Source organism: Adiantum capillus-veneris, chromosome 4, assembly GCF_014529385.1.
Source record: "Adiantum capillus-veneris isolate H3 chromosome 4, ASM1452938v2, whole genome shotgun sequence".
NCBI lineage: Eukaryota > Viridiplantae > Streptophyta > Polypodiopsida > Polypodiales > Pteridaceae > Adiantum > Adiantum capillus-veneris.
In genome coordinates this window covers 130,228,468-130,372,646 of record NC_140934.1, presented here as the reverse complement: position 1 = coordinate 130,372,646, position 144,179 = coordinate 130,228,468, and the positions used below count along the sequence as shown (strand labels likewise).

Here is a 144,179-nt window from a genome sequence, read left to right as displayed (position 1 = left end):
CTCCCGCCTTGCTTCACTCTCACCACCTCACACCCACCTTGTTGCATCAACCTCACACTCTGAAATGTGTGTAGAAATGGCCTCCTTTTATAGGCCAAAAGAGCTACCCTATCTCATGAGAGGCAGCCATGTGTAGCCGTCCTTGTGTGAATAAGTCCAAATCAGACCCTCCAATCTGTCCATGTGTGGCCACCCTTGTGTAGACAAATCCGCTTTTGAATTCGGCCATTGGCCATTGACTTCCGACCACCGGCCACTGGCCAACCGGCCGGTCAATTTCCGACCACTTTTCGGCCGCCGTCCGGCCATAATATTCGAGCGAAAAGGAATATTCCGGCGACGAGGCCCCTAAAGTTGCCCCCGAATTTTGGCCATGAAAATTTTGGTTTCCAGCGAGTGATTTTCCTTCACGCACGATGGATTCTCCTCATAATGGGGGCCTTACAAATGTGCACTTTTACCAAAGAAAATTACAAAGGGGTAAATCAGGCTCCATACTTAACAAGGAGAAGAAGGAACAAGAGGAAACAAGGGAAGACCAAACACACACACTAACAGCAGAGTAGGAAACACGATTGCAACTTCTGGTAGAGAAGACTACATCAGAAGACCACAGGGCAGCCTTGGAATGGGAATCAAGAATGCTCCATTTTGTAGGAGTCCAAGGGCTGGCCACAAATGTACTTAGGGAGGAATGGATGAAACCCACACTCCCTTGTCCTCTCCAAAAGTATGAGGTAATACTAATCAAGAAAAGAGTCAAGAAGAGGAAGCAAGGGAGCCACTCTATGAAGGAGATACCAAGAAGACGAAGGATACAGGTGGAATAGTGGACTCACAAACCAAGATGGAGAAAAGCTTGGCTCCTAAAGTACCCAGTTTTTTTGAAATACTTGGTGGAGGCTCCAAAGATAATCAGAGATGACCTCCTATTTTGCCCAATCCCTCGTGTTCGCACATGGGCAAATCATTTTAGAATCCCGAAGGCTCATCCGAACTGGCTGAACTATTCATCTATGCCTGCACCCAAATCAGGAGAGAGAATATGTGTCTCTTATATGGTGAAAACCCTCAAGGGCACCATTAAGATCTTCACAGGCTCTTCGGATTTGACGTGCGTCATGATCAAAAAAATCTGTAAAACATTGTTGGCTTGTTTTGAAGTGTTCGCGCCTACTAAGCAATGGATTCTACACTCCTATCAACAGGCGACAATGTCACTGCAATGACATATGATCTGTCAAAACAACCATGTCCAAAGGTTTTACATCTATTTTATCAGAGAATTATGTTCCTGCCCAGCTATCACATGCGAGCCTTTGAAGAAGCTTTCTACGCGAGATTCTTTACTTATGATAGCAAGATATTTGGCCCAATGGTCACTTTGGGGAACATCCGGTTCGAATTGTACCTAAAGCTGTTGAAACCACTAGGCTTCCACTAACGCAATAGCAGCTCTTACTAAAATAAGACCAGTCATGTCAGGGACGACATGGACGCGGAAGGGGGGAGTGTCTATGGCAGGATACAGAAGAGGTTTCCCAATACATTGTACTATTATTTTTTGAAGTGAAATGGTACCTTTGTAATATTTGAGATGTCAATAGACCTTGTGGGAATAAGACTCTATGGAGGAATGTATATAATTCAACTTTTGTAACCTAAACCAAAATTTAGGAATTAATCAAATCGGTTTTATCGTTGTGCGTGGAGTTTGAGAGAGAGAGGGAGAGAGAGAGTGTGACTTAATCTCTTCACTACGCGTGCTACAAAAGGCCCATTGTTGAAGTGACACCACCGCTGCGTTAGCAACTGCTAGGGCTTCCCTTCGACGCCAACAATGTATGATTCCGACAACAACACGAAGAGAGCGTCTACAAGCTTCCAGGTGAGATTTCTTGCAAACCGGGTGTCTGTTTGGTGACTTCTTTGTACCTATGGGTTCAGGGCGAGTAGGATTGCATGCTAGGACCATACGCCACAAAAAATGGTAACTTTTATTTTGCTTCCTATCTTTATACGCGATTGTCGCATGGGGTAGTTTGAGGTGGGTTATCGAGTCACAGTCCATAGGATATTGATCTCAAGGTAAGGAGAGTGTACCGTTATGAGTTTCGTGATGTTTTGAGTGTGTTTGACCTAGATTCGGTGGGCGTTAGTGTTGTAGTCAGGATTGTCTTCACTAGTGCGATCTTTGACCCGATTTCCTTATGAGTGAGTGTCTTACTAGGTCAAGAAGTAGGTTCATAACCCTCTACTTGTTTCCATGCACCTACGGGTTAAGCTTCATCCCCGGCCGACATAGAGTTTTTGATTTTGTTCTCGCTATGCTAGCATCCGCTCGCGGCGTATCCGCCAACAGTTACTCACCATGACTGACAACAACACAGATGATTGACAACACAGGTGCAGTCACTTGCCGTGGCTGACAACACAAATGTTTTTAAGATGTTTGCTACTAAGGAAAACTTGGATGGTGATAAATATCCAATGTGGGCTTACATGATGACGCATCTTCTAGTCTCAAAGGGTTTCTCAAATGTTGTGCAAGAGCATTGATGTACGCACACCTTCTGTGGATACAGGCTTTGTTAAAGGATGTTGTAGATTCTAGTAGGTCTAGTATTACTAGAGTTGTTTTCCCTACAATAGGATAATCTCATTGGGATGTTAGAGATACGTAGGCTCATGCATTGATTGCATTATCTATGAAGCGCAACATTACTTCTCACTTTGATTATTTTTTTTTTTTTAACATGCTTGGATACTCTTATTGGTCTTTATGCAGGTCACCAATAACGCTACAATTGCATTGCTACGTAAAGATTTGAAGTGAGTTGGTGTCAAAGATTACGCAAGAAAAAGATGGCATGAAAACCTTTCTTGCTAGTATCAAGGATATCAATGATAAATTCATTTCTAAAGGTGAAAGGTATTTCTAATAGTTCACTTGTGTAGAGTGGCCTTGATGCAGTGCCAAACTCTTACGAGATGTTCGATAGTACTTGTAGACTTTCAACCCAAGAAAACCCTTAAGCTTTTAAGTTTGATGCATTATACACATTGCTATTATAGGAGTCACTTTCAAGAAAGAGCATGGCTAAACATCGTGCAACTGAATTGGATTTTTTTGTTGCTCAAAGACGTGGTAATAGCAATGTAGCCACTTATTGTGGTTCTTGTGTGAGTAGTAAATTACCTACATCATGGTCCTTTTGCTAACAACAACTTGTTTGGGAATTTTGGTGAAAAAGGCAAGAAGAAGATGCATTGTCATTATTGCAAAACTAATGATCACTTCGTAAACCAATGTCCTAAGTTGAAGGCAAATGAAGCCAAGAAGAAAGACGTTGAATCTACTATATATTTTAGAATCTTGTGTAAATGGATATTGTGAATTTGACGTAAATGCAGAGTGTACATTTATTGTAGAGTGTACTTATGATTCTTTTGTCCATGATGCATGTATGTCAGATGTTGCAAAGTTACATGTTTCGTACTTTGATAGTGATGCTACAAAGCACGTACTTTGCATCATAATTTGTTTGCCTACTTGCTAAGTGGGATACAATCCTAGGCCAATGGTTAAGTGTTAAGCTTACAGGTCTTCTAAAGATAGCAGCTAGAGGGTCTTATAAGAGGAGGTGGTTGGGAGGAGAGTAGAATGTTAGTGTCCTTTGGCCTCTCACTAGGATTAGAGCTCTTTGCAATCTCGTGGAGGTATGTTAGACATGAGAACTCTAACCAATGCTAAAAATAGAATTGGTGCTAAGAAAGCCTCTGTTTGGTTGGCCGCTAAGAGGAGAAGAGAGCCATCAACACCTGCATCTTTTCACTTTGTGGTCGCCCTAATAGTTAACTTTTTTCAAAAGTCCTAGCAAACTTCTCTCAATGGGTGCACGTCCCTTCTCTCTCATGCACATTGTTGGGATGCACAACGTAGACAAAAGCTTGGATTTTCACAAATGGCACCCATATTTTTTGTTTGTTGGTCAGACCCTATACCAGGGGAGTTATCCCTTGAGTTTTAGGGGGGTTGCTCCTTGAATTATAGGGGTATCAGAAGCTTTAGAAGATTGTGCAAAGGGGTTCTAAGGCCTCAATATTACATATAGTTGCAATTGGATATTATTAGATTCTATTTTTGACTTTCCTTTGCAAAAAATCAAACCAAGCTTGACAAATCATAAAATCAAGGGTGTGGTTTACCCATGAGGGTGTGCTTTTCTTTAAGAAAGGTGATCTCAAAGTGATTTTTTTCTTAAGGTTTGTTTTTCATTCTATCATCAACCATGTCTTTGGACCTCTCCCAGACAATCATTGGTTTGTGTGGTGGGTGTCCTCTCTTTGCAAAATTGTGGCTAGTTCTATTGTTGATACTTATGTGAGTTCCCTCTTCATCAACTTGTCCCTGGTACTTTGAAGATGGTTGTGCGAACCAATGGTCTCTTTTGTCATCAACTTATCTTGCTTGTTTTGAAGACCTTTATGCAAGTTTGGAGCTAGATCTCTCTCTTGACAACATCTAATTTGGTGGCAGTTGCAATTGATTGATGCATTCTTGTTATGTGGTGGAGATGAATTCCAACCCTTGATTGCACCTTTTTGGGCTTAGAGCCCTCGAGTCTAATTTATTGGAGATGCACTAGTGGAGTTTTTGTCTTTTGGTCTACAGCTTTTGAGTGGCATGTTTCTTTTGCAATTTGCTCTTCAATAGTCCATGACTCCCTTGCCTTGAGCTCTTACTATTGTTGTACCTTTGCACCATTGCTCCTTTCTCCACTATTATTACTCGTGGGTCATGTTGAAACATTTAACACAAAACTTACAACATCAAACAATGGGTAAGGTACAAAAGACCAAAATAACATTACACAGACATAAAAGAAAGATAGAAGACTACTAGCATATATCTACATCCATTAGGAGGAGATCATACATCTTACTCAGAATGCACCTGTCTTTATATAAATCCATCGCGCATGTCAATACAAATAGTTACATCATTTCCAATCAAACACACACATCCCTTTGATATTCAAACTAAGTTTCCTCCGAAGTAACATTTGGCACACACAATGGACTTGATCCCACGTTAATACAAAAGTTTCAATCACCATCAGAAGAACCTGCAGGGGGACTAAAAAGGGGGTGGGTTGGTATTGACATATGGCCTCAACTAGGAAAAAGGTTGATAGCTAGGGGAATGTCTTTGGAGCAGATTTGATGCCTCGTGCACTAAGGGGGAGCCAGAGGATTAAAGAAACTGAGAGAATTTACACATTGATTTAGGAAAAATTCAATGCGTCTAAAGAGGCTCTTATACTAGGCGGCACTATGCTTTTGGGTTGCCATTTCATGTTGCAATTGCTCCTCCTCCTCTTTGCTCAGTAGTACTTGATTTTTGAGGCTATCTAGCTCCATCTCCATCGCTCAAAGGGCCACCTCCACATTTTGCCAACCCATTATTAGGGTCCACAAGAGATCACTCATTGGACTTGGAAAAATACTTTCTTGGGGGAATGGGATATATTCATCAGGCTTGTTTTTACCTCGATCAATCGTGCCGGATGGCCCTCTGGTGCAGGCAACATAAAAACCACCAAGAAAGTCTTGAGTGCTAGGGCTTGAGCCGCGGCTTGAGGGTGGCTCACCACTTTTGAATTTCCCCTTCCCAATGAGCTTGTAGACCCTCCTTCAAAAGTGAAACTACTTCATCCAGATCGTCTGTGGCAACAAGTTGGAACTAGATTTCTTATATGCCATTTTCAAAGGGTAGTCCGCTTCTGGAAAACTTACTATTGAAAATAGGATTGCAAGGAAACACATACAACTTGTAGAAGATGAAGAAACTCAAGGCACACAACAAAGAGTGTATTGCTTAGTGCACAATGGAAAGATAAGTTAGCCCTTGAATGATGGGTGTATATACAATGCACAGGGGGGAAAACCTCCTAGTGAGGGAAAAATGCCTTAGTGGTCCTAAATGTGTTCACACACATCACTACCTCATATATAGTAGCATATCACCCTTGGGAGTGTTTTCATTAACAAGAGCTAGCACATAGTGTATAGGGAAGTGACAAGCCTTGAGGACATGATCAATCCACAAATGGAAGCAAGCCCAAAGCTTTGTAGAAAGCTTCAAGATTCTCATGAGGCAATTCCTTTGTGAAAAATTCCGCAAGGTTATTTTGTGTCGGCACATAAGCAAAGTTGATCTCTCCTGCTAAGAATCTCTCTCTAACATAGTGATAATTCACCTCAATGTGCTTTGTGCAACCATGAAAAATAGGGTTCCTCGCAAATACCAATGTGCTCTGAATGTCAATGTAGATGTTGTTGGCAGTGTCATGTCCAACACCCAAATTAGCAATAAGGCATTTGAGCCATACACACCCAATTGTAGCTGTCAAGCATGAAACAAAAACCACTTGTGAACACTCGCGTGTCATAATAGCTAGCCTAATTTGAGTCTAAAAAAGCATGTAAATTTGGCAGCAATGATCCCCCTTGGGATAAAACAACCCAATATCTAAAGTGCCACTCAAATAGTGAAAGATTCCTTAACATCCTACGAATGCTTAGACCTTGGGCTATGCATAAATTTGCTAACCCATGAGATTGCAAAGTGAATATCTAGCCTCGTATTACATACATAAATAAGGCATCCAAGAGTAGTGTGATAAAGAGTGACATCGACAGGATCACCAACATCATGAAGACTCAGTTTCAAACTTGTTTCCATTTGAGTAGTAATAGGTTTGTAGTCCTCAAGTCCAAAACTACATAGTAATGTCTCTATATAGCTTGTTTGACACAAACCAATACCACTATCACATTGCTTAAATTGTATGCCCAAATAATGATGCAAAAGCCCCAAGTATTTCATCTTGAAAGCAGCATTCAAATTAGCCTTGAATTCAGCAACGTGTGTCTCATTTGGACCAGTGATCAACAAATCATCTACATATAGAACGATGATGAGAAATACATCACCCTCACACCTTACATACAAAGTTCTTTTTGTTGGACTATTAGAAAAGCTTCATTTAACCAAATGAGTGTCATCTTTCTCATACCAAGCATGAGGAGATTGCTTCAACCCGTGAGGCTGCGTTAATAAACTTCCTCAAATATATTATTATTTGAGAAAGCAGTAACAATGTCTTATTGATGTACATCCCGTTCAAAGTGAGCTATCAATGCACATAGAAAATGAATAGTAGAAAAGTCTCTTCATAATCTATGTCTTTCTATTGTGCATAACCTTTTGCAACAAGTCGAGACTTGTAGTGATCAATCTCACCATCCTACGTACGTTTCAACTTGTAAACCCACTTCGTACCAATAGACCTTTTTCCAGGAGGAAATTCACATAAAGTCCATGTGTCATTTTCTATAAGTGCATCATATTTTGATTGCATGGCAGCTATCCAATTTTCTAAATTTTGTGCTTCATCAAAAGATAGAGGTTCCTTCACATCACATAAACTAGAAATAGCCAAAGCATAACAATCTGACGCATAAGATGCATGCCAAGAACCTAAACAAGTATGACTAGACATAGGTGCATCCAATTTAATATCACATGCAAAGTATGCACAACCATTTTGGCATACCTCTAGCCTCCTTATTCTCAGCCCTTTCCACACCAAGTACATCATGTACATTTTCATCAGTAATAGGCTGATCCATAGCATTTTTTGAAACCCCCATAGGCTATACATTTTCCTCATTGGAATTTACATTCAAGTTTCTACCATTAAAAAGAGTCAACAAGGTGTCATAAATGTCCTATGAGCTTATGTTACCGTCTCTGGTACATGATAACTAATTTTGAACAGAATCTTCCACAAACACAACATCTCTTAAAACCAAGATACTTTTTTTTTGTAGATGGTATAACATGTAGCCTTTGTTTTCAGTATTGTAACCAACAAACAGGCATTTAATAGCCTTATCATGCAATTTTTTGTGTTGCATTTGTGGCACCAAAGCATAAGCTAAACAACCCAAAATGCGCATGTGATCAACAAATGGTTTCTTATCATGTCATGCTTCATAGGGAGTCATAAATTGCAAAGCTTTTGAAGGACACCTGTTAAGGATATAAGTAGCACACATGATGGCCTCAAGACAAAACAAATGTGCCAAAGCGTGACTCTTGACCATACATCGTGACATCTTCGTAAGTGACCTATTTTTTATCTCAGCAACACCATTTTGATGAGGTGTATATGGCACTGTACATTGGCAATTTATCCCATGATCAACCAAAAATGCATTAAACTCATGAGACATATACTCCCCCACTCAATGTGAATGGAGGGTGCCCATAATAGATTAGAGACATTTTCAACCATAGCCAAAAATTTCTTGAAGCACATGAACACTTTGAACTTAGCTTTAAGAAAATACTATGACTGTGTGAATGCAGTGCATGTGCGCGTGCGCACACACACACATAGAGAACACATTATGTGGGGTGGAGCAGAGTGACTGACAAGAAGCAACACTCACTCATTATTCTTCTATGTATAAAGAATAAGTGAGTAAGTTACTGGAGTCAATGGGGAGCCAGACATTGACGTTCGACCCTAAGCAAAGGCATAGAGCCTTTACCCCAACAATCTCCCACGTAAAGGTGAATGTACCAATAATTGGGTGCTATTAGCTAAACTACTTGTATGTACAAGAAAACAGGTGAGAGACTCTCTCAACCTATGCCCACTTGCTCACTCAATCCATCTACATACAGCTGTATCGACTCTAATGATAGACAATTGTGCATATCCACGCTAGAGTGTACATGTAAATCTTGCAAGTAACTTTGTATGGTTTAAAAAGCTCCACAATGCATCATGCTAGTGTTAGTCATCGTACAATTGAAAATCCATGTTACAAATGCTCCCACTGTAGTTGCTAAGTTGGGCCAACACTAACAAGTCAAACTTGAGATGTCCAAATTCTAACAAAATTTGTACAAACCTAGTTGTCATAGCCTCCCCTATGCTATCTACATGCACTGAATCATCATGACTACTCATCGTGTATGGATGTGTCAATGCCAATATTGGGATGGCTACATCCCTCTCACCCTCCATAGGTGGAATTGTGTCTCCTAGCATCAACTCATCATCCTCTAGCATGAGCATATCAAATAACTCCATGTCTATCATCTCTACATGTTTCTCTAGGGAGCAAATCCGCTCTACCTTTTCCTGCATAGACTCCAGTGACACCTGTTATGTCTCACTAGAGCACCATTGCTCTATCTCTATCTCGTTAGAGTCTACTGGCACACCTAGCACAACTAAATTATTTTGTCTCATAAGCATGGTGGAGCTCACCCAGGAAGGAGACATGTCTCGTCTCTCGCTCAATGCATGGCAGCAACCAAACCAAGACCATGTCGTCTCATACCTCAGATACATGCATAGGATATACTAAGCCACTACATGCTCCCATGCAATCACTAATGATCCAAAATGCATCTTGAAATATTGCTGCCTAAGCACTATTTGACACCCACAATCTGCTAACTATCTCACTGAGATCAACAAGCTCTGTCTCAGTTGAGGAAGATAGCACACATGTCGTAGCATGTATGATTCACAATTGGGAAATGACAAGCAAACATCTCCTACAAGTGTAATGCCAAACACTGAAGTATTGACCAAGTGTAGACGACCGAAGCTTCTGCCAAAGAAAGTGTTAAACCTTGCGCGATGTGGTGTGACGTGGAAAACTACATCCTCACCCAGCAACCGAGGAGAAGTCTCACCTCTAGGAGACATGTAAGTAAGAGGAATTCCCAGAGGAACATTAAAGGCAAACATGACATCAACATCATTTGCATATTAAACATCACTCTAGCATGTGTCAAAGACTCATCTGCATCACACATAGATCTCCATTGTTGCCTCATACGTCTTAAATTGTGGTGCCTAATGTGCCATGTGTGATCACAATGCCAACATCGCATATATCGGCAACTACGAGATTGTCATCTCTCACAAGTCATCATTGTAGACTATAAATTGTCACACATGTCTACTATATGGATGTCAAGAAACCAAAGTATGGTAAGAAAACTTAAGAAAAATCTCAACCATAGACCGGGCCAAAATGACATCAACGTGGGAGATCACTCGACCATTACACAATCATGAGACCCATGATCAATTGCATCAAAACCTATGCTCACATATGCATAAAATCATCTCGACAATCTACTATTTGCAGGCATACAATATGGGACAAACATTTCAACCAAGCGTAAAGCGCATAACCATATATGCAAGTAGTGAGCAAACACACTCAAAACTCATCTCACAAGAAAACTATCTATAAAGATCTGCAAAAAATGTATGAAACTTGTGATTGCGTATAATATGTAGCCACAGAGCATATGCAACTCTCATTCATGCAAGAGTGGGTACAAAAATACTAAACTATGTCCAAGCTAACAAAACCTGTCAAAGTGGGAATTAGACAAACCAACAAAGAGTAAAATTGCGAATACGCATAAAGTATGGCAAGAAACTCAAAAAAATCTCTCAAATTTTTCCCTAAAAACCGAGTGTAATAAAAAATCTCACCAAAATCGCATGATAATAGACACTCAGTGCCTTAGTAAACAAATTTACAAATAGTATACATAAAACTTCCAAAACCCTAGCATTGAAGCAAATTCCCAAGCGAGTGGCTCTATGGATGAGTGTACCTATCCAAAAATGTTGTAACCTATGAACTTGCTACCTGCTAGCTATACCTAGCTCAAGTTGTATCCATATATGCATACATAGCACAAACCACACACAATCATGCCGAAACTACTCTCTGGAGAAAAGTCCACACAATCATAATGCATACAAAAACCGCATCCGAAAGTGTAACAATCCAAAAATCTGAAAGTGTAACAATCCCAAAGAATGACTTGCACGTGCAAATGCAAGGTAAATTTTCTCTCAAATAGCACCACAATGTGACATACATAGCCAAAGATGCAAAGGAATCAAACTACCAAGCTTCTACACATTGAGATTGCTATAGGTTATTCTAGAAAATTCACAACTTAGAATTTCAAATTTTTGATATGGCCAATGCATCCAAAACTTGCTAAAACCCTAGGATAGGCTCCTAGATCATATTTATCCGACTCCATATGATGGAGATATGCAAAAAACACTCTTTCAAGAGCTAAAAACAACAAAAACGAGCTGAAGTTCTTCTTTTTCCTACTTCTTCTCTACAAAATTCGGCAATGTATTTCTACACAATCTCTATACAAGCTGTATACATAGGCGTAAGCTCAGATTTGCAATCCGGGCTTCTCTTGCACTGCAATATGCACGCACACAGTGTTGATGTAGAAACTTTCGTGGGCACGAGCAAAATTGCTCGCAAACCTGTAATGCGCACACAAGATTAGCCTCGGCTCTAATACCAATAGTGAGTGTGCGAATGTGGTGCATGTGTGGAGAGAGAGAGAGAGAGAGAGAGAGAGAGAGAGAGAGAGAGAGAGAGAGAGAACATACTGTGTGGGGTGGTGTAGAGTGGCAAGAAGCAACACTCACTCATTATTCTTCTATGTATAAACAATAAGTGAGTAAGTTAGTAGAGTCAATGGGCGTCCATATAGCGGACGTCCAACCCCGAGCCAAGTGAAATTGCCTTTACCCCAACATATACACCCATGCATGCCTGGAGTAATCATCAATGAATGTCACAAAGTATAGGTAATTGCCTAAAAATGCAGTTTTCATAGGATCACAAGCATCCCTATGCACAAGTTGCAACCTGCATATAGACCTTACTAAACCATCCTTTGGAAACTTTGAACGCTGCATATTACCCAAAATAAAGCCTTCACAAACATGCTTTGAAGGTGCTTTAAGAGGCAGCAAAGAAGCATCCATATCAGATGTTTGCAAGCAAAGCAAACTGGCAAAATTCAAATGCCCAAAACGTGCATGCCAAAGTTTTGGATTTGAAACATCCTTGGAATCCACAACTACATTTACAAAATTCTACGCACAACAATTGTCATACAAAGTGAGCTTATATAGCCCACGACACAAAATACGAGATGCAACAATTTCATCACCAAAACTCAGATCATGAATTGTACATCTATCATCCACAAATTTGACAACAAGACTAATTTTAGCAAGTGCAAATACATACAAATGATCTTTTTTATCTCAAGTACATAAAGTGCATCAACAAGTGTGAAAGAATTGCCATTTCAGGAGTCAGCACAATCTTTCCAACTCCATTGATCGGATAAGAGGCAACGGTTGGCACAAGTGACTAAATTTCCATGAGGGATAGTATAAAGACCCAAGGATTGCCATGCAGAGCTTCACCGTCCTACCACCCCTTATATAGGCCCTTGGCCTCCCATACTTAGAATCCTCCTGTTCGCACTTGGTAGTCGACTCTCGGCCTGAGTCCGTGACTCCCTGGGTTTGCCATTGGCATTATAGATAGCCTTGAGAGAGGTAAACAAATCACGATGTGAGGTGTTAACCCTCGTGGCTCACGGACACCCTATCGCCTACGACGGACACTGTAACCATATTATGTATTATTTAGAGTCAGGTACCGGGCTTGTCGGACCAATAGGGAAAGGTAGAGTGATCGCCGATGAGAGGCGCACTTTAACTTGGACATTCAAGGGATTAGTTGGTTAAGCATGGGCGCCCAAGTGTGAATGGGGTGAGCTCCTATAAAAGCCAACTAAACCTAATTTTTACTCATTCTCTCATTTGTGCAATAGAAGAGTGCTCTTGCTCCATCTCCATCTCCATCTTCTTCTTCTTCACCTCCTTGTGTGTGTGTGTGTGTGTGTGTGTGTGAGAGAGAGAGAGAGAGGGAGAGTGTGTGTGCGATCGAGCATTACGAAGGCACGACGGCGGCGAAGCGGTTGAGCGCGGCACGACTTCAGCTTCTTCTTCATCGCGGCGAGGAATCCACCACAAAGGCGAGCGTAGAGCGGTGAGTGACACACCCTTTGTTTTCTTGAGCTTGCTAGTTTAGGCTTGTTGTGTGCTTGGAGCCGTTTGTGGCTCGCACACGGTGTATTGGCAAGTCCCTTGCTTCGACAGTGCGGCAAGGAGCGCACATTTTTGGCGCCGTTGTCGGGGATATGCCCTACACTAAGCTCGGTTAGCACTTTATGCTTCCTTGTGGTGCAATTTCTATCATAGGAAAGGCAGGGAAGGAGTGTGTGGAGATTTCTGTTTTTGGCGTTTTCTGCATTTGCTGTCAAGTTTCAATTTCTGCTATTGTCTGCGTTTTTTCAATTTTTGCAATTTCTGCATTTTCAAGTTCGGCGTTTTCAATTTCTGTAATTTTCTGCATTTCTGCATTTTCAATTTTTGCGTTTTCAATTCCTGCAATTTTCTGCATTTCTGCATTTTTAATTTCTGCGTTTTCAATTCCTGCAATTTTCTGCATTTCTGCATTTTCAATTTCCGCGTTTTCAATTTCTGTATTTTCTACATTAAAAAAAAAAAGTTTTTTTGAAAAAAAAAATCTGAAAAAAAAAATTATTAAAATAAATAAATAAATTCGAAAAATAAAAACGCGAGTGAGCAGGCGGCTAAATTTTTCGAAAATAAAAAACGTGACTCTTAAAACGGACGGGTTGGTTTGTATAAAAGGTAGATCGGGATCATTTTCCCAAGCCCAAGCCCAAGCCCAGGCCCAAGCCTCAATCCTCAGTCTTATGATACATACTAGACTCACTCTTATATATATACCTTACTCCCTCAAGAGAGAATGAGAGCATGTGGGACAAGTCCTCCACTCTCCTCCTTTCTCTTCCCACTTGCACCCTTAAACTTTCTAGTTTGGGCCTAGTTCCCTACTGGAAATTGACAGTTTTAGGGATTCCGAGGGCATAGAGTGACCAAAAGGAGGGCTGTAAAGCACGGCACGACCCTCTGACCGATACGCTCGTTTCGAGCTATCACACGGCCCATTCCACGACACGCTCTAAAAAATCTAGCAAAAAAACAAACAAAAAACACGCTAAAAACTAGTCACAAGGCCTCCTAGAGCAGCTTTTTGACACCTTAGGGTATCAAAAGCACATGCACTTACGCTCTGGGCGGGTGCTAGAACACGAGCATATTGAGGGTGCCTCTGTTCATACGGACACCCATTACCCATCCACGATAAGCTCTAGACCCTCAGCGGGGACACAAGATAGCACCACCCAAGACCCTAAAATAGCCGCTAGTGATTCCTCCTCCGACTCAGAAATCATGGAAGCATACCCTACCCAAAACACTGAGAGAGAAGGCCATGCACCTCCCGAAGCTCCACAGCCTAGTACTAGTATGTTTAGCCGTTTCATGGAAACATTAGGTAGAGCTACTCGCTCGGAACCTGATGCAAATGAAGCACACGAAGGGGGTGGGGAAGTGGACTCTCCTTTCACATCGCACGTGGATCCCACACCCCCAAAGAGTGTCCATGTGGATATCCTGCCAACTTCTTACCAAGAAGGCCCTGTTGAGCTGCCTCCTTCAGAAGTTCCCTCTAGAGTACCGTTGGTGACAAGTAAAACCACGGGGAGCAACATTGCTTCTACCTCACAAGAAACCATTAACACGTCGACTCTAGAAGGATTGTTCATTAATGATCATTGGACATACGACCTCCACACTGAGGTGTTGACGGATCTACACTCTGGCCATGCCTACCATGTAGGATGGATAGAGATTGTACAATCCACCTCTAGTGCCACGAGCATCAAAGATCAACAGAAAATGATCTGTAATGTTATCCATGGCATTATTCAATTAGAAAGGCAAAACCGAGGGGTAAATATACTCTCAACTGGCCCCATGAGATTTCTGGATACGAGCAAGGCTCAACAGCCTACTCTATCACAAATGGAGACTCCTCTAATGAGCCCCATGGACCCATCTTACGTCATTTCACCTGGGGTCTCTATGCAATCTGAGCCTCCGAGCGAAAACTTTAGCTTCCCTAACTTGGCTCAACCCTCTATCAAGGAAAATACAGTGCTCACTCCAGGGATAAGCCTGACAGAGAATGTACCGATGACATCTACGGTTAGCGCAGTGCCACTACCTAGTGTTGTAGTACCTAATATGGGGCCTCGACCGTATGTGCCTCTAGCCCCTTATGCACACATGGCCCCCACACCTCCAATTGTACCACTTGTTCATGCTCCTCGAGTGCCGCTCCCTAGCCCTTATCCGAGTGGACCTATGCCCGGTTATGTTCCATATCCTGCATCATCCACACATATGCCAAGACCGGTACCCGTTCCTCTCCCACATATGATTCCAAGAGTACCTCCACCGGCCCTGCCTCCTCACATAGGTGACTTGGCAGCGTTTGCTCAAACCATAGGTCGATCTATCGCGGAAAATATGCGTCATGCATCTGATAGAGAGCCTAGAAGTAAGGCAGTACAAATTGCCAAACTCACACAAAAATTCAATGGGGACGAAGATGCTAGGAAACACATTGAAGTGTTTGAACAAGTATGTGATTCCTTAGGGGAACGCAACGAACTACATAAGTGCAATGCTTTAAGCTTGACATTAAGTGGGAAGGCTGGAGATTGGTATAGAACCCTAAGGGTGGACGAGAAAACAATCTACCCTACCCTTCGAAGGTTGTTTCTAAAGGAGTACATACGAGAAGGTGTGCTTTGGGGTGTAGCATCTCAGCTACAGAAGGCCGAACGTAAGGAAGGAGAGTCAGTAAGGGACTTCATTAGTCGTCTAAAGCACTTAAACTCTCGCTGCCCTGTAAATGAGCGCTTCAACAATAACCAACTGCTTGATCGATTCATTTGAGGGTTGAGGAATGAAGGAATCTATAATGGACTAGTGATTAGAGGTATCACAACCTGGGAAGATGTCACTGCCAATGCAATCCAATTAGAGGACAACTTGATGATAGCAGGCATGAGGGTGTCTACTGACACAAGATCCACTAGCTCACAAGCCATTGAGTATGAACCCATGACTGCAAAGCCCATTGCCAATGAGCCAAAGGTATTTGATACATTCTTGACAGACCTCACCAAGGCAATCCAAGAGTCTCTTAAGGATAATCGACCCCCTCAAAATAGTCACATGTATCCAAGAAGGGAGCAACAATGGTGTTCCATTTGCTTAGGTCCACATAGCACTAGTGAGTGCCCTACGTTTAGAGTAAAATTTAATGGAACTTGCAACGCATGTGGTAGGTATGGTCACCAAGCTAAGGATTGTTTAATGATCAAACGTATGATGGCAAATAGACCACCTGTAGCCTGGACGGATGCGCCTCGAGCTCCTGTATTGATGCCTACTCCACCTGTTGAGCAACTACCGCAACACATGGTCCCTAGATCTCAAAATGTTGTACAAGCTACACCGCTACCACCTCCTGTGCTAGGACCGCAGCCCCCGCATCCAAGAGTCGCCCCTATGAACCAAGTGGGTTGCGAGCCATCAAATGCTTATGCAGATGGCTGTGAGGAGGAAATAGACACTAGTATTGCCTACGGACTTGATACAATGGAAGAGTGTCCTATATACTACATGGAAGATTGTTGGGGACAAGTCAAGCCGGTTTATCAAGCTGCTGCTCTAGCATCCAGAGGTCAAAATATCAACACCCAGGCTAGGAGGCCACCTCTTCAATGCTACGAGTGTGGTGGACCACATCGAGCAGCGGAGTGCCCTATTAGGCTGCAAAAGAATGCTGCACAGATGCAAATGAATCAAGGGAGCACGTCTGCAATGCCAATACTCACATGTAATCGTTGTGGCATAGATCACTTGATTGCCCAATGCCCCTATAACCCAAATGCGCCTAAAATCACACCCCTGAATTTGGTCGAAATTGCTAGTATGACATTGCCAATACCACCCGTCGCACCCGCTTATGCGATTACACGGTCCATGCTTCAAGGGCCAGGCCATATCCTCGAAGAGAGAGATACCATTTCAGTTATCCAAGCAAAGAAAAAGAAGACACGAAGGAAGAAGTCGCAGAATACGGAAAATTCAAAGCCAAGTTCCAAAACAAACATAGGAACAGGAGATGACCCCGTGTATATGAATGACCTCGAGGATGATTCAGATTCAGTCGAGACAATGGAGACTAGAACCAATACCACAAAGGGAAAGACCGACAAAGAAAACCGTAACATGGAACCAAATGAAAACCGAATGAGAGAAAACCATAAAGAGCCTCTCAAAACACCACAAGTGTTTCCAAATCCAATCCAAGACCCCCAAGATAAACCGCAGGGGCAAAAAGGGAAGAATCGTAAAAAGAAGATTGGGACGTACCCAAACCCTGTAGACGAGATTGAGCAGGTGAAACTTCTAAGAGTTTTAGTGGAGGAGACTCAAAGGAAACTAGAACCAGAACCCATGCAGGTCAAAATTCATGACACAGTGTTTCCCACACAAGTTCATCCACCCCACATGAACCATAGACCGTTAGCCATATCTAGTATCATCCAAGAAGGGAGTGAGGACGGGACATCAGAAAGTGAGCATACACCCTTCTTGTTGGAAAGGATGTTTAACGAAGGAACACCTGATCCCATTGAGGAATATGAGATTCCATCCTCACCAGTTCCTAGTCAAGGACCGACACCCTGCAAAACGCCAATGAATGTTGCCAAACTAGTGGACTTCATGTCTTCTGAGGTCCGAACCACGATCATAGCAAAGCTGTATGGAGATCCTGAGTTATTCCTTGCACTTCGAGCATTCCTTAACGGAGAGCTACGAACGGGATTACCGCAGTTTGCGCAACCAAATAGGCCTGACTCGATTATGATTGATGAGGAAAATCATGTGCAATCACTTGACTTAGATGGACACGAGTCTGTGATTGAGGTACCCATTAACGAATTAGGGCAGTATTTTGAAGGCGACGAGTCTAATGCGACCCTACCCATCACTACCAAGGGATTAACTATAAAGGGAATTCTTGATGGTGGTGCGGGAGTCAGCATCGTTACAAAAGATTGTTGGGAATCCATGGGAAAACCCCGCCTCAGTGTTACTAACATTGTGGTAAAGATGGAAAATGATACCATAGCCAAACCTATGGGGATGCTCAAGGATCTTAAGATCAAAGTTCTAGGACACAAGGTACGACATACGTTCATTGTAATGGATTTCTCTAAACACCTTATGTCATATGAAATGATTTTAGGATGACCATTCATGAGGGAAGCACAAATGGTTCATGATTGGTCTAAAAATCATGTCTATTTGCAATTCCAAGACTCTGTCCTTAGAGTGGATTTGGTGACTGGTAAGGTACACCCCTTAGGGAGTAAAACCATTATTGATCATCGCTCTGACACCACAGTTCACTCGGCCCCACTACAATATTGTTACACTTGTAAGAAGGATACAGACATTGGCCAAGATTCTCCTTATATGGATATCCTACCTGGGATGACTGAATCAGACAATGTGGATTGGGTCCACCTAGCATCAACCATAGACACTTGGGGAAACAGGGGGACGACCTGGGTAACACCTGAGGGGGATGAAATGCATGTACCCTTAAATATGCTACAAGCAATGCATATCGCTTCCGACAAGACTCTTCCTAATGTAACGAAGAAAACATACAAGTGGGTCCCTAAAGCTTCTTTAGTGACCATAGCTAGTGCTAAAAGACAGAAGCCTTGTAAGAAACGTACCACTCGCTCCAAGAAAAGTAAGAAAATGTTGCGATGGATCCCTAAACGACTATTGGAAGCCCAAGGCTACTATCAAGGAAATGATCAAATCTGGGTGCCAAAACGTAGATTGTGCTCTTACCTATCACCTGACCCAAGTGAGCCCAATCCCGTAACTCCAAAACGAATCAATGATCGTGGAAAGAAAAAAATCACAGAATGCTACACACCCGCTCCCGAGCTAGTTTGGGTACCAAAGAAAGAACGATTTGTTCCACCTAGCTCAGGAAGGGGGGAGTCCCATGAAGATTCTAGCTCCTCATGTAATACATCCATAGAGGTAAAAGCTTCTACACAGCCTCCATCTATAGTAGTGGACCTCCATGAAGCTACAAAAGAATCCACACCTCCCAGTGTTCAAGAATCACCTAATGAACCACTTCAAGTTCGATCCTGGGAGAGTACCTTACCACCCTTACAACTTGACGAGGCACCTAGGGTAATAGAAAACTACTGGCAAAAATCCTCACCTATTACCAACTGGAACAATTGGTTTCAAAGGGTGACAAGCTCATTTCAAACGGTATGATCTACCCAAGGAAGGGGGGAGTGTTTGTGGACATCCATCATTCACTTGTTTCCCTCTCAACCTTTTTCCCTGACCTCTATATCTCCCAATCTTAGGGAATGTACATATAAAGCTTTATACTCACAAAAAACAAAAAAATAAAGAGCAAGAGCAATTCGCAAACGAGTATGCACATTAAAAGTCAAAACATTGACTCAGACCTACACATTCACATCTGGTACAGTGAAACAGAAACCTATGCCATAAAACACCTTTGATCCTCATCACTTGAGTGATGGAGGGTAGGTAAGATTAGTACGATAGGAGTGTTTCTATTTTAGAGTTGAGAGATTAGCGAAGTTCTCTTTTCCCACTAATGTGCCTCCTGGAGGTATTCCTTTTGTTTCCTAGTGTGTACAGGAGCGTGTTGCTATTGATAGGATTTGGACCTTCATGGAACCTTTCTCTCGTTCACCTTCAAATCAAGCGCGACCATCAACACAAACAGGTGTTTTATGTCCATTAGCATTGCCGTTATCTTTTTGCATCTATGATTGTATGCTTTGATTGTGATTGGTAGCATAATATTCAGCGCATTTGCTTAGTATCAAACATTTAATTCAATGTAATGTTTTGTCATAATCACTTGTTTAGGTGTAAAAATCAAGCAGTCCGACTAAGCTAGTTTGACTAAGCTAGGTATTAGAAATCTTCTCTTAATACCATGGGGAATGCCTTCTTAATAAGCAATGGTTACTTAGGTTCTTAATCCGATTTAGGCAGCATTGTATGAAATGTATCAGGGCTTTCTAGTGGGCTTAACCCTATTGACCTTTAGCTTAAGTATTATAAAGGGAGTTTACTAATGTGATGAGCCTGGGGAGGGTAACAATGTTATATGATCCCCCAAAGTTACAAAATTTAAATGCTGAAAATGAACAAACAAAAAATCAAAGTGCCACAATGTAAAATTTTAAGCTGGAAGAGAAATCTCAGCTTGATTTGGTACTTCACTCACATGTATTGCCTATGGTACTTGAGCCCTAGAGGTTCCCAGTGTGGGCTCTTTTCCTTGAAAAGCAAAAAACCCAAGGCATACAAAATAAGCACACACATCATAATTGAATCAATGTGAAAAGACTTTGGGGAGTCAAAGAAAAAGTAATCAGTCAGGCGATGATTTCATGAGAAATTCCTTTTATGGTAGCTTAACTACAAGGTTTTCTAGATATAGCCTCTAGTCAGCCCTCGAACATGAATACTTGGCTCTCGCGATTAAACAACTTAATTGACCACTGAAAATTTAGAAGCTTACCCATGGTATTAATATTCGATCTCTAGTGCTTTTCGACCGTCAAATTAGCGACCCCAGACTTGTTTAATTTTCTACCTGTACATCTGTTTATGCATTTGATTACATTGCAATTTAATGTTCATTGCTAACAAATTGTTTGAAATTCTTTTACCAATCAATTTGTCTACCTAAAACTGCATATGCTTTTTAAGAGAATGCAATTACTGTGCCAATGTTGTTTGATTTTGCAGTGACTGAAGAAGGCTAAGGACATTCATCTCAAATGCTCTTCCACCTCGACGAACCAGCTTCAACTCAATAGCTTCCGAGGACGGAATCTACATCAGGAAGGGGGTCATGTTAACCCTCGTGGCTCACAGACACCCTATCGCCTACGACGGACACTGTAACCATATTATGTATTATTTAGAGTCAGGTACCGGGCTTGTCGGACCAATAGGGAAAGGTAGAGTGATCGCCGATGAGAGGCGCACTTTAACTTGGACATTCAAGGGATTAGTTGGTTAAGCATGGGCGCCCAAGTGTGAATGGGGTGAGCTCCTATAAAAGCCAACTAAACCTAATTTTTACTCATTCTCTCATTTGTGCAATAGAAGAGTGCTCTTGCTCCATCTCCATCTCCATCTTCTTCTTCTTCACCTCCTTGTGTGTGTGTGTGTGTGTGTGTGTGTGAGAGAGAAAGAGAGAGGGAGAGTGTGTGTGCGATCGAGCATTACGAAGGCACGACGGCGGCGAAGCGGTTGAGCGCGGCACGACTGCAGCTTCTTCTTCATCGCGGCGAGGAATCCACCACAAAGGCGAGCGTAGAGCGGTGAGTGACACACCCTTTGTTTTCTTGAGCTTGCTAGTTTAGGCTTGTTGTGTGCTTGGAGCCGTTTGTGGCTCACACACGGTGTATTGGCAAGTCCCTTGCTTCGACAGTGAGGCAAGGAGCGCACATGAGGTAATGTGCTTTGTAGCACCACTATCAAAGTACCACACATGTGAATCTGCAGCAATTGACATACATGCATCATGGATAGAAGGGTCATAAGTGCACTTTGCACTAAATGCCCACTCTGCATCTACATCAGCATCACAATCTCCTTTCATAGAAGATTCTACAATAGCTTCACTTGTAGTGGAACCAGCCTCTTTTGCCTTCAATTTAGGACACTACTTGATCAAGCAATCACTAGCTTTACAAGAATGGCAACGCATCTTCTCCTTGCCCTTTTCATTTGAATTCCTAGACCAAGTGCTTCTTGCAAAAGCATTGGAAAATAGGTGATTTGCCACTTGTTGAAGGACCATGAGAAGTGGCTACATTGTTGTTACAACCTTTTCTTTGAGCAGCACTAAAAGATTGTTCAACTGCGTGTTGTTTAGCCCTTTTCTTTCTTGAAAGAGACTCTGGAAATAGCAATGTGAATAATGCATCAAACTTGACAGCACCAAGATTTCCTTGGGTCATAAGTCGCCAAGTACTAGCAAGCGTTTGGTAAGGATCTGGCAATGCATCAAGAACAGTCCGCACAAGTGAACTGTCAAAAATGACATCGCCTGTAAAAATGAGTTGCTCATTAAATTCCTTGATACTAGCAAGGAAAGTGTCCATGTCATCTTCCTCGTGCATAATCTTTGATTCCAATTCTTTACATAGCAAGGCAATTTTAGCCTCATTGCGTCTTGCACAAAGACCAGCCAGAGTATTCTAAGCTTGTTTTGCATATTAGTTGAGGAGCGAATGTGAGGAGTAATAGTGTGCTTCATAGATAATGCAATTAATGCATGAGCTTGTGCATCTCCAACATCCCAACGAGATTGCTCATTTGTAGGCAAAACAACTCTAGTAGCAATAGTCCTGCCACCAAAACCTGCAACATCCTCAACAGAGCCTGTATCCATAGAAGATGGATGTACATCAATGTTATACACAAGATTTCAAATTTCCTTTGACACAAGAACATGTTGCATCATGTAATCCCACATTGGATAGTTATATACATCTAGTTTATCCTCAGCAATGAACATCTTGAAAACATGTGTGTTGTTGTCATCCATGGCGAGTGACTGCACTTGATGTGAAAAATGCCCAAAAAGAGGAAAAACAAAGCAAGACCAACACATGCTATATATCACAACCCAAATAAGATTGTAAAAAACCTATTTTGTAGAATATTGCAGTGACAAAAATTTTGCACAAAAAGGATAAAAATGTATGTATTCCTCGAGGGATTTTTCAACATGCTGATGCTCACCAAATCTCACCCAAATTGGAGAAAGTGAGCAAGTGATTTTTGGTGATGCTAACAACTATGCCCAGGAGGATGCAACCTACTTTGACACCAATTGTTGGAAAGAGGGTTGCAGGGAAACACACACAACTTGGAGAAGATGAAGGAGCTCAAGTGACACAAGAGAGAGTGTATTGCTTAGTGCAGAATGAGAGAGTGTATTGCTTAGTGCACAAGGAAAGATAAGTTAGCTCTAGAATGATGGGAGTATATACAATGCACGGTGGAAAAAACCTCCTAGTGAGTGAAAAATTTCCCGACAATTATAACTGTGTTCACACACATCACTACCTCACATACACCTGTCACTCTTCAACCAAAGTGGTTGCCTTTGTTGCCTCATGGACTTGATATTGGGCTTGTTCTTTATCTATTAAATGTCTCCACCTAAAGCTTTTCAAGAAGTCAATGTAGGCAACATCCTAGAGATAATGTCCATCAAGAACTTTTCATACTTTCATGAGCACATTTGACATAAATATATGATCAAATCATTGCTAATCATGACATCTTTCTCCAAAAATCCCCTAAACATCAATCTCATCATGAATTTCCTCACCCATGTGTAGATCTTGCATAAGGCCACAAGCATTCAAGGAGCAAGTGTAGGCAACTGCAATTGGTGGAGAAAAGGCCTCCCTTCTCATCATGACTTCTCTCATCGATGTGAAGATCTTGCATAAGGCCACAAGACTTCAAGGTGCAACCATAGACTAATGCATTTGAGAAAGGATTTGCCTTTACATCTGGTTAAAATCGCACACAAATTCTGTGACATAGCCATGTTGGGCATATTCTACAATCAGAATTCATTGGCCATTGCAAGGAACCCAGATTTTCATGCTCGAACAAAGCACATTGAGGTGCATTACCACTATGTCACGGAGAGGCTCTCAGCAATAGAGATCGGCTTGGCTTATGTGCCAATGTAGGACAACCTTGCACATCTTTTCACAAAGGCATTGTCTTGTGAGAATTTTGAAGCTTTTCGCAAAGATTTGGGCTAACTCCCCTTTGTAGACTGAGTATGTCCTCAGGGCATGGCACTTCCCTATACTCTATGTGCAAGCTCTCATTCACGGCATCACTCCCAGGGGGGATTTGTTACCATATACATGTGGTAGTGATGTGTGTGAACACTTAGGACTGTTGGGGAAATTTTTCCCTCACTAGGAGGTTTTTCCCTCGTGCATTCTATATACACCCATCACTCTAGGGCTATCTTATCTTTCCATTGCACACTAAGCAGTAATACACTCTTTGTTATGTGCCTTAAGCTTCCTTCATCTTTTCCAAGCTGTGTGTGTGTTTTCTTGCAACCCTAATTCCAACAGATATTTGTTCTTGTTGTGGAGAACCTTTGAGCCAGGTTCATGGGCTACACGACAATGGAGCTCAACAATCCTATTGACTTGCATTTCCTGGCCGAAGCGGATAAGAAACTTTGGATAACGTGTTATGATGCATTGGAAGCCCTCAAGAAGCAAAGACAGGGCCACAAGCCGGAGCACTACGCAATCCCCTGAAGCTATGTCATGGATGACCCAGTATAGGAGGGGGTGAAATGTTAGCACATAGCTAACATTGGAGCCTACGTACTCAACCTACGATATAATTTTATTTTATTTTTAATCACTTTGGACATCCATAGCCCTGAGCCATTGTAATTCTTGTATTTTTAAAATTATTTTGTAACCATTATGTGATTATGAGCCAGACACAGTGGGGCTACGTGCTTCCAGATTGAATCAAGGAATCCTAGGCAGCTCATTGCTAAAATCTTTTCTCAAATTTGAACCCTGAACCTTTGGCTAAGGTATAAAAGCCATTTTTTGTGAAACCTTAAGGAGACTTTTTGGATAATGAGTGTCACGAATAACTTACAGAGCACTCTGTATTCTCTTGCTTTCTTCTCAAGCTCATAAAACCCTCGTGAAGTGTCTGTTTGAAATGTCGTCTACTTCATTGTGTTCACATGTGAAAGCTCTTTGCGACATTGTGCTTTTCTCATTGAAAATTTGTGTTTTTGTTTTTGCTCACCCACTCCTTATTCTGGTCTCAAGTGTAAATTAATGTGGTAAAGCTTGACTCTTGACCATACAATATAGTGCCATCTTCATAAGCGGCCTCTTTTATCTTTCAACAACACCATGTTGTTGATGTGTATATGGCACTGTACTTTTATGTTTTATTCCTTTAGCTAGAAATACATTAAACACATGAGATATAAATCACTGCCCTCCCCCTTAATCTAAACGAATTGCCCATAGTATTTTTATTAACATTTTCACTCATAATAAAAAAAATGCTTGAAGCACATGAACACTTTAGACTTATATTCAAGTAGATACAGCCATGCATGCTTGGAGTAATTATCATTGAAAGTCACAAAGTATAGGTAATTACCCAAGGATGGAGTTTTCCTAGGCCCACAAGCATCACTATGCACAAGTTGCAACTTGTATGAAGCCCTTATTGAACCATCCTTTGGAAACTTTGAACACCACATCTTACCCACAATACAGTCTTTATAAACATACTTAGAAGGTGCTTCAAGAGACGGCAAAGAAGCATCCATATTAGATTTTTGAAAAATATAGCAAAGTAAAAAATTCAGATACTCAAACATGCATGCCAAAGTTTTGCATCTAAAATAGCCTTTGAATTTGCAAATACCCACACTTGTCATGTAAAGTGGGTTATATAGCCCATGACATAAAATTCTAGATGCAAAAAATTTATCACTTGAATTCAGATCATAAATTGTACAGTTGTCATCAACGAATTTGACAACAAGAATAAGTCTTATAAGTGCAGATACAGACAAGGGGTTTTTTTAATTCCTTGGTACATAAAGTGCATCAACAAGTGTGAAAGAACTACCATTTGCAATAGTTAACACAATCCTTTTTACTCCCTTGACTGAATAAGAGGCATTGTTGGCACAAGCGGCTGTATTCCCATGAGAGACCACCTTGAGAGAGGTAAATAAGGCACGATGCAAAGTAATGTCCTTTGTCGCACCCCCATCAAAGTACTAAACATGTGACTCTACAACAATTGACATGCATGCATCATGGATAGAAGAATCATAAGTACACTCTGTACTAAATTCCCATTCTACATCTACATCATCATCACAATCTCCATTTATGGAAGATTTTTTAATAGCTGCATGGGAGAAGATTAAGCCTCTTTCTTCTTCACTTCTTCAACCTTCAAGTTAGGACATTGCTTTATTAGGTGATCATTAGACTTGCAATAGTGGTAGTGCATCTTCTTCTCATCTTTTTCACTAGAATTCCTACGCAAGTTGATGGCAATAGAATCACTAGACACGCATGATCTGATGTTCATAGAAGAACCACGAGAGATGGCCGCATTGCTTTTACCTCCTCCACTTTGAGCAACAACAAAATCATATTCAATTGCATGTTTTTCAACCCTTTTCTTTGTTAATAATGACTCATGTGATAGCAATGTGCATAATGCATCAAACTTGATAGCTTGAAGGCTAAGTCTCCAAGTACTAGCAAAAGTCTGGCAACACATCATCGAACAATCTGCATAGTTTACTTACTTCACCTATAGAAATAAGTTTCTCATTGATAAATGCACAAAAAGTCATCCTCCTCTTACATACTATGAGACTCCAGATCTGTACAAAGCAATGTAATTTTTGCCTCATTGTGACTTGCGTCAAGACATGTTGAGTATCCCAAGCCTGTTTTTCTCTTTTTATTGAGAAAATGTGAAGAGCAATAGCGTGATTCAAAAATAATTCAATCAATGCATGAGCTTGCGCATCTCTAATATCCTAATGAGATTGCTTAGCTATAGGTGGCGTGTTGTTTAGAGAAGCCAGTGCTTGGTTGCCCTCACTTGGCACATGAAAGGAGATTACTTGTGACATTAAGTTCCTTAGGACCTCCTTATGAAGCATAGGTGACTATGCTTCAATCCAAATAAAAATGTCTTGGAGCTTCATGGCATCATGGACAGAAGAATCATAAGTACACTCTGTACTAAATTCCCATTCTACATTTACATCATCATCACAATCTCCATTTATGGAAGATTTTTTAATAGCTGCATGGGAGAAGATTAAGCCTCTTTCTTCTTCGGTTCTTCAATCTTCAAGTTAGGACATTGCTTTATTAGGTGATCATTAGCCTTGCAATAGTGATAGTGCATCTTCTTCTCATCTTTTTCACTAGAATTCCTACGCAAGTTGATGGCAATAGAATCACTAGACACGTGTGACCTGATACTCATAGAAGAACCACGAGAGATGGCCACATTTCTTTTACCACCTCCACTTTGAGCAACAACAAAATCATATTCAATTGCATGTTTTTCAACCCTTTTCTTTGTTAAAAATGACTCATGTGATAGCAATGTGCATAATGCATCAAACTTGATAGCTTGAAAGCTAAGTCTCCAAGTACTAGCAAAAGTCTAGCAACACATCGAGAACAATCTGCATAGTTTACTAACTTCACCTATAGAAATAATTTTCTCATTGATAAATGCACAAAAAGTCTCCATGTTATCCTCCTCTTACATAATATGAGACTCCAGATCTTTACGAAGCAATGTAACTTTTGCCTCATTGTGACTTGCATAAAGACATGTTGAGTATCCCAAGCCTATTTTGCTCTTTTTATTGAGAAAATGTGAAGAGCAATAGAGTGATTCACAAATAATTCAATCAATGCATGAGCCTGCGCATCTCTAATATCCTAATGAGATTGCTTAGCTATAGGTGGCGTGTTGTTTAGAGAAGCCAGTGCTTGGTTGCCCTCACTTGGCACATAAAATGAGATTACTTGTGACATTAAGCTCCTTAGGACCTCCTTATGAAGCATAGGTGACCACGCTTCAATCCAAATAAAAACGGCTTGGAGCTTCATGGCCTTGCCCTTGTTGATGCATGTTGAAGACAATGGATCCCAAGAGATTGCATCCTTGAGAAATAATCTCGTGAAGAATAATTTATTGTTCTTCAAGAACCATACCACAATTGGCTTAGACTAAAGCATAGCCAAGGATGCTACCTTTTTGGTCAAGAGCGACAAGCTCAACATATCTTCTACGTTCGTGCAAAGCCTCCTTAGCAGAGGTTTTAGTCAGTTGATGAAAGAGAAAGAAGTGTGTTGTTGGAAATAAGGTTGCAAGGAAACACACACCACTTGGATAAGATGAAGAATCTCAAGGCACACAACAAAGAGTATATTGCTTAATGCACAATGGAAGGATAAGTTAGCCCTAGAATGATGGGCACATATACAATGCACGGGGGGGGGGGGGGGCTTGTAGTGAGTTAAAAAATGCCCCAGTGGTCCTAAGTGTGTTCACACATGTCACTACCACATATATTTGGTAACAAATCCCCCCTTGGAGTGATGCGATGAACGAGGGCTAGCACATAGTGTAAAGGAAACTGCCATGCCCAAAGGGCATGATCAATCCACAAAGGGGAGTTAGCCCAAAGCTTTGCGGAAAGCTTCTAGCTTCTCACGAGGCAATGCCTTTGTGAAATGATCTGCAAGGTTGGCCAGTGTTGACACATAAGTCAAGTTGATTTGCCTGGTGAGAGTTTCTCTCTGACAAAGTAGTAATGCACCTCAATGTACTTTGTGCGAGCATGAAAAACTGGGTTCCTTGCAATTGCCAATGCGCTTTGATTATCAGTGTAGATGATGTTGGTAGTGTCCTATCCAACACCCAAAAGATTCGCTTGATAGCCTACCAATGCTTAAACCCTAGGCTATGCATAAGTCTATTGACCTGTGAGACTACAAACTGAATATCGAGCCTCGTACTACCTACATAAATAAGGCATTGATAAAGAGTGACATCGACAAGATCACCAGCATCATGAAGTCTCAATTTCAAACCTATTTCCATGGGAGTAGCAATAGGTTTGCAGTACTCAAGCCCAAACTTACATAGTAATGTTTGTATGTAGCTTGTTTGGCACAAGGTAATACTGCCATCACATTGCTTAAATTGTATGCCCAAGTAATGATGCAGTAGCCCCAAGTCTTTCATCTTGAAAGTAGAATTCAAATCAGCCTTAAGTTTTGCAATATGTCTCTACAAGTGGGAGCAAAAGTCTCTTCATAATCTATGCCTTTTTGTTGTGCATAACCTTTTGCAACAAGTTAAGCCTTATAGCGATCAATCTCACTATTCGTCTTACGTTTTAACTTGTACACCCACTTCAAACCAATGGCAAATTTTCCAAGAGGCAAATCACATAAAGTCCATGTGTCATTTACTATAAGTGCATAATATTTTGATTGCATGGCAACCATCCACTTTTTTAAATTCTGTGCTTTATTAAAAGACAGAGGTTCCTCCATATCACATAAACTAAAAACAACCAAAGCATACCAATGTGATGCAAAAAGATGCATGGCGAGAACCCAAACAAGTATGACTACACAAATGTGCATCCAATTTACTGTCATGCAAAGTATGCACCATCCATTTTAGCATACCTCTAGTCTCCTCATTCTCAGCCCTTTCCACATCATGTACATCTACATCAGTAATAGGCTTATGCGTAACACTTTCAGAAACCCCCATAGGCTATACATTTGCCTCATTGGAATCTACATTCAAGTTTCCACCATTAAAAGAGGCAATAAACTATCATAAATGTCTTATGAGCTTCTATTATTGTCTCTAGTACATGTCAACAAAGGTTGAACAAAATCTTCCACACACACCATATCGTGAAACCAAGATATGGTTTGTTTGTGAATGGTATAACCTATAACCTTTATTTTGAGACTGTAGCCAACAAAAATGCATTTAATAGCCTTATCATCCAATTTTTTGCACTGCGTTTGTGGAACCAAAGCATCAGCTAAACAACCAAAAATGCACATGTAATCAATAGATGGATTTTTATCATGCCATGCCTCATAAGGAGTCATGGACTTCAAAGTTTTTGTAGGACGCTTGTTAAGCACATAAGTTGCACACATGATATCCTCGAGCCAAAATGAATGTGGCAAAGCTTGACTCTTGACCTTACATTGTGCCATCTCCGTAAAGCGACCTATTTTTCCTTTCAGCAACACCATTTTGCTGAGGTGTATATGGAATTACATGTTGATGTTTTATCCCATGACTAGCCAGAAATGCATTATGCTCATGAGACATATACTCCCCCCTTCGATCTGAACAGAGGGTGCCCATAATACATTTAGAGACATTTTTAGCCATAGCTAGAAATTTCTTGAAGCACATAAGCACTTCGGACTTAGCTTTAAGTGAATATACCCATGCATGCCTTGAGTAATCATCAATGCAAGTCACAAAGTAGAGGTAACTGCCTAAGGACAAAGTTTGCATAGGCCCATAAACATCACTATGCACAAGTTTCAATCCGCATGTAGCCCTTACTAATTCTTTCTCATGCATAATCTTTCATTCCAACTCTTTACGTAGCAATGAAATTTTAGCCTCATTGTGACTTGCATAAAGACCAGCCAGAATATCCCAAGCTTTTTTGCATATTTAGCTGGACAAATGTGAGGAGTAATAGTGCGCTTCACAGATAACAAAATCAATGCATGAGAATGTGCATCTCTAACATCCCAATGAGTTTCTGCTCAATCGTAGGCAAAACAACTCTAGCATCAACAATCCTGCCACCAAAACCTATAACATCCTCACCAGAGCTTGTATCCACAGAATCCGGACGTACATCAATGCCCTGCATAACATTCCATATGACTTTGACACAAGAACATGTTGCATCATGTAAGCCAACATTAGGTAATTATCCCCATCTAGTTTATCCTCAGTAGCGAACATCTTGAATACATATGTGTATTTGTCAGCCATGGTAAGTGCTTGCACTTGATGTGAAAACTGCACGAAAAGAGGAGAAACAAAGCAAGATTATCACGTGCGATATAGCACAACCCAAAGAAGACTGTAAGAAACCTATTATGAAAAAAAATGCACTGATAGAAATTATGCACTAAAGGATGAAATTACCTACGCAATACTGCTTATAGCAAAAACGGAGGCCAAATGAGCCCGAATAAAAAATCTGAGGAGACTAAGCTCATTGAGCTTACCCGAAAGATTTTTGACCTGCTGACGCTCACTAAAGATCGCCCAAATCAGTGAAAGTGAGTAGGTGTGTACTGGCTATACTGATGATAATGCATGGGAGGATGCAACCTGCTCTGATACCTATTGTTGGAAATAGGGTTGCAAGGAAACACACATAACTTGGAGAAGGTGAACAAGGTCAAGGCACACAACAAAGAGAGTTTATTGATTTGTGCACAACGGAAAGATAAGTTAGCCCTAGAATGATGGGCTTATATACAATGTACAGGGGGAAAGCCCTCCTAGTGAGGGAAAAAATGCATTGGCGGTGTGTTCACACACATCACTACCACATATGTATGGTAGCATGTGTGTGTGTGTGTGTGTGTGTGTGTGTGTGTGTGTGTGTGTGTGTGTGTGTGTGTGTGTGTGTGTGTGTGTGTGAGAGAGAGAGAGAGAGAGAGAGAGAGAGAGAGCTTCTTAAGAGCTTACATAGAAGAAGCTGCCAGGTGGATGGCATGGCGAATGTACCTATCCACATATCCCTTCAACCTTGCAAGCCCAGTCTTAATGGCGGGTGGACAAGAAGTCTGTGTTGTTTCGAGTGCTAAAACAAAGCCAAGCTACACTATGACCTTGTGCCAATAGCATGCTTTAAAAAAATAAAAAATAAAAAATAGAGTTGGAGTTTCATCAAAGTAGTTGCCACATGAGTTGCATGACTTGTGTTGGGATTTTAAAAGAAAGGTTGGGTGATTAAAAAAGCATCATAAAAAGCAACAAAGCACAAATATTCCTTGCCACAGAGCTTCATGTGCTTTTGCAAGGCCACATGACTTCATGGTGCAAGCATAGGTGATTGTATTTGGGAAAGGCCTTTCCTTTGCGTCTGATTAAAATAGCCTTGCAATGCAATCAACATACTCCAAGAGAGACAACAACTCAAAGATGATGCCCATCAATAACTTCTAGGCAGCATCTTGGAGATGATGCCCATCAAGAAATTTTGTCCTTTAAAGTAACGTACTGCTATGCTTGGAGATTATGCACATTAATTTTGTGCTTTAAAATAACGTATTGTTGTGGAGCTTTGTTGTGCTCAGAGATGATGGCCCTTTTCCTAAGGACGGCCTTTCAGTCTGATCAGAAAAGAAAATTTTTTGCTTTTGGTTCGTCATCTAGCTTTTTTGTCTATGCGTTTGTAGCAAACGTTGCTAGATTTGTTACCGCTTATGAACACAAAATAGATGATGCTCATGTAGGTATTTCCAAAAAAGGAGAACTAAATCTCGCTCTAAATAGAGATTGCAGAGAGAGAGAGAGAGAGAGAGAGAGAGAGAGAGAGAGAGAGAGAGAGAGAGAGAGAGAGAGAGAGAGAGAGAGAGAGAGAGAGAGAGAGAGGAGATTTTTATAGAGCCTTACACATGGAACAAGGAGAGCAAGGATTTGAATGCAACTAACGAAGTAAAAAACCCAATGATTGTGATTCATCCACGTGGCTCACTCGACGAGCTTTAAAGCACCTTGGGCTTACCAAGTAAAAAAGTTAAGAGGCCAAACTAGTTTGCCTTGATTGCTTCACTATGTATATGGTAAGTAGTGATAGTGGTGTGGAATTTACTGCGTGGCATAGCTTGTGATGATGGCTCCATAGCATCTCTCCTTGAAGCTTTTACCAAAAAATCTATGACCTCGCATCACAAATGAGATTTTGCATTGAAAGATGTATGGAGGTGAAAAATTGCACATTATAATAAAGTTGGTTTGTGCATTGCTATGCTTGTGCCCCCAAAAAAAGAAAAAACCATATGTATGTATGGTGTGGAGTTGGCACCGTTCTCCTCATTTATAATAATATCGTAGGAAATGTGCCTTTCCCCCGCCACTTTTATCCCCTCCAGTATTGAAGGGGAACTTATGCTTCCCTCCAATGTTGTAGGGACTTTTTTATTGAAAAAATACTGCAATTGTACAAGGAAGAACTCATTACCAATGTATTATAGAGACACGTATGATTCCACGTTGCCAAGTTGTGGTGTATTGTCCATGTGTCCTTTTATTGAGCATAACAAAATTCATCAATCCTTGTCACCTTCATCTACAATCTTGTCAATAAAGATGGTGTAAATTCATTATTTTAACGTGTACATGATGTAATCTAAGTACTTTTGAGATCACATAGAGAAAATCAAAATACAAAATATAAGTGTACCTTTGATATTGGTCATCTGAATCAAAGCACAATCTTGGATGGATCGGCTGCGAGACCTTCCTTAGATTGTTCCACTATCTTCTTAATAGTATGAGTTCAACCATCGTCATCCCTTTGGCCACTTATGTCAACATGTCGATTGTCACTTTTTGATATCATGCCTACCATTTTATGTACTACTTCTTGTGTTTTTTGTCTTAGGGTAGGTTGAATTTACCATATTGTCTGTCTGTAGGCTCACACAGACACACATACACAAACTTGTAGTCTTTGGGACACCCCATGTGGCGTACACATCGATCAAAACACGGCCAAGCACAAAATCTTTCTCCAATAGCCCCTAAGCACGACATCTTTCTTCAAGAGCCCTTGCTTCACATCTGCTGAAAACAACCTAGAGCTTTCTAGCATTGCCCTTGTGGAGCAAATCCTACAATCAAGAGAGAGGCCATTGCTTTGCATTTGTTGAAAACAGACTAGAGCTTTCTTGCCCTGCCCCTGTGGGAGAAATCCTACAATTTAATGCATTCCAAGAGTCCACACTCCTGACAGGAAGCTTTTTAAGAAGTTATGGTGGTCTCTAAAGTGCACCACATTTAGCAAACATGTCAACCAAGGCATTGCCAAGGACAAAATCTTTTTCAATAAACCCTGATTTTTATTCCCATATCAAGATCTTGGGTAGAGCCACATGCCATCAAGATGCACGCGTATGTGATTGCATCAGGAGAGAGGCCCTCTGTAAAGTGTGGGTTTTGTCTTAGACTCTGAGTGAATGAGGGAAAAGGTGCAATAGTCCCACATGTAAAGGATTCAAGTTGTAGAGCTACTTAAAGCTCACTTTTATGAATAAACAATATAGTCCAAGTTTGCACTACATGCTTGTCTATGATGAATGAGTATGTGCTAAGCTAAGTCAATACTCAAGATTGTGTTTATGAGTCCGAGCTTGGAACCTAATTCACTTGAGTGATAATCTTGCTTACACACACTCACACACTTGCACTATGTTTCTCTATCAGCCACCTTAGCTAGCACGATCCCATTCCAATCAAGTTGTGCTAGCTAGGATTATTGTTGTGTATTTGTGTGTGTTAGTGTGATTAGCACTTGGTAGGATTAGCATTTCTTTGAACTACATAATTTTATTTTGTTTAATCACTCTTCCTAATCACCCGGCATTTTTGCATAAATGGTTGCATTTTAGATTGCCCTTTTGTGTCAATTTTAGCATCATTCGCCTCTTTGTTGAAATTCAATGAATTCATTTTCTCTTTGGATTACTCACATTGCCTTGAAGTGCTCGACACAAGCTTCTTATCGAACTTTTGGTTCCACTAGCGGGCCTTCCCGCAGCCTCCTTGCTCTCCCCCGGCCCTTGACATGCCCACTTTCCCACGGGATCTCCAAAGGTCACTAGCCCTTTAAGGCCTTGCTCCCACGAGCTGATAGCCAACAGTATCACAGTTGACAAAGGGGTAGTTCTCACCGACCGCGGCATTGCAACACTAGCTAAGAAGATTAACTTCAACATGATTTCTTTTGAGCATCAAAGCAAAGGGTCATTTCCCCTATTTGTGAAGAGGGGCTTCACAAAAGAATCTCTCTCTCTCTCTCTCTCTCTCTCTCTCTCTCTCTCTCTCTCTCTCTCTCTCTCTCTCTCTCTCTCTCTCTCTCTCTCTCTCTCTCTCTCGCAATAAAGCCTAAAATCTTGCAGCCAAGCACAATAACTTGCAAATAAATTTTCTATTATTCCTAAGGGGTAATTGTGCTCGTGCAAAGAGGTAGACACTGGCTAGGAGAGTCTCCTAAGCTGAGACCCCTCTATTAGCACAATGGGAGAGAAGGGAATAGAAAAGTACAATGGGGAAGAGTTTCACACCTGACAAATAAAGTTAAGGGGATACCTCATGAAAAAAAATATATGGTATGTTATCAGCACTGCCTTAGAACAACAAGCAAAAATCGATGGAGTGTACACTAGGGCATCTACACTCATAGCAAGTGCACAAAATTTGACCAAAGACGAACAAGCATTAGGAATTATCATCACCTCCTTACATGACAACTATCATAGACGAATGTAAGCATGCACATGAAGCTTGGCATGTCCTAGAAAGAAATTTTGGATCCAGGGCTAAAAGAAGTAAGGTTAGTCTCAAAAGACAACTTTACAAGCTCACTATGGTTGAAGGGGAGGACATTGTTAGCCTAGTCAATAGGCTTAAAAGCATTGTCATGCAGCTCACTTACATCCAATACAAAGTATCAGAAGATGACAAAGTGGCTGTGCTTTTGAGTGCACTTCACCCTCTTATGATCACTTAGTCACCATCCTTGAAGAAAAAGAACTGGCTCCACCTTTCCAAGATGTCATCAACTCAATTCAAGCAGAAGAAAAAAAGCAAAAAGACTCATTAACATCATCATGAGGAGCTTTTGTCACGTCACCCTCAAGGGAAAGATATTCACCATCGACATCATCAACTGGAAGAAAGTGTTATGAATGTGGAAGAATGGGACACGTAACAAGATTGCTACACAAACAAACCTTGCAACAAAGGCGGTAAGAAGGGACACCCTCCTTCTCGATGCTACTCAAATGGAGGCAGTAGCAGTGGAGAACGCAACAACACTAGAAACTACAAAGGGAAGAGACCTATCAAAGAATCAACTCATATGGTGGAGGACGAAGAAGAAGACGAAGGCGAGAACAACCTTGTCTTCTATGACGACATACTTTGAAGATTGCAGCCTCTCTACTTGTAGGGGAGGACTTTTTCTTTTTCTATTTGGATATTATCATCATGTGTGGATTTTTTCATTCTGTGTGGATTTTACCATCCTGTGTGGATACCAACTTCTTGCATCTTCAATATTTTCACCTAGTCCAAATCCCAAGGGAAGGATTGTAAAGTGTGGGTTTTTTCCTAGACTCTGAGTGAATGAGGGAAAAGGTGGAATAGTCCCACATGTAAAGGAGTCAAGTTGTAGAGCTACTTAAAGCTCACTTTCATGAATAAACAATATAGTTCACGTTTGCACTACATGCTTGTCTATGGTGAGCCTGTGCTAAGCTAAGTCAATACTCAAGATTGTGTTTATGAGTCCAAGCTAATCTATCTTGGAACCTAATTCACTTGAGTGATAATCTTGCTTACACACACTCACACACTTGCACTATGTTTCTCTATCACCCACCTTAGGTAGCACGATCCCATTCTCATCACCCTCACTTTGCATTTGTTGAAAAAGCCTAGAGATTTCTGGTCCTACTCCTATTGTGCATATCCCGCAATCAATGCACTCCAAGAGACAACATTCCGGATAGGAAGTTCATCAAGCATCTTCTGTGCTTTTTGAAGTGCATCACATTTGGCATACACATTGACCAAGGCATTGTCAAGCACAACATTTTTTTGTAACAACCCACGGACTAACAATATCAAAGTGAATTTTTAACGTGCACTCACATTTAGCAAACATGTCAACCAAGGCATTGCCAAGCACGACATCTATATCAACAACCCTTGACTAACAATATCAACGTGAATTTTTATGCCCATATCAGCATCTTGCATAGAGCCACATGTCTTCAAGATGCACGTGTATGTGATTGTATCAGGAGAGAGGCCCTCACTTTGCATTTAGTGAAAACAACCTAGAGATTTTTGGCCCTACTCCTGTTGCACATGTCCCACAATCAATGCATTTCAAGAGACGATATTTCGGACAAGAAGCTCCTCAAGCACTTTCTGTGCTTTCTAAAGTACACCACAATTGGCATACATATCGACCAAGGCATTGCCAAGCACGGCATTTTTTGTGCAACAACCCTAGACTAGCGATATCATAGCAAATTTTTAAGCCCATATCATCATCCTCTATAGAGCCAAATGCCTTTAAGATGCAGGCATAGGTGATTTCATATGGGCAAAGGCCCTCGCTTTGCATCCGCTAATATTTTTTTCCCTATGTAGTGGCATAATATTTTGCCCAAACAACCTGCAACCCTCTTTTTTGATGGGCATGATTCACAAGATACATTTAAACTTACTTGCGTTCAGAATTCTCTAGTAATGCGGTAACACACAAAAAAATTCCTGGTGAAGACAAAGCCTTGGTGACTTAAGCACTAGTAATGTTTACCAAAGGAGGTACCTAGCTACAAGAAGACGAGTGACAGTCTCTCCTTGTCTTTCTACGGAGTTTGTAAAATCTTGATGGAGCAAGATAGTGTTCCCTTTTGCTGTAGATTATCTTCTAGAATCGAATACCGGGTGGTTCAATCGCTTTTGTAGCGAAGCTTTTTGAGAAGGATCTTGACGATTGCAAGGTTTTGGAGAGCTTGGGAGAAGGCAAAGAAAGACCATTTAGGGTTTTGAAGGCATGCGACTAAGAAAGTCCTTTAAACTCTAGTAGATTCACTTAAACCCTGCACGAATACGCGAACGATCGAGGAGAAAAAGAAGAGCTTGGCTATGGAGACCTTACCAATGTACACAATTGAGATGCTGCTAGCTCCTCTTCTTCTATCCCTCTTTCTTTCTTAACTACACACTCAAATTTCAACAAGAAGTGAAAAAACAGTAGGCAGAGAGTCAAACACATAGCATAGATTGCCCAAAGAAGCAAGCAAGCCCTTGCCTTTGCGTTGCTCTTTTCTCCTTGTTCTAATCTTGAAGGCATTGCCACCTTCAATAGAAGCTGATCCCTTCATGCCAAGTGGCTACCTTCTTCTTTCAACGTTTTTTGAAACGTTATTACGCAATTATGGTAACAAGTGCCTACCTTCTTCTTTTAGCTACATATTAGCCACTACTCCTGGGTCTACTTTTATTTTATTCAATCATTCACTGAAGATTCCTCGAATTTGCTACTCCCAACCTTGGAACGCAAACAATTACACTCTAATCCTCTGAAAGGGTTTGGCGGATTTGAACGCAGCCATGGTAGAAATCTAGCGTCTTGAGAGGATCCCCTTAGCCAGCACACCATCCAGGTGGTCGTGACCTGCAAGCTCAACCATATATTGAAAAAAAGAGTTCGCAACAGTCCTCATGTGCGCTAATGTTTTCGCTTGCTGCCACCCATAGCTCTCATGGCTTGTGCCCAACTGTGTCGCCTTGCCTCCCCCATCGCAGATTGCCACCTACATGCGAGCAAGCTTCTCCTCGCATCTCCTGAGATTCTAACCGTATCTGCTTTGATTCCGCGTGATTGGGCCCCCCTACTGGCAACATTTTTTAAAAAATCCTTTCATTAACGAGATTCCCTTCCGTCGCTTAAAGTCCCTAGAAGCGTAAGCTTTCTAGCCTACATGCACCTTCTAGCTTGCCATCGCCAATGTTCTCCCGCATACATTCATCGCCTCCCCTCTCCACCTATTTGTGAGTAATCATCAACACGCCTTCAACTGCAACCCTCAACATCTCGCCTTTAACTAGCTCTGAAGAGCCCTTCTACCACAGAACGGCACGACATATGATTCTTTAGCAGGAGGCATTGTTGTAGACTTGCGGCAGGCTAGACAAAGAGATAGATTCATGGCGCAGGCCACACACACACACACACACACACACACACACACACACACACACACACACACAGAGAGAGAGAGAGAGAGAGAGAGAGAGAGAGAGAGAGAGAGAGAGAGAGAGAGAGAGAGAGAGAGAGAGAGAGAGAGAGAGAGAGAGAGAGAGAGAGAGAGAGAGAGAGAGAGAGAGACGCACTCTACCTCATGCTCACCTGATGAGCCCAAGCCACATAGGTCTTCTTTGGAGATGGGGAACACCTCGTATAGGGAGAGGGAGAGACGAGACGCGCACATGTGTCTCTGTAGCAACGCCTTGAATGCCACGTCTGAGTTCTGGAAATAGAAACAAAGACAAATAGTGGGCCTCCTATTTAGGTGGGCGACGAGTGCACTCGAGAGCATCTCCCATTTATTTTGGTTTTATTTCAATTTGTTCCACCCCCTACTACTTCTAAGATTGGGGACCCTACTGGCTCGTTCCATATTTATTCAATCATTATCAAGATTCGTTCCATCCAGCCTTGTCACTCAAGAGCTTCTCTCTCACCCTTACAAAAGGAGAAAATTGGACTCAAACCCATACGCTACACTGTAAACAACTTTAGAAGAATCCCTTAACCACTCGATCAACCAAGTGGATCGGTTGTTGCTGTGAAGCCATGTAGAATAAAAAAGTTCTCCTCAGACAAAGCATGACGCACCCTTTCTCCTCGTCGCATCTCGTGCTGTAGCTATTAGTGGCCATTGATGCCGACCATTGCTTCTGTCGCCTGCAACTGTGGCTGCTGCCCACGAGCATGGACCTACCGCCGGTACCTCTCCCTGTCCCATTGCACGTCGCATTGTTCTGCCGCGCCGGTATCTCTAATTTAATCCTTGACTAGTACGGCCGGCCGCATTCGGCGGCCTCTCTCTCTCTCTCTCCCCCTCTCTCCCTCTTTATCGCATGCAAAAGGGCTTGTTTTTGTTTTGGACTTTAGCCTTCAAATCGCAGATTGCGACACATGTAAAGGGCTCCCCCTTCCGCCATATTATGTTAGTAGATTTTTCCATTTTTCTCAGCTGGGTACCCCCTACTTCCAAAATACTCCTACTACTGGCTCTACTCTTTATAAAATATTATAATGCAGAATATTCCCACCCCACCCTTTAGCCTTTTTTTCAACCCAATTTTTCCCCCTCTTGCCTCTGCGTAGAGCCCTGTCCTTTTCTCTCACTCGACTCCGTGGCGCAACAGCCAATCGCTACCATATTTTCCTTCTCGATCACCAGGCCTCTGTTGCCTACTCGAAACCCCCCCCCCCGGCCCCCCGAGCCTACACACTGCTCATGCGAGAGAAAGAGAAGCGCAGCTTTCAACCTAGGATTTGCCATGCTCGCAACACCGAGAGAGAGAGAGAGAGAGAGAGAGAGAGAGAGAGAGAGATTTCAGCCCGCTTGCATGCACCAAGTCCCGGTTATCTGCACTCGAATTTTAAGGTTTTTCCCAGGTCCAACTCCCGTTCAACTCTCCGCGCTGCCCCTTCAGCATCGTATAAAGATTCTTACGTTTTTCCTGTTTTGAAATGTGTACCACTTACTACTACTTCTATTCCGCAATTATTTAGGAGCGCCTTGTTCCCTTGTCCTTGTATCATGCCAAAAATTTAGGTACTGGTAAAGGTTACGGGCATGCCGTCTTGCGTTGTCGCTCCCTGAGCAGGATGAAGCGGATGCTGTAGTCATTTCGCATGGGCAGAAAACTCGAGGATGGGAAGGGATGGCGAGAGCTTGCGGTACGTGCGGGTCTCATGCACCCTCACACACAATCGCGCTCAGCACTCCTGGCCACTGCCCAACGAGTCTCTCCCAACCCCCCTCGCATTCTATCTTTCAGCTTGCTTCCGCAGAAGCAGCAGCAGCAACAGGAGAATCTTCTCTCCAAATGTCGCCACCCTCTTGCTATCTTCACTTCGATTGCGAACCTCGACTCTGGAGTTCAGCTTTCTGGCACCCATCCTGTAAGTATCACAACTCATTTTGGGTTGTTACGAAAAGAAGATGCTTTGCAGAAGTACACATACTCGGAGAATGCTGTTTCAATCCAAACTAGCTATGGATTAATCATATGGTTATCTTCATTAAACCAAGGGGTTATGTACGAAAAGGCAATTCTCATGCTATAGTGATTGCCGGATTGAATTTTGTGCCACCTACAGCATATTTGTGTTATAATGTCACAATTTATATACCTTAACTAGAGATATAGTGAATTATGAGAGGTGAGAATCAGTTAGAGTATTCAGGATGGAGAGATGGGGGTGTTAAATATGAAACTTCATGGAGGATGACCATTTTGAAACAGCCATGTGCATGATACAAAAGTATCCATTATGGGAAATTGCAACCTATTGCCTATTACAACTTACAATAGTAGAACGAAGGAGGGATGAGAGGAGCACGACATATGTCTAGAGATGTTGACAGACGTAGAGAGAGAGAGAGAGAGAGAGAGAGAGAGAGAGAGAGAGAGAGAGAGAGAGAGAGAGAGGGGGGGGGGGGGGGGGGGGATATAATGCTAGAGCAATAGCCTTTGCTACCACTAACACGATAACCTAAGAATGACAAAATGAGCCCAAGAGCGTCAGTCATATGTGACTCTGGGATATTGAAGCGTAGATAGGGAAAAATGGGACTAGAGCAAAGTATGGGTAGCTGGACAGTTAATAGGAGTGGCCATTCGATGAAATGGGTGCCCAATTAACAAACTTCAAAGTGGCCAAAACATGAGCCATAAGATTTTTTTTTTTTTGAAAATAGCCTAAAATATTTATATAGAGTGAAAATAGTTGCATGACCATGATGCAACTTCTTACTAGTATTTGGTGACGTTTGGTGGTGATACTGACGGTAGAGGCAGTGGAAGATGGAGGGGTATGGCTGAAAACAATGGCAACTGGTGCACAACCTCTCGACTCTGATGGTGGATAGCAGCAATCTCCAAATGCAAAATCTTCGAAAGCAACCTGTCACCGTGGACAATCTTGATTGTAGTAGATCTGCTAGTACAGTGGTTGCCCAAGGCAGGAGTAGGTACGAGAGGGCAACTTGCACAAAAACGCGAAGGTAGAGAGAGATTTGGCAGGAGAGAGAAAAAATGATAGCTAGAGAAAATGCTAGCAAATGAGAGATTGTGTGTGGGAGTGACCCCAGAAATGTTGACACTACACTCTCCCTATATTGGGAGATTGCAAGGTTGCCCGACCTCCCAAAATGCCCCATGATTCATTAATAGGTCTTAACACTCAGAAAAGATATGAAACGTGGCCCGTAGGTGGAAACACATACATCATAGAAAATTGTCCAAACTTTGCCCACCAAGAGGCACCTACTAGGATACTACTAGTAGTGAAGGGTGGGCAAAAAAATGATGGGAGCAAGCTAAAATGAGAAAACTACCTTATATAGGCCGAACACAGCTATAAAATAGCCCTCACTTCCTATGATCAACCCCTCAGAGATACTAGGGCACTAGCAGCTTTGCTAGGACCTACCAAAGAGGTGGTAAACTCTTAACATCCTCTCAGCATTTGGTCGGAGTGTAGAACTATGGAACTGCTAGGTGACGTTTGAAAAAGAGGCTCGTTTGTCCCGTGTTCGAGAAAATAACAAGACAAAGCATGACTCCATTTGCTCTTCATCAAATACTCTATTGAATGACCTTGCTAGCGTTTGCGAGTGTCGATATGGGCTGTGCGAAGCTCATGCTTTGACAAGATGTGATACCCAAGAAGAGGCACTTATAAAGCTTCTCAAATATACATTCCCATGTGCAGTCTGGAATAAGCTCCATACTACATGGTGCCCTTGTAATCACTTTTGACGATTGTCTGGATGGAAACACAAGGGAAACACTTGGCAACGCTTTTAGTACTTCAAACAACTGTAAACACGAGAGAGAGAGAGAGAGAGAGAGAGAGAGAGAGAGAGAGAGAGAGAGAGAGAGAGAGAGAGAGAGAGAGAGAGAGAGAGAGAGAGAGAGAGAGAGAGAGAGAGAGAGAGAGAGAGAGAGAGAGAGAGAGATGTAATATTAACGTCTTCAAAAGGCCAAAATGACCTATAAGACCAAAAGGTTACATGTGGTGAATCTAATACTAAGTATGGGTACAAAAAGTACAAAGTACAAAGAATTGAAAAGAAAGTAGTGGGTAGATGTGGGGTGAAAGCTGATACAAAGGGGGATACAAAAAGGGGGGCGGGGGTTGTGCAATAGAGACATCAATATTCAAAAGGCTGTAGAGGTTCAATGTCCTCCACGGTAAGCACTCTGTCGGGACGGCTCCTATGTTGCGGCAGTATGGTATGGATCCTCTGTTGCAATGTGCGTCGATGTCGAGAGGGCCCCTTCATCCGTGGGTGACGGGACCGCCCCAACTCTATCGCCCTATCAAGCTACTGCCTCTGGTGCTGCTATGTTGTGGGGGCTGCTCGAACTCCTCTGTCTGTGAAAGAAATCTGTAATCTACCGCTGTCGTTGGTCCTCTCATTGTGCTCCTCTTCAAGAGGCCCTCTCTGTGTCTGCGAATCTCGAGTAAGTATAATCCGAGGTATTTCTGATCCTGGTATCTCATGACTCTAGAAAGTGGTCCAAAACCCTCTCTGAATAGACATTGAAAGCGGCCTCGCATCTCATAGTATACTGGGCAGTGACATATGTAATGTAGCTCTGTCTCGGGCTCTATCTGGCACACCTGACAAATGGACTCAACGGGTACTACTCTAAATCTACCTGTCTCGATCTCTAGCTGATGTGAGGATATGCGTATCTTACTGATAGCACATCGTATCCCGTGGGATTGATGAGTATCCATGTATCCTGGTCTGATCACAAAACCATCCTCTGTAAGTTGGAGAAGATACTCTCTATAGAAAGCCATCTTTGTACCCAACTCATGTGTAGGCTGTATCCATGTCCTCTTTGTATCCAGCTGAATCAAGTCCTTTCTGATGAGCCTGGTAATCTCTGCCCTAGTGAGGGAGATGGAGGGTGCATCCAAAGAGTACTGAAATGGGGGTAGCTGATCCATACTAAAGCCATGTAACTGAAACCAAGATGCCATCTCTGCATACCAACATGATCTATCTCCCTGCAATGCCAGCTGTTGCGAAGACTCTAGTGCTAATCGAGCATACCTGTCTCTAGGGAGACCCTAGGTGCTATGCATAAATGAAACTGATGGAGTGAGTGCCTCCACTACCAATGAGGAGTAGCGAGCTCCGCCCTAACAATGTCAGGTGGTACTAAGGCCTTGGCCTTAATCATGCGTGAAATCATAGACACCAAGGGCCTCTCCATAGTCCATACACCATCAGTATTGCCAGCTCTGCTATGATGATTATCTGAGGGGCCCCATATCTCCACTCCGTATATTAGGTTGAAGTGACCAAAGTGTCAAAGAGCCAAAGCTTTGTGGGAGGTTCCTAGAACTGAACCTACGAACATACCCTGTCAAGTCTCCCCAATGCTGTATAGGCTTTGGTCAATCTTGTATCTGCTGGACGGCTCAGGGAAAATATTGAACCACTGTAAACCGCCCCAAGATAAGTATATGCATCTGCATACTCCACAGTCTCTCGACCATATGTAAAGGTGGGGGCGGACCTCCTTATCCACTTCGCCGTAGTGTTAAACACCATTACCTTGGTCTTACCAAGGTTCACAGACAATCCACTGTCCTTTGCAAATACATGCAATGCATCCAAATGATGTTGCATCCCCTTTGGAGAATTTTGAGATCAGCACAATATCATCAACATATAATAGCAATGGGATCCACGTCCCTGCCAGTTGGGCACCTTTATCACCCTCTGTCTATACATAATCTGAAAACTCATCTACATATATCCCGAAGAGAGTCGGAGATAGGGGACAACCCTGCTTCACCCCAATTGTGGAGTGAACCACGTCGGACATGCCTCGAGTAGTGCGTACCTGTCCTACCACTGTCCTATACAAAGCTAAAATCCCCCCAAATCAGCTCTGTGGGCACCCCCATGTCCTACAATCTGCGTATGAGTTTGGCTCGTGGCACTGTATCAAAGACTTTGCAGAAATCCACAAAGCTATAGTAAATCCTCCTGCCATGGTGTCTACCCTCCTCAATAATGGCTCTGAGCGTCAAAATCTGATCAAGAGTAGAGAAACCTCTTTTGAACCCTGCCTGTCATGTTGCCCGTATGCCCTCTCTCTCTGCCCATCTACTCAACTCATGCTCAAGAATTGATGCATATAGCCTAGCCAGAGTGTGACCAACCATGATGGTGCGGTAATTCCCGGGAAGCATAGGATCTCCCGACTTGAAGATATGTAACGTGACACATCCAGCCCTATGTGTCCGTGGACAAGCTACAACATGATCAGGGTTCAGTTCAGTCAAGTCAGTCTAGATTAGAAGTGATCTGGCACTTTTGTGAGTCTATTCGTAGACCGTGCATGCCCAATCACTTAGTATAGATGCATATCCTCTGGTTGCACACAGCATGAATATAAGCATTCCTATCAGAATCCATCAGAATCGGTCAGGGGAATTTTCCAGTGATTTTAGCCTATTTTCCCTATTTTTGACATTTTTCACTTATTAATTTAAGTGACTTCCCAACAAAAGTAGGTAGGGCAATTTGGGTAAGAAAATATATAAGCAAACCAAAGTTAGCACTAAATGGCAGAAGAGGCAGCAGGAGCTCTACGCTCAACAGGCACCTTCTCAGCAGGACCCCCCCCCCCCCAAAGGAGACCTAGCGTTTTTGGAGCAGAGCCATCACCTAGTGTTTTCACCACAGCGATTTGCTTTTGCAGATTCCGGCGATAGCAGAACCTCTGAGCAGCCTAGCGTTTTACATTTTGCAGAGCATCTGCGATAGCAACAGAAATTCAGCCCTAGCGTTTTTGCATCTGCAGCCAACCCTAGCGTTTTGCAGATTCTCCGTGACGGAAACTCAAGAACCATCAGCGTTTTCAGTTTTCAGTAGTTAGCACTCGCAGATCAAGTCCCGAACCTCGCAGATCTCACCTTCCCGCAGCAGTTCCTCGTCGCACGGTCAGTTTCCGCAAGGTTTACAGTTTCAGCCCGGGAAACGCAGATTTCAGCATCTGCGTTTTCAGCGCGTCGTCGTCGCATCGTCGTTATCGACATTGTCATCGACATAGAGTCAGAATTTAGCAGATAGAACATTTGCAGATTTCATCCCATAGGGTTTTTGGACAGCAGTAGAAAGATTGCAGATTTCAGCCCTAAGGTCAACTTTGTCATCCTTGTCGTCGTCATCAACATAGCCTAGACTTGCATCAGTCACATGCATACACTTTGTACCAGATTGTGCAATCATAAGTAGACCACTCTCGCCGACGAGAGTGGGGCCTTCGGAGGAGGGTTTTACAACGTCTCTAGTGTCGTATCTCTCTTCTCTCTCTATCTCTCAGTCTCATACACTTGCACGCACAGTGTCCATTCACTTTGTTTGTGATCATAGAATTCTCTCATTAAGAACGGAAGGCTCTACCTTCCATAAGAACAAAAGGAACCTTGAGCACAGTTCGGAGCACTCATCTTGAGCAAAGCGCAAACATTCATTCCGCTGCACCTTACACTCATCATACCAACTGTTCTGAGGCATGCTTCTAGATTGTCTGCGTGTAGGCTGGCTGTAGGGATATGCCTTTGATGTTGCATCATGGAGCGTCTCTCTCAGAATTTGGGTGAGCTTCTAGTGGCCGTCCTGGCTCCTTAGGGAGAGAGTGTCACAAGACGGGCACCACGTGCCAATAGAAAAGAACAGACTGAACAGACTTTTAGCACTTCAATAACAACTGAATTGAAAGAGAGAGATGACACGCGACACAGAGTAGCGGAATTCCACCCCAGAGAGTATTGGCCCCAAACCTTGGCGCCCCTTTCGGTATTTCTTTATATTGCATCAACATAGTACAAGCCGGTACTCCAGACTCTGCACCTTCTCCAGGAAGCATGCCAGAGAATGAGCCCTAGCCTCATATTTAAAGGCCCTTGGTCTAAAAAGCAATTACAGTGAAAAGCCTTCAAACTTAAAAAGCATCTGGTCCAAAAGCAAAGCCAAAAAGCTGCTAGCGTAAATCACGGAAATCCGTATAGCTTGCCGGGTTGGAGGGCGAAGATACCTCAAATAAAATTCCAATAGCTCTGTCCGCTCTTTTGTAGGACCGGTATGCTTTCAGAAAAACACACTCCTGATGCTCTGATACCACTGTCACAAGACGGGCACCACTGCCAATAGAAAAGAACAGACTGAACAGACTTTTAGCACTTCAATAACAATTGAACTGAAAGAGAGAGACGACACGCGACACGGAGTGGCGGAATTCCACCCCAGAGAGTATTGGCTCCAAACCTTGGCGCCCCTTTCGATATTTCTTTTTATTGCATCAACACAATACAAGCCAGTACTCTAGACTCTGCACCTTCTTCAGGAAGCATGCCAGAGAATGAGCCCTAGCCTCATATTTAAAGGCCCTTGGCCTAAAAAGCAATTACAGTGAAAAGCCTTCAAACTTTAAAGCATCTGGTCCAAAAGCAAAGCCAAAAAGCTGCCAGCGTAAATCACGGAAATCCGTACAGCCTGCCACTTCATCAGCCAACGAAAAACATGAAAATCTCCCTGCTGCCCTTAGGGTTAGGGTTAGGGTTAGGGTTAGGGTTTTTGCAATTTTAGGGTTTCTGGCAGCAAAATTAGGTTTTACAGGTTTTAGGGTTAGGGTTTTCAGAATTAGGGTTTGCAGGTTTTAGGGTTAGGGTTTCCAGAATTAGGGTTTCAGCAGTTAGGGTTTTTGGCAGAAATTAGGGTTAGGGTTTCTGCTCTCGGGCAATCGCGTCATCACTTTGTGACAGTTTAGGCCCTTGGGCCACATTTGTAAGTTGGCTCCATTCTTTAGGCTTTGACACGTTAGCAGTTTGTTACACACACACACACACACAGAGAGAGAGAGAGAGAGAGAGAGAGAGAGAGAGAGAGAGAGAGAGAGAGAGAGAGAGAGAGAGAGAGAGAGAGAGAGAGAGAGAGAGAGAGGCGGAGGATGGGTTTCCCTTCGAGATGGATTTCAGGCATATCCGCTCTCTTCAGAACTGCCAACAGTGCTATTACTATTGGTGGCCGTGTCAGTTGCAGTTTTGAGCTTTCTCTATCTGTCTGTCAGGGATGTCCTTTAAGCAGCATATCTGTATCTGTTTGTGGGAGAGACTATGTCTGACTTTCTTTGTGCTCAGAGTCATGCATTTCGTGGCTTGACCATGCCAGTACCTACAGCTCCAGACCTTATCGATCAGGAGTTTGCTGATGACACTAAGCTCATGTTGCGCTATTTGCTACCTGCTCTTGACGCCATGCGGGAGGCCCTACAGGTTTTTCGCATTGCCAGTGGTGCACGCATTAACTGGCATAAATCCTATGGGTTACTGGTAGGCAATGATGACATACCTACTTGGGGGATAGCTGATGGTTTCACATGGCTGCAGCCGGGTCAAACATGCAGATATCTGGGCTTTCAGGTTGGATTTGATGTTTCCTCACAGCAGCAGTTTGCACCCGTACTACAGTCTATTCACAGGAAGCTATGCCATTGGTCTTCACGTCGTCTGTCGTTGGCTGGCCGTGCATTGGTCGCCAGCCAGGTCATTCTGGCTACAGTATGGTATACGGCCTCTTGTTGGATGTTACATTCCGATGTGATAGCTCAGCTCCGCCGACTAGTGAGGAACTTTTTATGGAGTGGCACAGATGGGACTATTGATACTCATGCTCAAGTTCGCTGGTCCACGATCATTCGACCTAGGTCAGAGGGAGGCCTTGACATTATTGATCTAGAGTTACAGAGCCGCGTACTTCTTACCAAGCTTATTGTTCGGGGTCTTTTTCCCGGCCAAGAACCTTGGAAGATGCTTCTTCAAGCCGCTCTGTCACGATTGTGACTATGTTAACAACAATACATCTACTCCTAGTTGCAGATACGCGAAGTGCCATGCCAAGGAGGACCCCTGCGCTTGGATGGTCACACCCGTTCGCCCAAAGGACGTCTCTTCGCTAAAAGCCACACTCCTTCGACGACTGGTCACACCCCTTCGCTCTACGGGTGCGACTCTTCGCCCAATGGTTGCAGCTCTTCGCCGAAAGGATGTGTCTTTACGTCTAAAGTCGCGTCTCTTCACCATGAGACGTGTCTTTTCATTTGTGTCTCTTCGTCTCCTATATAAGGAGCCTATTGTACTCAGTGTTCAACAAGTCATCAATCAATCAAACACAGAGTCTTCTAAGTCTTGTTCTGAGTTCAGTTTCAGTTTCTTAAGTCTTAATCATGAGTTTAAGTACTTAATTAAGGATTAGTGACTAGAATCCTTACACGCTCTTTGCACAGTGACTCCACGACTCGGCACTAGAGACGGTCATACTTGGCATTCAGGGTATCGTTTTCTCTTTACGGATGCCCCATTGTCCACCTCCACCCTCTCACCCTTCCTCCGATCGCTCCTTCAGATTTGGGTTTCCATGCGACGGGCTATCATATGCTCACCTCCCTCATGTCGTGAGGAGATTGAGCGCCAGCCTCTCATTTGGAATGCTACAGTTCTTGATTCTTCGGTTAATCCACCTCGTCAGCTTGGAGAGAGGACTCACATTGATTGGGCTGCTTGGGACACTGGCCTTGCTGCCTCTATGCAGTTGTTTCATGAGACACGTATGTTGGATGCAGAATTTGTGGCGAAACATTATGACATTGGTTGCGGGGTGACAAACAGACTGCTTGAGATTGATTCTGCCGTTCCTTCACAGTGGGATGCAGTCATGCGAGGCACGGTTCAGATGCCCCCCCATTGTGGCTGGGAAGGCCTCTTAGATCAGAGCACTCTCTTATTAGTTCGTTTGGACACCATGCTGTTCACAGTTGATACTGACTACTCTCAGGGGACTCATGCTAGATTGACATATGATGCCACCTCTCCACAACTTATCTCCCCCGGCGCTCGATGGGAGGCCATACGAGTAGTTGGCTCACGCGGGAAGCGTCGTTGTGTTGACCCCCGTTTTTCTTCCGCTGATGCTGCACTTTGGAGGCTTTGGGTGTGGGAGGGTCGTGCCCTATCTCATCTTTATTGGGACCCAGGAGAGTGGCATTGGCCTCACTCTGACCCCACCGGTGCATCTGTATCATTCTTTGAGTACACTGTCAGGATTGGAAGGTTAGCATTGATGAGACAGCAACCAGAGCAGCCCACTCGTATGCGTTTCTGGTTACATTTAGGCCTCTCCCATGCCTATCTGCAGCAGTTTTGGTCCGCCATCTGGGATTTACATGTGGCTCGTAGTATTTTCTTTTTCATGTGGATGATTGCACATGTGGGACTTCCAGTTGGGACTTGGCTAGCTACTATGGGTCATGATCCGTTATGTACTCGCTGTCCTTTGCGACTACTTGAGTCACCTGCCCACTGTCTTTGGTCATGCTCAGCTTCCCATGTAGTGTGGCTTGCAGTTTGCTTTCTACTCAGCAGAACAGGTGTTCAGCATGGATTTCTCACTTGGGGATCTGTCTCATGGTTGATGCCGATGCCCGGCCCGCATCTTTTCTACAAGGGCTAAGCCACAGATCCAGCCTTCATGCTTACCTCGACTGGGTATCGGCGAGGGACTTTGGCTATGCTACCACTGATCGCTTGGCAGGGAGATTCTCAGACACGTGACGAAGTTTTTTCAGTCATCACTAGTATTACACTATGGAATGTTTGGAGAGCTCATTGTCTTCACATTCTCAGTGCGACTCCACAGCTCCTTCAGGATATCCTCACTGCCATTTGGCTGGACATCATTCACACCCTGATTTGGCAGTGGGATTCTTCCTCAGGTACATCGCGAGCAGCCGAGGCTCGTCGAATCTCATAGTTACCAGGAACACGAAACCGGAACGGGAACGGGGAACGGGAACGCGGAACAAAATGCCATTCCCTGTTACGGGTACTCACGTTTGAAACACGGAACGGGGATTCGGAACGGGAACTTGCAATTGGAACGGGGAACGGAGACCTGAAAACGGCCATTCCCTGTTACTATGTCGTCGATTTGCCTTCCTTCGGCGTTGGGCTCGATCCCCACTCTTCTTCACACTGACAGGTGGTAAGATTACTTGGCATTATGCCCCTCCTCAGTGGTTTCTCCTCCACTCCTCACACCGACCACCATGAGATTGTTCTAGTTGAGTCGTCACTATAGTGGCTCTCCTCCTTACATTCAGCTTGTACACCCCACGTGATAGGCTATTTTGGCATCCGCTGGGGATTATATTGTACTCAGTATGTCACAAAACGGGAGCGTACACGAGCACTTAGAAATCTGAAAAACAAAATACTTTGCAATGTGAGCGAAGGGAGAAGATCGACACATTATTGGGGACCAGAAGATGGGCTGGTCCCCCCCCCCCGGTCAAGAGTATTCTTTATTTAGGGAGAATTCATATACAAGCACGAGAACCCGAGGAAACCCCTCTGTTCTGTAATCTTAGACCCGAAGGTCGTGCTTTCCCATAAAGGGCTTGGGCACAAGGCCGTTCTTTCCTGTAAGGGACTTAGGCGTGAAGCCGTACTTTCCCGTAGGCCTGAAGCTGTACTTCCCGTGAGGGGCTTTCCCGTAAGAAGGGATATTCCTGCGAAACAAACCACACAAAGCAACAACTCTCAATGCGTATCAACACATTATACCTGTCGCTCCTTGCTCGGAAAAGTGACCTCCGTACTCAGTCGTCACACGAACACTTGCAGATTTTTGTCGCTAGCACTTGCTCCAGAATCCTCAGCGCTAGCTCCTTCTGCTGCTCCTGGCGTGTGTCTAAAACTGGAACGCTTGCTGCCTTTTTATAGGCCCGGGCACCCGGTGGAAATAGGGCACAAAAAGCAGAAGCTCTGGCGCTTCTAGAGAGAGGAGAGAGAGAGCTCGCTGTTTTTGGCGCTTCTAGAGAGAGGAGAGAGAGAGCTCGCTGTTTTTCAGCCCTGCGTAGCTTATTAGCGCTGGGTTTTTAACGTAGGCTTTTTTTTTAAAGAGCCTTGCTTTATTTTATTATAAGAGGGCTGGTCACTTAAAAGTGACCGGCCACTTCATAAAATAAAGTGTGATTTTAAGTGACCAGCCACTTTATAAAATAAAGTGTGAACCTGTTCAAACTTTAAAAACTCACTTAGTTAGTGAAAACAATGCTACAGGAACACATTCCAGGCGTCCCCGGGTGCAGAACACGGGCACAGATGCATGCAGACACAGACTCCTCGCGGGAAAGCATCTGCCCTCCCGCGAATGTTCTTGCTTTTCGTAAAAAGCTTCATTGAACCCATCTTTATTCTTGTGCTTGCATTCTTACACGTATTTTCTTACTCAGTTCGGATTTCCTCCTTAGCCTACAAAATGCCCCCCTTTCTGATGCACCCGTCACCCATCCTGTGACGCATCAGGGGCACTCGTAACCCGTCCCTTTCCACCGAACTTACGGAAACTCCTTCGCGATGTTTACCGTCACCCATCAAATGACACATCAGAGTTGTCCGTTCTTGATGGCACTTCCTGTAGCTACAATCTTTTAACAGTTCTTAGTGTACACAATAAAATATCCTAGAAAAAGAGATTAATCATTAAAAAAATTAAGAAAATAGTCCAATTAGCAACATCCCTTTGGCTTCTAAACAGTTAACCTCAATTGTAGTGCTTGGACATATACCTCTAGTATCTCGGGATAAGCTGCTAATTCCTCCTGCGTCATCCACAGAGCATCTAGATTCGAATAGTTCTTAAACTTAACCAAATACTTCCGTGTTATTTTTCCGGACTTGAGAGGCCACTCTTGATGACTTACTATCTGCTCCGGTTGGAGTATTTCTTCTGTTTCCTCAACCTCAGGAGGTTCCTCAGCACTAGGCTGGCTCAGAGGCGGTCCCACATACTACCGGAGTAAACTAACATGGAAAGCATTATGGATCCTCCAATTAGGCGGTAGCTCTAATCGGAAGGTGACATCATTCACTTGCTCAGTGATCTTAAACGGCCCATAATAACGGGTAGAAAGTTTTATCACCTTCCTCTTATGAGACGCTTGTTTCTTAAGTCTTGCCTTCTCAAACTTGAGTAAGACTAACTGTCCGACTGTTAAGTCTAGATTCCTCCTGTGCTTGTCTGCAGCTTTCTTATGCTTTTCCTGAGAGCGTAGAATAGCTCTCCTAACTTGTCCGTAGGCTGTGTCCAAATCCCGGAAAAATTCATCTGTTGCAAAGAGCTTATCCTTAGTTAAAAGGATCGGTGAAAGCAAGGGCTTACCATAGAGAATCTCAAAAGGTGCTTTCCCCGTCGATGAGTGTATGGTATTGTTATACGCATACTCGACAAGAGGCAAATATTTCTCCCAGTCAGATTGCCGGTCTGACACATAAGCTTATAACATATCCAATACTGTGGAATTGGCTATCTTACTTTACCCGTCCGTTTGAGGATGGTAGGTAGATGAAAAATTCAACTTCGTACCAAGATTATCCATCAAGGCACGCCAAAAATTTCCTGTCATGCGAGGATCTCGATCACTCACAATAGACTTAGGCATTCCATGATGCTTAAAGATCTGTGCCGGAAAGACCCTAGCCATATGATCTACTTTGATCGTTTTCTTGACTGGTATAAAGTGTGCTTGCTTGCTAAACCTGTCCACAATGGTCCAGATCGTGTCATTTCCAGTCTGAGTTCTAGGGAGGTCCATGATGAAGTCCATGGCAATAGTTTCCCAAGGTTCATTAGGTACAGGTAAAGGTTGTAGCAACCCAGGTGTCTTATGCCGATCATACTTCACTTTTTGGCAAACCAAGCATTCCCTGACATACTTAACAATGTCTGCTTTAAGGCTAGGCCAAAAGAAATATCTGTCCATTGCTAAGGTCGTAGGGAGAATACCCCGATGACGCGCATAAGGCGAAGCGTGTGCTTCATCCATGATCTTCTTTCTTAATGGTTCTGCAACACAAATGGCCTGATGGTGGTAGAGATAACCATCCCGAATGGAATAAGGGAACTCATTCTCTCCACGTTGTAGCTTTCCCCAGATGGTGGAGAAGTTTGGATCATTCGGATACAAATCCGGTAGTGATTCTAATTCTTGGTGATACACCGAAGTGATAGCGTTCACCCTTGGTCGCCGAGACAGTGCGTCTGCAACCACATTCTTACTCCCAGCCGTGTGAAGGATCTGGAAGTGAAACATAGACAAAAAGTTTGCCCATCTCATCTGCTTCTCAGATAGTTTCTTTTGCGTAAGAAAATACCGCAAACTCTGGTGATCAGTCTTGATCACAAAATCCGCTCCTAGAAGATAGTGCTTCCAGTTGGATAAGGCGTGAATCACAGCCGTAAGTTCCTTTTCGTAGATTGATGCACGCAACTCTGCATCCTTAAGCCGTCTGCTTTCATAAGCCAGTGCATGGCCTTCTTGGTTTAACACTGCTCCGATGCAATCGCCTGAAGCATTGCAGTGAACCTCAAATGGTTTCCTTAAGTCAGGCACTATCAAAATAGGTCCATGGCTTAGCAAGTACTTGAGCCGATCAAAAGCTCCTTGTTGTCTCGATCCCCATCTGAAAGGGATCTTCTTCTTTGTCAAATCATGAAGTGGTCCTGCTACATGGGAAAATCCTCGGACAAACCTTCGATAATACGAACATAATCCCAGGAAACTACGTACATCATGTACCGTAGTGGGAATAGGCCAATCTTCTACCGCTCGAATCTTGGCAGAATCCATACTCACTTGATTGTGAGAGACTATATGGCCGAGATAGTGTATCTCTGAGAGAAAGAACTCGCTCTTCTTTGCATTCACATGCAACTCATGCTTTCGCAATTCTTGAAACACTAGGTCCAAGTGCTTCCGATGTTCCACTTCTGACTTAGAGAAGATGAGTATGTCGTCAAAGAATACTCCCGTAAAAGCTCGATACGGGCTGAAAATGCGGTCCATCATGCGATTGAACGTCGCACGAGCATTGGTCAAGCCGAAAGGCATTACCAAAAATTCATATAGTCCAAAGGTTGTGCGGAAAGCAGTCTTATGGACATCCTCAGGGGCGATCCGTATCTGATGATACCCACTCTTTAAGTCTATGCGACTAAAGACACTTGCTCCCTACAACTTATCAAGTATATCATCAATCCGAGGGATCGGAAAGCGATTCTTGATCGTGATCTTGTTTAAAGACCTATAGTCTATGCACATTCGAAACGTGCCATCTTTCTTCTGCACCAGTAGAACTGGAGAGCAGTAGGGTGAAGCACTTGGCCGTACTAACCCTTTCTCTAGAAGCTCGTTGACTTGCTTCAAAATTTCCTCTTGCTGAGCAAGACTCACCCGATAAGGGGGTTGATTGGGAGGCGAGCTACTCGGTATGATATCTATGCGGTGATCTTCCGGGCGTACCGGAGGTAGTTCATCAGGGAGTGTTTCCGTGAAAAAATCTTTGTACTTTTCAATAAATTGAAAACGCTTAATTTCCAGACTAGAGAGTAGATCCCCACTAGTTTTATCCTTCTCACGTGCAAAAATCAAGTAAGCAGAAACACACTTCTTCATTTCTTTCTTAATGGAGATATGACTTACAATTGGGAACTGCCGATTCCTACATCAGCATGAATCTTTATTTTCTTACCCCCATGATCAAAAGTGAGGGTCTTTTCCACATAATCGGGGATAGGTGTCATGTGGAAGTGCCATGGCATACCCAAGATGATATCACATCCCTCGATGGGTGCCATCAAAAATGATTCGCGGTCCTTGTACTCGCCAATCCGAAGGTTGAGCTGTCCTTGCACGGGAGTTGCATTGGTTGTCAACCCCTCGAATGTCGATACGGATGTAACCGGTGTGCCAAGCTGAGCCGGTGTGAGGCACAAACGTTTCGCAGTATCCAGGGAGATGAAGTTATCCGTGGATCCTGGATCATAAAGAATCAGTACTCGCTGGTTGTTCAAAGACCCCCAACCCTTAAGAAGTTGACGCTTCCCTTTCTCCGTTTTTGTGTTTCCTTGAACATCTGGAATTGAGTTCGAGCTTGGTGGAGCGGGTTCCTACCTTGCTTTATCTTGCCTTGTAGAGGCTTGTTCTTGCCGTTGCTACTTTAGAGGGCAGTCCGGCTTCATATGTCCTTTCTCTCCACAGTAGAAGCATCTTCCTTCCTCTTTGAAGGTTTGGAGTTGAGTAGGAGAGAGATACTTAGTTCGCTTGCCATTGCCCTCTGGCTTCTTAGAATGATCATGGTCCCTAGATGGAGGACGTTTTCTTCCTTGGCCCCATTGGTCATCGTAGACCCCTCTTTGTCTTGCACGGTAAGTGCTATGCTCCATTTTTCTGGGTGTCCCAGTTGAGTGCAAATCCTCAGCAATGATTGCTGACTCCATCAACCTCTGAAGAGTGTCATGCGGATACACTTTCATACTCTTTTGAAGGTGCGGTTGGAGACCCGCTTTGAACTTTCGTTTCTTTTCCTCGTCGGCAATCTTCATGAAGGGAGTGACCTTGAGAAGAACCGACCAATACTTGTCCACATAGGTAGTGACTCTCTCATGTTCCTTCTGGGCGAGCTAGTCCCATTCCTTCCGTATGTCCTGCTCGAAGTCAGGCGGAAGAAACTGTTCATAAAATTCAGATTTGAATCTCTCCCAAGTTCTGGCCTGAGAACCTTCCAGAATCTTGGCTAACCACCAATTACTTGCCGTTTCCTTGAGGTGCATCCCCACATGGCGCAATTTGGATCTTTCTGTGAAGTGCCCATTGGTAAATGCGACTTCAAATTGTCTGATGAAGGACAGTGCTTTGGAGATATCTTTCCGCCCGTTGTAGGTTTCGAACTTGATGTCCTTGTCGCCCGATTTGAAGACTCTCATGCGATGTTGAGACTTGCGACCATGCTTCTTGAATTGAGGCTTATCTTTGGGTTGATGTAGGATAGTAGTAGTAGCGGCTTCCTTCTTCTGACGAGACGATCGAGAAGTAGAAGTATAATCAGGAGAGTAAGATGGAGATGAGATAGAGATGTCCTTGCTCTCGTCTAGCAAAGAGAGCGCTTTTTCCTCGCCTTTCCTTTGAGTAGGCCGTTCATTCCAATCCGAAGATCCTTTGTGCACCTCGGCATGTTCTTCTCTTTCCTCCTGTGGTCTCACGCCAACAGTGTAGTGTGGATGCCCGACTGCATCGGTTCCATTCGTTCTCTTCATTCCGCCCAAGAGCTTTTGGACATCTGGCAGTAGTAAGATTTGTTGCAAATCCGCAAGCTGAGCTCGCACTTGTTGAAGCTCCTCTTCAACGCTTCTCCCTTGGCTCGACATGGTTCTTCCCGTTCTTCCCGGAATCGTCCTTCTTTGCAGAGAAAGAGAGGAGTCCGAGCTCTGATACCACTGTCACAAAACGGGAGCGTACACGAGCACTTAGAAATCTGAAAAATAAAATACTTTGCAAATAGGAGAGAAGGGAGAAGATCGACACAGTATTGGGGACCAGAAGATGGGCTGGTCCCCCCCCCCCGTCAAGAGTATTCTTTATTCAGGGAGAATTCATATACAAGCACGAGAACCCGAGGAAACCCCTCTGTTCTGTAATCTTAGACCCGAAGGTCGTGCTTTCCCATAAAGGGCTTGGGCACAAGGCCGTTCTTTCCCGTAAGGGACTTAGGCGCGAAGCCGTACTTTCCCGTAAGGGACTTAGGCGTGAAGCCGTACTTCCCGTGAGGGGCTTTCCCGTAAGAAGGGAGATTCTTGTAAAACAAACCACACAAAGCAACAACTCTCAATGCGTATCAACACATTATACCTGTCGCTCCTTGCTCGGAAACGTGACCTCCGTACTCAGTCGTCACACGAACACTTGCAGATTTTTGTCGCCAGCACTTGCTCCAGAATCCTCAGGGCTAGCTCCTTCTGCTGCTCCTGGCGTGTGTCTAAAACTGGAACGCTTGCTGCCTTTTTATAGGCCCGGGCACCCGGTGGAAATAGGGCACAAAAAGGAGAAGCTCTGGCGCTTCTAGAGAGAGGAGAGAGAGAGCTCGCTGTTTCTGGCTCTTCTAGAGAGAGGAGAGAGAGAGCTCGCTGTTTTTCAGCCTTGCGTAGCTTATTAGCGCTGGGTTTTTAACGTAGGATTTTTTTAAAAAGAGCCTTGCTTTATTTTATTATAAGTGACCGGCCACTTTATAAAATAAAGTGTGAACCTGTTCAAACTTTAAAAACTCACTCAGTTAGTGAAAACAATGCTACACGAACACATTCCAGGCGTCCCCGGGTGCAGAACACGGGCACAGATGCAATGCAGACACAGACTCCTCGCGGGAAAGCATTTGCCCTCTCGCGAATGTTCCTGCTTTTCGTAAAAAGCTTCATTGAACCCATCTTTATTCTTGTGCTTGCATTCTTACGCGTATTTTCTTACTCAGTTCGGATTTCCTCCTTAGCCTACGAAATGCCCCCCTTTCTGATGCACCCGTCACCCATCCTGTGGCGCATCAGGGGCACTTGTAACCCGGCCCTTTCCACCGAACTTACGGAAACTCCTTCGCGATGTTTACCGTCACCCATCAAATGACACATCAGAGTTGTCCGTTCTTGATGGCACTTCCTGCAGCTACAATCTTTTAACAGTTCTTAGTGTACACAATAAAATATCCTAGAAAAAGAGATTAATCATTAAAAAAATTAAGAAAATAGTCCAATTAGCAACACAGTAATATACAGCCCTGACTTTTTCCAAAAAAAAAAAAAGAGAGAGAGTGGCGGAGTTCTACGTCTAGGTAGCACTGGCCCAAAGACCGGCGCCCTTTTCGTATTTCTTTATTATATTATTACACTTTGCAAAGTACAACTCTCGAGTGTCCTACTCTTTTGATGATTGTGCGTCCAAATGCTCTCTGAAGAGTGGCTCTCTCGGCACTTATAAACGTACAAGGGATGCCCAAAAGCAGAGCCCCAAAACCTTGAGTCTTAAAAGCACTTGAGTCCAGAAGCATTTGCACCCAAAAGCTGGCGTGCAAAACTTGCCCAAAGTTGCGAACGCAAACAACGGAAATCGGTAGAGCAGTGCCACCTGGCATGTCAATGTGATTTGCGAAAATCAACTCTAGAGTTCAAGCTTTTGATTTTTTGGTTTCAGGCCCCTCGGCCAGTGGTCCATAAGTTGGTAGGATTAATTATAACCCCTTATTTACTTTGGGCCACTTGACACGAGATTTTAAGTTGGGAATAGGACTTTTTAAGTTGGTATTTCTTCTGTTTCTTCTGGTTCTTCTAGTTTTTAGGCCTCTTGGTCGATTCTTGCAAAACTCAACCAAGTTAGTTGAAGACCGGAAGGTCACATAGATGGTCTTAGCACCATGTAGATGACTGCAGATGCAAATATCACATAGAGAGAACTAATCATGGCACAAAGTATTCTGGCTTTGACAAAGAGATTGACATGGACCACCTTTCTAGGGGAAGTGAGTTTGGGGCGGGCCAAACGAACGCATTGATTTGATACGTCTATGCCCTCGACGCAAAAACCTCAACCCTAAAACCCGTCACATTCCTCACTGTGTACAAGAGCCGATGATCTATCTCTAAAAATTACTTCACCTATATACAGCCTAAGTTTTTTACATCAAATTACGAGAAGAAGTCACGTGTACCTCGTTCAACAATCCAATCACGAGAGACAAGCTAGGTAAACTGCCGCTCTTGCTCTAAATGTATCCAATCCTAAGAGATCTCCATTTGTGTACTGAAGGCAAGTTTTTAGAGTCGCTGCTCAAGACTCAGCTATTTGCACTCTGCAATGTGGTTGCACTTACAAGGCTTCCCTCTCTACATTAGACTTTGAAGAACTTGGTCCACTGTCCAACCTTTTTTTTTCTTTGGAATCTCGAATCCAAGCCTCAATTGTATTAGAATTTCTTGGTCTATGTCACAAACGGGAGCGCACGCGATCGATCAATAAGCTGAAAATAAATAGGATATTGACCAAAAGAGACGAGGGAGAAGATCGACACAGTACTGGGAACCAAAAGATTGGCTAGTCCCTCCCCTCCCAAAAGAAAAAAGAGAATCCTTATTCAGGGAGAATTTTTTTACAAGCACAAGAACCGGAGAAAACCCCTCCATTCTAGATCTTAGACTCGATGGTCGTTTCCTTCCTGTTAAGGGAAGTTTGAGAGACGAGCTCTCGATTCCTTTCTCATCTGTTCTCAAAGCGTAAAGCTCCGCAGATTGTTCCAGATTCCGTTTTCGAATCCCCGAGCGTAGGCCGAAGCCTCCTTGCTCCTTCTTTGCGATGGAGTACATGCAAAAAGCACAAACCCAAAAGCAACAACTCGTAGAGCGTATTCTCAAGCTTCACCTGCCGCTCCTAGCACAGAAAGACGACCTCCGCACGTCGACTTCTCACGATCACTTGAAGTTTTCCGGCTGCAGAGTCTCCTTGTGCTAGTGTTGGCAAGACTCTGAAGAGAGGGGGGCGCTAGGTTGCTTTTATAGGCTTCTGGAGCCGGAAGGAATAGCTGGCGGTCCTCTTCCAACAAAAGCAGGCTTTGGTAGCGTTGGAATAGCAAGCAAGAGAGAGAGAGAGAGAGAGAGAGAGAGAGAGAGAGAGAGAGAGAGAGAGAGAGAGAGAGAGAGAGAGAGAGAGAGAGAGAGAGAGAGAGAGAGAGGGCTGGCGGCAGATTCTAGATACAGGGGAGAGAAATCGATGCCGTGAGGCTGTTTTTAGCCAGGTGTGGGGGCACCTCCTCTTGGTCTTGCTTTATTTTTATGATTGGCTGCCTATTTATTAAGTGGGTTGTAAGGTGTAGCGGAAGTGAATGTTGAACTTTGCTCAAGATGAGTGCTCCAAACTGTGCTCAAGGTTCCTTTTACTTACGGAAGGGAGAGCCTTCCGTTCCTTTAGTGAGAGTGCAATGGACACAAACAAAGTGGTGAACACTATGAATGAAGGTGCTGAGACTGAGAGATAGAGAGAGAAGAATACGACACCAGAATGTTGTCAAAACCCTCCTCCGAAGGCCCCACTCTCTATGGCGAGAGCGGTCTGCTATTGATTGCACAAGTCTCTACAATGCAATGGACTTGCTGACGATGTCGACGACGACGAGACGGCTGAAATCTGAAAATGCTAAGGGCTGAAATCTGCAAATCTTTATCTGCTGAATTCTAACTCTATGTCGGTGACGATGTCGATGGCGACGATGCGACGACTACGCGCTGAAAACGCAGATGCTGAAATCTGTGTTTTCCGGGCTGAATCTGCAAACTATGCTGGATCTGACCGTGCGGTGAGGAATTGCTGCGGGAAGGTGAGATCTGCGAGGTTTGGGACTTCTACTGCGGTGTTTGACTGCTGAAAACTGAAAACGCTGGTGCTACTGTGGATCTTGTCGCGATGGAGCTGCAAAACGCTAGGGGCTGATCTGCAATTCAAAAACGCTAGCTGAAATCTGTATCCTGCTGAGGAGAACTGCTAACGCTAGGGCTGATCTGCTGTCTTTCTGTTGCCGGGGCGATCTGCAGTGCAAATGCCAGGGCTGGTCTTCAATGCAAAAACGCTAGCTCTTTGTTGATGCAAAAACGCTAGGTCTGCTGATGGGGGGGGGGTCCTTGCTGAGAAGGTGCCTGTTGAACCGAAGTTCCTGCTGCCTCTTCTGCCAGAAAGTGCTAGCGCTAGGTTTTCTTTTATAGTTGCTTGCTAAAATTGCCCTACCTAGTTCCCAACAAAAGTCACTTGAAAATAATAAGTGAAAACTGGCTAAAATAGGGAAAATAGGTCTATACACCGTAAAAATACTCCTGATGGGTTCTTATGGAAATCTAATGATCATGCTGTGTGCAACCAAGAGGATATGCATCTACTCTAAGTGCTTGGGCATGCACAGTCTGCGAACAGACTCACAAAAGTGCTAGAACACTTCCTATTCTAGACTGAACTGGATTGAACCCTTGTCATGAAGTAGCTTGTCCACGTACACATAGGGTTAGATATGTCACATGACATCCCCTCCTTTTCAAAGTGAGGTACTGGTACCGAACTGTATGGCGTCGAGGGAGATCGCCAATAGCATCCGGAGTCCTGGAAAGGACTCTTTGCCGGCCCACTCTGATACATGGGTCATGCGATACTTGAACTTCATAAAGGTTTGCAACGCTTGCTTCTTTGGACCGCGCCAAAAGCGAGACAAAGTCATCTATGGCTCCTTCAATGCTTCAACTTCGTCGAGAGTCATGCATCTACCATCTTCAAGAATCTCCATGGCTGAAAATTCCTGAAACCACTTTTAACACAAAAGCATGAACATACCCATTCCATGTAAAGTGACTGGAAAAATACTATTTTTTCGAAAAAACTGTGCATGCAATGTAGATGAATGAATATTGACTTTCTGATCTAAATCAATCAACTGTGGCAAATTATAATGGAAATGCCGATGCTTGATGCTCAATCCTTCTTGTGCTCTTTCGGATACCGTGTTATGCCAAGGAAGAGACATGGAATGTGAATTCCTTAAATGCAAACATTTCATCTTTCCATGAGTAATCCGCATACATCCGTGCTCATTCATGAGTGAATCGTGTTCATTGAACAATATGTCATGCTTATGAAACGGGATCACATAAAGACGATGACAAAATACAGGAAAGCATCACGAATGAAACACCCGAACAATGCGTGCTGACTAATCATTCGAACACAGAATACTTCCTGTGGGAGTTCTTTGGACCTAGGCTCGAGAGCCAAGATCGGTTCTTCATGATTGATCGAATCTTCCTGTGGGGGTTCTTTGGACCTCGACTCGAAAGCCAAGATCGGTTCTTCGTGATTGATTGAATCTGCAACGAGGTTAGCTTCGCTAGAAAAATTATCAACTAAACCATCATCCTGCAAACCATCATGCTCGTGAGTAATCACATCTTGATCATGCAAATCATCATGCTTATCATTATCAAGCAAATCATGTGTGTCATGTTTTTGAAAAGAAGAGACTGAGAGAGTCTCCATTCCCGATTCTCTTTGCATCTGTGCCTGCACATGAGAAAAGAGTCGCAAATCATCATGCTTATCATTCTCAAGCAAATCATGTGTGTCATGTTTTTGAAAAGAAGAGACTGAAAGAGTCTCCGTTCTTGAATCTCTTGCATCTGTGCATGCACATGAGAAAAGAGTCGCAACAACTCTTTCATTTGTTGGATGCTCTGGGCTTCATATTGTAACCGTCTTTCTTCGCACTTGCGATTGAATTCGACTAGGCTTTCTTCGGCTGCCAAGCGTGCGTGCTCATGCTCACGCTCTAAGACTGCCATTCTTTCTTTGGCCACTTCACGCGCTTGCTCACGCTCATGCTCCAAGTCTGCCTTTCTTTCTGCTTTTCTTTTTGCGTGTTTACGATCCAATCTTCCTTTCTTTACTCCCATGTTGCTTGTCTTTCTCTGCGCTTGCGCTCCAAGGCAGCGCGTTGCGCTTCTAGTTCTATCCTCCTGTCCATAAACATCTACTCCAAAGCCTCGATAGGAGTTAGTGCAATCCTTTGCGTAGATGGGGAAGGGGGAGGGTTAGAAAAACCTCTTGGTGGGGAAAATTCTTCTTCGCCACTTCCATGCTCACCACTCTCATGCGAAGTATCCATTCCGCTTTGGGTGATGACCATACACTGAGGTCGTGGGTTCTTAAGTTCACGAGGAACTTGGGTTCTTGTGGTTCTTGGTTCTTGAGTCTTGAGGTTCTTCTTTGGATTGCAATCTGTGTTAGAGAAGGATCTTCTCTTTACCCGAGCTCTACTCTTCCCTGCGGGCGCACCCCTGCGCTCACACCAAGGTTGCTTTTTCCCACCTCACGTCGATTGGCCGGCCGCTAAGTGCACGGTCCACCCGCTAAGTGCGAAGAGAAACAAGGGAAGGTTGGACAAGCCCTTCTTTCTTGGGTTTCCTGTCACTCTTCAAAAACACGATTGGGAATCGACACGCCCAAGCGAACTTGGGTTACGTGCGACCGCAACAAGCGATTTTTTTTTTTTGTGGTTCTTTCCTTGAGTGATACAGAACACTGCCAAAGCTCTGATACCAATGTAAGGTGCAACGGAAGTGAATGTTGAACTTTGCTCAAGATGAGTGCTCCGAATTGTGCTCAAGGTTCCTTTTACTTACGAAAGGGAGAGCCTTCCGTTCCTTTAGTGAGAGAGTGCAATGGACACAAACAAAGTGGTGAACACTGTGAGTGCGTGCTCGCCACAAAGTGAAAATGCCAGAGAGAGAGAAAACGCTAGCAGAGAGAGAGAGCCTAAACGCTGGTAATCTGCATTCAACAACTTGCCAGAGGGGGGGGGTCTTATATAGGACAAACTCCAGTTTGCCCTACTCAGCTAGAAAACCCCACGATTCTGGAAATTGGTAAAAATGGCTAATAAATATGTAAACTCACTAAAAGTGACCTGGAACACATATTTAATGGCCTAAGTGCAGATGACTCGAGACTCTAACCCCGGGAAACCCTAGGAACAGGGTCCTGCCTCATGCCAGCCTATCGGGTGAGCAATACCATGATGTGCACTGCCGAGAATAGGTACGTCTACCTCTAGTACGCCCGGGCACAGCCACAAAACAGCCCACTCCCTAATCTGCTCCTCGGAGATACCAAAGCTACCACCGACAGGAAGATGAACTCTAACACCCCCTCTCAGCTCCTGGACGTGGAAGGAGTTCAAGGGAGCTGGCATGAGAGGATAGTGTAGCCTGTGGAAGAGGTTTGGTGAAGATGTCAGTTGGGTTATCCGAAGTCGGGATGTACTCTAGTCGGATAGAGCCATCCTATGTTTTCTCACAAACAAAATGGTATTGAATCTCTATATGCTTGGTCCGGGCGTGAAACACTGGATTTCTAGCAAAGGCAATACAACTCTTGTTGTATGAGTACATAATGGTCGTCTGCTGCGGAAAGCCCATCTCCAAAAGTAGCCTCCTAATCCAAACTGACTCACATGTAGCACTACGAACAGCACGGTACTCTGTCTCTATGGAAGACAAAGCAAATGTGGAAGACAAAGCAAATGTTGGTTGTTTCTTGCTGCTCCATGAAACTGCTCCTGAGCCAAAAGAAAAAGTAAAAGCTGTGGTCGACCGTCGTCTGTCTAGATCACCTCCCCAATCTGAATCACTCCATCCTGGTAGAATGACCTAGGGATCCGAACCTCTAGTTGCATAGTGAATGCTAAATGATTGGGTCGCCTTCAAATACTGAAGGACCCTGATGGCTTGCTGCATGTGTGACTTGGCGGGTTTCTACATCAAAGAACTGAGTAGACCCACTTGGAAACTGATGTCAAATCATCAGCTTGCCACAAGAAGATAAAGGAATTGAGATTAGGGCTCGCTGCTGCTCCTGCGCGTTCCCCTCCCCCCCCCCCGCCTGCTCCTGCTCCCCCGCGCCATAGCCCCCCCTTCGCCCTCGCCCTCGCGCTGCCCCTGTTGCGCGTTGTCTGTCCACGCGCGCTACTGAGCTTACACCCAGCCTGCGCGCAGCCCAGCCAGAGTGCAGCCCCGCCCGCTGCCCCCCCTGTTGTTCGCTGCCCGCTGCCTCGCCGCTCCAGCCCCTTATCCCCACGCCCCCCCCCCCTCCTCCAAAGGCCTCGTTTGAATTGCCTGGCAGTGGATTCTCAGTTGGTTTCTCCTTGCCGAGCTCTCAAGCGTTGGCCTTCTCGTCCGCCCTTCTCCTTCAGAGCAGCAGACACTAATGGAGGCTCATGCTCCACCTCAGAGGGACTCCTCCGAAGCCCCCTCGCCCGACACCGCTGAGCCCACCATTCGACTTACTCTCTCACCGACAGAGCAAGCGAGCCTAGCAGATGAGGTAGAGCGTCTGCAGGTGACCTCGGTCATTTGCAAGATTCTCGGCACCCGACCCAGCAAAGGAGAGTTGCGTGACCTTCTCCAGGCCCGCCTTCTCGCAGAGGTGGGCAAGATTTTGGATGTCCAGATCCTCGGATGGGGGTACTACCAAATCGAGTTCGAGACTTCCGAGATGGCCTCCAAGGTCATAGCTATGAGTCCACTGGCTATCCGAGCATCACGCGCCCACTTTCGACAATGGCGACACGGTTTTGACCCGACATCGGATGTGCTCGTAGAGGAGGCAGACATCCCCATCTCAGTTTGCTTTTCGGGTCTACGGAGGGAGTACCTTCCACTGCTCTCCAGGATTGGCTCTGCCATCGGGATTGTTTTGGAGACACCTCGTACGGCAGCATCAGTAGCTGCCAAGGCGGCCGGCATCCCTTCAGTTCGAGTTTTGGTTAGAGATACCCACACGCTCCTGAAGGTCATCCTTTTGCCTCGGGTGAGTGGGGGTTGGTTTAGGCAGAGTGTGGAGTACTCGGGTCTCCCGAACCAGTGCTTCATTTGCAGACAGATGGGCCACCTAGCGAAGGCTTGTCCACGGAGGAGACCACGACCTACACCTCAGCCTCAGCCCCAGCCTGCCAAGGCTGGGCCGCAGCCTTAGCCAGCGACACAGCGCACAGATTCTGAGCCACCCTCCTAGCCTGGGGCTCCAGCGGAGGAGGGGTGGCAGCAGGCCCGTGGCCGTCGACGCCAGGGGCCACAGCGACAGCCTGGCACTCAGAGTGGCCCTAAGGTGCCTACTCAGCAGCAGTGGGTTCCCACGGGGAACCGCTTTGGTCCTCTTGAGCAGGAGGAGCCTCCTACGCCAGCCTTCTCTTCCGTTTCACCCTCGCCAGCCCCTCCACCTTCAGATTTCCCCTCTTCCTCCTCATCCCCTCCCCCGCCCTTTGCTCCCGCCCACTCCCCACCTCGCCCCCCTGTCTTTGTCGTCCCGCCCCACTTCTCTTCTCCTTCGTCCCCCCCAGCTCCTTCTCCCCACCTCGCCCCCCTGTCTCTGTCGTCCCGCCCCGCTTCTCTTCTCCTCCGCCTCCCCCAGCTCCTTCTCTCCCTCCTCCTGCTTCAGTACCACAGTCGACTCAGGAGACTGGTCCCTCGCCGGCGGCTAGGAGATTTCTTGGCAGCGCTTTTGCCACGAGTCGCCTAGCGAGAGAGGGTTAGCCCTTCTTGCGGCCCCCTTTGCAGATTCAGACATCTTCCCTTGCAGCTATCCCTCGTGGTCTGACGAGCATTGACCTTCGACGCCGCTGGGACTTCTTCGATTACGGATTCACTCGCTTTCTCGGCGATTCCGCAGCAGACCACGAGGCAGCCTGCTTCAGGGTCCACGCTCTGTTCCTCGCCGCTAGGGGGACAGAGGCCTTGGACTCAGCAGTTGGTTTCTCCTTTCCTCTCTGCGGTAGGACCGAGACAGAGTGGTCCCTCGACTCAGTGGTGGGATGGTTGCATACACAGGTTCTCGAGTTCTCTCACCACATGGGAGAACTTGGAGTTACAGATTTGCTACAGACTTTGTGGCCACTGGCCAAGTTTGCGGTGACACCCCCAGACTCAGCAGGATGTAGGCACATTGTGGTGTACTTTTTTGCTGATACACAGTGTTTGCCTTGCTATGTATACATACATGAGGACTCTTGGACAGAGGAGGTTGCTTTACGCTCTGCTCGCTCTGCTTGGGCTTGGGCTAGGCACTCACTACAGGCTCGCCTATCTAGAGGACGCTCGGATGCGGATTACTCCCCATCCAAGCCTGCCTCGAAGATAGCCCGTCTTGCTGCTGCTGCAGCATCTATTCTCTCTCGCTCCCCATGAGGATCGTCTCATGGAACGTGCAGGGATTAGGTGGGCCCCAGTTTCAGCGACAGCGGGGCCGATTGCGGCAGGAGCTTCAGCGTTGCCTTGTGGGAGGAGAGATTGATCTCCTTATGCTCCAGGAGCACCATTTGTCTGAGAGCCGCATCCGGCGCTGTGGTCAGATTTTGCGTGGACGTTATGATTCCTTTTGGTCAGCTGCTTTTGGACATGGAGGCATCCAAGGTGGGGTATGTATGACTATTGCGGACTCATTGCAGCAGGCCATTGTCGGCAGAGGGATTATTGTGCCAGGCAGGGCTCAGTGGATTACTTTGCAGGTTCAGGGTGGCCTTGTGGGCTTCCTGAACATCTATGCGCCCAATGTGGTGAGTGCTCGTGCAAAGTTTTGGTCACAGATTGTTGAGTCTTTGCCACAGGTTGACCATTGGTGTGTAGGAGGGGACTTCAACATGTTGGAGGACCCTTCTGACAGGATCGGAGGCAGCCATGCTACTGTGCATGGAGTCGAGTTAGCAGCTTGGGAGAGGTTGTGTATGACCTTGAGGGTCTCGGATACATGGCAGCATTCTGGCTTTGTGAGGCCTCCAGAGAGTCTTGCCTTCTCTAGATCAGACCGCAGAGTGGGAGGAGCGAATCTATCGCAGATAGATCGCTTCTACACTAGTGACCACTTCAGTGACTTGGGGGGATCAGTGGGCATCCTGGCAGGGACATCCTTCTCGGACCATGCACCAGTGATCCTCACAGTGGCAGACAGGCAGAGGAGTGGGAGCACGATGCTTCGCATCCCAGAGCGGGTCTTGTTGGACACAGCACTCAGAGAGAGGGTAGAGGCTCTTTGGACAGAGGGCATGGACAGCCAGGCTCTACCGGCAGACAGAGTGGCCTTAGGCCTAGCTCAGCTTAGCCACTTTTTTCTCCAGGAGTCTTTGGCTCGACGGGCCGCAGCGAGAGAGGAGGAGCAGCGTCTCAGACGAGGCATTGCTTCACTACAGAGGATGCAGGAGCAGCATCCAGACAGTCCATGGTTGGGGGAGCAGTTACATGAAAGTATGAGCACATGAAAGTATGAGCAGTTACAGCAGGCTCAACAGGAGCTTGTTTGCACAGAGGAGAGGCACCATGAGTTTGCCTTTCACCGACAGACATCTCAGTGGACTTAGGTAGGTGACAGAGTGACAGGTGCCTTTTTTGAGACAGTAGGACCTCGGCACTCGCATGCCAAGGTCACTCAGCTGAGGAGACCCGATGGGTCAGTTGCTTGTGAGCCTGAGGATATGCGTGCAGTTGCTACTGACTTTTACCGTGAGCTACTGACGGCTGAGCCCCAGTTAGAGAGACAGGATGCATGCAGGGAGCAGGTTTGGGCGCAGATGCCTTGTCTTGTGACTGAGGAGATGCGCCAGAGGCTGGAGATACCTCTTCAGCTTGAGGAGCTGCACATGGCTCTTAGGGCCCTTCCTCGTGGTAGTTGTCCAGGTGAGGATGGGCTGACTCCCAGTTTCTTCTTGGAGTACTGGGACTTGCTTGGCCCAGATCTTTATAGTGCCTTTCAGTACATTGTGCACACAGGAGTGATGCCGGATAGCATGAGTGAGGGCCTGATCTACCTCATTCCAAAGGAGGGTGGCTCCTTGGATGAGATTCGACAGTGGCGCCCCATCACCATCCTCAACTCAGCCTACAAAATTCTTGCCAAGGCTCTGAGTTTGAGGATTCAACCACTTTTGGAGAGCCTTATACATGGGACTCAGACAGGTTTTGTCAAGGAACGCAGTATCCTTGACAACATCTTCACTTTCTGGGAGGCTTCTGCCTAGGCACGTCTCCGTGGGGAGGACCTTGTGATTCTTCTTCTCGATTTTGAGAAGGCATACGACAGAGTTGACTGGGACTTTCTAGAGGGCACGCTTCGCAGGATGGGCTTTTCAGATGCTTGGATCAGAGGGGTGTCGGCTTTGTACAGACAGGCTCACAGTCAGGTGCTTTTGGCAGGAGGTAGAGGAGAGCGCTTCATGCTCACACGATCGGTCAGACAGGGTTGTCCTCTTGCCCCCTTTCTCTTTCTGTTCTATGCGGAGGCGATGAGCAGATTTTTGGTGTCACAGCAGGTTGGTTTGAGGGGCTTAGCACTCCCGATACGGGGAGATGAGCTTCTGGACGCTGAGTTTGCCGACGACTCAGCCTTGTACTTAGAGGGCCAGGAGGCCAATTTACACAGGTGTGGGCAGGCTCTTGAGACCTTCTGCTGTGCATCGGCGCATTGATAAACTGGAGAAAGACAGTGGCTTTCTCGGTTGGCAGTGCTCCTGTGCCAGAGTGGATGCCAGGAGAGGGTTTCAGGTGGATTCCCGCAGGGACTGCAATTCGATACTTGGGTTGTCAGGTTGGTTTGGATTTGTCCCCCGAGCAACAGATTGCTCCTCTTCTCCTGTCCATTAGGAGAAAGCTGTTCCACTGGAGCTCAGCACGACTTTCGCTGGCTGGTAGAGTAGTAGTTGCCAACCAGGTGTTGTTGGCAACTATGTGGTACATCACTTCTTGCTGGATCTGCTAGAGTTCTTGTATCAACCAGGTAGAGAGGCTGATCAGGAACTTCCTTTGGTCAGGTCGCGACACTCAGGTTGCCCGAGCAAGGGTGGCTTGGTCGGTCATCACACTTCCTTGTTCTCAGGGAGGGCTTGGGATCATTGATCCAGCACAACAGAGCAGAGCCCTTCTTGGGAAGTTCGTCGTCAGAGGACTTCTTCCAGGCGAGGAGCCCTGGAAAGAGTTCTTGCTGCAGAGGCTTCGTGCCAGGGTGCCTCAGTCAGGAGGCCCTTGGCAACCTTCGACCAGATGGATCTTTACAGAGTTGCGCCGAGTTGGTTTGAGCAGGAGACTGGAGGACCGATTCGGTGTGAGTTTGCTTCGCTCTTGGGAGCTCTTATGGCGTGGCCTAGAGCAGAGACAACCGACATGCACGAAGGAGCGCCTACGACAGCCCCTCGTTTGGAACCCCATGGTTAGCACTCAGAGAGGCCACCTGGTTGGGAGTAGGCCTCATGTGTCATGGGGTCCCATGGCAGCAGGTCCAGCGCGCTCTCTAGGTGACTGGCTAGAGTTCACAGATTTGTCAGAGGAGTTGCAGGGTGTCCAGCTACAAGGCATGAGAGGGGTTCAGAGCATGTATCAGGACATCTCAGAGTTAGTTCCAGCTGAGTGGCTCACGCCTCTCGAGCCAGTAGCACCCCGATGGATGGGAGCCTTCACACGACTGGAGGTTCTCATCTCAGTCAGGGCTTGTTCAGAGACTGTCCCAGCCCTGTTCTTTGAGCTTCAGGGTGGGGGACGATTACAACGAGTTACAGTAGAGGCCCCGCAGGTAGCAGAGTGCTGTTTCCAGAGGATCCGAGTTGTGCCCATCTGTGGGAGGACTTGCGTCATAGACCCTGACCCAGCAGCTCTCGAGACAGGACACTGGAGGCTATGGGCTTGGGAGTGTTGTCCACTGGCACGAGTTCAGTGGGACCCTGGTGAGTGGCTATGGAGGGACCCCTTCTCTTCTGCAGACCGCCCAGGAGTCCCTTTCTTTCAGTACACTGTTCGGCTTGGACGTCATATACTTGCAGTGCAGAGAGAGGCCCGCCCCGCTGCAGCACGTCATTGGTAGGAGGAGGGTCTCACAGTTGAGTTCTTGGCAGCTTTTTGGCAGAGGCTGTGGGACTCCAGACAGCCGAGGCGCGTCACTTTGTTCCAGTGGTTGGTTGCACACAGAGCCACAGCAGTAGGGAGCTGGCTTGTGCATAGTGGTCTCTCGGCCGCATGTACAGCCTGTGACCAGTTGGTGGAGAGTCATCGACACTGTCTTTGGGACTATCCTTCGGCCCAGCAGGTGTGGCTACGAGTTCTTCGGCTGATGCTTGCCCTCTCCGCGGCTCGACAGTACACCTGGGGGGCAGCGGCTTGGTCCACCCTCACGGGCCCGGCACTACAGTTTGAGCTATCTTCCACCAGCAGGATGATAGTGATACAGGGGGGGCGACCTGCACTCTAGCCTGCTACAGACCTTACTCCACAGGAGTGGTGCAGTGAGAGAGAGGAGTGCTGGGAGCTCATCAGCGGCCTAACTCTTTGGTTCATCTGGCGGGCCCGTTGTTTCCGCATCTTTGAGGCTCGCCCTGTGCCACCAACAGAGATTGTTCGTGACTTTTGGCTAGAGCTGATCCATACTCTCAGAGGACAGCTTGAGGAACTACATGGCAGCTCCGACCGCATGCGGGAGCGCCGCGAGGCTTTCCTTCGACTCTGGCGCCTTGGGCCTTTCTACACCATGGTCCAGGGGGTGCTCAGATGGCACTACTGTCCACCTATGGCTCTTCCCTCCTCCCATTTCTTGATCTAGCCCCATTGTATATATGCTGTTTTTTCATCTCCCCATCATGCTTGTTGTAGCCCTCTCTTGCAGAGGTGGATGTAGCCCTATGGGCAGTTTTCATTAACTAATAGAAGGATCTTTTTCTTGGAAAAAAAAAAACTGATGTCAAATCGAGTGTTGAGGACCCAAATGAGAGAACCAACCAGTTTTCGATACTCTGTTGCATCTGCTAGAAGAGGAAGATTAAACTGTGACAACTTTTGATTGGGATCCATTGGAGTAGAGATAAATTTGCACTCGGCCATACCAAATGCTTCCAATAGTTCCTGGATATACCGCTCCCGAGAGAGGAAGATGCCCCCCTCTGTCTGTCTAACTTCTAATCCAAGAAAATGATGAAGCAAACCGAGATCTGTCATCTCAAACTCCTCTGACAAGGTTGCCATAATATTGCGGATGTGCTCAACATGGCTACTTGTAATCACAAGATCATCGATGTAGAGGATAATAAGTGTCACTAACCCTCCCTCACGGAAAATGTACAAATCTGGATCAACAAAAGATCTCTGGAGGAGTGTTATAGGAAAAAGGAATCAAGCTTCCGGTACCACGCTCTAGGCGATTTCTTGAGGCCATAGAGAGCCTTAAGCAACCTACAGACCATGTCTAGAAACTCTGCATCCTCGAACCCTGGAGATTGCTTCACAGAAACCTCCTCCTCTAGATCGCCATTGAGGAATAACCACATCGATTTGAAAAACTGGTCACCTGCGAAGGGCAGCAAGATGAAAAACAATCCGAATAGTCGCCATCCGTGCGGTCGGTGCGAAGGTCTCCTCGTAGTCTACACCGGGTTTCTTGGAAAAGCCTTGTGCTTGTCCAGAGAACCATCAGCTTTATACTTGGTTTTGTAGACCCACTTGACCTTAATCACTTTCCGCTTAGGAGGCTGCGGAACCAACACCCATGTGGTGTTCTTCTTGATGGAATCAATCTCTTTCTGCATGGCCAACTTCCACTGAGGTAGTGAAAGTGCCTCCTCAACTGTAAGAGGATCTCTGTACTGAAGACATCAATGCATAGTTCACCTGTAGTAATGGGTCATCTACCTCGGCAAGTCGAAGTCGATGAGAGCGTCATGAGGCACCGGAATCTCGCCAATCGGGTGGAAAATCTGAGATTGCTGAATCTCGCATGGTCTCTAATAACCACTTCGGTAGCTTGTCGGGCTTGCTCCCCTCGCCCGGAGCCGCTGGCAAATCTGTCTCTACATCGCCACTGTGATTAGATCCACTGTCAACTGTATCTTCGAGAATGGGTACATCCTCCTCCATGGCCTGAGGGACAGGGGTAGGAGAAGAGGGCTCATCATAGGGCAAGGCAAAATCTGGATCTCCAAGAATTGGAAGATCAAGAGTCGTCGTGGGAGGCTTGGGAGCGGGAAACCCCTCTGAAGGTAAGGTCTCATTGAAGAGACTACGTCATGGCTGAGAACAATCTCCTTCTTCTTTGGATCATAAAGTCTATATCCCAATGAAAGAGAGTTGTAGCCGACAAAGATCATGCTGCGGGTCTTGGGGTCAAACTTCCCCCTTTGCTCCTTTGGTACGTGGACATAGGCATCGCTCCCAAAAATTCTGAAATGGGAGACGTCGGGCTTCTTACTAAAATAGGCTTCAAATGGTGTCATCTTTGGAACTGAAGAGGTTGGAGATCTGTTAAGGGTGTGGACAGCTGTCGCAACTGCCTTAGCCCACAAGGACCTAGGCAAGTCTCGATGCTCAAGCATGGTCCTAGCCATCTCTACTACTGTCCCGTTCTTCCGCTCCACAACTCCATTCTTTGAAGGTGTATTGGTATTCGCAAGCTCTCGCTTAATACCATGGTCCGTACAAACTGTATGAAAGCATTGGAGGTAAACTCCCCACCTTTATGGGATCTGATTGTCTTCAATACATGATTGCTTTCCTTCTTCACAAGAGTATGCCAATTCTTGAAGAGGCCAAAAGCCTCGTGCTTGTGTTGTAGAAAAAATGCCCAATTAAAGCGGCTAAAGTCATCCACCAGTAACATAAAGTAAAGAGCCTTGCCGAGGGAAGGGGTCTGCATGGGTCCACAAAGGTCGGTGTGAACCAACTCCAACACGGCAGTGGCTCGGCGTGTAGAAAGCCTCGGGCTGGATTCTCGATGTTGTTTCCCACGAATGCAAGAATGCATTTCCTATGCTTACTCCTAACATCTGGTAAGCCTTGAAGCAACTGTTCTCGAAAAGCAAGTCGAAGGGCATCATTGTTCAAATGGCCAAACTTGTAATGCCATAAATCACTTGTGGATATCGGAGCCGAGGAAGAAAGAGCGTGGAGTCGATAAAGGCCGTTCTCTATTGAGCCCCCTCTAACTTCTACACCTGTCTGTCGATCCCGTATAGATACTAAGTTCTCCATGAAGATCACGTGCATGCCAAGCTTGCACACCTCGTGTATTGACATAAGATGTAAACCTATTTTTGGAGCATAAAGTACCTTGAAGGTATGCATACCTCCTCTACCGTCGAGAATAAGCTCCATGGAACCCTCGCTGTGAATAGGAATTTCAGATTTGTCGCGGATGAAGATAGTACCACAGTGTCGCCGCATGTTGGACAATAGATCCTTCATAGGTGTCATGTGCCGTGAGGCACCACTGTCAAGAATCCAATCATGATTATCTCGAGGAGAATGGGTCACCAATGCCTCCGATGTCCTCGGAGAGTCTGTCGAAGGGAGAATCTCCAAATGAACAAAGGCTGGTGACTTTACTACTGCCACCGAGGAGGTCGAAGCTTCTCCAACTCGCTTTGGACACTTCCTCCAATAATGTCCTTTCTCAACACAATTATTGCAATGCCGCTCCACCTTCAAGGCGTTACCTCGGCATCACTCTTCTTGTCTTTGGTGTTGGTGCTTTTCTTCTTACCCTTCTGTTTGTTGTTGGAAGAACCGGCCAAGGCTTCGGTGCTTGACTTCTTCCCCTTTAGGAACCGCTCCTCTTGGTCTAAAACCGTTGGAACCAGCCCCTCCCATGTGATAGTATTCAGCCGTCCACTGGTAATCAAGGAAGAGTAGAAGTTGGTGTACCGGGGAGGCAATTGAGCCAAAAGCTGAATGGCCATGTCCTTCGAACTGATAAGCTTTCCCATATGAAGTATCTCCTCTTGAAGCTCTTGCATCTTGTTGATATGATCTTGCATGGAAGTGTTCTTCGCATCCAAGGTTCTCAACTGCACCTCAAGGGCTATCCGCTTCATTGGAGAGACTCGATCATATACAGAAGAAAGCCGATCCCACATCAACTTCGCATCTTGCAGTAGCTCAATGTGGCCAATCACTGCGGGTGTACTGTTGAGGATAATAAAAAGATCCGGGCATTTACTCGTTCCCATAGCTTCGCTCCCTTAGAGTCCTTTGGCTTTTGAAAGTTGCTTGAGACAAATCCTCCAAGATTGTAAGAGTCAAAGACTGCCATCATAGTTGCTTTCAAAGTGGCATAATTGTCTCCACTCAATCGCCGATCCGAGGGAAAGGTAGGAAGTGTAGGTATCTTGATTGGTTGATCAACGACTCCGGAATAGAACTGGGACCAATCTCCCCATTCATCATTGACGGTGTGGTCACCGCCGCCGATCCCATCCTCTTGGTATCCATCATCACCATGGGCTGAAAATACGTCAGAATCATCACTCTTATCCATGGTGTTGGAGAATTTGGGCATGTGAAGCGGCTAGGATCAAGTGGAAGATAGGAAATCTACAAATCTGTCGACTATAGCCGAAATCAGCCCCAAAAGAGTGAAAAACGCAGAAAAAACAGCAAACCGCCTCTTTTTGTCGCAAAAAGCAGTAACTAAATCTCGCACAGACTAATCCGATTCAAGAGCACGCCGTGGCTCTGATACCATGTCAAAGGTGCAGTAGAAAGAAGGTGAATTGGATGAGGAATTGTCTGCAACTGCGATCAAGACACCTCTCTGTGACGGGCAGCCAATAGATCTCGAATCTATCGCGATGGATCTCCTCGCTGTGTAGGCACAAGCGCGTACCACCCACCGAATGGGCACTGGATCTTACCGGGGATGCACAACCGCGACGGAGTGGTGGTAACAGGCCAGAAAGGGAAGTGCTAGGGATAGAGAGAGAGAGATCGATGGCTGATGTCGCCTCCTGCAGAAAACGCTAGAGAGAGAATGTGCAAAACGCTAGAGAGAGTGCTCGCCACAAACTGAAAATGCCAGAGCGAGAAAACGCTAGCAGAGAGAGAGAGAGAGCCCAAACGTTGGTAATCTGCATTCAACAACTTGCCAAAAGTACGAGGGAGGGAGGGGGGGGGGGGGGGGGGGGGCGCTTATATAGGACAAACTCCAGTTTGCCCTACTTAGCTAGAAAACCCTACGATTTTGGAAATTGGCTAAAATGTCTAATAAATATGTAAACTCACTAAAAGTGACGTGGAACACATATTTAATGGCCTAAGTGCAGATGACTCGAGACTCTGACCCCGGCAAACCCTAGGAATAGGGGTCCTACCTCATGCCAGCCTATCGGGTGAGCAATACCATGATGTACATCACCGAGAATAGGTACGTCTACCTCTAGTACGGCCGGGCACAGCCACAAAGCAGTCCTCACTTCCTAATTTGCTCTTGGGAGATACCAGAGCTACCACCGGACAAGAAGATGAACTCTAACACACATGGGGTCGGGGCGGGACTTGCGTCCCTGGTGACAAGTCTTGATGGGATGGGCGCAAGGGGCGCGTGGGCAGCGGCGGGACATTTCAAATTTCATGAGGCCGTTCAGGCTCTAGGGGCGTTTCACTTTTTCGGGGGGGGAGGGGGAGGGGGAGGGCGGGGGCAGGGGCTTTCTATTCAAGAGCACCCAACGCTCAAGTGGCTCAACTTCAAGCCTCATAAGCCTCAAGGCAACTTCCCAAGCCTTGCAAGTGCCAAGTTGCCCTTCCCTTCTGAGTCTCTCCCTCTCCATCCTCTCTCTCTCTCTCTCTCTCTCTCTCTCTCTCTCTCTCTATATCACGAGGACGTGGCAACTGTTAACCTTAGTTGTTGGTTTCTTTCCAATGATTTTTGTTTAATTTTTGAGACCCTCTTTTTGAAGTTGCAAATGGTCGGACATTGTATGGCCAATATGAACGGTAGTTTCACCCGCAGACGGAAAGTTGGTCGGCGCTGGAACTCGTAAAGTAAAAGGATGTCTAGGCTCAGTTCAAGATCATGTAGGTATCCCCGTGGCACTTAGCAAGTTGGTGGAAACTAGGAAGTGAACTCAATAAAGGCCTAAAGTCAAGGTGTGACTACCAATAGAAAGTATCCGACAATTGGGCCACATTGGACTTTTGGATGCGGTTCCAATGAGGATAGATGGTCAGATGACTAGTGAGAGCCCAACGGAAGCATCTCCTAAAAATTAGGGCACTGCTATTTTGGGCCGTGAAATGTGTTCGCGTCATTATCTTCAGTATGACAAGGGGAACATTTTATTACTCTGCTGCAAAGTCAACTGATGCACCAGTTGAGAGATTTTTAAGCAGGAAGCCCAATGCGGGGAAATTGCATGTATGAGTGCCTTTTTGGTCAATTTACCAAGTCTGGGAGAACAAAACTCGTAACTGACTTTTTGGAGCAGTTTTGGAGACTAATAAGTGTGATTTTCAGCCATTTCTCTCCATTTTTAAGCTTCCCATGACTTTACCTAGGACCAAGGAGCTCATTTTCAGCATTGGAAGGCATCATATGCGTGTTTACAAGGCTGTTTTGTTGCGTTTTTAGCGATACGTAGGTTTTGGTAGCCATGGAAATCTTCTCTTGTTTACATCTATTTGTTCACAGATGCATTACAGGTCAAGGGCAGCAAAGGGGGCGCTCGATTTATGCTGGGAGGATGCTTCATTGAGAACCTGTCACACAGGTTAAGAGCTATGGAGAGCTTGCTTTCCTCTCTATGTACAATGTGGTGCTAGGAGTGATGACCTGCACACTACACATTGCTCTCTCTCCCCTACGTGCAGTTATGTGATGCCCCACAAGAGGGCTCTTCATTTTACTGATGTACAAGTGTGTGGTTTCATGCTTTTGTGCCGAGGCAAGAGCCTCCTTGATTAGGAACAGGGGTAGCTAACTGCTACTCCAAAGTAGGCACCGGTGAGGGTCATAACCTCACTGTACAAGTGCGTTTTCAGCGTTGTGTATGCGCTGTAAATTGACTGTTTTTCAGCCATACGGATGCCAGAACCATTGGGAATAGTGCCCCACTGGCGGAGGACAGTTAGGGGACTGTTTGGGGCTGCAAACAGGGCAAAAACCAGTAAATACAGCGTGCTGAATTTACTGTTTTTGGGCAGGAATCAGAGGGTTTATGCCAGTGGAAGTGAGTTCCAGTAGGGGAATTGGTTTCCCGCAAGTTTTGGGGCTGTTATGTTGTCGAAATTTGGCCAAATCAAGTGGTATCTACTTGGATATAGACAAAGGATTCCCAGGACTCTACTTTGTAATTTACCCTCTCAAAGAATAAAGAAATACCGAAAGGGGCGCCAATTTTGGGGCCTACAGGTTGTTGGCGTCTGCTTGGGTCATTCTAGCTTCCGAGCCATGTGTGCGCTTAAGTGTAATTCCCGTCGCAGGTTCCCTTTGCAAAGTGCTCTGTGTGTGTGTCTAAAGTAAAGAATCTCGGGTGAAAGCCAAAGCCTATTGCCCTACGGGCCGGTTTCTCTCTCTCTCTCTCTCTCTCTCTCTCTCTCTCTCTCTCTCTCCCCCATCTCTCCTCCTCTTTAAGTCAAAGTTCTCTCTCTCTCCCATCTCTCCTCCTCTTTAAGTCGAAACTTTGGAGCCTTGAGGCTTGATTCCTTGAAGGCTTGAGCCTTGAAGCCTACCCCTCTTTCCTTCTCTTCGAGTTTTCTCTAATATCTATCATCTATGGTATCTACGTAGTTGCTTCTCTTCCTCTCAGGCTGCAGCCAATCATGGTGTTGACTTTTGGAGGAAGAAACGACTAAGCTCCTTGCTGTCATTGGGGCCACTCTAACAACAACGTCCCCCTATGTATCGAGATTCTCAGTCCATAGCGTAACCAGTTGCTCTCAGAGCTCTGTATCTAGCAAAATTCTCTCAGGGATGCGTAACATAACATTGCCCCTCCTCCGCCTATCGGCTAGAGTAAGGATCACTGACACGTGATCTGATAAAGTAATTTCTACCAAAATGCATACTGAACCACCCAAGTCACAAAAGTGATCACTAGCATAGAAGCGATCTATCCTGTATAGATTCACTCCGCCTACTCCATGGTCAGATTGGGAAAAAGATAGGCTGTGTGAGGGCTCTGCAAAGCCAGCTTGTTGCCATACATCCGAGATTCTCAAGGTCATACATAGGCATTCCCAAGTGGCCAACTCAGTCCCATGTACAGTAGCATGACTGCCCCCAATCCTCTCTGTCACAAACTGATGACGTGTCAAGTCATTGAAGAATGGAGCCAACCTTCAGATCCCGACCGAGGACCTAAATCCTAAGAAGCAGAAGCAATAGAAGAAGAAGCAGAAAAAGTTCCCACCAACTTATGGACCTCGTTCGATGGGGCCCAAGTGAACTAAAGACATTAAAATAAAGCTGGACCCACACATACACGGGCTAATTTGTGAGGTGATGACGTGGTAGCTGCTATACGGATTTCCTGATTTTACGTTGACTATTGACACAACAGATTATATGGAATTCCGCGTTTTACGCTGGCCGTTGACGTGGCAGAACTGTACGGATTTCTGTAATTTGCGTTGGCAGCTTTTGGACAAGATGCTTTACCCTTTTGGTACGAGTTGCTTTTGAGTTTGAAAGATTTTCATGTAAACTGCTTTTCATAGGCCAAGGGCCTTTAAATATGTGTAGAGGGCTGAGTTTTAGCACGCTTTAGTGAGAAGGTGCAGAGCGCGAGTACCGGCATTGTACTGAGTTAAGAAATGCCAAAAGGGTCGCCAAGGTTTGGGGCCAATACTCTCTGGGGTGGAATTCCGCCACTCTGTGTCGCGTGTGTTCTCTCTCTTTTAGTTTCAGTTGCTATTGAAGTGCTAAAAGTCTGTTTAGTCTATTCTTTTCTATTGGCACGTGGTGCCTGTCTTGCGACAGTGGTACCAGAGCTTCAAGAGCGTGCTTTTCTGAAAGCATACCGATCCCACCAAAGAGCAGACAGAGCAAACCGACGCTTCCAAAGTCTATTGAAATTTTATTTGAAGTATCTTCGGGTCCCGATCGCTGACTTATTAGCCACTCCCACCCTTACTTCATCGCACATTGGTACGCTCCCGTCTTCATCGCTCATGTCTTATAGGGTATAAGCCATAAAGATCACTTGCAAAGAAGGATCAAGGATTCTTTTCAAGCCGATGTTTTTCTCAGAGACAGTGCCATGCAGTGGTAGATATTTATAGCTACCAAGCTGTACACGCCAAGGACTTGGCAAGCTTTCAAGAAAATTTTTGCCCAAAGTTACATGCCTTCAGACATCTTCCTTTGGATTGTAGCTTCTGGCAGAGTGGAGTATCTTGAAATGCTTGCCACAGAAACCCTAGTAGATTAAAACTTGAATTTCCTGACAGGTGTCTCTTCTCGAGCTGATAACCTTGGAGGTCCAATGTGATTGCTATGTCTTGGGACTACCATCGCCGCATAAGGAACATTGTCTGTCCAAGAGCTGATGGACCATGCTGTGGTCAGCTACGACCTTATGGAAGGAACTTAACCCTAATTTTTGGTGCAGGTTTTAGGATGGGAAGTCAGTCGACTTTTCGAGCTCGACTGATGTCGAGATTGCTTTTTTTAAAGTTTGAATTTTGTTTGAGAACTTGTTTGAGAACTTGTTTGGTGATCTTGTTTGGAATATGTTTGAAATGGATGGTATCTGTTTCGAACCCGTCTTGGTGCCGATTTGAACTGTTTGACTTTGGTTTTAATACTGGTTTTTCTTGGTGATTTACTCCTTGGTGGAGAAGTGAGAAATGATCTTTGAGAATGCTTGCACATACTCATGGCACGGACTCTTGTGGTTATTTACGGGGGGAGTATTGAATGCTTGAAAAATATTGTTGTTGTTACTCCTGGCCCGGACTTGGATGGTTATGCGGGAGGAGTGTTAAGAAGTTTGAGCAGTGGTTATTCTCAGCACCTCCAAACGACGCATGCTGCGGTTTGGGGGGGCGTTTGGTTGTAAAAGGCCTCTATCCCCCGACCCGGACCTTTTTAGGTTATGCGGGAGGAATGATGAGGGAGTCGTTGAATATCTCCCGGCCCGAACCTTGTTAGGCTATACGGGAGGAGTGTTCATCGACGACTTTATGTTTCTATGTCTTGTAACATGCATATGTGAGCATTTGTGTTGCATTGTGATGTGCCACCTATTGAATATTCCTTATTGGATGAGATACTTGTGGGAAGTCAACGACCTAGGATATCAAGAGTTCCGATCTGGAATGAGACTCCTTATTGGATGAGACTCTTCTGGGAAGCCAACGACCCAGGAAATCAAGAGCTCTGATTTGGAATGAGAAAATTGATTGTCCCTCGGAATGACCCTCAGAAATTTTTGAGCTAACTTGAGTTGTTTTGCAGATATGTTGTAATCACGAACGATTACTTTCTTTCAAGAAGGGGGGATGTCATAAACTGCTGACGTGTCAAGTCACTGAAGAATGGAGCCAACCTTCAGATCTCGGCCGGCGGGCCTAAACCCTAAGAAGTAGAAGTAGCAGAAGAAGAAGAAGCGGAAAAAGTTCCCACCAACTTATGGGACCCTGTTCGATGGGGCCCAAGTGAACTAAAGACATTAAAATAAAGGTGGACCCACACACACACTGGCTGATTTGCGAGCTGATGACGTGGCAATTGCTGTACGAATTTCCGAATTTTACGTTGACTGCTGACGTGGTAGATTGTATGGAATTTCGCATTTTACGTTGTCTACTGATGTAACAGAACTGTATGGATTTCCGTAATTTGCGTTGGTAGCTTTTGGACAAGATGCTTTTGGGACCATTTGCTATTGAGTTTGAAAGATTTTTAAGTAAACTGCTTATCATAGGCCAAGGGCCTTTAAATATGTGCAGAGGGCTTAGCCTCTGGCACACTTCATTGAGAAGGTGCAGAGCGTTAGTATCGGCGTTCTACTGAGTTCAAGTAATATAAGGAAATACCGAAAGGGGCGCCAAGGTTTGGGGCCAATACTCTTTGGGGTGGAATTCCACCACTCCGTGTCGCGTGTGCTCTCTCTTTCAGTTTCAATTGCTATTGAAGTGCTAAAAGTCTTTTCAATCTGTTCTTTTCTATTGACACATGGTGTCTGTCTTGTGACACTCTCCGAGGGATCCTCAAGTATGTTGAAATCCCCCCAATGCACCATTGCTCTGCATGAGGTTGGGATGCCACCAAATGTGACCAAAACTCAGCCCGTGCACTCGCATGGTTGGGCGTGTAAATGTTCAGAAAACCTACATGGCAGCCATTTATCTGCATAGTGACCCACTTGGTGTTGCTAAATTGCCTTTATTTGATAGAAGAATAATTCTAAATGAATTATTGGATTTATAAGTGAGAGGTGGAACACCAGGAAAATAATTCTAAATGAATCATTGAAATTTAAGTGAAAGAGTTTTTCTCACTGGAGACATCCGAGTACACAGTATTCCTAGTGTGTCATTCAAAGTAATGATGGGAGCACTGTGAATGGGAATATTTGTAAGGCCGCCAGGAACGGGTACTTCTGATACGTCACATTGGATGGGTGACAGGGAGCATCTGGAAGAAGTGTCCTACCATTCGGGAACGGACGTCTCTGATGCGTCATAGGATGGGTGACATAGAGCATCGTGAAGGAGATTGTACCGTAAGTTCGGTAGGAAAGGACTAGGTGATGGGTATTCCTGATGCGTCACAAGGTGGGTGACAGGTGCATCGGAAAGGGAATATCCATAGTCAGGAGGAAATTCCGAATTGTGTTAGAATGGTGCACAAGGAAGAGCAAGCACTTGAATGAAGATAGGTTCAGAGGAAACTTTGAGGAAATACAATTGCTTTCTGAAAAAGTAGGTTGCTTTTCGGGAAAGCAAATACTTTCCCGCGAGGAAGTCTATGTCTTCATTGCAACTGTGCATGTGATTGCATCCAGGGATGCCTAGGAAGTGGTGTGTGCATTGTTTTCAGCTTATAAGGTTTTATTGAGTTTTTGGGCAGGTTCAAACCATTTTTAAAATAGGCCGGCTGCCCACTTATTAGCCACCCTTAAAAATAAGAGAGGAGCAAAACCCAGCTCTGCCTTTATAAAAAACGTACTCTCTCTCTCTCTCTCTCTCTCTCTCTCTCTCTCTCTCTCTCTCTCTCCGGCTGGTTGGTGGCGCAAGCGATCCTTTCAGCTTTGGCGCTCCAGCCGCCTCCCCTACTCCCGCCGGCAAGACCACCCCTATTTTTGCCGGCTGCCTGGAGCAATAAAAGCGAATCTCTCCATGCACTCAAACACACAGAAGTTGACGCCGCCAGAGATGCCCATGGCTGCCCTGATTGTACTAGATGCCGCCCCGGTAGGCAAGTGTCAGCGCAAAGAAGTGCCTACAGAGAGTGTTTTCACCGCGACATGCTGCTGTTTTTCTCTGTTTTCAGCCCATGAACGTTGTAGACGGGGCTGATCTACGAGAAGGAACGCGAGAACACCCCTCTTTTGTGTGTAGGAGCCTCCAAGAGGATCCTTTGTGTAAAGATCGCTTATGGGGGATTGCTTTCCTTGCTTTCCGAGAACCGAGTTGCGTTTCAAACGTTGAGACTTTGGAGGTAACGATTTTCATGTTATGATCTCTGAGTGTTTGTTTGTAGGCGAACTTTCTCTTCGTGAGGGAGTAGGAGCAGAGGAAGGCAGGAGCCTCCAAGAGAAAAGTGTACTGAGGAATTAGAGCCAGATCAGCCAAGGGTTCGTAACCGATTTTGGGACGTAGATCCACGGATTAACAGGTGGTAGACTCTCGAGTTGGGATCCGGAAGTTGAGATTCCCAAGGCAGGACTTCACGTCCGAAAAAGCAGAGTTGTTCTGCGGGAAAAGGACTCTTGAAACAGAGTCGGAAAAGAGTTGTAGGGATGCCATGCCCTGAGTCTGGAAGGTGAGATCCTGGGGCGAGTACCTTGGTTCTCGAGGATTTGCAATGAGTAACGGAAGTTCCTGGGAATAGGGTTTCGTCCTAGGAATAGGAAGCCGAGGCTTTCAAGAACCAATGAAGTCTTATTCTAGAACGAACGCGGTAATATGGTCGGTTCAAGTGCCTGTATAGGCTTCTCCTCAGTAATAAAGATACTATTACGGGGGGGACCAACCCATCTTCTGGTCCCCAATATTGTGCCGATCTTCTCGTGCCGATCTTTTCACTCTCTTTCTCTCTCTATTTCTCTCTATACCCTCTGGCTGCAGCATTAAGTGATAAATTCTATTTATCCGAGTATATTCTATATTGCTTTGCGCTCCCGTTTGTGGCAATGGTATCAGAGCATGCTCTCCTCTCTTTCTCTGTAAAGGAGCAGGACTCTGGGAAGATATAGGAAGAAGTCATGACAAGCCAAGAGAGAAGTTAGCAGGCGGAACCGTAAGCCCTACAGGAAAAGCTAGCAGTGTTGGGAAAATTTTTCTCTCTGCAAGAAATCGACAAGACTTGGGATTCTCTGAGAAGGGGACAAGAGCATGATGCTCAAGAACCTAGAGAAGGAGCGGAATGCTCAAGATCCTTCAAAACCCAGGACATATCTATGAACATCAATCTAGAACCATAGCCAAGAAAACCCGTCTTTTTGAGAAGGATACGAAGAAGGTCTTTAGACCTCAAAACACTCTGGTCAAGTTTGATACTTTTGACGGAAGGGAAGATGTCCCGAAAGCTACCGCTTTCATTCGACAGTTTGAAGTTGCCTTTGCAAACGGCAATTTTTGAGAAGCGTCGAAGGTGAGGCATGTGACCAAACACCTCAAGGGGATTGCAAGTACTTGGTGGTATACCAAAGCTCTGCAAGGAACTTATGACAAGACACCCACAAGGCATGAAAGGTGCAACGGAAGTGGATGTTGAACTTTGCTCAAGATGAGTGCTCCGAACTGTGCTCAAGGGTTCCTTTTACTTAAGGAGGGGAGAGCCTTCCGTTCCTTTAGTGAGAGCGCAATGGACACAAACAAAGTGGTGAACACTGTGAATGAAGGTGCATGAGATTGAGAGATAGAGAGAGAAGAATACGACACTAAAATGTTGTCAAACCCTCCTCCGAAGGCCCCACTCTCTATGGCGAGAGTGGTCTACTATTGATTGCACAAATCTCTACAATGCTTGGACTTGCCAACGATGAGGACGACGACGAGACGGGGCTGAAATCTGAAAATGCTAAGGGCTGAAATCTGCAAATCTTTATCTGCTGAATTCTGACTCTATGTCAATGATGACGTCGATGGCGACGATGCAACGACGACGCGCTGAAAATGCAAATGTTGAAATCTGTGTTTTCCGGGCTGAATCTTCAAACTGTGCGGGATCTGACTGTGCGGCGAGGATCTGCTGCGGAAAGGTGAGATCTGCGAGGTTCGAGTGTTCTAGTGCCAAACTGAAAACGCTGATGCTTCTTGGGGTTCCGTCGCGGTGAATTTGCAAAACGCTGAAGTGTTATGTTGATGCGAAAACGCTAGGGCTGAAAACCGTCTGCTGCGGTGGGAAACTGCTAACGCTATGGCTGATCTGTAGTCTTGATGCCAAAAATGCTATGAAGTCATGCTGCCTTGTTGTTGTCGGGGCTGATCTGCAAACCAAATCGCTAGGGCTGATTTGAGTGAAAAATGCTAGGTCTTGCAAGGGCAAAAATTCTAGGTCTTCTGTCTTGGGGTGTCTTGCTGAGATGTTGCCTGATGAACACAGGGTCCTTGCTACTTCTTCTGCCAGAAAGTGCTAGCACTAGGTTTCCTTATATATTTCCTTGTCAAAATTGCCCTACCTAGTTCCCAACAAAAGTCACTTAAAAATAATAAGTGAAAAATGTCAAAAATAGGGAGAATAGGTCTATGGATTGTAAAAATGCTCCTGATGGGTTCTCATGGAAATCTGATGATCATGTTGTGTGCAACCAGAGGATATGCATCTAATCTAAGTATGTGGACATGCACGATCTGCGAATAGACTCACAAAAGTGCTAGATCACTTCCTATTCTAGACTTGACTGATTGAACTGAACCCATGTCCTGAAGTAGCTTGTCCACGTACACATAGGGTTAGATCAGGGTAGTTTTCGTACGTCGAACGGAACCTCTCGTTCCGTCCGGCCGGACCCGTCCCGTCCCGTGCGTTCCGTTCGTTCCGTCCGGCCTGTTTTTTTCGGCAGTTTATGACCGTTGGCAGCATTTTGACCGTTTTGCAACGTCCAGTTTATAGGCCTTTTGGAGCCGTTTGCAGGCAGTTTTGAAGCCAAATGCCATGCTTATTGCCCATGGGCCATTGGCACATTGCCATGCTTATTGCCCAAGGGCCAATGCCCATTGCTCAAATGTCAAGCCTCACATGCTCTTCCTCTCCTATTTAAGCAACCCTTCCCCTTTGTTATCCAACACAACCTACAACTACAAGCTACAAGCTTTAGCCCTAAGCCTCTCAATGCTCTACCCTCTCATCTCCATGTGCTTCCATTGAAGCTTCAAGCTCTCGAGTCTCCATTGGGTCTACCATCTCTCTCCTTCAAGGTCCCTTGGGTGACACCGTGACGGGTCTCTCCTTCAAGCTTCCTTGGGTCTCTCTCTCTCTCTCCCTCCCTCTCTCTCTCTCTCTCTCTCTCTCTCTCTCTAATCTATTGATACATCGTACATCATACTAGTAGCTACTAGCTACATACTACATAATGCCGCCTCCTCTTCATGAAGCCTTTGAGAAGCATTGCCGATATTTTGAGCGGGTGGGGGGCAAGCAAAACTCTTGCAAGTGGTGGTGCAAATATTGCCCAAAAGCTATGACCTCTTCCGTCACCCGTCTCATCATCCACTTGACAAAGATAGGAGGACAAGCGGGGCCATGTCCTAATATCCCCGAAGATATCCTTGCGGAATGCAAGAGAAAGTATCTTCCATTGAAGACACGCAAGGGTAGAGTCACCTCGGATGAGTTCGTGTCGCCGGATGTTGATAGCTCTGATTCGGAGGAAGAGGCCTCTCCAACTATGTCCATGGCTACCGGTGCCACCGCGGCCTCATGTGATGGTAGTGCCTCCTCCAAGAAGTCCAAGAAGTCCAAGGGGTCTTCAAGTGATGGTGGCCGGCCTCCGAAGACGGCAAAGCAAACTTCTCTTGCGAAATCGGTGGGTGGATGCTCCGGCCCCTTGTCTTTCCTCAAGGAGAGACAAAGAATCGCGGAAATAGAGATTGCCCGCACGGTGATTGAATGCAATCTCTCCTTCAACATTCTTCGGTTGGAGCGATGGAAGAGGATGATCATAGCAATTGCGGCGGTTGGTCCATGCGAAGGGTGGACGGGTGTGTCATACCATGACATGAGAACAAAGAAGCTTGATGAAGAGAGGGCAAGGATTGACAAGTCACTTGAGCCCGTACGTGCGGGTTGGGCAAAGTATGGATGCTCTATCCTCTCCGACGGATGGAGCGACCGCAAGAAGAGGGGCATCATCAACATTCTTGTTTCTTGTCCTCTTGGCACGTACTTCTTACGGGCGGTGGATGCGGGTTCGAGAGGGAAGAAAGTGACCGGGGCATTCATTTGGAAGCACATTCGCCAAGCCATTCTTGAGGTAAAACCGTAAATCGAGCCTTTATGTCTTGAGCAATTGCCAATGAGTCCTATGTTTTAATTTTTAAGTTTTAACTCTTCTTGTCACAAATGCCTCTTGTGTAGGTTGGTGCGGAGCATGTCGTGCAAGTGATTACCGACAATGCTTCAAATTGCAAGGCAATGAGTAAGAGGCTAGAGAAGGAATTTCCATCCATAGTATGGACTCCATGTGCCTCTCATTGCCTTGACCTTCTCTTTGAAGACATAGGGGAGCTAGGTTGGGTGAAAGATATCCTCAACCAAGCACTCTCCATCATCAATTTCATCAATGGCAAAGTGAGGGTGCTTGCCATTTACCGCACCTACTCCGACCTTGAGTTGAAGAAGCCATCGGCCACTCGCTTTGCCGCCATGTGGCTACTTTTAGAGCGGCTCTATGATGTGCAAAACAAAATACAAAAGACCACGGTCTCCGATGAGTTTAAGGAGTGGATGAATGGAGAGTCGGCCGCTTCTCAACAAGATGCAAAAGCCATCCAACGGCTTTGCTTGCGGGAGGAGTTTTAGCAAGAAATTAAGGGTCTTGTCGTTGCGATCTTGCCCTTGTACAAGGCTCTCCGCATGACCGACATGGAAGGGGCAACTATTGGGCTTCTATGGCACTTCATGGAGGAAGCTTACAAGGAGATTGAGAAGTCTACAATCCTAGATGGGGCTCCCGATGGAACACGGTATAACTACATATTTATTATTACATATGTCATTCTCTATATATTTAAATTCTACATGCTTGTTTCTCTACTTAGTACATTTCCTCTCTCTTCTTGTAGTGATTACCTCGAGGACTCTCCCAAGAGAGACGACATTCTCCTCCTAATCACAAAGCGGTGGGATTGGATGAAGAGACCTATCCATTACTTTGCGGCTCTCTTGCATCCGGCTTACAAGAAGCCCGAACTCTTTGCAAATCAAGAGCTTATTGAGGAGCGCAACAATTACCTCTTTAAGGTGCTAAAAGAAGAGGACATTGGAGCATTTCTCCAAGAGGTAATCAACTATAGCGACCAACGAGGCACCGCATTTACTTCCAACTTGTGTTGGAAGCGGCAATCCTTGGTGAAGCCTTTATTTTGGTGGGAGAGCTTTGGCTATCAATTGCCTACTCTCAAACGACTTGCTTTGAGGGTTCTTGGCCAAGTAAGCGACAAGCCTCAACCTTTTACATTTTATGCTTAAATCTCTTCAACTATTGTCTCTTATAGCTTATGCCTCTCTTGATGTGTTTTAGGATTGCTCATCGGGAGCATGTGAGCGTAATTGGTCCGCATACTCCCTCATCCACACCAAAATCCGAAACAAGCTCTCAACGAAGCAATTAGAGCAACTTATCTATTGTCGCTCCAATTTACGCATGTTGCGCTCTATGCATGAGATGCTTATGGCTCGACAGGTATAAATTATAAATTATAATCACTACTCACTCCATTTTCTATACTCTAGAGTCTAGTCTTTAATTAGTTTGAATATACTAATTATGTTTTCATTGTCCAATGTTGTAAATGTCAAATAGGTCAACGTGGATGAGCTCACACTTACCATTGACACTCTAAAGAGTGTCAATAAAGAGCAAGACCCTGAGGAGCAAATGATTTTTCGTGAGCTCTACTTGGAGCTTGAGGAGATTGATCGCCGGGTTTCTCGCACACGATCACGCAAGAAGGTCGTCATCCATGGAGTTACATCGGCTACAAGAGACAGAGGTGCCAGGGCTACAAGAGGTAGAGGCAAAGCATCAACAACACCCACGGAGGCTCCTAGGACCTATGTGCGGCGAGGCTCCGGAAGCGGCTCTTGTGCGGCGGCCATCACTATGGAGGATAGAGAGCCTTGAGAGCCATAGTATGATGATGAAGGCAACCTCATTAGTGATGGAGATTATGAGCCGTCATCCTTCGACTCTTGTGAGGAAGAGGATGATGTTGATGAGCAAGGCTCAGAAGAGGAAGATGAGGAAGATGATGAGAGCACTAGTGACTAGTGACTTTACTATTTAGTCTCTCTATTATGGTGTGTCACTTTTTGAGTACTTTGTAGCCCTTGCCACTTGGTCCCCCCACTTTTTTTTATCCCTTGCCACTTTTTGAGTACTTTGTAGCCCTTGCCACTTGGTCTCTACTTATCAAATTTCAATGATCATTTTGGTTTATGTAATGCTCATTCTCTTTAGTCTTTGAGTCTTGACTCTTTACATTGTACTATGTACTATGTAGTATTGTAACTACTAACTTGTAATCTATACAAATGTCAAGTTTCTATAAGTAAGTATTAAGGCCTAAGCCTTAGGCCCTTAGACTTGAGAATTATTTGTTTTTTTAAATTTGAACGTACATAATGTCATCGTACATCATAATTTTTTTTAGTTCGTTTAGTACCGCACACCATCGTACGCGTACAAAACGTACGGGACCGTACGAGACTAAAAGACCCCTTGGCATTACCTCCAGTTGAGGTGCAAAACCGTAAACCTACAAATAAACATAGCAGGCTGTAAGCATCATTTTGAGCGGAGCAAACATGTCTACCCGTGTATTAGAAGCTCCGACACACAATGGTCCAATTCCCTTGTAAATTGGACAAGTTTTCACGCGAGAAAACTCTCCGTTTTCGCAATTCTTCGTAATGGAACCGTGTTTACCTGTAGGGGATTAGCAATTAGCTAGCCCCGAGAACTGTACACGGTCATCTGAGAAGCCCAACTAGAGGGGCATTGCCATATGTGCAAAGGGGAGAGAGAGATGCACGAGAGCAAATCATCGCGCTACATGAGACAAGGGAGAAGTTAAGCTTTCCAATAAACATGTGATCACTTGCACCCACTACTCACACACACACACACACTGTGTTCACAACGATAAAAATCAGCCTCCCTCTCAGGTTTTGGGCGCCCCCTCTTGAATGAGACTTCTGGAACTTGAGAGTTGGTGTGCAGGTTGCTCTCCTACTGCCATGTGTCCTAGCCATATTGTGGTTGCCTGGCCTTGACTCCTACGGGTGAAATTCTTGGCCAAGGGCTGTTTCACACTGGCCCGGCAATGTCCGAGCAATTGTGATTTCAAAAAGAGGGCCCCAAAAGTTAAATAAAATCAAGGGAAAGAAACCAACAAATATAGATAGTGGTTGTCATAGTCTTGTGACATACCCCCCTCTTGAAATCGCAAATGTCCTCGATTGCATGCATCCTATACATGCCACATATGATTTAGTGTGATTAGCACCCTTTTATCATTGCATGTTTCCGCAAGAAATATTGTTAAACATGTGTACAAATGACTTAATGAGACCTTCATGCTTTTGTCAAGCAATGTAAACTTCTATTGCATCGTATCCTCAAATACATATGAAGTGCTAGCTCCAGCATCACCCCTCTATTGAGCACGTGTCAAAACCTTTGACCTTCACTCTACTGAAGTGATCTGAGTTGGGGAACACATAGGTTGTAAACCAAAGGCTTCAAGGTAGAGTTGCAATACATTTGGAGACTCTATTAGTTCACTTTTTTCCATCCACTTTGCATCCATAGGTGGATAGTTTTTGAACTTCACCAGTTAACGTCTTGCAACTTTTCCCTTAACTTTTCTTTCTTTTGGCCACTCAGCTAAGTCTTTAGCTTAAAACAGGGTGCCCCCATTTTTCAGGACTCTAGGTCACCTTTATCAGAATAAGAGTGACCCTCTAGCCTCTGCCCCCTATTCACATTATCCTGCTGTATCAGTGATCTACTATGAGCACTCTCTTGGGTTATTGAGTTATTGCTCTTGGGTCATTCTCCTTCATTCTCTCCCTTACACATTGTGTATGTCTCCTACAAAATTGCACTGTTAAGCTGCCCTTCATCCTGATTCACTGCTGCCTTCATGCTCTAGAATTTATTTATCGGTCCGATCAGTTTTTGTTATGTGTGGGATGCACAACTAATGAAAAGATCGCATCTATTCTGTTGGATGTTCAGGTTCAGCATTCCTGACACTTCCTTTTCAGTCTTGTTCCTTGATGAACCTTGGCTTGCTGTAGAGTCAGATCTACTGTTTGGGAGCAGTGCAGCTTCTTTTAAACAGGGTCTTTTAGAAGGGAACCTGATTTTAGTTTTGAAGTCTTTTCAAGTATATCAAGTAATTAAATGTTTTCTGTTGATTTTAAGAATTTTATGTGGGAGATAATAACTTTTTGGAGTTGTGACCTTATCAGTATGGCTATCGCTTAGTCATATAAATTTTCACACAAACACTTGGAAGTATGTGATACATGGTTTCTATTTACTCTGCAGATAGGCGTGGGTATGGTGCTGGAGGCCTTAGTTCAAGGAAGCAAAGTTCATTTAGATGAATTGCGCTTGAGGATGTCAAAAACGTTATTTTCAACATCTTCCATTCAAAATAGTAGGTTGTGCGATTCTGCGAAGCTTGCGCTTTGTTTGGCAAGTGATCTACAGCAGCGAAGCAGGGCAACATTGGAGAGCCTGATTGGGTGCATTCTCAGATTCTATCATGCAACCATAAATGCAATATTCCTTTAGTTGTAGAGAAATTGACTGTTTTGTTATTTGTGCCTTTCAGAACCAAGGAGAATGGGCATACAGCCTCTTGTGTTCTTTCTTCTGATTTCCAGTCTCAATTAGCATGGGGAGTTGCTTCTTCACATAGGTTGGTAATTGACGTGATTTGTACATTGTGTAAAGTGTATTGGTTGCCAAAATAAGCAGTGCATGTGATTATGCTTGAGATGAAATTAAGAGTGGTCGAACTGGTAGTTGCGGAAATCTGCTTGTGTTGCTGTTAAGAAGGTCCTGAGCCTTTGGGTCTGGGTGGGGTGCTCTAGGCTATCTCTGGAGCCTCTTGACTATTTGTGATCTAGAAAGATTTTTGCTCTGGGAGCCCATGATTGTCCAAAACTCCCACACTGGAGATTGTTGGACCTCACTCCAGAAGAGGCACTCGCCATGTGCATCAATGGCCTTGCTTGGTTTTGCGGAGGCACAGGACTATATTGCAGCTACGATGCATTGCCTTGGGTTTGGTCCTAAATTAGCCAATGTAGTTTATATCTTGTACGCTCGTAGTTTGTCTTCGGGGATCCTTCAAGGAAAGCTCACAGTATCTTGGCCTCGTGGCTGTTCAGTTAGACAAGGTTGTCCGATTTTCCTTAAGAGAGCCTCCAGTTTGTTAGTGCCCCTGCGTCGTCGTCTTCCCCCCCCCCCCCCCCCCCCCCCCCCCCCCCTTCGCCCTCCTTTCTCTAAGGGAGGGTAAACCCTTGCCTTTTGGAGGCAGGGGCTCTCCTCCAAAGGGCATGAATTGCGAGAGAAAGGAAACACGAAAACAAGCACGACCCATATAGACACCACCATGAGAGGGAAATCAATAATTTTCTAAGGAATTAGAAGTTGTCGACTTCAATTAAAGAAATTTGGTACCAATTCCATTCAAGTGATAATCTTGTGCAGGAGGTTTTAGGTCAGATTAAAGGGAAGATGACGCTACTTGTGGGGGGTCTAATTGAAGGATGGCAGGAGGTATGTAATACTTCGCTTTTCTTTTCTCCCCCTCACTCTGCCTTGGGGCTCTTGTGGGTTCTGCCCATCCTTCATTGTCTTTTCCCTTGTGCACTTTGAGGGTGCCAGCTTAAAGGGAAGATGATGCTACTTGTGGGAGGTCTGATTGAAGGATGGCAGGAGGTGTGTAATACTTTTCTTTTCTTTTCGCCCCCTCACTCTGCCTTGGGGATCGTGTGGGTTCTACCCATCCTTCATTGTCCTTTCCTTTGTGCACTTTGATGGTGCCAGCTTAATTGATCTCAGTAGGTATCTGCTGGCTATATCACCTGCATCTACCAAGGAGACACTAAGTGAGGTACTTCGGATGTTCGACAATTTCAACTCCAACAGTAGAAGTCCAAACCTTTCGGTTTGATTGTAGGGCCGCCCCTGTTGTTTTCATGGGAACTTTGCTAATTTTCAAAATCTTGGGGGTTTCTTTTCATGTTTTCTTATTGCTATTTCCTGGTGTAACCTCCGTAATGATTTGTGCTGACAGGGTAGGTAAGGCGTGGACTTTTTTCACTCGTTTCAGCAAGGATGATTATGCAGGTGAACGTTTGATTTTTCAGGTACGCAGGAACTGAAGTTTTGGTTTTTAATACTTAAAACGGACCAAATTGAATGTGCATTTGATACATGGCAGGTTGTCCATGAACTGGATGCTGTAAATAAATTTTCCACCATTTTTGCTACAACTATTGGACATCATCCACAAGCTGGATTTAGTTGGCTACACGAAGCATCCAATAAAGGTTGGGGCTTTTGTCTCTCAGGCTCTTGATACCCACCTTTTACAGCTCTAGTAATGTTTCTGTTTAGTTAGTTTCTTTCTTTCTTTTTATTCAAATGTTGTATCAGATTCACCATGATGTAACTCTCTAGTCTCATAGGTCAATATGGCCCTTAGAAGATGTTAATATTTCATTTCATCTCTCTCTCTCTCTCTCTCTCTCTCTCTCTCTCTCTCTCACACACACACACACACACACACACACACACACACACACACTTTTTAATATTGTAAATCTGCATCGATTAATTACAAGTGGGAAACCTCAAAGCGAGGAAAACCCACGAAAAGAAAGGGATACAAAAAGCGGAGCACTACGAGGCTCTGAAGGCTAAAAACAGTCAAAGTAAATCCTATAGGTATCAAGAGTGATGTCTCCAGCGTCATAGGCAAAATGCAGCGCTTGACCAAGAGATAATTTGAAACAGGGAAAGGGATCAACAGAAGTGGCCTTGGAACATTAAGGAGTTCCTATGGTGCTAGATGGCCCACAGTCCAAAATCTGACCCAGCTGAAGAACACCGCAAACTGAGATTGTGGTGACTGGAGCACTTAAAAAAGCCAAAAGAGTTTGTGAAAAGAGCCGGAAGGAAAACGAAGCCGAAGAGCAGTCGACACTTGCCGAATGAAGGCTCTGGAGTGACGATAACGCCACATAAGTGTGGCACGGTCTCCTCAGCTTCAAGGCATCTGGGATAGCGGGAAGACGCAATATGCCGAGCATGTAACACACTGCCAACACACACACACACACACACACACACACACACACACACACACACACACACACACACTTACTTTCTTTTGTTAATCTTTTGGATTAATTTGCAAGTGGGAAACCTCACGGCGAAGAAAACCCACAAAAAAGATCAAATACAATAGCATGATCATCATCGAAAAAGGACTAAAAGCATTCATAGGAAAGCTGACACATGTCTGTACTGACATCACCAATCTCCCAGGCAAAGCGCAAAGACTGCCCAAGGGAAAGCCTGAAAAACTGGAACAGATCTACATCAGCATGAGAGAACATGCAGCTGTTGCGCTGAAGCCACAGAGCTTAAAAAGCCCAAAACTTAACCCACATCAGGAAAATTGCAAATCGTTGCAAGGAGGGAGAATGCCAAAAGCCCAAAACTGTTTGTGAAAAACCACAGAGGGGAATCGGAGTTGCATACCAGCTACTATACGGCAAAGAAATCCTCTAGAAATGCAACAATTCCAAAGGAGGTGACCGACAGTCTCTTCTGCAGCGGAGCAACGAATACAACGAGAGGAGCAGATGCAACCTGCATTGAGCAAGGAGCCCATTGGGAGCACGCCAATGGGAGCACGCCAAGCAAGCATCACCAAAGAAACAATCGCTCCTTCAAAGGCAAGTGGCTCTTCCAAAGGGCAGAAAGTGCTTTTGTTCACCAGGTAGCAGGCTTATACATTGACCATAATGCATTACAATGATCAGGGAGTAGAAGAAGAGCATAGACCTTGCTAGCAGACATGGCGTGAAAGGGCATATCCCGAACACACCAATCAGCCATGCGATCTCCAACAAGCAAATGTGGAACAGGAAAAAACTCAGCCAGCATGTGTTGAATGTCTCTCCAAAATTGATGGTGATGCACACCCAATCCAAAACGACGAGCGGCAAGAGGAAACTGGAAAGTGTAACCCGCCTCATCAACTACATCACCAACCGGTCAAATGCCATGACGAGAGAAAGTATGCCTGGGCCCTAGCGAGGCGAGCGGTCTACCAAAGAAAGAGAGAATGCGCAACTCCAATGAAGACTCTCCAATCGAAGGGAGTTCCCCTCCCGGTGCTGACGACCATGCCAAGATAAGTGCACTGTAACCTCTTGCCAAGCAGAAATCAAACTAGAGGTGAGGGGGCATCTAGGAATGTGCCCATCCATCGTGCCAAACACGACCTCCCAAAGAGATGGCTGCCAATGACCAATAGAGGAAGCAACAATATGCCAACACAAGCCGGCAAGTATAAGAGCCTACGGCTGAGTTCGGTGCACAAGAGTAGGCAACAACATAGCTTTCCGAGCAAGAACATGTTGGCGTAGGTCAAACAGATTGAGACCGCCAAAGCGCTTGGGAGTACATAATTTCTCCATGGACATCAAACGTAATCCTTTTTTTTGAGCATGAGTACACACAAGTGAGACAGAATGGATGACATAAGAGAGGTGAGACAGTGTCGAGGCCAATGCAACAACGGCAAATAGAACTGAACATAGGCTAGCATGATACTTTGAATAACTCGGAAGCGAACATGTAAGGGCCATGTGGAGAGCTTCCACTAATGCAATTTGATATTCAAGCGTTAAGTTATGGTCAATACAAGCAGAACCTTGCCCAATTTCTATATTTTGGCTTTTGCAAGCTCAAACGTGCTCCATATTTAATGAAATTTTGGCTAGAAACTTCTTTTATGCTCTAGTCTACTAGGGCATACTCAGATGTCTGATTTAACCCAAATTTGGCCCCTAAGACATCATACGTGTATGATGTCTTTTGGCTCAAAATTCACTTATATTTCTACCCAAGGTAATCCTTGATGCATAAAACAAGAATATGTGATCACAACAAATTTTAAAACTCAAAAAGGCTCAAAATCACCCGATCCACTTTTTGAGAGTGAATGACATTCCATTCAATCTTGGATACCCCAAATGTATGACAGTCACATTCGGAGAAACAATATTTCCTGAACACAACAAGTCATGCCAATCACAGGAATTCAACGACAGAAGCTTTGATTTGCGAAAATTAGCCGCAAGCCCATACAACTCCAAAACTTCCATAATCATTCAAACATCAACTTGGCAATTGCGAGTCGTAAACAAGGAGTCATGAGCATAAGCGTGCCCGATGAAGTGGTGACCCAACGGTAATTGCAACCCATGCAGACAACCAACAGAAGTCAAATGGTCAAGGTGCATCAACAAAGGATGAGTGGCAATAGCATATAACAATGCCCCATAGCACAGTGTCGAAAGCCTTCTCAATGTCAACTTGCATGACAAGTACGTCCTACTATGTGTACTTTGCACATTCCATGCCAATCTACACATTAGCCAAGTTTGTCATTGATTTGACGGCGAGGTATGAAACCATAATGCGCCTGATGAAGTCCTTGTCACGTGACACATCCAACCCTATGTGTCCGTGGACAAGCTACAACATTACTAGGGTTCAGTCAATCCAATCAATCTAGATTAGCAAGTGTTCTGGCACTTTTGTGAGTCTGTTCGCAGACCGTGCATGCCCAGGCACTTAGTGTAGATGCATATCCTCTGGTTACACACAGCATGATCATAAGCATTCCCATCAGAATCCTTCAGGGAAATTTTCCAGTGCATTTAGCCTATTTTTCCTATTTTTGACATTTTTCACTTATTTTTTTAAAGTGATTTTTGTTGGAAAGTAGGTAGGGCAATTTGAGTAAATTTGTATATAAGCAAACCTAGACTAGCACCATTTGGTAGAAGAAGAAGGAGAGCATCAGGCATTTACATGCAAGAGGCCCTCTGGAGACACTTCTCAACAAGACCAACCCTTGGCGATTTCAGCCCATGGCGTTTTCCCTCCAAGCAAGTCCCTCTCAGCCCTAGCGTTTTTCATCATAGCATCATCGCCAGAAGACCACCTCAGCCTGGCGTTTTCTAGAAGCCCAAATCGCCCCTTTGCATAGAGTTTTCAGCATACAATGATCGCCCACAAACCTGGCGTTTTCAGCAGAGCATAGCAGCAGATTTCCAGCGTTTTGACCGCCCCAAAACAGTGGTTTTTAGCCAGCAAGAATTCAGCCAAACCAGCGTTTTTGATCCCAGCAGATTTCAGCCATTTGCGTTTTTGGACAGCAGATAGATTGCATGAGTTTTCAGCTCTTGAGTCGGTCTCATTATCCCCGTCGTCGTCATCGACCTAGCCTAGACTTGCATCAGTCACATGCATCCACTTTGTACGAGTTTGTGCAATCAATAGTAGACCACTCTCGCCAACGAGAGTGGGGCCTTCGGAGGAGGGTTTTACAATGTCTCTGGTGTCGTATTCTCTTCTCTCTCTATCTCTCAGTCTCATACACTCTCATGCACAGTGTCCATTCACTTTGTTAGTGATCATTGCACTCTCTTATTAAGAACGGAAGGCTCTCCCTTCCATAAGAACAAAAGGAACCTTGAGCACATTACGGAGAACTCATCTTGAGAAAAGTACCATTGGGTTAAAGGCCTAAATAACCCCTTTTTGTACATTTTTATACTTTGTCCCTGGACACATTTTTTAAAGGTCACTTTTAATAAAAAGTGGGAAAACCCAAAACTGACTTATTGAGTTTTCCCCAAAAACGTGAGCTCTCTCTCTTCTGCTAGCGCTTCCTCTCCTGCTGGCCTTCGCCTCCCCTCCTGTACACACACTGCACTTCCTCGCGTGTTGTTTCACTTGCACACACCGCCGCGCGCTCATCAACTGGTATCAGAGCCTCGATTAGGGTTTGCCCCAAACCTGCAAACGCTGAATTTCAGCCAAGAAGGTCAACTTTCACGCGAGATTTTGCAATTTCGTCGCTAAAGGACTCGTCCCCGGACAGTAGAGAGCTCCCGGCAACCCAAATTGACCCAAAACAGGCTGAAATTAGGCCAAAAACAGGAAATTACAGGTTATGACAGCAAAATACAGGTTTTGCAAATGATGTATTAAGGTGTGGGAATACTTTTGCTAAGTCCTCGCTACCCGAAAACATTGAAATTGCCGAAAAACAAGCCCTAAAACAGGTGTTTTAAGCAAATTTCAGATTTGCGTAGGTTTTTGCAAGTGTTTTTATGGTCCGATTACATTGGGAAAAGTGCAAATTGATGCAATCTACGCACATTTGACAAATTTTGTCGATGTATGACTATTTGTGGCTCAATTTCATGCAATTTTGATTCTACAAATTGGGGCTTTTGTGCTTACATGCTTCTAAAGGCTGTGTATTAGTCTTATGTTTGCCTTCTGAGGTTAAAAACAACTAAATTTGTTGTTTTTGAGCACAAATTCGCTCGCTGAAATTTCCTGCGCATAAGTTTCAGAAATTGAATTTTGTGTCCAAATCGTCCTATTTTGCCACAAATTGCTCCTGTGACCATTTGGAGCTGCAGTGCACATCTCTATGAGGCTATACTCCGATTTTTGCGCATTTTGCCAAAAAATTAAGCGTATTATCCCTCTTATTTCGTGCAACTATGGCCTCATCTTCTTTGGATGTGAAGAACCTCTTCGAGATTAGGAGGTTCGATGGAACAGGTTTTGATCTTTGGAAAGATAGGATTCAGGGAATCCTATTCCTTAAGGATTGAAGGGACACTTGAACAGGTGAAGCCACAGAATATGACGGATGAAGCATGGGTTAGCATGAACAGGAAGGCCGTTACATACATTAAAATGGCCATGACCGATGAGACCGTCATTGATGTAAAAGGTCTCACGTCTGCTTTTGATGTGTGGGAGAAGTTAAAGGGAATGTATGAAAATACAACGTCTGTCAACCAGGTGCACTTGATGCGAAAACTTGTTAGCATGCAACTAGATGAGTCCAAGAGCGCGGCAGAGCACTTGTCATTGTTCGCAGGTACTTTGTCGCAGTTACAACAATTCTGGCTTGCCCTCTTTTGATGATAAGCTGAAAGCTATCTTCTTGCTTATGACCTTACCTGAGTCATGGGAAACTTTGGTGGTTTCGTTGTCCAATAACCCCAATTTGATCTTTGATGGTGTTAGGGGTTCTATCTTGAATGAAGAAATTAGGAGGAAAGCAAGTGGAGAGGGAGGCAGCTCTGCCAACATGGTTAGAGGCAGGACAGAAAAGAAGAATGCTTATGCACAAAGGAGTAAGAGTAAGAGTAAAGAAAGGGGAAACCCAAGTAAAGGCAAGGGTGATGTGACTTGCTATCAATGTGGTAGGAAAGGTCACAAGAAACCCGATTGCAGGTACTATAAAGCTGAGTTAGAAAGGAAAAAGAATGGCGGAGACAAAAAGAATGAGAAGAAGGAAGTCAAGGCAGATGCATAGGATAGCTCAAAGGACAAAGAGAAGGCCAATGTGGCTTCTAGTGTCGTGATTGAGGAGCTGTCAGATGTAGAGGATATCTTGTGTGCCACTTTGTCAGATGATGATGCTTATCACTTTGATGCCTCTTTAAATGTTCATTCACAGGACATGCAGATCACCAAGAGTGATCTTATTGATGCTTTGTTGATTGTCAATGATGCATTGTCTCAGACTGGGATTGTTGATTCCGGTGCTTCATTTCATGTGACTCCTATCAAGGAGTGTTTCTCTACTTTTGATGTAGGCAAGCGTGGCCATGTATACCTTGGAAACAATCATGCATGTTCCATCGAGGGTATTGGCACTGTGCATCTTTCCATAGATGGCACAAATGAGATTGTCTTGCATGATGTTAGATATGTGCCGGGAATCAAGAAGAGTCTGCTTTGTGTTGGTCAGATGGATATGCATGGTTACAGCATCTTGTTTGAGAGAGGGTCATGAAAAATGACCAAAGGCTCAAGGCTGATTGTAAAGGGCACAAAGAAAGGGACACTTTACTGCATGCATGGAAAGGCTGTGTTGGGCAAGTTTATTGCATTGGCTGAAATTAACTCTCACATGGAGTTGTGGCACAAGAAGCTTGGCCATATGAGCCAAAAGGGCCTTTCTAAGCTTTGTACTTTGAACAAGCTTGATGCTAAAGGCACAAAGCTTGACTTTTGTAATGAATGTCAATATGGCAAGCAAGTCAAGCGTTCTTATTACTCTGGTGTCTCTCGTAAACCTTGTGTGCTTGATCTTGTACATTCTGATGTATGAAGCATGCCTACTAAGTCTATGGGTGGTGCATGCTATTTTGTCTCCTTTGTTTATGATCATTCTAGGAAAATTTGGGTTTGTTTGCTTAAGTCTAAGGATGAAGCCTTTGCTGCGTTTAAGAGATTTCATGCATTTGTGACCACCCAAACTGGTAGAAAGCTAAAATGCTTGCGTACAGACAATGGGGGGGGGGTACACAAGTGCTGAATTTAACGAGTTTTGTGAAAATTTGGGCATTAAGAGGGAGCTTACTGTGCCATACAGCCCCTCTTCTAATGGTGTGGTTGAAAGATTCAATAGGACACTTTGTGAGATGCATGCTGTCCATAGCTAATCTCTCTCATGGATTTTGGGGAGAAGCTTTGAAAATTGCAGTGCATATATGCAATCGATCCCCTCACATGTCTTTGAAAGGTGACATTCCTGAAGAGGTTTGGTCTGGCAAGCCTGCTTCATATGATCACTTATGCATTTTTGGTTGCGAAGCTTTTGTGCATGTTAGACATGAGTTGAGGAGTAAACTAGATGTGAAGTCCATTAAAGGCCTCTTCATGGGATATGGTGAAGAAGGCGAAATGGGTTATAGGATTTGGTTACCTCAGCTCAAAAGGGTTGCACGTAGCCGGGATGTTGTTTTTAATGAGGCAAGGCTGCTTCAAAACAATTGTGCCTCAAAGCATGACCATAAAAGGGTGAAATTTCAGCATGACCAGCCACCTGTTAGGCCTATTTTTGACCCTCAGGATGCACCACAAATGGCTGAAAATATAGATGATCCAGTGGTGTTTGAGCCAGATGATGTTGGACAGCAAATTGAGGCTCCTGAAGGGCATTTGCAGCCAAGAAACAATGCTGAAAATGGTGCTGAAAATGATGTACAGCAGCCCATTGTTGATGATTTTGTCGTGCTGGATCATTGGGTGATGCGTTCTACTCGTCAAAGACGGCTTGTGAGTCGATATGACCCCTCTTTGCATTACATTATGTTGACAGATGAGGGAGAGCCTCTTACGTATAAAGAGGCAAAGACATGTGAGCGTAGTGACAAGTGGGAGTTTGCTATGCAGGAAGAGATTAAAGCTTTGCATGCTAATCATACTTGGGATTTGGCTGAATTGCCCAAAGGAAGGAAGGCTATTCCTAACAAATGGGAGTATAAAATCAAAACTGTTGATGCAAAACCCAAGTATAAGGCAAGGCTTGTGGCAAAGGGATATGTTCAAACCAAGGGCATAGACTTTCAGGAAGTGTTCTCTCCTGTTGTGAAGATGACCACTTTGCGTGTATTGTTTGCCATTGTGGCTGCTCTTGATTTGGAAATGGACCAAATGGATGTACATACCGCTTTCTTGCATGGTGATGTGGAAGAAGGGCTTTACATGAAGCAACCCGAGGGTTTTGTCATCCTTGGCAAGGAACATTTGGTATGTATGCTCAATAGAAGCTTGTATGGGCTAAAACAATCATGTAGACAGTGGTACAAGAAGTTTGATCGCTTCATGCTTAAACATGGTTACAAAAGAAGCCATGCAGACCATTGTTTGTATACCAAACGTGATGAGGATGGTAGTCCGATCATTCTTGTGCTCTATATAGACGATATGTTGATAGCTGCAAAGAAAAGAAGCATTGTAGATGCTCTTAAAGGGCAGCTGAAATCTGCGTTTTCAATGAAAGACCTTGGGGCAGCTGAACATATACGTGGAGTGCGTGTTACACGGCAAAGAGACAAGCACCTATTGTATTTATCGCAAGAAAAGTACATTGAAAAGGTGCTGGACAGATTTAACATGGTTGAAGCAAAGCTTCTTGGTGTGCCATTACAGCCATATGTTAAAATCTCCAAGGATGATTGTCCCAAGTCAAAGGAAGAAGCCAATGACATGTAAAGTGTGTCTTATGCTTCAGCTTGTGGTTCACTTATGTATGCTATGGTTGCTACTAGGCCTGACATAGCCCATGCAGTGGGAGTTGTGAGCCGGTTTATGGCTAATCCAGGCAGGTTACATTGGGATGCAGTGAAGTCCATTATGAGGTACTTGAAAGGGACTAAAAACAAATGCCTCTGCTATGGTAAAGGATTAATGGAGTTGAAGGGATTTTGTGACTCTGACATGGCTGGTGATGTGGATACACGGAAATCCACAAGTGGCTATGTATTTACTCTTGCGGGAGGTGTTGTTTCATGGTGGTCTAGATTGCAAAAGATTGTTGCATTGTCTACTATAGAGGCTGAATATATTTCAGCCACTGAGGCTTCCAATGAAGCTATTTGGTTAGCACGCCTATGCAGTGAGTTTGGCTTGCTTGCCAAGGCACCTATGCTTGGTTGTGATAGCCAGAGTGCTATATGTATGGCAAAGAACGCCATGTTTCATGCACGCACAAAGCATATTGATGTGGGGTATCACTTCATACGAGAAGTTCTTGAGGATGGCCTTATTACATTGGTTAAGGTCCATACATCACAAAATCCAGCCGATGCTCTCACTAAGTGCTTACCCAAAGCACAACATCATCTATGCATAGAGATGGTGGGAGTCACGTAGCTTAAAGGTGCCATTTATGCCTTTAAGTGGGAGGTTGTTGGGTTAAAGGCCTAAATAACCCCTTGCAAATCATCATGCTCATCATTATCATCCAAATCATCATGCTTATCATTGTCATTCAAATCATCATTCAAATCCTGTGTGTCATGCTTTGGAGAAGAAGAGACTGAGAGAGTCTCCTTCTCTTGAATCCGTTCAATCTTCGCCTGCACATTTGCAATGAGAGGGGGAGAATGAACAACTTCCTCTCCACGAATGACAATGGGAGAGTCACTTTTGGCCTTGAAAGTGAACGTATTTTCCGCCCAATCAATGAGAGGGTTATGCTCACGAAACCATTGAATGCCCAAAATCATATTACACCTGAGAGATGAGAGACAAAAAATTTTCTACAGAAAGCACCTTGTTGAACTGTAAACAACACATCAAGGCACTCTTTTGTAATGAGAGAGTCCATACCGGGAGCGAAGCCAGAGACCTCGAGAGGAGATTTCTGACTAACCTCTAGGCGGGCTCTCTCAACAAGAGAGGGACTGATCACATCATGCATACTACCTGGGTCAAACAATATGACAAGTTGCCCCGGCATATGACCATAACATTTAATGAGAGACTCATCAATGGGAGGGTCAAGAGAAACTTAGGGCACACTCGTGTTGTTATTGATTGCATTGACAGAGAAAGTGGGTTCTGTGGAATCTTTAGATTCATTAGAGTCAAGCTTAGGACATGTTCTTTTTATGTGACCCTTAATGTGACAATGAAAACAATGACCTTCCTTAGAATAAGTGCTTTGCTCTTCCGATGTAATGTATCCTCCTAAAATTCCTTGTGTTACCTTTTCATCTAAAGTAATCTTAGGTTTAGCAATTGTGTTAGCCTTATCCTTAGGTTCATTTTGAGAGTTCTTTTCTGAGAGACTGTTGGAAGATTGGTTAGAAGAGTTACCGTTCTTACCATTCTTATCGTTCTTACTGTTCTGAGGGTTCTGAGAAGTCTAAGAGGTACTTGTGGAAGTCTTATTCTCCTTAGGCTTTCCCTTGTTGTGCTTCATCTCCTGTGCGAAGAGCAATCGCTACCGCCTTGTTGAGATCGATTGGATCGAAGACTTCTACATCAAACTTGATATATTCGTCTAACCTAAAAAGGAATCCCTCTTTGCGTTCATCATCCAACTTGCGTAATTGGGTACCTAGTTGCAAAACACGATTAGAGAAAGACATTAGTGGCATACCATTTTGCTTGAGAGCGCGCCAACCGTCTTTCAATCGTGCGAGGTACTGAGGTGGCATAAACCGCGCCTTGAGCTTGTCTTGGAAATCAGCCCAATTGAAGGAAAGGGCTGTGAATTCGTCGGCTTCCTCTAGGTGCGCGGCTAACTGTGCCTCTTGCCATGCGTGGTACCAATTGATGGCATCACCGGCAAGGTACATAGCTGCCGTCAAAACCTTGCTATTCCCTGTCTTCTTAGTTGTCGCAAAATAAGCATTAAATTGATGCAACCAAGAATGAATAACCGTAGCATCCATCTTACCATCATACTTACTGAAAGTCAACTTCTCTCTGACTTGGTTGTTGGAGTTCGCACCCCGGCTTGCGTCACTTGAGAAACTACCAACATCTTTGGCTGGTTCAAACTTCGAGGTAAGAACTTGTGGAACCAATTCTTGAGTGCGTAGGTCTCTTTGAACCTCACGATCGGCCTCCAAGGCCACTCGTCTAGCTTTGGCTTCCTCCTGTCTTTGTGCTTTTCTTTCTTTTCGTTCATCGCGCTCGCGTTCCAAGGTAATGCGAATCGCTTCTTGTTGTATTGCTTTTCTTTCTTTTCGTTCATCGCGCTCGCGTTCCCTGTCCATGCGAGTCGCTTCTTGTCGTGCCATCATGTCCAACATCGACTTGGCCATCGCCTCCACAGAATTTGGTACAACTCGTGGCATAGATGGAGAAGAGGGAGGGTCGGAAAAACCTCTTGGTGGGAAAAATTCTTCGTCGCCTCTCTCATGCTCATCACCTGTATGCGAAGTATCCATTCCGCTTCGGGTGATGACCATGCACTATGATCTTTGGTACTTAAGTTCATGAGAAACTTGGGTTCTTCGGTTCTTGAGGGTCTTGAGGTCTTGAGGTTCTTGAGGGTCTTCTTTTGCTTGCAATCTGTGTTTGAGAAGGATCTTCTCTTCACCCGAGTTTTGCTCTTTTCTGCGGACGCACCCCTTGGCGGCCTTGCGCTCACACCAAGGTTGCTTTTTCCCACCTCACGTTGAGTGGCCGGCCGCTAAGTGCACGGTCCGCTCTCAATGAGTGAAAAGAGGCACAAGGGGAGGCTGGACAAGCCGTTCTTTCCTGGGATTCCTGTCACTCTTCAAAACACGATTAGGAATCGACACGCCCAAGAGAACTTGGGTTCGTGCGACCGCAACAAGCAAAAAAAATTATTGTGGTTCTTTCCTTGAGTGATACAGAACATTGCCAAAGCTCTGATACCAATGTTAGGTGCAGCCGAATGAATGTTGTACTTGATGAGCGCGCAGCGGTGTGTGCAAGTGAAAGAGCACGCGAGGAAGTGCAGTGTGTGTGCAGAGAGGGGAGGCGAAGGCCAATAGGAGAGGAAGCGCTAGCAGAAGAGAGAGAGCTCACGTTTTTGGGGAAAAGTCAATAAGTGAGTTTTGGGTTTTCTCACTTTTATTATAAGTGACCCTTAAAAAAATGTGTCCAGGTTCAATATGAACCTGGACAAAGTATAAAAATGTACAAAAAGATCAAGATGTGATTTCTCACAAGCATGATGATTTGTATGAAGATGATGTGATTGTTCACAAGGATGATGTGTTAGTTGATGCTTTTTCTAGCGAAGCTAACCTCGTTGCAGATTCGATCAATCACGAAGGTCGATCTTGGCTCTCGAGCTTAAGTCCAAAGAATCCCCTCAGGAAGAACCGATCTTGGCTCTCGAGCTTAGGTCCAAAGAACCCTCACAGGAAGTATTATGTGTTTGCATGATTAGTACGCACGCATTGTTCGAGTGTTTCATTCGTGATCGGTTCGTGTATTTTCATCAGCGTCTTTATGTGATCCCTTTTACTAGGCATGACATATGGTACGTTGAGAACGTTTCACTCATGAATGAGCACGAATGTATGCGGATTGTTCATGAAAAGCTGAAAAGTATGCATTCAAGGAAGTCACATTCCATGTCTCTTCCTTGGCATGACACATTTGTAGAAAGAGCACATGAAAGTATGAGCACCAAGCATGGGCATTTCTGTTGTGAATTGCAGCAGTTGATTGCTTTAGATCAGAAGAGCACATGAAAGTATGAGCACCAAGCATGGGCATTTCTGTTGTGAATTGCCACAGTTGATTGCTTTAGATCAGAAGAGGAAAGATTCGATCTCATTGTTTGCGTGTGTGTGGTGAACGGTTTGGCACTCCGTCTATTGGTTCATCTGCATTGCATGCACAGTCTATTAGGACGACAAGATTTTTTCCACTCACTTTACATGGAATATGTATGTTCATGGTTTTGTGTTGGAAATGGTTTCAGGAATTTTCAGCCATAGAGATTCTTGAAGAAGAAAGAAGCATGACTCTCGACGAAATTGAAGCATTGAAGGAGCCACAGAAGACTTTGTGCCGCTTTCGGCGCGGCCCAAAGAAGCAAGCGTTGCAGACCTTTATGAAGTTCAAGTACCGCACGAGCACATCAAAGTGGGCCGGCGAAGAGACCCTTCAAGTATTCCGGATGCTATTGGCGATCTCCCTCGACGCCATACAGTTCGGTACCAGTACCTCACTTGGAAAAGGAGGGGATGTCACGTGACACATCCAACCCTATGTGGCCGTGGACAAGTCCGTGGACAAGCTACAACATGACCAGGGTTTAGTCAGTCCAGTCAGTCTAGATTAGCAAGTGTTCTGGCACTTTTGTGAGTCTGTTCACAAACTGTGCATGCCCAGGCACTTAGTGTAGTTGCATATCCTCTAGTTGCACACAACATGATCATAAGCATTCCCATCAGAATCCATCACAATGCTTCATGGGTATTTTCCTGTGTATTTAGTCTATTTTCCCTATTTTTGACATTTTTCACTTATTATTTTTAAGTGACTTTTGTTGGAAAGTAGGTAGGGCAAATCGAGTAAGTTTGTATATAAACAAACCTAGGCTAGCACTATTTGGCAGAAGAAGAAGGAGAGCATCAGGCATTTACGTGCAACAGGCCCTCTGGAGACACGACCAACCCTTGGCGATTTCAGCCCATGGCGTTTTCCCTCCAAGCAAGTCCCTCTCAGCCCTAGCGTTTTTCATCATAGCATCATCGCCAGAAGACCACCTCAGCCTGACGTTTTCTAGAAGCCCAAATCGCCCCCTTGCATAGTGTTTTCAACATACAATGATCGCCCACAAACCTGGCGTTTTCAGCAGAGCATAGCAGCAGATTTCCAGCGTTTTGACCGCCCCAAAACAGTGGTTTTCAGCCAGCAAGAATTCAGCCAAACCAGCATTTTTGATCCCAGCAGATTTCAGCCATTTGCGTTTTTGGACAGCAGATAAATTGCATGAGTTTTCAGCCCTTGAGTCGGTCTCGTCATCCCCGTTGTCGTCATCGACCTAGCCTAGACTTGCATCAGTCACATGTATCCACTTTGTACCAGTTTGTGCAATCAATAGTAGACCACTCTCGCCAACGAGAGTGGGGCCTTCGGAGGAGGATTTTACAATGTCTCTGGTGTTGTATTCTCTTCTCTTTCTATCTCTCAGTCTCATACACTCTCATGCACAGTGTCCATTCACTTTGTTAGTGATCATTGCACTCTCTCATTAATAACGGAAGGCTCTTCCTTCCATAAGAACAAAAGGAACCTTGAGCACATGACGGAGAACTCATCTTGAGAAAAGTACAACATTCATTCTGCTGCACCTAACAGTCCTGTAAGAAGATGATCCTTAATCCGTTCACCAACATCTTAGCCAATATCTTATATACGACACGCATCAGCATAATAGGCCTCCAATGTGAGAATTGCTTGCAAATTGCTTGCTTAGACAACAATTTAAGCAAAACCTCTTTCCAAGACACTAGAAAATCTTGTTTCTCCCATGCCACATTCATCATGAAGCAAAGGCTCTTTGAGAGTCTCCCCAAAAGAGAGAAAGTGTGACATGACACATCCAACCCTATGTGTCCGTGGACAAGCTACAACATGATCAGGGTTCAGTCAGTCCAGTCAGTCTAGATTAGAAGTGATCTGGCACTTTTGTGATTCTATTCGTAGACCGTGCATGCCCAATCACTTAGCATAGATACTTAGCATAGATGCATATCCTCTGGTTGCAGACACCAGTATTCCCATCAGAATCCATCAGATTCCATCAGGAGAAATTTCCAGTGTATTTAGCCTATTTCTCCTATTTTTGACATTTTTCACTTATTACTTTTAAGTGAGTTTCCAACAAAAGTAGGTAGGGAAATTTTGCTAAGTTTGTATATAAGCAAACCCAAGTTAGCACTAATTGAAGGACGATTGGCACGATTGAAAGACGATTGGCACGCTCTCATATGCCAGTCATGTCTTTTTCTAATCGTGTTTTGCAGCTAGGTACCCAATTACGCAAGTCGGATGATGAACGCAAAGAGGCATTCCTTTTTGGATTGGACGAGTATATCAAGTACGATGTTGAGGTGCTCGATCCAATCGATCTCAACAAGGCGGTAGCGATTGCTCTCGCACAGGAGATGAAGCACAACAAGGGAAAGCCTCAGGAGAACAAGACTTCCACAAGTATCTCGTAGACTTCTCAGAAACCTCAGAACGGTAAGAATGGTAACTCTTCTAACCAATCTTCCAACACTCTCAGAAAAGAATTCTTCCAATGAATCTAAGGGTAAGGCTACCACAATTGCTAAACCTAAGCTCCAAATGAAAAGGTAGCACAAGGAATTGTAGGAGAATACATCACGTCGGAAGAGCAAAGCACTTATTCTAAGGAAGGTCGTTGTTTTCATTGTCACATTAAGGGTCACATAAAAAGAACATGTCCTAAGCTTGAATCGAATGAATCTAAAGAATCCACATAACCCACTTCCTGTGTCAATGCAATTAATGATAACACGAGTGTGCACCAAGTTTCTCATGACCCTCCCATTGATGATTCTCTCATTAAATGTTATGGTCGTACGTTGGGGCAGCGTTTTGTCTTATCGTTTGACCGAGGTAGTATGCATGATGTGATCAATCCCTCTCTTGTTGAGAGAGCCCGCCTTGAAGTTAGTCCGATATCTCGTATGGAGGTCTCTGGCTTTCTTCCCGGTATGGACGCTCTCATCACGGAGGAGTGCCTTGATGTGTTGTTTGCAATTCAAAAAGCTGCCTTCACTAGAAGATTTGTTGTTTCTCCTCTCTCAGGATGTGATATGATTTTGGACATTCCATGGTTTCGTGATAATAACCCTCTCATTGATTTTGAGGGTAACACTTTCACTCTCAATGCCAAAAGTGATTCTCCTGTTGTCATTCATGGAGAGGACATTGTTCATTCTCCATCTCTCATTGCTAATATGCAGGACAAGATTGAAAAGATTCAGGAGAAGGAGACCCTCTCAGTCTCTTTTTCTCCAAAGCATGAGACACAGGATTTGCATGATTATGAGAAGCATGATGATTTGAATGATAATGATTTACATGATCAAGATGTGATTTCTCACAAGCATGATGAGTTGCATGAAGAAGATGTGATTGTTCACAAGGATGATGTGTTAGTTGATGCTTTTTCTAGCGAAGCTAACCTTGTTGCAGATTCGATCAATCACGAAGGATCGATGTTGGTTCTCGAGCCTAGGTCCAAAGAACCCTCACAAGAAGTATTATGTGAACGCATGATTGATACGCACGCATTGTTCGAATGTTTCATTCGTGATCGTTTCCTGTGTTTTAGTTAGCATCGTTATGTGATTCCTTTTCCTAGGCATGACATATTGTATGTTGAGCACGTTTCTCTCATGGATGAGCACGAATGTATGCGGATTTTTCATGAAAAGCTGAAAAGTATGTATGTAAGGAAGTCACATTCTATGTCTCTTCCTTGGCATGACATAATTTCCGAACGAGCACATGAAAGTATGAGCACCAAGCATGGGCATTTCCGTTGTGAATTGCCACAGTTGATTGCCTTAGATCAAAAGAGAAAGGTTCGATCTCATTGTTTGTGTGTGTGTGGTGAACGGTTTGACACTCCGTCTCTATGTTCATCTACATTGCACACAGTCTTTAGCGAAGACAAGATTTTTTCCACTCACTTTACATGGAATGGGTATGTTCATGGTTTTGTGTTGGAAATGGTTTCAGGAATTTTCAGCCATGGAGATTCTTGAAGAAGGAAGAAGCACACTCTCGACGAAGTTGAAGCATCGAAGGAGCCACTGAAGACTTTGTGTCGTTTTCGGCGCGGCCCAAAGAAGCAAGTGTTGCAGACCTTTATGAAGTTCAAGTACCGCACGACCCACACATCAGAGTGGGCGTCCGTTCCAGGATTCCGGATGCTATTGGCGATCTCCCTCGACGCCATACAGTTCGGTACCAGTACCTCACTTTGAAAAGGAGGGGATGTCACGTGACACATCCAACCCTATGTGTCCGTGGACAAGCTACAGCATGATTAGGGTTCAATTAATCCAGTCAGTCTAGATTAGAAGCGATCTGGCACTTTTGTGAGTCTATTCGTAGACCGTGCATGCCCAGTCACTTAGCATAGATGCATATCCTCTGGTTGCACACAGCAGGATCATCAATATTCCCATCATAATCCATCAGATTTCATTAGGGGAATTTTCTAGTGCATTTAGCCTATTTTCCATATTTTTGACATTTTTTACTTATTATTTTTAAGCGACTTTCCAACAAAAGTAGGTAGGGCAATTTTGCTAAGTTTGTATATAAGCAAATTTAAGTTAGCACTCAATGGCAGAAGAAGCAGCAGGAGCTCCCCGCTCAAGAGGCATCTTCTCTGCAAGAACCCCGCAGTACCCTCAGCAACCTTGGCGTTTTTGGTCTTCATCATCGCCTACACTCAGCCCTAGCGTTTTCAGTGTCCCTCAACACCCACATAAGCCTAGCGTTTGCTTCATCGCCACACCTTTCATAGTCCTTGGCGTTTTCAGTAGCAGTGTCGTCGCAGTACCACATCAGCCAACGTTTTCACTAACGCTTCCCAATCAGCCCAGCGTTTTCTATTCTCAGCCTTTCCGCAGCAGATGGTCAGTGTTTCAGCCTTCGTAGACAGCAGCAGATTCAGCCATAACCATTGCAGAAGATCCCCATTTTCAGCCATCAAAAACGCAGCCAAAACAGTCATTTTCAGCCACCGAAAACAGTCCCAGATTTTCAGCCATAGCATTTTTATGGACAGCAGATAGAAGACCGCAGAATTCAGCCCTTACGTCGTCGTCGTCGTCACCGGCATAGTCCCAAGTTGCATCAGTCCATTGCATCGTCATTGTACCACTTTGTGCAATCAATAAGTAGACCACTCTCGCCGACGAGAGTGGGGCCTTCGGAGGAGGGTTTTACGTCGTCTCTGGTGTCTATCTCTCTTCTCTCTCTATCTCTCAGTCTCATTCACTTGCACGCACATTGTCCATTCACTTTGTTTGTGATCATAGCACTTTCCATTAAGAATGGAAGGCTCTCCCTTCCATAAGAACTAAAAGGAACCTTGAGCACAGTTTGGAGCACTCATCTTGAGCAAAGCACAAACAATCACTCTGTTGCACCTAACATGAAGAACTTCACTGTAAGTCCATTGCAGCCTGGGGATCGCCAGTGGCCCAATGAAAGCAACGTAGAATGCAATTCAAAGTCAATGAAAGGTTCCTCAAGGGATTGTGCATCTTGAAAAGAAATAATTGGTCGTACATGAGAGAGCAACAACTGGCGTGTCTGACACACTGTTGGCGATGGTTGAGGAGGAGGAGCAAAGACCTGACGATAATGCGAGACTAATGCATCTGCAAGTTCCTGTTTAGAGGACCAAGCACCTGAAGGAAGCTTTACTTGCTTAATGTCCTTGAGAAACCCTTGTGTGATGCAAGTGCTTGAAAAATTACTTTGAGGCACATCCTTTGTCCTCAAAAGTTGGTTGACGAGCGCTTTCTTTTATTGTCAAGTTGTATGCATACTCGAGCTTCACACAAAGCCGACAATTCATCGTTCGATAAAGGCCGCGAGTCAGCCAATTTGTGCAGATGTTGACAAACTTGCTTGGCATTGTTAACAGTGCCTTTAGTCCAATGCATATATTGTTTACCATAATCCTGAATAGCACTTTGCACTCGCAAATCGAAACCAAGCAGCATTGAGATCAAGACGCATGTGAGCAAGCAAGGGAGGAATGAGTCCATAAATTATATCACGAAAGACCTCATGAGAAAGATAGGCATTGTTAATATGTAGCAGACCCTTGCAACGAAGAGGTCCATCACAAAGTGATTGCCCAAAAAATATATTCAATATGACAAGGTGATGGTTCGATAACTACAAGTTGTAAACCAATGGTACATCACATACAAAAGCTGTCACCAGGAGGTGTATTTTTCCTGTTGCCTTCCGTAAATAAGTATTAGATATTTTTATTTATTTTTATTTTTACTTGTTTTCCCTGGAACCCTTGAAAAGGTGCAAGTGGACATTGCATGGCCAGTGTGAAACGGCTGCGGCCGAATAGGTTTCTCACAACGGGAGTCTGGGTCGGTCAGTCTGGGACTGGTCGGGCCAATTAGCATTGAATTCTGATGAGTGTGGAAGCCTGTGTGCGCCAAATGAAGTCTGGGCCACTCGGAAAGTCACTTATAACTTTATAAGTCAGTGGGAACTAGAGAATTAACTCAAAGGGGCAAACTGGACACTTGGCAGGAGGAGAGCTGCCTGCAGGACACCTCAGCTAGAGGAGGCGCCCAAGAGAGAGAGGGGGCTGATTTTTTACTCATAAGTGACCTACAGTGTGTGTGTGAGTAGTGGGTGCAAGTCTACAACTTTAATGGAAAGCTTGCCTTCTCCTCTGTCTCATGTAGCGCGATGATTTGCTCTCGTGCATCTCTCTCTCCCCTTTGGCACATATGGTAATGCTCCACTAGTTGGGCTACTCAGTTGAACATGTACAGTTCTGGGGGTTTATGCGTGTTTGCCAAGGCAAGAGCCTTCTGAACAGGAACCGGATTAGCTAATTGCTAATCCCCCACAGGTACGCATAGTTCCATCGCGAAAGATTGCGAGTTCGGAGAGTTTTCTCGCGTGAAAACTCGTCCAATTCACAGGGGAACTGTCCCATTGCGTGCGGGAGCCCTTGGGACACGCGTAGGCGTGTTCGCTCCGCTAAAAACGATCCGAAACAGCGAATTACAGCCTGCTGTGTTTTTCTGCAGGTTTAGGGTTTCGCACCTAAACTGCAAGGGAACACCCGGGGAGCCTCGTGAGAGCCTTGGGATGCGTGTACAGGCTTTTGGGCACCCGGCAGTGAAAAACAGGGAATTATAGCCCGCTGAAATTCTGTGACAGCTCACCAGAAAGCTTCCAGATAGCGAGGGAATCCGTCCTAGACAGGTGCTTTTGACCTACAGGGGTTTTTGTGCCGTTATGCTGCCAAAATCAGGTCGAAAACCTGCGTTTCCAGCCCTCGCCAGGTTTGGACAGCTTTGTGAAAGCTTGTGCGAAGTGGTCGGATCGTCTACCTTAATTTGAATAAAGAAATACCGAAAGGGGCGCTAGTCTTTGGGGCCTACAGAGTGTCGGTCTCGTGTGCGCAGTGAAATTCTAGTCGCTGGACGCAACTGTGTTCTCTTCCTTTCTCAGTGCTCTGTGTAAAGATAACATGTAATTGAAATAGTACCGCCCTCTACGTTGTCTGCACATTCAGAGTTATGTCGATGCGGAAGAGTTTCATATTATGCCACTTGAGGGCTTACTGGGTATCCCATGGTGTTACAGGTTGCATGCTATGGTGGATACTTACAACAAAAAGATTACCCTTGTACATAGAGGAAAGACTCATGTCCTTGATGTAAAGCTTAAAGGCGAGTCTGTTCCAATTGTTTTTGCTTCTGCTATTTCAACTGTAATAAAGAATCATCTTTCTGCGTACTTGATCTTTGCAAAAGAAGTACCTTAAGTTGTATCTAATTTGTCTACCTTAGATAAAGACAGGCCAACTTTTTTGAGTGGTTTCAGTGATTGTTTTTCGGACTCTTTGCCAGGGGAGTTACCTCCTGAGAGACTTGAGGATCATACCATAGATCTTGTGCCAGGTTCTAGTCCACCGAATAGACCACCATACAGGGTTAGTGCAGCCCAGCAGAAAGAGATTATGAGTTAGGTCAACGAGCTTTTAGAGAAGGGGCGGATTCAGCCCAGTTCATCCCCTTTTTGTTCGCCTGTACTCTTAGTGCAGAAGAAGGGTGGTTCATGGCGCATGTGCATTGACTATCGCGCCTTGAACAAGAATACTATCAAGAACAGGTTCCCCATACCAAGGATAGATGACATTCTCGATCGGCTTGAGGGAGCGTCATTGTTTACAAGAATAGACCTAAAGAGTGGGTACCATCAGATACGCATTAGGCCAGAAGATGTCCATAAGACTGCGTTCAGGACAACATTTGGTCTTTATGAGTTTCTTGTCATGCCATTTGGTCTCACAAATGCTCCTGCCACGTTTAATAGAATGATGGACAGAATTTTTAGACCACATAGAAACTTTGTGGGTACCTTCTTTGATGACATGATTGTCTATTCGAAGTCAGAAGAGGAGCATAGGGATCACTTGACTGCAGTTTTCAATGAGTTACGTAAGAACATGCTACTCATTAATGCGAAGAAGAGTGAATTCTTTTTGCAAGAGATTCACTTCCTTGGGCACATTGTTTCAAAGGATGGGGTACGCATGGATCCCGTGAAAGTGGAAGCAATTAGATCATGGCCAGACTTGAAGTCCGTACATGACATTCGAAGCTTTCTAGGCTTATGTTCCTACTACAGGAGGTTCATCCGAAACTTTGCTGAGATTGCTTCTCCACTCCATGCACTACAAGGAAAAGGAGTTACTTTCAAGTGGACAGTCAAGGAAATTTTAGCGTTCAAACACTTGAAAGAGAAGCTGACTTCAGATCCGGTAATCATTTTACCAGATCTTTCAAAACCTTTTGTGGTTCAGTGTGATGCGTGTGGCCATAGTCTTGGTGCAGTTCTAATGCAGAATGGCCGAGTAGTCGCATATGAGAGCAGAATTCTTTTGAAGACTGAAAGAAACTTGCAAGTCTATGAGAAAGAATTGCTGGCAGTAATTCATGCTCTCACTAGTTGGAAACACTATCTGCTAGGGGCTGATTTTGTTGTCCAAACGGATCATCAAACCTTGCGATATTTTCTCACACAGACGAAGTTGTCTGAGAAGCACATGCGATGGGCAAACATCTTGTCAATGTTCCATTTTCAGATTGTGCATGTGCAAGGGAAAAAGAATGTGGTGGCTGATGCGTTGTCACGAAAGCCCCAAATTTCAGCAGTGTCAATTCCGTACCATTGTGAACTAGACGAAATGAAGACACAATATGCTGAAGATTCAGATTTTGCAAGGATCTATGACTAGCTTGTTGATGGGCAATATCATGAGCACTATATGCTTAAGAATGACTTTCTCATGATGCATGGAAAGTTATGCGTTACTAAACAGTTATGGCCAAAGATTTTGATGGAAAGTCATGCTCCACCTTATGCTGGGCATCGTGGAATTGATGCGACAGTGAAAGGGGTTGAGGCATTCTTCTATTGGCCAGCTTTACGTCAAGATGTTGACACATTTGTAAGATCATGCTTAGTATGCCAAAAAGTCAAATTTGACAGACAAAAGCAACCGGGATTGTTGCAGCCATTGCCGATCCCAGATAAGCCATGGGAAAGCATAGCAATGGACTTTATCTTTGATCTTCCAAGGACGCAAAGAGGCAATGATGGGATTTGTACTATCATTTGTAGGTTCAGTAAGCAGGCCCATTTCATTCCTGTGAGGAAGAAGATAAAGCCAGAACACATGGTCAAGATATTCATGAGCAATATCTTTAAATATCACGGGATGCCTCAGTCAATTGTCAGTGACAGGGATCCACGTATGACGAGTCTTTTCTGGAAGGCATTGTTTGAGAACATGGGCAATACGCTAAAGTTCTCTTCTTCATTTCATCCGCAAACTGATGGACAATCAGAAGAGGCAAATTCTACTGTTTTGGACCTGCTCAAATGTTATGTGTCAGAGCACAAGGCAATTTGGGAACACCATCTTCCATTGGTTGAATATGCTTACAATAACACTGTGCATACGTCAACAGGTAAGGCACCATTTGAGATAGTGGAAGGAGGGAAGAAAGTCCCGCCCATTTTGCAGACTAAGGACAAGATTTTTGAGGCAGACAAGTATGTGCAAGATATGGATGAAACATACAGGAAGATAAAGATTGCTCTTGAGAAGACTCAGGCTAAGCAAAAGAAAGCTGCTGATCGTCACTGTCGTGAACTTGTATTTTCACTTGGTGATTGGGTGCTTTTGCGCTTTGAAAAGGCCAGGTTAAGGAAAAGGAAAGGCAAGGAACGCTTGTTTCCTAAGCTCAGTATGCGATATTATGGTCCTTTTCAGATTTCAGAAAAGATCAGCGATGTAGCTTACAGGTTGAAGCTACCAGAAGGCTGGAAAATACATAATGCTTTTCATGTCAGCCTTCTAAGACCCTTTGTTGGTGATGTGCCAGAGAATATGCTTGATGAGGAACAACCCGAAGTGGAAGAATTGGATGAAATCCTTGTTCCTGAACAAATATTGGTACATAAAGAAAGAAAGGTTAGAGGAAAGGTTGCAAGACGCTATTTGGTGAAGTTCAAGAACTATCCATTGTTGGATGCCAAATGGATGGAAGAGTCTGAATTGGTTGATTCACCTCAGCTATTGCAATTGTATCTTGAAGCCTTTCAGATGGAACCCACAGTGACTTGATGTAGATTTTTTGGAGCAAGGCAAGAGCATGGTTCATGATGCTCAAGAGAGTAGTTAAGCAATTGTATCTACTCTTTCCATACAAAATTTAGCTAGAGAAGTTTGTGCTTGAGAGTACACTAGAAGACTTATATGCTTGATATATGTGTCGTAGCCAGGTTGGTGGGATTGTTTAATCGTCCAATGCTACATTTCCGGAAGCATGTATATCTTGGATTCCCATCATAGCATATATGTGATATTAGGAGATACTGCATGTATTATTGGCATGCAAGGGAGGTCGCTTGCAGTATTTCAAGGGTGGGGTGTGTCACCAAGAGGTGTATTTTTCTTGTTGCCTTTCGTAAATAAGTATTAGATATTTTTATTTATTTTTATTTTTACTTGTTTTCCTCGGAACCCTTGAAAAGGTGCAAGTGGACATTGCATGGCCAGTGTGAAACGGCTGCGGCCGAATAGGTTTCTCACAGCGGGAGTTTGGGTCGGTCAGTCTGGGACTGGTCGGGCCAGCTAGCACTGAATTCTGATGAGTATGGAAGCCTGTGCGCGCCAAATGAAGTCTGGGCCACTCGGAAAGTCACTTATAACTTTTTAAGTCAGTGGGAACTAGAGAATTAACTCAAAGGGGCAAACTGGACACTTGGCAGGAGGAGAGCTGCCTGCAGGACACCTCAGCTAGAGGAGGCGCCCAAGAGAGAGAGGGGGCTGATTTTTTACTCATAAGTGACCTACAGTGTGTGTGTGAGTAGTGGGTGCAGGTCTACATCTTTAATGGAAAGCTTGCCTTCTCCTCTGTCTCATGTAGCGCGATGATTTGCTCTCGTGCATCTCTCTCCCCCCTTTGGCACATATGGTAATGCCCCACTAGTTGGGCTACTTAGTTGAACATGTACAGTTCTGGGGGTTTATGCGCGTTTGCCAAGGCAAGAGCCTTCTGAACAGGAACCGGATTAGCTAATTGCTAATCCCCCACAGGTACGCACAGTTCCATCGCGAAAGTTTGCGAGTTCGGAGAGTTTTCTCGCGTGAAAACTCGTCCAATTCACAGGGGAACTGTCCCATTGCGTGCGGGAGCCCTTGGGACACGCGTAGGCGTGTTTGCTCCGCTAAAAACGATCCGAAACAGCGAATTACAGCCTGCTGTGTTTTTCTGCAGGTTTAGGGTTTCGCACCTAAACTGCAAGGGAACACCCGGGGAGCCTCGTGAGAGCCTTGGGATGCGTGTACAGGCTTTTGGGCACCCGGTGGTGAAAAACAGGGAATTACAGCCCGCTGAATTCTGTGACAGCTCACCAGAAAGCTTCTAGATAGCGAGGGAATCCGTCCTAGACAGGGGTTTTTGCGCCGTTATGCTGCCAAAATCAGGTTGAAAACCTGCGTTTCCAGCCCTCGCCAGGTTTGGACAGCTTTGTGAAAGCTTGTGCGAAGTGGTCGGATCGTCTACCTTAATTTGAATAAAGAAATACCGAAAGGGGCGCCAGTCTTTGGGGCCTACAGGGTGTCGGTCTCGTGTGCGCAGTGAAATTCTAGTCGTTGGACGCAACTGTGTTCTCTTCCTGTCTCAGTGCTCTGTGTAAAGTTAACAGGTAATTGAAATAGTACCGCCCTCTACGTTGTACAGGCCGGTTATAAAAGCCTCGTATTGCTGGATGTTGAGAGCATACCATCTATCGAGTGACGAGCCGTGTAGGATCTGAACGATGAGCAGTATGCTGAAAAGTAAAACCCGAGACAACAGGAAAAAGAGAACACCATAAATCAAGCATTTGAGTAGAAGCAAGGAGATGCTTGTCTCTCCACAAGCAACATATGTGAATCACCTGTGGTACTGTTGTCACAAGACATGCATCACGTGCCAATAGAAAAGAAGAGACTGAATAGTCTTTAAGCACTTCAATAACAATTGAACTGAGAAAGAGAGAGAGAGAGCACACACGACATGGAGTGGTGGAATACCACCCCAGAGAGTATTGGCCCCAAACCTTGGCGCCTTTTTCGGTATTTCTTTATATTGCTTTAATTGAGTACAATGCCGGTACTCCAATCCGTGCACCTTCACACTGAAGCATGCCAGAGAATGAGCCCTTGGTTCATATTTAAAGACCCTTGGCCATTAAAAGCAATTACATGAAAATCTTTCAAACTCCAAAGCAATTGGTCCAAAAGCATATTGTCAAAAAACTACCCAGCGTAAATTACGTAAATCCGTACAGTGCCACGTCAGCATATGTCAACGCAAAACGTGGGAATTCGTACACTGCCACGTCAACACCTGTTAACTCAAAATTCGGGCGCGTCCATACAGTTTCCATGTCATCATTTCAGCGTAAAATGCGGGATTCCGTACAGCTTGGCCACGTCATCAGTCTTTACGTAATTCTGTGTGTTGGTGAAACTTCTTCTGGTGCTTTTGCTTTTTCTAGGGTTTAGGCCCCTCAGTTGGTATCTGCAAGTCGGCTCCGTTCTTCAATTGCTTGACACATTAGCAATTTGTGACAACTGTCATATGCCTCAGGAGTACTGTTAAAATCACCCCAAACAAGTGCATTGGACGTCTAGGGATAAGAAGAGAGATCTCGCCATAGTCATGTAAACTGCTTTTGGGGCCTAGGGCCTTTAAAAATGTGTTAAGGGCTCATTCTCTGTCATGCTTCTTGGAGAAGGTGCAGAGACTGGAGTACCGGCTTGTACTGTGTTGATGCAATATAAAGAAATACCGAAAGGGGCACCAAGGTTTGGAGCCAATACTCTCTGGGGTGAAATTCGGCCACTCCGTGTCGCGTGTCGTCTCTCTCTCTCTCTCTCTCTCTCACTTCAGTTGTTATTGAAGTGCTAAAATTTTGTTCAGTTTGTTCTTTTCTATTGGCACGTGGTGCCGGTCTTATGGACAGTGGGTATCCTAAAATGCTTGCCATGGAAACCCTAGCAGATTATAACTTGAAATTTCTCGACATCTCTCAGTAGATGTCTCTTTTCGAGTTGATAACCTTGGAGGTCGAGTGTGATTGCTATCTCTTGGGGCTGCCATCGCCGCCAGAGGAACACTATCTGTCCAAGAGCTGATGGACGATACTGTGGTCGGCTATGACCTTATGGAAGGAATCTAACCCTAATTTTTGGTGCAAGTTACAGGATGGAAAGTCAATCGATTTTTCAAGCTCGACCGATGTCGAGATTGCTTTTTAAGTTTGAATTTTGTTTGAGTTCTGTTTGAGAACTTGTTTGGTGATCCTGTTTGAAATGGATGGTATTTGTTTTGAACCTGTCTTGGTGCCGATTTGAAATGTTTTACTCTAGTTTTAATATTGGTTTCATTTATTGGTGATTTTACTCCCGGGTGGAGTAGTGAGAAATGATGATTGAAAGGTGTTGTTGTGACTCCTAGCCCGGACCTGGATGGTTATGTGGGAGGAGTATTAAGAAGTCTAAGCAGTGGTTACTCTCAGCACCTCCAAACGACGCAGGCTGCGGTTTGGGGGGCGTGTGGTTGTAAAAGGCCTCTATATCTCCCAGCCCGGACCTTTTTAGGTTATGCGGGAGGAGTGATGAGGGAGTCGTCGAATATCTCTTGGCTTTGACCTTGTTAGGTTATGCGGGAGGAGTGTTCATCAGCGGCTTTATGTTTCTATGTCTTATAACATGCATATGTGAGCATTTGTGTTGCATTGTGATGTGACAACTCCTAATTGGATGAGATTGCTTGGATATGTAATTTTAGTGCATCAAGACACCCGTGGAATATCAGTGCGGTCTGGGTGTGATAGCTAATTTTACTACGCCGGAATATCAAGAGCTCCGATCTGGACGAAAGGAGAACCAACTTCTTGATCAAAAGAGCCGAAAGAAGAAGCTAACTCCTTAACAAAAAGAGCAAAGTGATTGTTTCTCGGAATGACCCTCGGAAATTTTTGAGCTAACTTGAGTTGTTTTGCAGATATGTTGTAATGGCAGACGATTACTTTCTTTCAAGAAGGGGGGAGGTCACAAACTGTTGACGTGTTAAAGCCTTGAAGAATGGAGCCAACTTACAGATGCCGGTCGAGGGGCCTAAACCCTAAGAAGAATAAGTAGCAGAAGAAGAAGAAGTCCTACCAACTTATGGGGACCCCGTCCGATGGGGCCCCAGTGACATAAAGGGATTAAAATAAAGCAGGACACACACACACACACACAAACTAATGACGTGGCAATTGTACGGACGCTTCGCGTTTTGCTGATTGATGACGTGGAAGTTGTACGGAATTCTGCAAATCACGCTGACAGCTTTTTGGCATTGCTTTTGGATCAGAATCTTTTGAGTTTTGAAGGCTTTTCATGTAAACTGCTTTTGGGGCCTAGGGCCTTCAAATATGTGTAAAGGGCTCATTCTCTGGCTTGCTTCCTAAAGAAGGTGCAAAGACTGGAGTACCGGCTTGTACTATGTTGATGCAATATAAAGAAATACGGAAGGGGGCGCCAAGGTTTGGGGCCAATTCTCTCTGGGGTGAATTCCGCCATTCTGTGTCTCATGTCGTCTCTCTCTCTCTCTCTCTCTCTCTCTCTCTCTCTCTCTCTCTCTCAGTTCAGTTGTTATTGAAGTGCTAAAAGTCTATTCAGTCTATTCTTTCTATTGGCACGTGGTGCCCGTCTTGTGATAGTGGCTTTGATCTATGGAAGGAGAGAATGGAAGGCATTTTGTTTTTGAAGGATTGCGATGATGCGCTTTTGGAAACTAAGCCGGTAACCATGCCAAATGAGGATTGGGCTCTAGACTCAATAAAAAGGCCATTGCATACATTAAAATGGCTATGTCTGATGATGTACTTACATACATTAAGCGTCTTGATATGGCTTATGCCATATGGAATAAGCTAAAGGACACTTATGAAAATACAACTCTTTTGAATCAAGTGCATCTTAGATGCTTTTGAATGCTCGCTTTTCATGTAACTGCTTTTGAAGGGCCAAGGGCCTTTAAATAGGCACTATGGGCTCTCTCTCTAGCACTCCACCGGCGTGCAAGTGCTGAGCAGAGCCATAGGTAATGTACTGATTGGAAGCAATATAAGAAATATTGAAAGGGGTACCAGGGTTTGGTGCCAATGCTCTCTTCGGGTGAAACCCCGCCACTGTGTGTCTCGTGTGTCGTGTATCTCTTTCAGTTTAGTTATTTGAAGTGCTTAAAGTTGTTGAACTGTTCTTTTCTGTTGGTAGGTCGTGCACTCTCGTCATAGCATTGTAGGTATTCTCTAATGTCACAGGATCTGTGGTGGACCTGGTAGAGCCATGCTTTACGCTTTCAAGTTCTCTCTTATTGTTCAATAGCATCATTGTAGGCTCACTTGAACTATCTTTTGTATGTGCGTACTTAATTCAAACTTGATCAAAGAAATCTCTGTCATATTGGAATGATGAGAGGCGGCCCATCTCTAGCCGTTGTTGACCGGGGTATACCATGATCCTTTGTCCCCTAAAGCTAGCTGTCTAGAAGCCTCAAAAGCTCTTCATGATGATCGATCGTATGGAATTTTTCTAATTCTGTCTACAAGGCGTATTGTTTGAAATATGGCTCGAATGATATTATGAGGTATTGAGGATTTACTACATATCATACGTGCGCTCTTTTTGTGTCCACCAGTGGTGGCTAGGCCTGGTGTCATAGTCACAAGGGACGCATTCCGGGATGGGGAACGGGGAACGGCAAGTGGGGACGGGAAGCTTGAAAAAGGGCGTCCCCTGTTCTATGCGTAGTGTCCATATCGCTGTGTGTGTGTGTGTGTGTGTGTGGCGCCTCGGTTGATATTGGGGCCCCAGGGTGACGGCAAACGCCGGATCTTGGCAAGCCACAACTGGGTGTCGTAGTATGCACAATGCTCCCAAATGGGGACGACAGACGATGGGGCGTAGTCCTGACCTGCAATTGCTCCTCAATCTGTCGTCTTAGCACGTTGCGGGCGCGTGGTTGGGTTTGAGAAGACCCGGTAACAGGAGTGCCCTCCCTCGTATCTAAACGTAGGGGTAAACGGTGAGTCCGCCTCAGACGGGGACTCCACGGTTTTCATGACCCAAGGTGAACAGGGCACCCTGCTTGCATGCTGGGGCGAAAGAGGCCGGGCTTGGCTGAGCTTGACAGCCTTCGCGGGCCAGCGAAGTGCGCCTCATGCGGGCATTCGTGAATGTGCATATCTGAGCACATTGTGCTTGTCAAGGTCTCCGCATGGAGCACCGAAACGTGTCACAAACGGCCTTGCAGTCTAGGAGATATGAGCCACGGGAGCCCCACACACACACACACACACACACACACACACACACACACACACACACATATATATATATATATATATATATATATATATATATATAGATATATATATATATATATATAGAGAGAGAGAGAGAGAGAGAGAGAGAGAGAGAGAGAGAGAGAGAGAGAGAGAGAGAGAGTCGGCTAAACTGCTGCACAGAACACTGACGCGCTGTTCGGGTTTTCTCTACAGACACGAAGGTAGGGTTTACTGTGCAGAGTTCACGACATTTAGCAGTGCAACGCGAGCTTATCTGTAGACCTGGGCACTGCTCAACAGACCCTGCACGCTGTGCTTGTTTGTGAACCCTAATCTCTGCGCACCTTGCTAAGCGAAGTAGAGTGTCGAGTTGAGGGCCCTGCTACTCCCTGTGCCTTTTTTGACCTTCCAGGTTACCCTGCGTGCATCTTGCTGCCCCTCACACACAAGCTGCCTACGAGACAAAACAGGGTGCTCAGTGCTTTTATTGCTCACCCAACACAATATCCTCCAGGTCTGTACAATCTTGTGGAAGGTCTTCAATAAGTCCAGATTTCAGCAAAACTCGTGGAGAGAGAACCTAAGCTTTTGGTCTTTGCAACAGTCCCACCACAATGGCGTGCTCGTGCTCTTCCTTGGGTGCTTTTAGCCTTTACTTTGGAACACATGCCCAGGTGTGTGCTGGAGCTTCTGGCGACTAAGCCCGGGAGGACCCAACTTGCTCTGATACCAATTGTTGGAATTAGGGTTGCAGGAAAAAAAACACAGCTTGGAGAAGACGAAGGAAGCTCAAGGCACACAACAGAGAATGTATTATGTAGTGTGCAATGGAAAGATATGATAGCCCTAGAGTGATGGGCGTATATACAATGCACGAGGGGGAAAATGTCACAATACGGGAGCGTACACGAGCACTTAGAAATCTGAAAAATAAAATACTTTGCAAATGTGAGAGAAGGGAGAAGATCGACACAGTATTGGGGACCAGAAGATGGGCTGGTCCCCCCCCCCGTCAAGGGTATTCTTTATTCAGGGAGAATTCGTATACAAGCGCGAGAACCCGAGGAAACCCCTCCGTTCTGTAATCTTAGACCCGAAGGTCGTTCTTTCCCGTAAAAGGGTTTGGGCACAAGGCCGTTCTTTCCCATAAGGGACTTAGGCGCGGAGCCGTACTTTCCCGTAAGGGACTTAGGCGTGAAGCTGTACTTCCCGAGAGGGACCTAGACGCAAAGGTCGTACTTCCCGTGAGGGAGGATTCCTGCAAAACAACCACACAAAGCAACAACTCGCAATGCGTATCACAAATTATACATGTCGCTCCTTGCTCGGAAAGGCGACCTCCGTACTCAGTCGTCACACGAACACTTGCAGATTCCCGTCGCCAGCACTTGCTCCAGAATCCCCAGCGCTTCAGACTTCTGCTGCTCCTTGCCTTCTTTTAAAAACTGAACGCTGGCTGCCTTTTTATAGGCCCGTGCACCCGGCAGAAATAGGGCACAAAAGCAGAAGCTCTGGCACTTCTAGAGAGAGGAGAGAGAGAGCTCGCTGTTTCTGGCGCTTCTAGGGAGAGGAGAGAGAGAGAGAGCTCGCTGTTTTCAGCCCATCCGTACAGCTTGCGTGGGTTTTTTTTTAACGTAAGCTTTTGGGGATGCTTTATTTTATTAATAAAAGGGATCGGTCACTTAAAAGTGGCCGGCCACGTTATAAATTAAAGTGTGAACTTGTTTAAACTTTAAAAACTCACTCAGTTAGTTAAAACAATGCTACACGAACACATTCCAGGCGTCCTCGGGTGCAGAACACGGCATAGATGCAATGCAGACATAGCTTCCTCGCGGGAAAGCATCTGCCCTCCCGCGAAAGTTCCTGCTTTTCGTAAAAAGCTTCTTTGAACCCATCTTTATTCTTGTGCTTGCGTTCTTATGTGTATTTTCTTACTCAGTTCGGATTTCCTCCTCAGCCTACGGAATGCCCCCGTTCTGATGCACCCGTCACCCATCATGTGACGCATCAGGGGCACTCGTACCACGGCCCTTTCCACCGAACTTACGGAAACTCCTTCGCGATGTTTACCGTCACCCATCAAATGACACATCAGAGTTGTCTGTTCTTGATGGCACTTCCTGTAGCTACAATCTTTTAACGGTTCTTAGTGCACACAATAAAATATCCTAGAAAAAGAGATTAATCATTAAAAAAATAAGAAAATAGTCCAGTTAGCAACATCCCTCTGGCTTCTAAATAGTTGACCTCAACTGTAGTGCTTGGACATATACCTCCAGTATCTCGGGATAAGCTGCTAATTCCTCCTGCGTCATCCACTGAGCATCTAGATTCGAATAGTTCTTAAACTTAACCAAATACTTCCGGGTTATTTTTCCGGTCTTGGGAGGCCGCTCCTGATGACTTACTATCTGCTCCGGTTGAAGTATTTCTTCTGTTTCCTCAACCTCTGGAGGTTCCTCAGCACTAGGCTGGCTCGGAGGCGGTCCCACATACGGCCGGAGTAAACTAACATGGAAAGCATTATGTATCCTCCAATTAGGCGGTAGCTCTAATCGGAAGGTGACATCATTCACTTGCTCAGTGATCTTAAACGACCCATAATAACGGGTAGAAATTTTTACCACCTTCCCCTTATGAGACGCTTGTTTCTTAAGTCTTGCCTTCTCAAACTTGAGTAAGTCTAACTGTCCGACTGTTAAGTCTAGATTCCTCCTGTGCTTGTCTGCAGCTTTCTTATGCTTTTCCTGAGAGCGTAGAATAGCTCTCCTAACTTGCCCGTAGGCTGTGTCCAAATCCCGGACAAATTCATCTGCTGCAAAGATCTTATCCTTAGTTAAAAGGATCGGTGGAAGCAAAGGCTTACCATAGAGAATCTCAAAAGGTGCTTTTCCCGTCGATGAGTGTATGGTATTGTTATACGCATACTCGACAAGAGGCAAATATTTCTCCCAGTTAGATTGCCGGTCTGACACATAAGCTTTTAACATATCCAATACTGTGGAATTGGCTATCTCACTTTGCCCGTCTGTTTGAGGATGGTAGGCAGATGAAAAATTCAACTTCGTACCAAGCTTACATGCGAGGATCTCGATCACTCACAATAGACTTAGGCATTCCATGATGCTTAAAGATCTGTGTCAGAAAGACCCTAGCCATATGATCTGCTTTGATCGTTTTCTTGACTGGTATAAAGTGTGCTTGCTTGCTAAACCTATCCCCAATGGTCCAGATCGCGTCATTTCCGGCAATCTTCATGAAGGGAGTGACCTTTAGAAGAACCGACCAATACTTGCCCACATACGTCGTGACTCTCTCATGTTCCTTCTGGGCGAGCCAGTCCCATTCCTTCCGTATGTCCTGCTCGAAGTCAGGCGGAAGAAACTGTTCATAAAATTCAGATTTGAATCTCTCCCAAGTTCTGGCCTGAGAACCTTCCAGAATCTTGGCTAACCACCAATTACTTGCCGTTTCCTTGAGGTGCATCCCCACATGGCGCAATTTGGATATTTCTGTGAAGTGCCCATTGGTAAAGGCGACTTCAAACTGTCTGATGAAGGACAGTGCTTTGGAGATCTCTCTCCGCCCGTTGTAGGTTTCGAACTTGATGTCCTTGTCGCCCGATTTGAAGACTCTCATGCGATGTTGAGACTTGCGACCATGCTTCTTGAATCGAGGCTTATCTTTAGGTTGATGTAGGGTAGTAGTAGTAGCGGCTTCCTTCTTCTGACGAGACGATCGAGAAGTAGAAGTATAATCAGGAGAGTAAGATGGAGATGAGATAGAGATGTCCTTGCTCTCGTCTAGCAAAGAGAGCGCTTTTTCCTCGCCTTTCCTTGGAGGAGGCCGTTCATTCCGATCCGAAGATCGATTGTGCACCTCGGCACGTTCTTCTTCTCTTTCCTCCTAAGGTCTCACGCCAACAGTGTGGTCTGGATGCCCGACTGTATCGGTTCCATTCGTTCTCTTCATTCCGCCCAAAAGCTTTTGGACATCTGGCAATAGTAAGATTTGTTGCAAATCCGCAAGCTGAGCTCGCACTTCTTGAAGCTCCTCTTCAACGCTTCTCCCTTGGCTCGACATGGTTCTTCCCGTTCTTCCCGGAATCGTCCTTCTTTGCAGAGAAAGAGAGGAGTCCGAGCTCTGATACCACTGTCACAAAACGGGAGCGTACACGAGCACTTAGAAATCTGAAAAATAAAATACTTTGCAAATGTGAGAGAAGGGAGAAGATCGACACAGTATTGGGGACTAGAAGATGGGCTGGTCCCCCCCCCCCCCATCAAGAGTATTATTCGTATACCGAGGAAACCCCTCCGTTCTGTAATCTTAGACCCGAAGGTCGTTCTTTCCCGTAAAAGGGCTTGGGCACAAGGCCGTTCTTTCCCGTAAGGGACTTAGGCGCGAAGCCGTACTTTCCTGTAAGGGACTTAGGCGTGAAGCCGTACTTCTCGAGAGGGACCTAGACACAAGTCGTACTTCCCGTGAGGGAGGATTCCTGCAAAACAACCACACAAAGCAACAACTCGCAATGCGTATCAACAAATTATACGTGTCGCTCCTTGCTCGGAAAGGCGACCTCCGTACTCAGTCGTCACACGAACGCTTGCAGATTCCCGTCGCCAGCACTTGCTCCAGAATCCCCAGTGCTTCAGACTTCTGCTGCTCCTTGTCTTCTTTTAAAAACTGAACGCTGGTTGCCTTTTTATAGGCCCGTACACCCGGCAGAAATAGGGCACAAAAGCAAAAGCTCTGGCGCTTCTAGAGAGAGGAGAGAGAGAGAGCTCGATGTTTCTGGCGCTTCTAGGGAGAGGAGAGAGAGAGCTCGCTGTTTTCAACCCATCCATACAACTTGCGTGGGTTTTTTTTTAACGAAAGCTTTTGGGGATGCTTTATTTTATTAATAAAAGGGACCGGTCACTTAAAAGTGGCCGGCCACTTTATAAAATAAAGTGTGAACTTGTTTAAACTTTAAAAACTCATTCAGTTAGTTAAAACAATGCTACACGAACACATTCCAGGCGTCCCCGGGTGTAGAACACAGCACAGATGCAATGCAGACATAGCTTCCTCGCGGGAAAGCATCTGCCCTCCCGCGAAAGTTCCTGCTTTTCGTAAAAAGCTTCTTTGAACCCATCTTTATTCTTGTGCTTGCGTTCTTACGCGTATTTTCTTACTCAGTTCGGATTTCCTCCTCAGCCTACGGAATGCCCCCTTTCTGATGCACCCGTCACCCATCATGTGACGCATCAGGGGCACTCGTAACACGAGCCTTTCCACCGAACTTACGGAAACTCCTTCGCGATGTTTACCGTCACCCATCAAATGACACATCAGAGTTGTCCGTTCTTGATGGCACTTCCTGTAGCTACAATCTTTTAACGGTTCTTAGTGTACACAATAAAATATCCTAGAGAAAGAAATTAATGATTAAAAAAAAAAGAGAATAGTCCAATTAGCAACAGAAAACCTCCTAGTGAGGATAAAAATGCCTCGGCGGTACTAAGTGTGTTCACACACATCACTACGACATGTATATGGTAACAAGAAGTGACCCCAAGGGTCACTTATATATGAACTTAAAGCTGGGTCGGGCAATCCACTTGAAAATCCCACGACTTGCTAAAATAAATGTCTATTATTATTGACTTAAGTGATTGTTTATATGCCTATATGTTGAACTGACTGTATTGTGCAAGAGAGGGTATGCAACTATGACCTACCTGAACATGCACACCCTGCTAGAGGCTCACAAAGTGCTAGGGTAGATCCTAAGCTAGATTACAAATGACGCTAGACGGTAGCAGAAGCTTGTCCACGTTGCGCAAGTGTAGTGCACGTAACAGGTCATGAGTTGGATTTCTGCCACCGAGAGACAATTTTCACCACGATATGCAGCATCACGCTTTGGACCATGTGGAAGGCTCGATGTGCCCACATTTTAGGCTCTCAATCCTCCCTATGTCCACTGTTTTGACAGCCATTTGGACAGAGCTACTACATACCTTTCATAGTCGGTAGGATTCTTCACCCGGCTGCTCCAGGGCAACGGGTTACGGAGCAGTATCGATGCGTCTTTCTTCACAGATGGGCGAGAACGTTGCTGTCAAGATCATGACCACATCACATGGCATTATGCACCCCCGAGTGGTTCCTTTTAGACTCATCATATAGGCCACCTTGATGTATATTTAGTTCACACCTTGTTAGCCCACTTTTGTACTTCCTTTGGGTGATAGGCCATTGTGCATCTCCAGAGGCCTCTTATGTACATAGAATACAGCCCCTTTTTTTTGTTTTTAAAGAGAGAGAGAGAGAGAGAGAGAGAGAGAGAGAGAGAGAGAGAGAGAGAGAGGCAGCGCTGCTGTTCAACTCCCCCGCTAAGAGACCACATAAGCATGTTGCGCATGTGTCTGTGTGTGTATGCGCGCTTTGCAGCCTTCTTCATGTGGGTCAGGTTTTTGGTGTACTGGAGCCTGTGGCGACAGCGTAATGGCTATATGTTCCATCGCATTCATACAGATCCCCTACCTTTCTTCAAGATTTCCCTTCGGCAGTCTTTGCGTTTCGCCTTGGAAGTTGGTGATATCACGGCAGAGATACATCAGCTTTCTTATGAATGCTTTTAGCTATTTTGTACAGCCGAACACTGTTGTGTTCCTTTCCTTGTACATCTTTTTGGTGGGTTTTCCTCTCTTTGAGGTTTCCCACAGATAGATAAATCAAATTGATTTACAAAAAAAAAAAAGTGTGTGAGAAATGAAATGATATATTAACGTCTTCAAAAGGCCAAAATGACTTATGAGACCTTCAGATACAAAGTGGTGAATCTAATACAATGTTTGAAGTACAAGTACAAAAAGTATTGAATGTAAAATGTGAAAAATGAAAAATGAAGTGTGAAATGTGAAATGTGAAATGTAGAATAGGCCCTCAATGACACTCTGGGTGTTGTGCTAGAATGCCTCTGATCCTCTGCTGGAGTCTCCGTCGATGGAGTGTGCTCCTGTGTCTCGGTCGTGGTCGTCTCGATCTCCCGAGCTCAGTCGCCGTGTCAATGAGGGTGCCTTTGGTATGAATGTGGGTACAACTCTGTGCTGGTGGTTGGTCTCCTGGCTCCCTCGATCCAAAGAAATCTGTGATGTGTCTCTTTGACTGTCGTACTCCATGTCTCCTCAGTGGACTATCTCTATGTCGATGTAGCTCAAGTAGATATAAGCCAAGGCATCTCTGATCCTGATACCTCATGACTCTATCTAGGGGTCCAAAACCCTCCCTGAATAAGCAATGGAAGGGCCCTCGTATCTCATAATACACAGTGCAGTGGCATATGTAGTGTAGCTCTGTCTCTGGCTCTCTATCGCATAGTTGGCATACCCTATACTCTGGTGGTATCCCTCTGAATCTACCCGTCTCAATCTCCATCTGGTGTGAGGATGTGCGAATCTGACCAATAGCACATCGCAGACCATGAGACAAATGAGTGTCCATGTAGCTCGGACGAATCACAAACCCATCTCCCGAAAGTTGGAGAAGATGCTTTTTGTAGAGAGAGAGAGAGAGAGAGAGAGAGAGAGAGAGAGAGAGAGATGCTTTGCCTCAATCGCATGGCACAGAGAGGGAGAGGTTGGCTCGCCTCATTCTGGAGAGAGAGACCACTGCCTCAACAGTTTCGCGAGAGGGCGAGAGACTTGGAGACGGCGCCACCTACAGTTATTCGAGAGAGGGAAATTTTCCAATGGACACTTGCACCCCACCAAAAAAAAACATCTGAAGGAGAATGGATCTGAAAAACATTCCCTCTAATTCACTATTTTCTCAAAATCGTCCACACATTCTTGCATCCATGTAGTCTTTCTTTTTATGGTACTGGTTTGTTGGTGCAATATCTAGTAGGTAACATACAATATACCTTCCTGTAAATATTCTTATTTCTGCTCATGCTTTTCATTTTGTTAGTGTCATCTTTTGATAATCTTTGGCATTGCTGCACGGGAAGTTGAATTGCAAGTGCAATCACGATTACATAACTGCTAAGGAGTTCAATTATGCGTTTTGTAGGTGAAGTCAGAAGGTCTTTATCCCTAAAAGGTTTAGTCAGTGGGGACGGCAATTTTTCGGTTAGTATGAAGGCTGAATTTGGAGTGGTTGAGTGATCCATAGTTTCAACAGGGTTGAATGTTTTTGCCACTGTTTAAAAGGATTTACCACATACAGCCAGAGACATACACTCTTTATATTCCTGAATGTGTTTACAAAAGCTTTCAGAAATCCTATAAATGAGTTGACAATGCTGCTGAGTGGTGCCAATGAAAACTTTTCTCCCTGATATATACACCCAATTCTTGATCCATTCAAGTAGTCTTCATCCTCAAAGACGGTCTTTTGCTCCATCTTTTGAATTGTTGTGACATACCTACTTTGCCTCAAGAAACTTCATGTGTACACCAATTTTTTAATGAAACTCATTTGGTTCTTTAATCATTAAATTCTTTAGAGAGTTAACTTGCTTCACTCTCCTATAGTTTGATGGGCAAATAGATGGCTCTGTAATCATAGTTAACATAATGGGTTGGATGGAAATAAATTCCTATCAATAACGAGATGCCCCCCTCCACCCCAAAAAAAATAAAAAATAAAAATAAAAATCCACAAGCCTTAGGCTCTAGCCCTCTGCTCGCACGATGCATTGCCTGTTGCCCCAATCGTCGTTGCTTGTGCTCGTCCTCGCCTGCTCCACTGTGCCCATCGCTTGCATCGGAGAGGAAGGGTTCCCTCAGTTGCCCTAGATGACGGAGAGAGAGAGAGAGAGAGAGAGAGAGAGAGAGAGGGGGGGGGTCTCAGTGGCTTCCACAGGCGTTGCCAGAGAGAGAGAGAGAGAAAGAGAGAGAATCTCCACAGGGGATCTTTCATTTTCTCTTTTTCCACTGGTGCTGACATAATCGAAAATGTGTTGCTGTCCTCTTAACATGTTATGGGTGCAATTTGATTCTTCTATTATAATCTTTATGTATAAGTTGTATGGTCGTTACCCTCCATTTGTCTCAGAGGTGATAGAAGTGGCCTTAGCAAAATCTCTCTCTCTCTCTTTCTCTCAATCTTGGAGTAGCAATTTATCCTACTCCCACGGCTCTCTAGGATCAGCATAGTGATATCCCTAGCTAGTCTTTTACACGTATAGTCTGCTAGTAGTCAGGTGTATGGGTGTTGATGTTTTGTTCATCCTTGGTGAACAGACATGGATAATGTTGTGCATTGTCTCGTCTCCATTGACAATTTGGCCTTCTAAAGGTATAAGCAAACTCTCTCTCTCTCTCTCTCTCTCTCTCTCTCTCTCGCATGCACACGCACACGCACGCGCACGTGCACATGAATTGAGATTTGTCTTGCCATATATACAAATGTCTCTCTCTCTCTCTCTCACACACACACACACACACACACACACACACACACATACATGTACGCGCACAAACAAACCATACACAAATTGAGATTTGTTATGCCATATATACAAATGTTAAGGATTGAAATCTTTTTCTCAGCATGTGAGTTTGCTTAATAATAGGAAAAGCTGTTGTCACAGTCAATGGTCTCGACCAAAGTCCCTTCATTCTTAGCAATGTTTCTGAACAAAATGTTAGCAAACATGCAAGATTGTAGCTAAAGAATGACAAAAACAATAAAATTGATGATGGATTAGCCGATGCTAAAATAAATTTTTGAAAAAAGGAACGGACTTCTCTCAATCATGCATACCCACATTATCCAAAGAAAAAATTCCTTTTAGCGAGTTGGGAAGTCGGGCTGACCTCCTCTCCCAACATGAAGCTTTTGTCACATTATCCGTCTGCATCTAACATCCTTCATTCAATATTGAGAATATATCCAATGTTAGCTGTTGCTTTCCATTTGTCAGCCATACAATAAATACATGTTAGTGTATTGTAAATAATATCACTAAATACTCTTGTTGAGAAAGCAATTGCCTTCCAGTGTTATGTTATTAACCTACAAAGCGTCTTACTTTGAGGGGAATGCTAAAGTAGAATAGAGACATCCAGAGACTTTTGCAAGCATATTTTGTTCAACAAATGTTAGGAGAATAGGAAAAGATAGCTCATGGTTTACTTCCTTTGCAAGTCTATGTCAACATAGAGTTGTGTTGGTCATGTATGAGGTATGGGCATCCAAGAGCAAGATATAGCTGTATATGTGGAGAAAATTAACACTAACATACAAGTGTATCAAGCTGAAGGCAAGAAATGTATTACAAAAATTATTGAAGGGGAGAGCATGGGGATAAGGAACAAGAGTTTTTGGGAACCAAATAGAGAAAGATAAAGGTATGGGGAAAAAAATTCATAGCTACAAGGGGATTTTTGGGTTTTGCAGAAAAGGGATTGGAGGGGGGGGGGGGGGGGGGGCAAAGGCCTTATTGTTGGTAAGGCAAGGTAATAGTTTCGAGGTTTACCCCACTAGTTGAGCTCCATCCAAGATATTATCACTCTTTGGAAAATGAAACCTGGGTACCATTGGGGGGCAATGCTAGTTTTGCAAACGGTGTGGCAAGGGGTTGAGGTTTAGTTGCAGTTGAAAAGAAGCAAACATTGACCACAAAAGAGATCGACCAAGGGCTAGAATTTGCAATGAGTAAAGTCTTTTTTTTTTTGTTGAATATAAAATAACAACTTTGGCATCCAAAAGGAGATCATCACTCTCAAGTTTGTCAGGAACTGTAAACATATCAAAAAATCACATTTAAGGGTTGTTGCTTTGTATAGGCTTGGTTTGGGAGTGAAAAGATAGTCAAATCGTTTTGCTATACATACAAAAAGTTCATGTTCAGGAACAACTTTGAAGGGTTTTTGGGCATCTGATTAGTGGGAGAACTTTAGGTTGTTCATAAGTCACGGTTTCAAAATTCCAAAAGCTTCAAAAGTCAAATATGTTGTTTTGGCCATAATAAGATGGGATCGAAAAGTTTCCCATGCTTGTATAAGTGGAGCATGACATGAGTAAAGTGCTTCAACATAGTGAGCAAGTGTTTAGGGATACAATGAGTAGATGTCGTTAAAACCTCGCCTTTCTTCGAAAAAAAAAAAGAGCCTCTAATAACCCAAGAAGATTACGGATTTTGGTTTAGGGATATCAACATAGCTATGCTTCCGATGGTGTAATATTGATGTAGAAGATTGAAGTAAAAGAGAAGCTCTTCCCATAAAAAAATGGATTATAGCATCGGTGAAGAGGGCATCAATCAATAAGTGGAAAAATCTATTGGGTGGGCTTGGTGGGCAGTGTTAAGTATGGAGCCTGATTTAACCCTTGTAATATTCTGTGGTAAAAACACACATCTGTAAGGCCCCAATTATGAGGAGAAGCCATCGTGCGCGAAGCAAAATCACTCGACGGAAACCATAATAACTAGCCGGAAACCAAAATTTTCACGGCCAATCTCGAGCTCAAAATTTTCCACCGAAATATTATGTGGCGGCCGGAAAGTGGTCAGAAAATGACCGGTCGGGTGGCCGGTTGGCCGATGGCCGGTGGTTGGAAGTCAATGGCCAGTGGCCGGTGGCCGAATTCAAAAGCGGATTTTTCTTCTCAAGGGTAGTCACACATGGGCGCATTGGAGGGTCCAATTTTGACTTATCGGCGGCTACACATGGCTGCCTCTCATGAGAGAGGACAGCCCTTTTGGCCTATAAAAGGAGGCCATTTCTACACACATATTATAGTGTGAAGTTGATGCAACAAGGTGGGTGTGAGGTGGTGAGAGTGAAGCAAGGCGGGAGTTCCAAAAGGATATAATCCCTTTGTAATCTACTTCTTGTTTTGAAGTACTAAAGCCATTGAGTGGCTGCTTTCCGGTGGACGTAGCCCACATTGGGTAAACCACGTATATCGTGTGTACTCTCTCTCTCTCTCTACTCTATAATCTCTTGTGTATGTAAATTATCTCTCTCCATTAAGTAATCTACTCAATTATCTACTTAGCTACGCTATATTTCCTAACAGGCAGAATGGTGGGTATCATCTATAGCTACCAACAATAGAAATAGTGGCCATTGCGAAGAGAGCATAGAAAAACCCTCTATTTTGGGCTACGAAACAAGGAAGGATTAGTGTATAAAAGTAGAAACAAAAATGCCAATGGGATCTATCTATGAGAGCTAGAGATAAGCAATAATCCTGGTAGATTACAATTTGTGGTTCTCAAAGGGAGATTCCTTCCCATAGGTGTTGAGACTGGTATGGCAGGAGGGGGAAATGTTGAAAACACTGCTATTCACAAGAATCTTATCCTTGTTGAAGAGGACTAGGGTGTGGTATAGGTGCTCATGGCTGCCATATGCAACAGTGGAAGGGACACATGTAGCCCTATCCGAAGTGTTTCAAGGACATAATAGTAGGGGACTAGGGGTGTGTTGTAGGTGCTCATGGCTGCCATACACAATAGTGGAATGGCCACATGCAACCCTATCCCAAGTGTTTCAAGGAAATAATAGTAGGCAATTGCAATGCAAAGTTAATATACGAAGGCAAAGGTGAAGGTGAAGGAGCTATACGTCATAATTACCCAAGATGTAGATTGTGCAGGCTTGCATGATCTTTATATTTAGTAGGTAAACTAAAGAAACCATGGCAATGTAGTAGCGTAATAATGTGTGAGCATTGTTGCCACAGTGAGAAAATCATTACATTAGGAAGATGATGGGGTCTAGGAGGGCCTCTTTATTTGCTATGAGCTTATGGAGGTGATTAATATTTTGACAAATAGGTGTACGCCATGTGTGCAAGAATGGTGGGTGTGTAAGAGTGGTCAAAGGATACACTTTTCCCCCCAAAAAGGAGGTGGACAATTTTATGATATTCAACCTTTCATAATTTCCACATATGATCTCCAATTTGAGTAGAGATCACAGATTTGGAATCTACGCATTGAGCTCTTTCCATAGATACACTACATGATATGGTTTTACCTGCTAGATTTTAAATTTCATTTTGGGAGGGAAATTTGAATTCAAATAAACTAGCCGTTTTGCTTCTTTGAGTTCAAACGATGTCCTTTGATTAATTTCTTAATACTAAAGGTTTGACTTCCTTAAACTACCAAATAAAGAGGCCCTAGATGAGCTGTATCGTGCTAAATTCCACTAAATGAGTTAAAAACTAGAGGTTGTGCATGGATGGGTGCAAGACCAAAGTAGTGGGGGCAGGGGAAAGCATTCTTAGGTTGAGAGGGACGCACCAATGTCAATGGTTCAAAACTAAGGGACAAGCGCAAAGAAATTGGCACCATAGGACTATGTATGGTAGAAGAGCATAGGCAATGGTTGGATGAAAATGGCATGGTTTGGATCTTCAAGCCAGGATAAGAAGGCAAGCATCAAGATGAGGAAGCTGAAGATGTTAGCATGAAGGAATGTTTCAAAAGCCAAGTCATTTGAGGAGGCTAGCTTCAAGATCGCAAGGTTAATCACTAGTGGCTTTAGATGATGAGGAAACTAGAAATGGCTTGAAGGAAATCGATGAAGGTTTAGGCTACTGAGGTGGTGCACCAAGGTTAGACCACCAAGCAATATGTAGGATGTACAAACCATTGGGGATGTTTGGGGCGAGGTATTGTGACAAGGAAAAATAAAGGGATGCTATCAATTTTTGGATGCTTTTGAGGGCAACAAAACCTTCTTGAAGATACTGAGACAGTAGCTTGTGATGAGCATGGTATTGAGGTGTTGGGATTAGCTTTAAGAGGCATCGGGATAGGGTAGCTAGGTACATGATGAAGATCAACATGTAATAATTAGGGAAAGGAGGAGAGAGTAGACAAAGGTCATCATTGGAGAGTGTGGCGTGGTGCCAAGGGGACCTTGGCAGACGATCAAATGGCGGGGATGACCAATCAAAAATCAATTCTACCCTTCTCCATCATTCACACCTTGCTTTTTTCTTTCTGCATTGATGATGCCTTTGGAGTATGGATAGGTTCCTTAGAGTTCCTCACTCTAGTGCTTGAAACCTATGCGGGGCCATTACATGCATATATCAAAATAAGCCCCTCTATCGCTAACATTGAAACCACCATGACTCTTGGCACCTCATATGGGGTTCAATTTCAAGCTAGGTCTGGCCCATAGGAGTTACCAAGATTCCTGTGCTCCCATGTGGTATGAGCATGATTAAATAGCTTTATGTTGCCCGTACTTTTCGAACATTAGCTAGAAGTTCTTGCTAGACAATCTCTCTTTCGAGGCACTAGCGTATTAGCACACATGAGATTTCTAGATGGGTGCTGTATAGTTTGAAGGCTCTACCAATGTGTATGTGAAGAAGATCGTCTCTATACATTTTGATGATCCTAGTCATGGAAAATACGTAGGGTTATCAACGGTCTAACCATGAGTTGTGTGTGGTTGTGGTTGTGTGTGTGTGTGTGTGTGTGTGTGAGAGAGAGAGAGAGAGAGAGAGAGAGAGAGAGAGAGAGAGAGAGAGAGAGAGAGGTACCTCAGGCCATGTCACTATTGCAAATTGAACCTCCCAGAAAGAATCTATCGACTATGAGCAAAGAGCTTTGGAAGATAGCATTAGTGATGTCAACATCATTAACAAAAAAAATCATCATGGTTGAGTCTTCAACATTCACGACTGCAAACCACTAGAAACTCCCCAAAGGTATGATATTGGCTGTGGATTTGGTATTTTTAGAACCAAGACTAGTTTGCATCATGGGTTACCGTTCAGTATGCGGGCTTCCTAGGTAAGTAGCCATTGTATAGCTATTATTCTTGTGGAAATTTTGGGTCAGCTAACATAAATTGTGTGTGTGTGTGTGTGAGAGAGAGAGAGAGAGAGAGAGAGAGGAGGAGGAGGAGGAGGAGGAGGAGAAGATTGTTTTAACGTCGTAGGAAACTATCCCAAGAGACCTTAAATATCTATCCGACGAGGAGCGTTGGAGAGAGAGAGAGAGAGAGAGAGAGAGAGAAGGTGAGGTACCTCAGGGCCATGGCAATGTTGCAAACGGAACCTCCCAGCAAGAACCTATCAATAACAAGCAAGAAGAAAGACTCGATCGTGCAGTGTAGCTATCTCATGTCAAAAAAGTCTCCCTCCATCCTCTGATCGGCCCAAAGGCTATCACAGATTGGCATGGCAAAATGGCTAGGGTTGGTTGTGAAGAACTTTGAGCTAATTGAATGCAAGTTGTCAGTTCTATCTGAGAAATTTTTTCCTAGTGACTCTGAACTTGGAAATATCTGTAGGATGGAGCCGCATATCCCTCGAGAGGAATTTTTCTCTTTAACTCTTGTGCTGAGCACATAAGCACAATCGACCACTATGCAGTCACCCACACACCCTCTATAGAGACGTCGAATGATGTGGCGACTCCTTTTCGGGTGAGGGTTGCTGCTCTAGTGGCCAAAAAAATCAAACCTTCGAATTCACAGCCAGCCTGCCAGCCAGGAGGGTTTCTTCCTCTTGCTCAACATAAAGACGTTGGCTGTGTATACATGCTCAACTTCTTGGGTGGCCGGAGGCAAATATGTGAGCAGCTGTGATTATGTGCTTAAGCTTGCACGCTGAAAACCCACCATACCAAATTTCTTGAACGTCCTTATGTGCTCAAGCTATTTGGCATGTTACTTTGAGCCGGTCTCAATTATTGAGAACATCAAGGGGGCATGTCTGAGACAAGCAAACGATTGCGGCTCTCGACAAAAGAAGAGCAAGAAAAGCACGGTGTTGAATCTGGTGCTTCGAGTGGTGAAATGGATAAGTATCTGGCAAAAATGTAGGATTTGATGCAATGTGTGCAGTAGGAGTTACAAGGGTTGGGTGTCTTGCTTGCGCAAAGGGAGAGTCGGCACACAAAGTAGCCAAGGACAATTAGCAATGGATGCATCGAAAAGGATACGGGATGAACCAAGACACTTGCAAGAACATGAGCTGGTTAGAGCTAGAATTGAGAAATGGCACCATCAAAAGATTCGATCACAAGCAGCTGCGATCGGAGGGCACGATTGGTAATGATTGTGGCATGCTGTCCAATACAAATGAATAATGTGGGTTCCCTATCAAAAAACCCAAATTTTGTGCTTTATTGAACCATTGTGTTTTGCTTGAGTGATTGTGGGTGTGGATGTGTGTGTAGAGAGTGGAAACATGCAGGTCCAACAAGATAAAGAAAAGGTTAAGAATTTGGCAAATGTGCATCCTAGTGCAAAGGCGGATACCAAGGGTAAAGCCATAATGGGAGATTCTACTCATGGGTGATAGACTCCAAAGAAGACTGCTATACCTTGTGTCACACCTGTCTGAAGAAAGTACGTGCCTTCAAATGGAAGAAGTGTTGGGACTTCTACATCTGCCTCTCATGATCACAAGTCGCTACTTGAAGCGTGGGATAGAGTGGTTCATTCGTATAAAGATGCTCTGCTTGGTTCCACATCCGTGTCATTGCCTATGCATCAAAATCCCTTGCAAGGAACACATTTGGAGTCTGCTCTTTTGACTATTGGTATGGAGGCAGATGTGTCCATGGGCAACTCTTCTTGATGATTGTGCCTTGTGGTTCTTTTGTATATATTGTATGGATGCATTCTTTTCTTAGATGTTTTACGTATAATGTGCGTGGGTTATGCAACCATGACAAGTAGAAGCTAACTTGGCATTATGTTCATACACACAAAGCAGACATAGTGGTATTACAGGAGCATAATCAGCATGAGTTCGTTGGTCAATATTCATATTATGTGGGATTTTGGATTGCTTATGCTACTGTTAGTTCTTTTTCGGGTGTTTTGATGATGGTGCGACATGAGCTATAGCCGGTCTTAGCCCATAATGACCCGGTGGGGTGTTGGATGGTTGTTCAATGTCTTGTACAAGGGAATGTTATGGAATTTGCTGTTGTTTATGCTTATATTGCCTTGGTGCAAAGAAGTCACCTTTGGCGAGATTTAGCCGAATACCCATGGCGTTTGTATGTTTTTTAATGTGGTGATTTTAATAATGCGCATGCAAACTTAGACAATACATATGGTCATTCGCATATGTTGAACTTTGAGCATTCTTCTTTGGATAATATAGTCAGTGATACATGTATTTGTATTTGTGGGCTATTACCCACCCTTCGGAGCGGGGTTATAATTTTACTCATGATACTCACTTTGGATATAGAGCATGATTGGATCGTTCGTACTTGTTGGGCGCTCTGTAATATGATGTGTTTGCATGTGATATGAGGATCGATCATCCCTTTACTCTATCTGGTCATTTCCCGCTTTGGCTTTTGCTTCATTTTAAGATAGTGGCTTTAGATTCCCTGCTACCTCGTAAGGGGTTATTGCATATTAATAATGCATATCTTTCACATCAAGCTTTCCAAAGGTTGATTGAAGTGGTGATTCCTCCACTTGTCTCTCATATGTTTATTGATGTGATGTGGCTGGTATCATTTTGTCATGCAGATCCAGGCAGCATAAAGGATTATGGTTCGTGGTACATGTACCAGCAAAGAGACAAAGTGCATGAAGATAAGACAACTTGTCAAGCCTTAGAAAGTCTTGCAAATTCTAGACCGCTTACTGATTCGGAACAAGAGGAGTTATGTGCGGATAGAGCCTTGTTGGTGCATAAAGACAAGAGAAATCTTGAAAAATGGAAGGTTAGATCAAGACAATATGCTTTCATGGATAACGGATGTTCGTCAAAGCAAGTTTCTTAAGCATTTTCACTATTCACGCACTCGGTGGCTATTAAAGGACCTAGGTTGCCGCTCCTGAGGCTCTCTTAAGTGAGGTTCTGCAAGCCAAATAGTTATTGTTGTCATATGTACATCCTATATTGATAATGGATGATGTGGATAGTCTTAAGGCCAGCTTTTCTTAAGTCGAATTGCTGATAGTTTGTTGCACTTTGGTCATTGGAAATCGCCTTGATGGGATCGTCTTATAGTTGAATTTTTCCTTCGCTTTTGGGAATCCCTTTAGTAGCCTCTACTTTTTATGATAAATCATGCATGGACCATGCAATCTTTGCTGCAATTGTGGAAAGAAGGACTAGTGAAATTGTTGCCAAAGCAAGAACTATGTGAATCCTTCTCACATTGGCATCATATCATGCTTATGCCAGTCATTTACAAATTGATATCGAAAATGACAGCTACTCGTATTAAAGACCATTTGTTCTCTGGCATACATACTGCTCAATATGGATTCATTCCTCGCTGACAAATTATAGATTATATTGCTAATGCTTTTATCGGCATTGAGTAGGAAAATTATATTGGACAAGATGTACTTATTATTCAAGTTGATATAGAGAAAGCATTTGCCACTGTTCATTTGGATTTCATTGCACGTATAATGGTGGCTCTGGGCTTTGGCTCCAAAATGCGTCGATGTGGTCTATTTTCTTTATGAGCATAGTCAATATGTGAGAATAATTAATTGTGAGCTCACTCAATTGTGGGATCTTGGTCAATCGGTCAGGCAAGGGTGCCCCTCAAGTTCTATGTTGCATGCGATTGCTACACATCCTTTATTGTTGTATCTGGACTCCTTGATAGAATGTGGCCAATTACATGGATTGGAATTACCATCTTGCAATCATTTTGTGTCACAAGCGCTTGCTGATGACTCTATGTTTTGGCTTAGAAATCAACTTGACGATGTTCGATGTATCATGGGGCTTTGCGTGTTTATGGATTGGATGTTGGTCTATGCGTTAACTTCCAAAACTCTAAGCTGTTGTCATTGCACCAAAAGGATTGGCACTCTATATTGTGGCTAAGTGAGATTGTGAAGCTTGATCAAATTGTGAGGCATCTTGGATACCTGCTAACTTGGTCAGTAAACAATGCCAAATTCTTGGATTGGGTTGAGAATAAACCCAATCTACTTGGCCGTTGCATGTAAGACTCATAGTAGTGAAGTTCATCTATATGCAGTTTTTCCTGCCATTATTGCATTGGCCACCCTGTTGTCCACGGGCTTTGATGTCTCGAATTTTGGGGCATTTTTGGTCTACTTGCTCCCAAAAAAAAGGATTGTGATTACTTGCTATGGATAAGTTATGTACTATAAAGCGTTGTGGTGGTATGAATATTCTACATTTGTGTTCTCATGCTATTGCATGAAAGGCCACCTTGTTATTGGTGCTCAAAGAGAAAAAACAACCCTAGACGTAGATGCTTTGCATTTCTGTGTGTGTGTAGAGGAAAAGTCACAAACATGGAATATATCGTTTTAGTTCTGCCTTGAGCAAGGGTTGGCAGCCCTTAATATTAGCATGGAATAGTTACAACCTGATCGAAACTTTGAAATTACAATTGAACAACACACTTGCATCAACTTGAAGCTTGATTTTGCAAGTCTTCTTCCTTTCTAAGTTTAATTTTCAAAATTTGTGGGTGGGAATATACTAAACTTAGGTTTGTTTAGCAGTGGACCCGCTACTTGTGGAACTTGAATTTATGTGCCAACCACAAATTCCATATTTATGTTGGGGACAACTAAATGACCTATACTTTGTATAGTAGTGTTACGTCTTCATCAACGCAAGCTCTGATGTTGCACTTCATCCTCTACATTATTGTAGCTCAATGTGGGCTTATGAGAAAATTTGTCACCTTTGTCAGAGTTGATCAATGCTTCATTGACTTTGGGATCATAAATTGCAGTGTCCACGGTGGGAACATCAATGATATCAAGCTAACTACCAGAATTGACATGATGACAGATCACCTTGTTCTGGTTTTTTTCTTTTTGATGTTGACCTCTTATTCTTGTTCCTCTTGTTGTTCAACTTACAATCATCCTCATCGGTTTGAATCGATTGCTCTTTTGGATGCACAATGTTGAATGTGTCGGTTTTGTCAAAGCTGATCAGGGCTTCACCCTCTGGCTTCATCGAGTGAATGCTGCATTTATCTTGAACGCTCTCAATTGGTGATTACTCTATCACTTGACTCCTATCTTCATGAATGCTTTTGATGTAGAGAACATACACACATTTTGGGGACCCACCCTACGAGATCAATCGGATCACAGACATTCAAGACTGCTGTTCATGGGAGGATCCTAACTCACAGTCCAATGAGCCAAACTCACATGGTACCACGGCTCGGGAAATACTTTTTGTGGACCCGGCTTTGGAACCTTTTCACACACATATGACCAGGCTAACTCTGAATTTGAGAGGGATAATCGCACTAAAAATCTCATATTATAACTAAAAATTCCATAATTTGAACGGGCTTGAGAACCTTCTTGCCCAAATTTGAACCAACGATTTTTCATTTTGAACAGGCTTTGGATAGAGTGAACCTATCTTTTCTTGAGCCCTGCATATTTTTGATGAAAATAGCCATAGATTTGGCATTGTATACTTTTGAAGAAAGATCAAGCCCATTGTTGCCCAACTTGGTGTTGTTTTTGCCTTCCCCT

At 44.5% G+C, this 144,179-nt stretch overlaps 2 protein-coding genes and 1 pseudogene across 6 annotated transcripts; all 3 read left to right on the top strand.

Annotated features, from left to right (window-relative positions):
* Positions 1 to 40,279: 40,279 nt before the first annotated feature.
* LOC147459974 (uncharacterized) lies at positions 40,280 to 132,207 on the top strand. 4 transcript variants are annotated; one of them, XM_086511132.1, is made up of 6 exons: positions 40,280 to 40,683; positions 91,960 to 92,159; positions 92,249 to 92,335; positions 93,722 to 93,794; positions 93,869 to 93,977; positions 130,165 to 130,483. In XM_086511132.1, exons 1-6 carry the CDS (start codon positions 40,414 to 40,416, stop codon positions 130,353 to 130,355), a joined length of 930 nt encoding a protein of 309 aa, XP_086367258.1. In that variant the 5' UTR covers positions 40,280 to 40,413; the 3' UTR covers positions 130,356 to 130,483. The 4 variants fall into 4 exon arrangements, with proteins under 4 accessions (XP_086367258.1, XP_086367259.1, XP_086367261.1 ...); XM_086511133.1 differs by lacking the exon at positions 130,165 to 130,483 and adding an exon at positions 131,343 to 131,679 and having other exon boundaries at positions 40,281 to 40,683; XM_086511135.1 differs by lacking the exon at positions 130,165 to 130,483 and adding an exon at positions 121,392 to 121,932 and having other exon boundaries at positions 40,284 to 40,683.
* On the top strand, positions 86,092 to 89,960 carry LOC147459975 (uncharacterized; annotated as a pseudogene). Its single transcript, XR_015187743.1, has 5 exons — positions 86,092 to 87,606; positions 87,759 to 88,366; positions 88,466 to 88,832; positions 88,924 to 89,085; positions 89,206 to 89,960. The product of XR_015187743.1 is annotated as an uncharacterized LOC147459975 (transcript).
* Positions 132,208 to 132,966: 759 nt separating the features above from the next.
* LOC147459973 (uncharacterized) lies at positions 132,967 to 141,622 on the top strand. The gene is made up of 2 exons (XM_086509932.1): positions 132,967 to 133,017; positions 141,201 to 141,622. Exons 1-2 carry the CDS (start codon positions 132,972 to 132,974, stop codon positions 141,455 to 141,457), a joined length of 303 nt encoding a protein of 100 aa, XP_086366058.1. The 5' UTR covers positions 132,967 to 132,971; the 3' UTR covers positions 141,458 to 141,622.
* The last annotated feature ends 2,557 nt before the right edge of the window (positions 141,623 to 144,179 follow it).

Excerpts from the sequence above, each read along its gene's own strand:
- LOC147459973 (XM_086509932.1), top strand. The coding sequence starts at position 132,972 with ATGTTGTGCATTGTCTCGTCTCCATTGACAATTTGGCCTTCTAAAG. Across the intron at positions 133,018-141,200 it reads GACAATTTGGCCTTCTAAAG|ATCCAGGCAGCATAAAGGAT; the intron begins GTATAAGCAAAC and ends TTTGTCATGCAG.
- LOC147459974 (XM_086511132.1), top strand. The coding sequence starts at position 40,414 with ATGGGCAGAAAACTCGAGGATGGGAAGGGATGGCGAGAGCTTGCGGTA. Across the intron at positions 40,684-91,959 it reads AGCTTTCTGGCACCCATCCT|ATAGGCGTGGGTATGGTGCT; the intron begins GTAAGTATCACA and ends TTTACTCTGCAG. Across the intron at positions 92,336-93,721 it reads GGAGTTGCTTCTTCACATAG|GGTAGGTAAGGCGTGGACTT; the intron begins GTTGGTAATTGA and ends TTGTGCTGACAG.